At 41.9% G+C, this 144,179-nt stretch overlaps 1 protein-coding gene across 1 annotated transcript; it reads left to right on the forward strand.

Moving 5' to 3' along the window:
• The first annotated feature begins 14,146 nt into the window (after window positions 1-14,146).
• On the forward strand, window positions 14,147-107,075 carry LOC138817895 (forkhead box protein O1-like). Its single transcript, XM_070008664.1, has 3 exons — window positions 14,147-15,202; window positions 101,765-103,113; window positions 103,605-107,075. The coding sequence occupies exons 1-2, from the start codon at window positions 14,579-14,581 to the stop codon at window positions 103,097-103,099; spliced, it is 1,959 nt and encodes a 652-aa protein (XP_069864765.1). The 5' UTR covers window positions 14,147-14,578; the 3' UTR covers window positions 103,100-103,113; window positions 103,605-107,075.
• The last annotated feature ends 37,104 nt before the right edge of the window (window positions 107,076-144,179 follow it).

The following is a 144,179-nucleotide window of genomic DNA, read 5'->3' on the forward strand; positions in this document are numbered from 1 at the left end:
TAGAAAAAGTGACATTAAGATGCATTGTACTCATAAACTGCTTTGTTGAGTGACAATCTTTTATATCACTAGTTTAACATTGTATATAGATATACGTGCGTGTTTAGAATAGTATATATACATATAACTATTTAGAATAATACTTTATATATGATAAGAATACATATGTAAGGGATTTAAAGGCAGATGCCAGAGCTAGGGATCTATCCTGGGATGGGAATCTATCTAATCTAGCACTTAACACAATACAGGCTGAGGCACCACACTAAGTTCCACCCAGGGCTATTTAAAGGAGGAAGCAGTGGCTCACTGGTGAATAGCAGAGTACATATAAAAAGCTTTCTCTAGCTGGGCACCAGTGGTTCACACCAGTCATTCTAGCTACTCAGAAAGCTGAGATTTGAGGATCTTGGTTCAAAGCCAGCCCATGCAGAAAGCCCAGTGAGACTCTTATCTCCGATTAACCACTAGGAAGCTGGAAGTGGAACTGTGGCTCATGTTGCAAAGCTTCAGCCTACCACACAAAGAAGCTAAGGGGCAGTGCCTAGACCCTGAGTTCAAGTCCCAATACTGGCACCCCTCCAAAAAAGAATAAAGCTTTCTCTAGATTTTGTCTCCTATTCTTCACCGCCCCCCCCCCACCCCCGCTGACAGAAAGAGGAAAGTGGCTGAGGGGAGTGGAAGGAGATGAGCATTGCCAGGAAAAGAGGTGACATCTAGTTCCAAGTGAAGAAAGGCCCAGATTCTCAACAGCATCGCTTTACCCATGTCCACTTCTGAAATTTCTTCATCAGAACCTGTTTAAAATAATTTCCAGGGCTGGGAAAGTGGCTAAGTGGTAGAGCGCTTGCCTTGCATACATGAGGCCCTGGGTTCGATTCCTCAGCACCAGATAAACAGAAAAAGCTGGAAGTGGCGCTGTGGCTCAATGGTAAAGCGCTATCCTTGAGCTGAAGAGCTGAGGGACAGCGCCCAGGCCCAGAGTTCAGGCCCCATGACTGGCCAAAAATAAATAAATAAATAAAATAAAAAATAAAAATAAAATAACTTCCAGTATGACCACCTCAAGAATCTATGACCAAACGTAGCTAAGAAGGCTGTTGCTAACCAAATCCCAAAGCCAAACCCAAATTAACAAATAAAAAATCATCTTTCACACTTCAGTGTGTTTTAGTAACAGGAACAATACAAACTCTTACCTTGATGGTATAATTTAACACCTTCTTTTGTTTGGGTTTAATCTCAGGTCCTGTAGGTTTCTGATTTAAAATGTTTCCATGGCCGGGCACTAGTGGCTCACGCCTGTAATCCTAGCTACCCAGGAGACTGAGATCTGAGGATCACAGTTCAAAGCCAGCCTGGGTAGGAAAGACCCTGAGACTCCTATCTCCAATAAACCACTAGAAAACCAGAAGTGGCGCTGTAGCTCAAGTGGTAGAGCGCTCGCCTTGAGCTGAAGAGCCCAGGGACAGCGTTCAGGCCCATAGTTTAAACCCCACAACTGACCAAAAAAAAAAAAATGTTTCCATGGTTCTCCATTTTTGGTTTATTAGTGACTACACTTGTTGTATATTTTAATTACACTGTGACAATAAGGTGGCATTGGGATATCTTTGTGTGTGGGGGGGGGCAAGGGGATGTCTAGGATTTGAACTTAGGGTCTGTATGCTATCCCTGCACTTTCTGTTCAAGGCCATTGCTCTAAGACTTAAGCCACAGCTCCACTTCTAGCTTTTATGGTGGTCAATTGGACAGAGACATCTCACAAATTTTCCTGTCCAGGCTGTCTTTGAACCAAGATCCTCATATCTCTGCCTCATGAGTAGCTAAAATTACAGGCATGAGCCACCAGTGCCTAGAATCAGTATATCTTTGAACAGAATTCAGGTGTGTATAAAATACACACACAGCTGACACGTGGTTTTACAGTGCAGCTGCCAAGAACAACTAATCTAAGGGTACACTCTCATCATCTAGGTACTCTGCTTTGTTTAAATTAATGTTTACAATAAGAGTCTTCCTAATTTAAAAAGTGAACAGTGAAGTAGGCACTTTATGCCTAACTACTCTCAAGGCTGAGTTCTGAGGATCACAGTTCAAAGCTAGCCAAAAGGCAGGAAGTCCATGAAACGCTTATCTCCAATTAAATACTCAAAAGACAGAAATGGAGCTATAGCTCATGTGGTAGATAGAGTACTAGCCTCGAGCAAAAAAGCTTTCCTCTCTCAGATCACAAAGAATGTGGAATAAAGATTCAGAAGCTCAGTTAAGTCCCATATGTTTTTTAGAAAACTCCTTTTTGGCCAGGCATGATAAAATATGTCTATAATGGCCCAAGTATGCCTATAATCCCAGCTATTCCTGGAGGTTGAGATGAAAAGATTGATTGAGCCCCAAAGAGTAACAGGTGCCAGGTGCTGGTGGCTCACGTCTGTAATCCTCGCTACTCAGGAGGCTGAGATCTGAGGATCGCGGTTCAAAGCCAGCCCGGGCAGGAGAGACCGTGAGACTCCTATCTCCAATAAACCACCAGGAAACCGGAAGTGGCCCGGTAGCTCAAGTGGTAGAGCGCTCACCTTGAGCTGAAGAGCTGAGGGACAGGGCCCAAGCCCAGAATTCAAGCCCCACGACCGACAAAAAAAAAAGAGTAACAGGTATCAGCCAGGTGCCAGTGGCTCACGCCTGTAATCCTAGCTACTAAGGAGGCTGAGATCTGAGGATTGAGGTTCAAAGCCAGCCTGGGCAGGAAAGTCCATAAGACTCTTAAAACTGGAAGTGGCATTTGACTCAAGTAGTAGAGTGCTGGCTGAAGAGCTGAGGGACAGTGTCCAGACCGAGAATTCAAGCCCCATGACTGACCAAAAATAAATAAATAAAATAAAATTAAAATTAAAAATAAAATAATTCCAAAGAGTAACAGGGAGATTCTATCACCTAAACAAACAAACCAGTGAGAGTCTATCTCCTAAACAAACAAAACCCTTTGTCACTCAGTGGTAGATGCTAGAGCATACTGGGAGGGCTGGGGTTCTAATTCCAGCAGGACCAAAAAGAAACAAAATCCCCTCCTACTTGTACTACATGGATAGGCAGTAAGATCCCTGAGACTGGATTCTGGCAACCAGCATGAATAGCACGTGGAGATGGAGGAGCTATAGTACAACTGAGAACAAATAGCTGTGATTTGGAAATCATGTATTTACCTAAGTTAAAGTGATTTGGAGAGTAGCAAATGCTACCCATGAGGTTGTACCTATGTTAGAGAACAAACATTTCATGCCTGTCTCAAAGCACTTTAAGACATTATTGTAATTCCACACTACCTCTTTGTGGTATGTAGGTGGCAAGTTGTACCAAGATAAACATTCCAAGTGCAGAATCACTGATCACTGATGAGGAAATGAAGAACTAGCCCACCAAGCTTTGTTGATTTTCTGCTTTTCTTGGAAGATCCACTGTGATTTTGACTTCTTGTATTTTGCATAGAGGATCAACATCGTGACATAACATTTTTTTTCTTTTCTATGCTGGTACTGGGGCTTAAACTCTGTTTCACATAACTGTCCCTTAGCGTTTTCACTCAATACTGACACTCTACCACATGAGCCACACTCTATCTGGCTTGTTGTTGCTAATTATAGATAAGAGTTCTCCAGAACTTTCCTGCGTAGGCTGGCTTTGAACCATGATTCACAGATCTCAGCTACCTGAGTAGCTAGATTAAAGGCATGAGTCACCAAGGCCTTGCATTTTTTTAAAGACTTATTTTACAAACTGTTGATTGTCCTGACTCTGCCTCTGCTGTGCTGGGATGGCAGGTATATGTCACCAGGTCCTGGCAGGTATATGTCACCAGGTCCTAGGCATATGTCACCAGGTCCGGCACCATTGTGGCATACTCAGTACAGGATTATCATTACTTGGAAAGAGCCACAGCAATCTACTCAGATGAGTTTCATGAATTTGGAGTTAGGACAAATGAATCCATTCACACAGCTTCCTTTCTTTCTTTCATTCTTTCTTCCTTCCTTTCTTCTTTCCTTCCTTCCTTCCTCCCTCCCTCCCTCCCTCCTTCCGTCCCTCCCTCCCTTCCTTTCTTTCTTCCTTTCCTTTTCTTTTCCTGGAAGTCCTGGGGCTTGAACTCAGGACCTGGGCACTGTCCTTGAGCTTCTTTGTGCTTAAGGCTAGCACTCTACAACTTGAGCCACAGCACCACTTCTGGCTTTTTCTAAGTTATTTATTGGAGATAAAAGTCTCATAGACTTTCCTGCCTAGGCTGGCTTTAAACTGCAATCCTCAGATCTCAGCCTCCAGAGTAGTTAGCATTACAGTCATGAGTCCCAAGAAACCAACAACACAGGTTTCTTGTCCTATTATTCCTGGGCCATTGAGGACTTGGAAACATGTCATAGCCAATGCTGTCCCATTTCTCCTCTACCTTTGGCTTTCGTTAGCTTTGCAGTATGGCTGTGTCTGCAATGAAAGGTGAACAAGTCAATCAAGTATCAACTATACAGATATTAAAGAAGAGAGGCAATCTTTTTGCATAATTAATTTCACTTTAACTGGTTATCATACAGAAATTGGCACTAATCTTCAACACCTACTGATGTCCTATGGTAGCTACTTGCATCATTACAATGAGGATATGTAGGGGTGGAGATGGAGCTCAGTGGTCGGGCACCCAACATATCCAGACCCTGGGTTCCATCTCCAGCATCCCACATCCATTTTCTAGCCTATAGGAAGTTTTGGAAGATATCTTCTCCTGATGCATACTGGCCCTTAGTATATGGCTGGTACTGGTGTCCTCAACTTTGTGATAAAGATCGAAGGGAAGAGAACATGGTCTCAACAGAAAGGAAGTCTAACACGATCTCTCACTCATTTTCTTAGAAAGTGAATATGTATATTCAAGTGAAGCAGGAAGAAATTAATTGCTGTTTTACCAGTTTGCTGTCTTTTTCTAATCTCATCACCCTAGCTGAACTCTTAGATGATGTTTTATTCATGCTTTTTAGGAGACATGGATACTTAATCCCACTGCATTCCTGCAGTTGTTCTAAAATTGCCTGAAAAAAATTGCTGTAATAGTTTTTGCTCACTGGGCAGTAGAGGGGGACACTCTCCAATTTACTCGGAGGCCAATGTCAAAACAGAGAGAAATACAGTTGTATTTTTTAATTTTGCTTATTTGCCTCATGAAAGTAAGCCTTCTGGTTCCTTCAAAAATATTTGTATTAGCATATATGTTTTACAAGGCACTTCCTTGTAAAACATACATGCATACAATGTTCCCAGATCAAATCACCCCTTTCCCCATCATCCTCCCTCCTTCATTCCTCCTGTACCCCCCCTCCCCCAGCTGTGGTTTGACCAGTCCTAGTAGGTATGGCAATGGAGCTGGCTTAAATATTATTGGGATAAGGTGCACTATTTGAACTGCAAAAATATGTGTTTATTTGTTCTAACTCCAAGCTTCTGAATTACTCTTTTTGGTGCAGACAGAGCTCAAGATGGCTGTAGCACTGAGTTTGATGTGCTTTTATTCAGGATACAAAAAGTTCTAGGTAAGCCATCCACTCCCCAAAAGCTGGTTGCTCTTGGAGTAAGTAGTCTGAAGCTGATCTTTTACTTGTGTTAGTGCTAAAGGCTCACCAGTACTCCTTCCCTGTTATGCAAATATCAAGGAAGCAGGCTGGAGGTGTGGTTCACTGTAAAGCCTGCCTAGAAGGCCCAGAATTCAAACCCCAGGATACACCCTCCCCCCCCCCCCCCCAAAAAAAACCAGCAGACAAGCATTATTATTATGTATGTTGTCTCTAGGCTTTCTTTCATTATCATAAACTGAACTGGTTTCCTGTAGAGCTTTTTTTACAATGATTCAGAAAATTCTAAATGTCAATTTTCTGGGAAAACTTCTTTTTTGGGGGTCCAGTCGTGGGGCCTGAACTCTGGGCCTGGGCGCTCTCCCTCAGCTCTTTAGCTCAAGGCTAGCGCTCTACCACTTGAGCCACAGCGCCACTTCTGGCTTTTTTCTTTTTGCTTATGTGGTGCTGAGGAATCGAACCCAGGGCCTCGGGCGTGCAAGGCAAGTGCTCTACCACTGAGCCACCTTCCCAGCCCCCGGGAAAACTTTTTGAACCATCCAATTGGCCTCTGGTTGATTTCTAATCTTTTGGAGAAATCCCAGCATTTTATGAAGGTTGAAAGTGTAGAATTAAACAGAAGAGGAAATGAGCTCCCTGTATATCCTCTTGTTTGGGAGGACACACACATCTTGACAGGGAGCTGGGCACAGATGCATCATGTCTGTACTGCTAGCTACTCAGGAGGCTGAGATCTGAGGATTTCAGTTTGAAGCCAGCCTGGCCAGAAAAGTCCCTGAGACATTCTTGAATGTTCCCCAATTAACAACCAGAAAACCAGAAGTTGTGCTGTGGCTCAAAGTGGTAGAGTCCTAGCCTTGAATGAAAAAGCTCAGGGACAGTGCCCAGGCCTTTAGTTCAAAACCTGTGACTGAATGAAGAACAAACAAAAAATCATGGCCAGGTGCCAGTGGCTCATGCCTGTAATCCTAGCTACTCAGGAGGCTGAGATCTGAATATCATGGTTCAAAGCTAGCTGGGACAATAAAGTGTGAGACTTTATTCTCCAGTTAATTACTAAAAAAGCTGGAAGTGGTAGAACAGAACATTACTCTTGAGTACACACACACACACACACACACACACACACACACGCACACACACATACACTCACACACACTCACATACACAAAAAGCCAGAGACAGCATCCGAGTTCTTGGTTCAAGCCCCAGGATTGGCACTGGAAAGAAAAAAAAGAAAAAAGCTGACTCTTGCTTGGATTGTGGAAAATTTTTTTAGGTTGGAATTGTCTACAATTCAGGCATGCAACCTAACTGTCACATGTTCTGTTTTTCAGTTTGTTGTTGAAACACAAAACTATTTAAAGTACATATGGCATCATAGGAGACAAATCAATTTTTCTTTCAGCATTGTATCAGTGATCAGCTAATTAGAAATTCCCATTTTTAAATGTTAAGCCTTAGAATACAGAATTTTTCATGTATTTAAAGGCTTGTTTATCACAAAATAGAAATCTGATATTCTGATAAAATACTCATGTTCATCTCTGTGTACTTTCTGGTCCAGAAGATGTTGCCTATGGGTGGACCCTCTGAATCAGCCAATTCTGAAATTCGATAAACTTTTTCCTCCTGTTTTTTTTTTTTTTTTTTTTGTCGGTCCTGGGCTAGAACTCTGGGCTTGGGCATTGTCTCTGAGCTCTTCAGCTCAAGGCGAATGCTCTACTGCTTGAGCCACAGCAGCGCTTTCAGTTTTCTAGTGGCTTATTGGAAATAAGAGTCTCATGGACTTTCCTGCCCAGGCTGGCTTTGAACTGTGATCCTCAGCTCTCAGCCTCCTAAGTAGCTATTACCTCCTGTTTTTTTTCCAACTGATACAGCTAGTGATTCTATGGATCATATTAAAACCATATGTACCCTACACAGTCATTACCACTTTGTATTGATTTTTATCAACAGATAACAAGCAACATGCTTAGTTACTACAAAATGTCAGCACCTTCTTTCTACTTCTTTCAGTACTATCCTTGATTCTCCTAGTACTGTTTACAATCACATTCAAATCCCTTTCTCTGATGTAATGAGATAAAATAGGGTGGTTAGATGGGAGGAGGGGAAAGAAAAAAAAAGGAAAATGAAAGGTATTCATTGGTGATCAAGCCTGTAATCCTATCTACTCAGGCTGAGATCTGAGGATCATGGTTTGAAGCCAGCCCAGGCAGGAAAGTCTGTAAGAATCATATCTCTAATTAACCACCAAAAAGCCAGAAATAGATCCATGGATTAAGTGGTTTAGAGCACCAGTCTTGAGTGAAAAAGCTGAGGCACAGTGCTCAGGCCCTGAGTTCAAGGTCCAGTACTGGCACAAAACAAAAGAAAGAGCTGGGTGCTGGTGGCTCACGCCTATAATCCTAGCTACTCAGGAGGCTGAGATCTGAGGATCACGGTTCACAGCCAACCGGGGCAAGAAAGTCTGTGAAACTCTAATCTCCAATAAACTACCAGAAAACAGGAAGTGGCACTATAGCTCAAGTGGTAGAACACTAGCCTTGAGCTGAAGAGCTGAGGGACAGCGTTCAGGCCCAGAGTTCAAGCCCCCGACTGACAAAAAAAAAAAAAAAAAAGAAAGAAAGAAACATTGTAAAACAGCATTTAAATTTTTATTGCTTAACTTTGCCGTTCATGCATATTAGTTTTCCAAGTAAATCAGTAAAACGCCTGTTAATCTTTCTGTTGGCCAAAAAAATTCATTACCATCTGTGTTCTACATGGCAGCATTTTCTTATTTAATACATATGTCCCCTTTTGGGGGAAGCATGGTGAGAGGTTTAATATGACAAGAAACAGAAATAAAAGAGTAAAAACACATTGTGTTTCAAACATGAATTCAAGATTCATATTTGTGACACTCAGAAAAGATTGTTTCGTATACTATCCATTAATTTTATAGCAATGCTATGAGGCCTCAATAGTGGGGGAAATGTAATTCTACTGTGGATACAGTTTGAGGCTTGAGAACTATTGGATTGGACTTATTTACTTATTTACCAGTTCTGGGCTTGAACTGAGGGCCTACACACTGTTCCTGAGGTTCTTTGCTCAGGGCTATACTCAACCACTTGAGCCACAGCACCACCTCCACACCTCCAGCCTTCTCTGTTTATGTGGTACTGAGACATCGAATCTAGGGCTTTATATATACTAGACAAGCACTCTGCTACTAAGCCACATTCCCAGCTCAGGATATAGGGTTTAACCTTGGTTGAATTTTAGTTGGGGGCCTGTGGCTCATGCCTGTAATCCTAGCTACTCAGAAGGCTGAGCTATGAGGACCACCATTTGAAGCCAGCCTAGAAAGTTCATGAAACTCTTATCTCCAACTAATCACTGCCCTCCACCTTAAAAAAAAAAAAAGCCACATGTGGAGCTGTGGCTCAAGTGGTAGAGCACTATCTGAGCAAAAAAGCTCAGAGGCACTGCCCAGTCCCTGAGTTCAAGCCCCAGGGCTGGTACAAAAACAAACTAGCAAAAGGCTGAATTTGATCAGATTACTGAAAACTTCCATTTAGGAAAAGTAAAGGCACAACAAAAAGCAATCCAATGAGATGCACAGTTTTATCCAGAACACTAGAAGATTTGAATCTGACTCCTGCTCTACTAACTCTAGCCTTTAGACTAATCCCTTAACTTCTCCTTGTCTCCACATCTGTAAAATGAAGAGTTTCGGTTAGATCAGTAAAAATAATAACATTTTTAATTAATACTAGTATCTTCAAGTTATTTCTTCTTTCTTTTATGTGCCAGTACTGGGGCTTGAACTCACTGCTTAGGTGCTGGCTTTTTCTTAGCTTTTTCACCTAAGGCTGGTTCTCTATGACTTGAACCACAGCTCCACTTCTGGCTTTTTGGTTTACTCGGGGCCTGGGCATTGTCCCTGAGCTTTTTTTTTTTTTGCTCAAGGCTGGCACTCTCCTATTTGAGCCATATCTCTACTTCCAGCTTTTTACTGGGGATAAGAATCTCATGGAGCCGGGCGCTGGTGGCTCACGCCTGTAATCCTAGCTACTCAGGAGGCTGAGATCTGAGGATCGCGGTTCAAAGCCAGCCTGGGCAGGAGAGACCGTGAGACTCCTATCTCCAATAAACCACTAGAAAACCGGAAGTGGCCCTGTAGCTCAAGTGGTAGAGTGCTCACCTTGAGCTGAAGAGCTGAGGGACAGTGCCCAGGCCCAGAGTTCAAGCCCCACGACCGACCAAAAAAAAAAAAAGAATCTCATGGAGAGCTGGGAAGGTGGCTCGGTGGTAGAGTGCTTGCCTTACATGCCTGAGGCCCTGGGTTTGATTCCTCAGCACCACATAAGCAAAAAGAAAAAAGCCGGAAGTGGCGCTGTGGCTCAAGTGGTAGAGCGTTAGCCTTGAGCTGAAGAGCTGAGGGACAGCGCCCAGGCCCAGAGTTCAGGCCCAAAGACCGGACACCCCCCCCGAAGAAAAAAAAAAAAAAGAATCTCATGGACTTTCTGCCCCATGCAGGCTTTTAAAACCCCAAATCCTCAGATCTCAGCCTCTTGAGTAGCTAGGATTACAGGTATGAGTCATCAGAACCTGGCTGCTTTCCAAATCTTTTTAAATCAAGCCTTCATTCAGTTCAGTGGTCAACTAATTAACATTACTATAATCTCTGGCTTGATTGGAAGGAAATGTATTACATAGTTAATGATGATAAAATACATTCATGTTATAGGATACTTATAATTTTCTATCTGTGTAATTGACAAGGTTATTGATATATAAGTATAAAACTGGAGTTCTAAACTGGGGGCCCACCTCCTGGCTCATGCCTATAATTTGAGCTACCCTGGAGCTGAGATGAAAGGATTCCTGTTGGAAGCCAGCCAGGGAAGACAAATCTGAGAAACTTATCTCCAATTAACTAGCAAGAATCCTGAACTGGTTACTTGGCTTAGTAGTTAGGTGCAAAAAGCCAAGCAAGAGTGCAAGGCCCTGGGTTCAAGACCTAGTTCCCAATCCAAGCTCCAGTACACTCATAAGTAAGCAAAAAACAAGGGGCTGGGAATGTGGCTTACTTACCACTAAGTGCTTTCCTAGCATGTATGAAGCTCTGGGTTCCATTCCTCAGTACCACATGAACAGAAAAAGCAGAAGTGGCGATTTGGCTCAAGTGGTAGAGTGCTAAACGTGAGCAAAAGAAACTCAGGGACAGTGCCCAGACCTTGAGTTCAAGCCCCAAGACGGGCAAAAACAAAACAAACAAAACAAAAACAAAGAAAAAAAAGAATTCTAGCCTGGAGCTTTGTGCAAATCATAACCCCCATCTGTCTCTCTCCCTATTTTTTCTACCTCTAAGTTAAAGAATACCAAAGGCAATGTGTAAGTTTACTTTCAATTTTGTAAATCTGTTTTAATTATTATTATAAAGGTGATATACAGATATAAAGTCATATTTTAAATTTTAACATTCCTTGTGGCCTAAAAATAAAGGGCTATGTCTTTGAAATTTATGAAAATATATACCCTGTGTCTTAGATCTACAAATTCTTGCTGTGTACTTTCATACATATGACGTATGACATGACAGTTCTACACTGTTATTCCTTATAGAAGTGTTATATATTGCTAGTTTTTTTATTATCTTTATATATATATATATATATATTTTTTTTTTTTTTTTTTTTCCTCCGGTCCTGGAGCTGAACTTGAACTGAAGGCCTGGACACTGTCCTTGAGCTTCTTTTGCTCTAGCAAGCACGCTACCACTAAGCCACATTCCCAGCCCTCTTTATAATTTTTATTAGCTCATATTAGTTGTGCAAAGGAGCTTTGTGATATTTCCATACATGCATACAATATATCTTGATCAACTCACCATCTCTCTCTCTCCTTTCCTTACTTTCGCCTCTCCTCTTAGAACAATTGCAATGGTTTTCAGTTTTATTCTCTTACAGGCAAATAAAGTACTTTTTTTTTTAACCTCACTCACCCTGTCAGTCCTCCCCACTTCCAATGGTACATATTAACCCTCCCAAAGTTAATAGATCTAATACATTGATATTTAGATGTCACAGTGTAATAGGGAAGATGTGAAAAAGAGTTTCAATATATATTTTGAATGATCTGACCTAGGTCAGGAACACTCATGGTACAGGCTCCATTTTGCATGCAATATGTCATTAAAAAATTGCTTTTTTTTTTTTTGTGGATGCTGGCCTCACACATGCTAAGCATGTATTCAATCAACCGAGCCTAAACCCTAGCCCACACTGTGGTATATGAAGAAAAGCTTGGCAGGGTGGCCTAGGAATCTGCAAAGATTCTGGAAAAGTCTACAGGAAAACTCCCTGAACCAAATACACTCCTCCAATAGAGGCTGTAAAAAAAAAAACAATAAAAATGAATGCAAGGCTAAATTCACAACTAGCTCCCTTTGCCAAAAAAATGATCCATTGGGCACCGCCTATTTATAAGGTTGGGCTGACTGAAGCAGGGCTATTTGTGGGGAGTGTAACTGGAAAGACAAGGAGAATCAAGAATTGGACTCTGCAGCCTTCTTATAAGCTCATCATCTGTTACTGAAGTCCCCTAGTGGCTAGCAAGAAGGGCCAACCTGTACAAGTTTGACAGTAAAAGTGAGAGACCTCCAGAGGAAGAGGTGGTAGCTCAGCCCTGCATCTGCCCTGTATCAGTCCAGTTTAGGATCCCCTCCCCTCCCTCCCCTCTCCTCCAGTCTTCTCTCTTCTCCCCTCTTCCCCTTTTCTCCCCTCCCCCCATCAGCAGGAAGCTGTAGTGATAAATGGATTATGAAGAACTAGGAGCCAGGACTATGCAGATGATGGTGAGCTCGGAGAGGAAGAAATAAATCCCTCTAAAATCTTTATAACTTTAGTAAGAGGCCTATCTTTCTTGGTAAGTCAATTTTTATTTATTTATTTTTGTGTCAGTAGTAGGTCCTGAACTCAGGGCCTGGGGTGCTGACCTTTAACTTTTTTCTCAAGGCTGGCACTCAAATTTAAGCCACAAGTCCATTTCTAGATTTTTAATGGTTAATTGGAGATTAAAATGAACGGACTTTAGACTTTATTGTGTAGGCTGTGGCTTCAAGCCTGATTCTCAAGTCTCAGCCTCCTGAGTAGCTAGGATTATAGGCATAAACCAGTTGGTGCCCAACTGGTAAGTCACTTTTAAATATGAGGATTTATTTGTCAGAAAGAAAGGGGATTTAAAAAAATGGAATGCTATCTTTTTGGCCAGGATATTTTTTAAACGCTACTGTCTGCATAGGAGACCGTGTCTCCCACATTTCCCCTCTGAACACAAAACAAAACCTGTAAAGTCTTCTTCTCCAGGAGACACAAGGGACATTGTCATCCTACTTTTGGCCCCATAGATCCTGTACAGGACGTTCTGCACAGAGAGCCCAGGTGGGGTGGGGGTGGGCTGACGTATGTAGCCAGCAGCCTAAAGACACCTGGGCGTGGAACAGAACTGTGCCCCACGACCACATCTCATCTCCTTTGGCGTTTTTGTTTTTTTAACTCAACACCTCATCACTTTCATTCAAAATTAAAAGAAACGACAAGCAACCCGTTCAGCTTAGTTAGGGGTAATAGAATAACAAGGTGGTGTCACTGACTCCCACCCTCCTTGTTCCTGTTCTCGGCAAACAGAGATGCACGTGTCGGTGCGAAAGGAGGATCTTCTCCCCAGGCCGAGCCCCTTCTCCCGGCTTCCTGGCGGGGGAGCAGCACCTGGCAGGTGGTGGGCTTGGACTGCGGTGGGGGGTCCGGGCAATCAGCCCTCGACCACACGGAGTGCCGGAGGCTCTGCGCGGGGGTGCGCGCCGCGGGGCTCCGTCGCGGGGGCGGGGAAGGCGCCCCCTCCCGCGACTTGACCGCAGCCCCTCGGGCTGGACCGACCTCCGCGGGAGGAAAACATGCTGCACAAACAAACCCACAGACTTTTCCACGTTGTCCGGCAAAGACAGCGTGGGAGGCACCAAGAGGGGGCGACCGAGTGGAATTCGGCGAGGCCCACACCGCGCCCCGGGAGCGCACGGCGCGGGGCTCCTCCCGCCCCGTCCAGGCTCGGGGCAAAGCAGGCGGCACATTCGCCTTCCGTTCCCCTCGGTCTCGGCGAGTATTCGGGCTTTGCTCCTCTGTAGTAAACAAAAAGTGTGGCCGCTGCCTCCTCCACGCTGGTTTGCCTCCTAGCAATCCAAACACTGAGAGGGCGAGAGACTCACAGAAACACTCGAGAATCACCAGGAAAGAATAAGCGATCAGAAAAAAAAAAGTGTGCGTGCAGAAGAGACAAAAAAAAAAAGAGAAAAACACCCCACTACCCCCCCCCACCAAGTCACTGCCGCCTCCCGGAGGAAAACCAGCCCCCGCCCAAGTCAGCGCTTATTGGCTATCTGGGCAGCGGTACCAAGCGCCTATTGGTGAACGTCAATGTCAGTCCGGGGCGGGCCGGCGCGCGCGCGTCGCCGCGGGTGTGTGGGGGGGCAGGGGGGCAGCAGATCCCGTAAGTCGGGGCCGCGTAGTTGTTGCAGCCGCCGCCGCCGCCACATTCAACAGGCAGCTGCGCTGCGATCGCGCGGCCGCTGAGCCCCGAGCGGCCGGCGCCATCCGTCCGTCCTTCTACCCGCAGGTTCCTGTCAGCCCGAACGCCGCGCCCGCGCTGCCGGGCTCCGCGGCTCCGGCCTGCCGTCCAGTCGGCGCAGCGAACCCGGAGGTTCGTGGATGTTGATGGAGCCGCGAAGTTAAGTTCTGGGCTCGTCCTTCCACTCCGCCGAGCCTGCTGCTGCTGACCTGCGTCCGCTCGCGGCACCCGTCTGGGCTCCCTTCCAAATCTCGGACCGCCTCAGCCACCCCTTCCCCTCCACCCATCTCTTTTCGGGCTGCTGCGCCCCCATCTTGGCTCTCCGGCGGCTGGGGGGAGGGGCGGGGGTCACCATGGCCGAAGCGCCCCAGGTGGTGGAGATCGACCCGGACTTCGAGCCGCTGTCCCGGCCGCGCTCGTGCACCTGGCCGCTGCCCAGGCCGGAGTTTAGCCAGTCCAACTCGGCCACCTCCAGTCCGGCGCCGTCGGGCGGGGCGGCCGCCAACCCCGACGCCCCAGCGGGCTTGCCGTCGGCTTCCGCGGCCGCTGTCAGCCCCGACTTCATGAGCAACCTGAGCTTGCTGGAGGAGAGCGAGGACTTCCCGCAGGCGCCCGGCTCCGTGGCGGCGGCGGTGGCCGCGGCCGCCGCTGTCGCCAGCGGGGGCTTGTGCGGGGACTTCCAGGGACCGGAGGCGGGCTGCCTGCACTCGGCGCCGCCACAGCCCCCACTGCCCGGGCCGCTGCCTCAGCACCCGCCCGTGCCACCCGCCGCCGGGCCACTCGCGGGACAGCCGCGCAAGAGCAGTTCGTCCCGCCGCAACGCGTGGGGGAACCTGTCCTACGCCGACCTCATCACCAAGGCCATCGAGAGCTCGGCCGAGAAGAGACTCACGCTGTCGCAGATCTACGAGTGGATGGTCAAGAGCGTGCCCTATTTCAAGGATAAGGGCGACAGCAACAGTTCGGCGGGCTGGAAGGTGAGTGGCCCCGGGGACGCGCGGTGGGGCGGGCGAGGGGCGGCTGTGCAGGTGTGTCCCGCCTGGCCGTGCAAGGCCAGGGAGCAGCGTCTGCGGGGACAGCGGCGTGAAGTGGCCGGAGTGCGGGACGTGCCCGGATTAGGCGGGACACTGGACTAGGGGTGTGTGTGTGTGTGTGTGTGTGTGTGTGTGTGTGTGTGTGTGTGTGTGTACGCACGCGCGCGCGCGTAGAGGAGTTCAAGGGGGACTGGGAAAAGGGCTTGTTTGGCAACGAAGGCACCAACAAAGTTAGCCAAGAAGTGGACGTTAGCGCGGACAGCAAAGTTTCCCAGTTAAAAAAAGAAAAGGAAAGAAAATAGCGGGGTTCACTCGGAGAGGGTGCCCTTTCCCTCCCGGACCAACGAAGGGGTCGAGGAGGTGCGACTCTCACCCCCCACCCCGCTCCCTGCGGCGCGCGTTCCTCCCCAGCCGGAGCGCGGAGCCGTTTCCGCTGCGCCAGGTACCCGAGGGCGCAACGAGGGGCCTCTGAGGCTCCGAGGCCCTCCACCTGTGGGGAGGGACAGGCCGGTGTCACGGCTTGGGGACGGTCTGGGCCGGCTGGTTCTGGAGGCTGGCGCACAGTTTGCTTTGTTTTGTCCCCCCCCCCCCAGTGGCCCCGAGTACCGGGGCCGGGCGTGCCAAGCTCGGGGTGAGTTTCTCCGACACGTGCGGAAAGGGTGGCCACAACCTGCGTAAAGCCGGTGCCTGGCCGAACTGGGCGACCGAAAGTTCAAGTGTGACCCTCGGCAGGGGCGGGAGCTGGCGGCGGGGAGGGAGGGGCGAGGGCGCAGGAAGCGGGTGCCTTTAAAGGGCCAGCACTTCTGCACTCCGGGAAGCACCCCCCACTTGGGCTTGCCTTTGGCACGAGGCTTGTAATTACAAAGCCAGAGACTGCTGGGGGGGGGGTGATCAGGGGTTGAGATGTGTGTGTGTGTGTGTGTGTGTGCGTGCGTGTGTGTGTGCGCGCTTTCTGTTTGCTTTGCCAACTTGGTGTTATTGAGCGTGGAGGTGCAGATGAGGGACAGAGCAGGGACCTTTGAGACTATTTTGGGGAAGTGGAAGTGGAGGAACGCATCTAGGGACCCTGCGCGGGTGTGTGTGTGTGTGTGTGTGTGTGTGTGTGTGTGTGTGTGTGTGTAGGTGGGGGGGGCTCCAGCCTCGAAAGATGATAGATCCGGAGATGGGATGTCTCGCCCCTCTTCCCCCACTTCTTTTTAAGCAAAGTTAGGAGACACTTTTCAGTGAGACCGCGGGCGGGGCGGGGGGGGGGCGGTTGTCTGTCGCTACCCTGGCGGGACTGTTTGGAAGTCCTTAGGAGGAGGCACTAACTGGGAGGTTGGCCGGTGGTGGGGTCCTCCCTTTGTGCGTCCGGCCAAAACTGACAGTTTCTCTGGCACCGTCCCAGACTCTGGTGGGAAGAACACCTTTTCTCTCCTCTGCTCACTCTGCCCATCTTGATGGGACAGCGTGGCTGCGCAGTGGTTACACCGAAGTTGGTTTACTTACACTGTCATCACTGTGGTTAATGTGTCAAAAAAGGTCAAGTTACTCACCTCGTTTGGAAGTTCCTGGAGAAGGAGCCAAGAGTTATTGTATTTTTTCCCCCCCGAAGTGTCTCAAAGTATCACTTAGGAGCTCATTAGTAGGCTTTACCTGTAATTTTACCAAGTGTTTCCAAATGGTAAAGTGACTTCCTCGCTCAGCTCCACCTGTTAAATATTCCAAGTCACAGAACTAGGATGGTGTGCCATATGTACTTAACATTTGAGCGTAAGTATTTGACAGTGACTAGCTCATCACTCAATCCTGCAAATACATTTGCTGTTTAAAAAAAAAAAAGAAAACACAACACAACTTTTTTTTTTGGTCTTCAAGATGCAGCGTGTACACTCACACCATTCTTCTAAGTCCTTGGAAATGAACCTACTTCGGCATGCTGGAGTGCTTTATTTTAAAGATAAAGACAATGTTTGGGGGTTATTTTTAGTTTTGCTTCTCAGATGGTATTGTCTACGTATTTTTCTTAAACTGGAAATGATTTTTTTTTTAGAAAACATCTATAAAGTCATATTATTAGGTCCTTGCACTGATTTTTTAAAAGTGAAAATATAATTTTATTTATTTAAGATTTTGCGTAAGAGAGCCCCGAGAGCTCTGTAAATTGTTTTTTTTTTTTTTTTTTTTTTTTGGGTCCGGTCGTGGGGCCTGAACTCTGGGCCTGGGCGCTGTCCCTCAGCTCTTCAGCTCAAGGCTAGCGCTCTACCACTATGAGCCACAGCGCCACTTCCGGCTTTTTTCTTTTTGCTTATGTGGTGCTGAGGAATCGAACCCAGGGCCTCGAGCATGCAAGGCAAGCGCTCTACCACTGAGCCACCTTCCCAGCCCAGCTCTGTAAATTGTTAAGTTAGGACTGTGTCAGGAATTAGAGGCCCAGCCCCAGCTCCCCAAAGCCCTGAAGCCCTTCCTTACTGAGGCTTTGGGAGGGAAGAGGCTGCCTTTGTCAAATGAGTTGGTGTTTCAGATGTGATGAAAGTCAGTTGGTTAGAGTACAGCAAGTAAGTTTTCAGTTTGACTAAAAGGATATTTTAAGAAGAAACAACCTGAACCATTCTAACTAGTCTCCTGGTTAGAGCTTTCATAAGAATGAGTTACTTGTTAAAACCAAGTTTCACTCTCAGTTCAGATGGGTTCTCTCTACCTTGAACATTCATAAATGGGATAAATTTTTACTGTGACTTTTAACTAAAAAAATCAAGTTCTAAAATGCGATTCAATCCAAACTTAACTGTTTTAAGAATTGAGAGAGAGAGAGAGAGAGGCTGCTTTGGAACAGTATATTACCTGTGATTTAGTACAGGGAATTCGACTGAATCTTTACAATTAAACACACTTTCTTGTGCTCAACTTCCCGAGGACTGCCTGAGTGTTTATTTGGGAGTCATTTGCATAGGATGGAGTAGTTGGAAAGCAGTGTCTGAAAACTCTTCTAATGTAATTCCTTAATAGTTAAGCAATGAGGGATGTGTCTTCTACAATTCATGTTTGTAGGCCTGTGTTTGCACTTGTTTTAATATTGGTAGAACTATAAGTTACACACAAAGTAGAACCTCAGACTTGGAAAACCCGGGATCTTTTAAATCTAACTCGGTGTTTATAAATACTGAAACTTAATTTCCATGACCTGTTTTGTCACATGGAACACTTTCTAAAACTTGAGAAATAGTATTGTATTGTGCACTCTGATTTTTCTTTTTTAAGTTAATTGGCAGATTGGAGTTGATGCTTGCTTTTTGTTTTGGTATAATTTGGATTTGGACCATTTAGTCAAAAAGAATACCCTGATTATAATGGTTAAGACTTTTAGACTGTTTTATTATGAGGTGGTGCCAGTGTTCTTTAATTTGGAATAAAGTTGCCTTAATTTGGTCAGTACAGTGCATTTTATGTTAACAAATTCGAAGATAGTGGGCTTTTAATCTGCAGATGAATAGTTATACAGGGTTGATTTTTTTGGCAGGGGGAGTACACAATCACTTTTGGCTTAACACAGTCATGCAGAAATTCCTTTATAGGACAGAGGTATCTTTTCTACTAATAATTTGTCTCTGAAATTGCCTTAAAGACAACCATTTATATAGTCAGGTAAAAAATTCAATTCAATGTAGTATTTTGGGAAGAGAATGAAGAAAGACATTAAAGATGGGTCGGGGTGGGGGTGGGGGTTATGCAGGTAAGCAAGCGTGATGTGATATTTTGTTAAATAAAGGTTGAAAGTTACCTGAGTTGCTGTGAACATGTCCTATGCTGAAACTTTTTTTCTTTTTTTTGGGGGGGGGTCCGGTCACGGGGCCTGAACTCTGGGCCTGGGTGCTGTCCCTCAGCTCTTCAGCTTAAGGCTAGCACTCTACCACTTGAGCCACAGCGCCACTTCCGGCTCTTTTTTTCTGTTTATGTGGTGCTGAGGAATCGAACCCAGGGCCTTAAGCATGCAAAGCGAGCGCCCTACCACTGAGCCACCTTCCCAGCCCATATGCCGAAACTTTTTGTTAGAAACTTTTGGTATGTGCTTGTAATCTCAGCACTCAGGGGGGTAAAGCAAGAGGATTGTGTTTGAGGCTAGCCAGTACTACATAGTAAGTTCTGTTTTATTTTAAAAGAAAAAAGAGGGCTGGGAAGGTGACTCAGTGGTAGAGTGCTTGTCTTGCATGAATGAAGCCCTGGGTTCAGTTCCTCAGTATCACATAAGCAGTGAAAGCTGGAAGTGGTGCTGTGGCTCAAGTGGTAAAGTGCTAGCCTTGAGCTGAAGAGCTGAGAAACAGTCTAGGCCCAGAGTTCAGGCCCTACAACTGGCAAAAAAAAAAAAAAAAAAAAGGAAAAAAAGAGGAAAGGCACTAGATGTGAATGCTTAAATATATTTTACCTACATGAGTGTGTGTGTGCGTGTATGTGTGTGCGCCTGTGCATGCGTGCGCACACACCAGCCAATACTGGGGCTTGAACTCAAGACCTTGCATTCTCCAATGGCTTTCCAGTTCACAGCTGGCACTTTATTGCTGGAGAGCCGTACCTAGTCTAGATGGACTTTTTTTTTCTGGTTAACTGGAGATGGAGTCTTGTAGATTTTTCTGCATGGCTTCACTTTGAGCAGATATTCTCCAGGCCTCAGCCTCTAGGATAGGTTGGATTACAAGTACCTAGTCTTACACCATAGCTTTGTATCAAATTTTGGCTGGGAGATGGTGGGAGGGGTAACTGTAAGCTTGTTCTCTTTTTTAAGGGAGTGGGGTGGGATTTGGTGGTGGGGGGAGGAGAAGGGTTGGTTGTAGGACTTGAATTTAGAGCCTAGGCTCTGTCCCAGAGACTCTTTGTGTGCTCAAGTCTAGCACTCTACCATTTGAGCCACAGTGCCACTTCTGGTTCTTGAGTGGTCAATTGGAGATGAGAGTCTCATGAGGTCTTTTCTGCCCAGGCTGGCTTCGAACCATGATTCTCAGATCTCAGCCTCCTGAGTAGCTAGGATTACAGCCATGAGCCACGGGCATCTGGCTTGGGTCTCCAACTAGTGCTGCTTAATACTGGAGTTACAGGTGAGCATATGACCCTTTTTCCACTTTGTTTGTGTAAGTGACAACTATTTGAATATGGAAAGGGAAGGCATTTTCATCTTCATGTAGTCAGAGTTGCCTGGGGCCTGTAAGTTGCTAGCAGACAACAATATCACAAAAAATACCTTCTATGAAGTGAGGCTGAGGGCAAAGAATACTCAGTGGTCCAAGAATGTTTGGTAGGCCACACATGTTTTTCCTGTCCTTGTGCATCTAACTTCATTTGACTCCTCAACAGCAGTTTTTTGTTTAGACTTTCTAAGAGAGCAGCTCAGTATTTGCCTGGAATTTCTTTGGGAGAGCCTGAACTATTTGCATTTTTCTGGAACACTCTGCCCTTGGAAAGTACCCAGGACACTGGCATCATGGGAATTTAGCTGGCTATCTTTCTGTAGCTTTGGGGCTTCCAGGAATCCTTTTTGAAGGCAGTGTAAACCTCATAGTGATTGGGCAGAGCAGAGTTTTCATTTGGAAGGAAGACAGGGATTTGTCCCTTTTTTTCCTACAGCTGAAGACTCAACTTGTCTTTCATAGCAACAACCTGTGGAGACTTGCCCCAACCCCCAGGACTTCCCTTAGTGCCAGATAAGTACCATTTTGTGTGTGTATATGTGTTGGCACTGGGGGGTTGAACTCAGGACCTTGTGCCTTTGACTTGACTTTTTCACTCAGTGATCGTGCTGTATCACTGAAGCACCACACCTTCACTTCCATCTTTTTGCTGGTTAATTGAGATAAGAGTCTTAGATTTGTCTGTGTACCAGGATCCTTACATCTCAGCCTTGTAAGTAGCTATACTTTCAGGAAAGAGCCACCAGCACTCAGCAGTAAATATCTTTCTTGGTGCATGCAGAGTTCTGAAGTTGGTGTTATTCCTCTAGTGTGAAGTAGAACACCAAGATGGACTTTGAAAAATGTTTATTTTGGTGTCTCTGAGCGTGAAGGCTTGTTTTCTGATGGGCAATTACCTACAAACACATTTAGGTGGGAAAGAGCTCTGCTGACAAGGACTAACAAAAATCAATTCAGTGGCCAGAAATGCTTGGCAGAAAAAAATTGTTATTTGCCTTCTAAGGAATATATGAAACATGAAGATGCACTTCTGTATATGAGTAATTTTTATGGTTCAGTCTTTTAAGAAAATACAACAATGGCATCTCCATTTACGCCAATCAGGTATGTGTAGTTTATCAGCTTTTGATTTTACAGCAGACATTGAATCTTGACTTGGAAGGCATTTTTTTCCCCTTTTAGCTAAGCTAAAAGGGGAAAAAAATGAAAATAGGAAAGCAGACTTTTTTTGGGGGTGGTGGTGATGGTGGTCAGTAACTGGAGATCAAACCCAGGATGTTGTTCTTGGTAGATAGGTGCTTTGCCACTGAGCTATAACCCGTCCCCAGGCTTTGGATATTAAGCCTAATGCAGTTGGAAAGCTAAGTCTCCAAGTGAATTTCATGTCATTTAGGCAGGTTGTACCTTAACATATTACTTACGTAATAGCTAAGTTTAGCAGTGTGTGAGCAGTGTGTGGTAGTATACTCCTATAATCTAAGCACTTGGGAGGCTGGAGCAGAAAAATAGAGGCCAGCTTTTGCTATATAGCACAATTCTGTTTCAAAAAAAAGTGTGTGTGTATGTGTATAGAGTGGGGTGCAAATTTTTATGTGTTCTTTATTTCAGTACATCTTCATTATAAGGAAGAAGAATTCAGTGAATACCATGCCTGAGATTAGTTTCTGTAGCCCCAGTTCAGTCTTGGTTCTGGTGACTGCTAAAGTGGCCCTGTGGTCAGTAATCACTAGGTCTGGAGGGAGGTGAGGATTGGGGGTGGGGAGTGGAGAATGGGAAATGAGTCTCAGCTTTCCCTTTTGGCACCTTTGAGACATCTTTTCTCATCTTGGACCTGCTGTCCTTCCCTTTTTCAGTCTGCCTATTCATTTATTTTTCCTTGGCTTGTTTTCAGTTGTAAGCATATCTCTGGGTTAATTGTAGATTGTTGTTCTCTGGTTTTATTCTGCCTCCTTTACTACCTTGTGTCTTCTGTTAGTAGAAGGGCACCTGGGCCTCAGATAAGACATGTTTAAATCTAAACATACTGTAATCCCCCTTACTTCAGATAAGGTTCCCATCCTCAGTCCCCAGTTGAGTCAAAGGTCTGGTTAGTCCCTGCCCTAGTTTTCGCCCCTGGTTTTCACTTCTAGCACTTAGTTTGTTACTGTCCCTGAGTTTGTTAATTCTACCTTCTCAGGGTTTCTTGAGACTTCCTAGCCCTTAGTTGGGAATTCCCTAGCCCTTAGCCATTCCCCTAGGCTAACGTATATATTTCAGGCATAGACCCTACTATCCTCAGAATTTGGGTCATCTCGTTTCCCCTACTGGAAATTGTGTACATTTTCTTTGGTCTGCAAGGTCAAATTAGTTCTTCAAGTTCTAAACTTGGCTGTCTTGCTCAGAGGCATTTTTTTTTCTTCTCTGAGAGATGCCTGGTAGTCTCTAACTTCACACTGATGTATATTATAATTTAGCCGTAACATGTTTGTTTTGGCTTCTTATAAATATATGGTTAGGAAAAAAATTGTCCTTGAAAACTGGGTCTTTCTTGTCCCTCTCCCTCCCTTTTTACCCTTTTCCTTCCCTTCCTCCCATTACCCATCTCTTTTTTTTGGGGGGGGGGTCCAGTCGTGGGGCCTGTATTCTGGTCCTGGGCGCTGTCCCTCAGCTCTTCAGCTCAAGGCTAGAGCTCTATCACTTGAGCCACAGCACCACTTCCGGCTTTTTTCTTTTTGCTTATGTGGTGCTGAGGAATCGAACCCAGGGCCTCATGCATGCAAGGCAAGTGCTCTACCACTGAGCCACCTTCCCAGCCCCACCCATCTCTTTTGATCTCTGTCTTTTTTTCAGTCTTTGCTAGGTAGACGAAACTATATGACCTCAAACTTGTGATACTTCTGTCTTAGCCTCCCAAATGCTGGAATTTTAGGTATTCATCATCCCGCTTGGTTTATATTTTCTTCCTATATATTAAGAATTATCAGAATCTTTGCCATATGAAGTTAGTTTTAAGTAGTATTGTAAGCAAAGACCAGTAATGATTTAATTTCAATAGTTGATCAAAGTATCCTTTTCTCATTTATTTGTTAAGTGGTTATTATGAACAGAGTGTACTTGTTGCTTTTGAATGATTTAAAACCATGACTCCAGTGTAGATCTAGTAGGGAAAACAGATGAGAAATACCAAACAAAACAAAACAAAGCCCCCCATAAAGAACCACAAAAAACTGTGATACACAGCAGAAAGGATTAAGTATCTTAGAGAAGGATAAAGTTCTGTGTTGGTCATTGAACTGGGCCTTAAAAGGAGAAAAATCCCCCCTCCCCACCCCATGCAAAAGTTCAACCTTTTGGCAGCATTGAAATAATTTTACATTGAGTATCCAAATACCTAGTGGTTTCATAAGTTCTGTCATGTTTCTGAATTCGCACTTGAACTTCTTTTCATCAGTTTGTCTCATGTGGGCACTACAGTTTGGCATTCAGGCATGAAAATAGGGGAAACATCTATTTCTCTGAGTGGTGGGTGTGTAGATTTCACACTAAGGCTGACAGAAGGATTTTTGTTGTCATTTGAGCTACCACTATACATGTAGCACATTGTTACAGATGAATATTGTATAATATTGCTATAGACCATGTTTTTCTATCAGATTATATCTTTGCTTTTATAATTTGAGGAATTGTTGGAATTGGGTTGCAATTTCAGTTTTTCAAATTAAACCCTATTCCTTTGATTTGTGATTCTGGGGACCAAATCCAGAACGAAGCAAGTACTCCAGTATTTTTATTTTTTTTGGTCGGTTGTGAGATTTGAACTCTGGTGGGCCTGGGCGCCTGTCCCTCAGCTCTTCAGCTCAAGGCGAGCGCTCTACCACTTGAGCCACAACACCACTTCTGCAAGTACTCCACTGTTGAGCTACATCTTTGGCTCTAAACCTAACTGCATAGATTTATGGTCCTGTATAAATACAGAGATCCATGGAAAGGACTTCAGTGTAAGTTAGTATGGTTCATTTGATTTTTGTTTTGTGCCAGTCCTGGGGCTTTTGTACTCAAGGCTAGTGCTCACCCACCTGAGCCACAGTTCCATGAATGGCTTTTTTGGTGCTTAATTGGAGAAAGAGTCTCATGAACTTTCCTGCCCAGGCTGACTTGGAACCTTGATAATTCTCAGATTTTAGCTTTCTGAGTAGCTAGGATTATAGGTGTGAGCCTCCATGCCTAGCTGATTTTGTGTGTGTGTGTGTGTGTGTGTGTGTGTGTGTGTGTGTGTGTGTGTGTGTGTGTGTGTGTGTGTGTGTGTGTGTACACGTGCATGGGTGCTAATATGTGGACTTGAACTCAGGGCTTAGGTTCTGTCCTTTATCTTTTTCCATTCAAAGGCTGGTGCTCTACCACTTGAGCCACAGCTCTAACTTCTAGCTTTTTGGTGATTAATTGGAGGAAAGAGTCTTATAGCCTTTCCTATGGGGATTGGCTTTGAACCCTGATTTTCAAATCTCATTACGCCTCCTGAATAGCTAGGATTCCAGATGTAAATAAGTGCACCCTACAGTGCATTTGATTTTTTAAAAAGTGACATGCAGAATTTGATGATGCATGGAGTGAATCTGTGATTGACAATATGAATAATTGGCCCTTGTAAAGAATTAGTTTTTTGCTTGATGAATTCTCTGAAACACTTTCCTATCAGAAAGCCTGATAGCAGAGTGATTTAAAGCAAGCAAGCAATCTGAATTGAAGTTAGCAACCTAAAATATACTTAGTAAATTAGGGTGAAGATATGTTGGATTAAAAAAATGTTTCAAGAGCTGGGAAGATGAGTCAGTGGTAGAGTGCCTGCCTTGCATGCATGAGGCCCTGGGTTCGATTCCTTAGTACCACATAAGTTAAAAAGATGGAAGTGGCGCTGTGGCTCAGGTGGTAGAATGGTAGCCTTGAGGTGAAGAGCTGAGGGACAGCTAATACTGAATGAAGTAAATGGTATGCATCTTTGATGGTTTTCTGATTGTCTGTATCTTTTTCCACCAACTCATTCAAGTTCAATAATGAAGATTATAATGAGATGTTTTAGTGATTCCAGAGGCTATTAAATTTGGTTAGGCCAAATCATGAATTGATACCTGCTAGCCAGACTGTGTATTTGAAATGCTTGCAATATGTCTGACTAGCTATGGTAAACGAAAGGATTTGTGCAATAGGAGCTTTTTTTTTTTTTTTTTTTATGGCCTAGCAATAGGCTTAAATAAGGATTTATTAAAAGTTACCAGCTTGGCTAGTCATGCTAGTTGTAATCCCAGCTACAAGAGAGGCTGAGATATGAAGGCTTCTGTTTTAGGCCAGGCTGGACAAAACATTAAAATAGCAAGACCCCTGTCTTAACTGTAGAGCACCAAGAGGCAGCCCATGGACAGGGGTGACAGGGCCCCAGACTGTTGCCCTAAGTGCTCATGTCTCTGGCTCCCAGCACTTAACCATCAGGCTGGCTGTGGCTGTGGTGGTGTGCTCTGTAATCTAGATGATGTAATCTAGAGTAAATAAGTTAGGAATGATTAGAATTAGCTACTGAGAGACCACAAGTGGAAGGATTGTAGTACCAGGTTGGTCCTTGGCAAAAGTGCAAGACCCTATCTGAGAAATAAAGCTTAAGAGATCTGGGAGTGTGACTCAATTGGGAAGACCACGGTATCCAGTGGAAGACTGCCACTAGTCCTGCCAGAAAGAAAGACGTTCAGCTCTAGTGAAAATGAGTGCTGAAGGCTATTTTACTGGCATAATTATACCTGTAGTAGCAAATATTATTTGATTTGAAAAATGTCCTGCTGGGAGTGGGAGACTTACTAGACTGCAATGCCCAACTACTGTGAAGTTTTATTAGATGTGTGTGCTACCCTTCACATGGAGAAAATAACTTTCAGAAAACCCCAGACATCACACATGCGTAAGTGTTAATGATGCCAGGCTAATAAATCAGCTAAGAAACAATAGGTTATTAGACAACTTAGTTTTTTAAAAGATAATAGTATTACTAGATCTGGTGAAGTTCAAACATGTCCCATTTGTTTTTTTGTTTTGTTTTTTCCATTCTGCAAGTGGAGAGACACGATACAAAACATCATCTTTTACCTTGTGTTTCATCTTGGTTCTGATTGGGAGGGAAAAGTATAGGATCTTACTTCCTCAGGGAGGAGAGATGGAAGTGAATTTGCAGATCTTTGGGGATTCAAATATCCCTGTCACTTCTGACTTTGTCAGGTAGGTTCTTCCCTGGGTTCAGAGGAGAGTGCTATCTCTGGTGTTGGGTCTCATGACCTCCTTGCAGACCCCTTCATTTGTAAACTGCTATTGTCTCCAGCAGTCTATCCAGAGTAATTGTATAGATTTGTTTTGTTTTTTGTTTTTTTGCCAGTCTGGGGCTTGAACTCAGGGCCTGGGCACTGTCCCTGAGCTTCTCTTTTGCTCAAGGCTAGCGCTCTACCATTTGAGCCACAAGTACCACTTCTTGCTTTTTCTGTATATGTGGTTCTGAGAAGTAGAACCCAGGGCTTCATGCATGGGAGGCAAGCAGTGTACCACCAAGCCACATTCCCAGCCCATGTATAGATCTTTGAGATCTAAAAAGCTCTCAGCTTAGCGCTGGTGGCTTTTATCTGTAATCCTAGCTACTCAGGAAGATGAGATCTGAGGATTATGGTTCAGAGTCAGCCTGGGAGGAAAATCCAGGAGACTCTTATCCATGATTAACCACCAGAAAAGCCAGAAGTAATTCTGTACAGTGGCTGAAAGTGGTAGAGCGCTAGCCTTGAGTGGAAAAGTTCTCAGGGATAGCATCCAGGCCCTGAGTTCAAGCCCCTTGGCTGATCATAAAAGAAAATCTCCTTTTCTGCCTTGATGTTTTAATTACAGTGTCATTCTTGGTGTGACTTAACTTACAGTTCCTGTCATTAGGGTGACACACCCTGTGATCTTCACTTCCCTGGAGATGTTGCCATGTGATCACAGTGAAGCTGAGCAGAGGGTAGGAGGAGAGGGGTAGGTAGCCTGTTTCTCCTTGTGTTCTCTTTTCTTTAATGAAAGACATAATGGCTCAGGAGGTTTTTCTCAGTTGCTGTTCCTCACCAATCTGGAAAATACGTTGGTCATGCTTTTGTGACTTTTATTATACTAGAAATTTGATAAGCATCTTTTTTTTTTTTTGGTCAGTGTGAGGCTTGAACTCAGGGCCTGGGCACTCAGTCCCTGTATTTTTTTTAATTAAAAGAATTTTAAATTGATCTTTTTTAACCTTAAGTGTAGGATTGCATAAACAACAGTAATAGATACATACATTGTTGCAATAATTCTGTGTGTGAGAAGTGGTGTGGATTCCTAACTTGCTGTGGGCATTGTTTGCAGGATCTTCAGTTTGTCACAGTGGTAGGGGTTTAGTGTCAGTTTCATTTGTCCCTGGTGGGGTAGCAGGAGGGGGAAGAAAAGGGAAGAGGTTGAGGGGAGGATCTGGCAGAATTAGTAGATTATTAAAATGGCCCATCTCTAAACCTATGGGAAAGTTTTCTCTTAGGGTGGGTGGCTATGCAGGCTATCATTAGATTTACATACAGTCAATGGGGAAGCTTCCTGAGGACTATTTTGCTGGGAGGTGTTTCTGTAATCTGTGTGACTGAATTACTTGCTCTTTAACCTTTTAGAATTTTATTTTCTCTTTAGTAGCCATTATTCTGCTGCTGTTATAATTATTGTTATTTTATGTACTTTTTTAAAAAACATCTAAATTTTTTTAATGTGAAAATACTGTACAGAGGGGTTACAATTACATGGGCAAGATAATGAGTACATTTCTTATCAAGCATTGTAGCCTCCTCCTTTGTTTCCCCTTCCCATCCCTTCCCATCCTTCCCCCACCCCCCTACCCAGCCTCCTCCCCCCCTATCCTCCTCCCCCCCACCAAAGTTGTAAAGTTCGTTTTCTACATAACGATTTGTACATCTCATTGTTGCAATGGGTTCACCTGTATCCCTATTTAAAGGATTTGTTTTTCCCTTCCCCTCCACAAATTATACCAACATCAAATACAGTGAAAGCAGGGGTTATACTGTGGGGGAGGGACATACAAAGCAACAAAGAAATAATCTTATAAATAAATGTGTTAGAAACAATCGCAAGAAAGAAAAAAAAACATTTGAATACATATCTTAGGGTTCATTTCCCTAACATCACCTTGTCTGACCTTTTCTGCTTGACTCAGACATATACTAGATATTGCAAATAAGGGAAACCATGGGACCTGTGTTTCTTTGGGCCTGGCTTACTTCACTTAATATATAGTACTTATTTTTTTTTAACCATTCCTGGGGCTTGAATTCTGGCGTGCTGTCCTTGAGCTTTTTTTTGTACAAGGTGCTCTACTACTTGAGCCATAGTACCACTTTTTTTTTTGAGTAGTTTATTGGAGATAAGAGTCTCAGAGTTTCCTGACTTCAAACTGCGATCCTTAGATCTCAGCTTCCTGAGTAGCTAGGATTACAGGCATGAGCCACCAGTGCCTGGCTGTTGTTATTATTTATTTAGTTAGTTGTGGCCTTGAACTCTGGGCCTAGGTGCTGTCTCTCAGTTCTTCAGCTCAAGGCTAGCACTCTACCACTTGAGCCACAACTTCACTTTTGATTTTCTGGTGTTTATTGGAGATAAGAGTCTCATAGACTTTCCTGCCTGGGCTGGTTTTGAACCGCTGTCTTCAGATCTCAGCCTCCTGAGTAGCTAGGATTACAGGCATGAGCCACCAGCGCTCGGCTGTTATTAATATTAGTTTCGTGAGTCAGGTTATGAGTACTATACTACTTGGTCACTGTCATCTCATCCTTTGTTCTCTCCATCATTAAGATGTTTTATACACATTGGATTTATATACTCTAGTCTGTGACCTGTGTTTTTGTGTATTTCCTTGAATAGGTGAGGTTAGTGATATAGAATGAATTCTAGAGGTTCTATATTGATATTTATTTTATGAATTTGTGTTGCTGTGAAGGCTTTGAGTATACCCTGACTTGTTTGATATCTTGATGTTTTGGATGTTAATAAAATGGTTTATTGCTTTTTTTCCTCCTCTCTCCTGAAGTAATTGGTAGAGTTGAAATTCCTGTGAGTAGGCATGTTTTGCTGTGATTGGCATTTTTGGTTTTGGTTTGTAATTGATACAGTCCAGCTGTGGCCACCCTGTTCTGTCTGTCACAAGTCCTTCTGTATAGCACTCGATTCCAGTAATCCTGGGAAGCTTCTTTAAAGTGTTTTTTATGTGTCAAAATGCCAGTTTGACATCTTTGGTATGAGAACACATTTGAAAAAAAACCCAAAAATTTATTCAGATAAAAATGGAAAAATCAGGGGCTGGGAAGGTGGCTCAGTGGTAGAGTGCTTGCCTTGCATGCATGAGGCCCTGGGTTCAATTCCTCAGTACCACATAAGCAAAAAGAAAAAAGCTGGAAGTGGCTCTGTGGCTCAAGTGGTAGAGCGCTAGCCTTGAGCTGAAGAGCTGAGGGACAGCGCCCAGGCCCAGAGTTCAGGCCCCACAACTGGACCCAAAAAAAAAAAAGGAAAAAGCATAACTGTCACAAGCTTCAAGAATTCCCGTGTCTGCTCTTGAGGGTTGAGAGGATGAATGGACTTTGTCTCTCCCTGTGGGAGTGGTCTCTGTTGACTGTAGTCCCTGATTTAGAGGCAGCCCACCGGGATCTCTTTAGCTGACTCAGAACTAAGTATTCTATATAAGGTAATTTGTCCAGCTTAGTAAAGTTTAGTAAGACGTTTTAAAATGTGAAAGTTTGTTCTTCCTAGAGAGGTGGTTGTGTTTTGAGTTAGAGGTAGAGGATGTGAAAGATACAAAATAAAATGGAGAGAAAATTGATAATAGATGTAGCCTATGTTTTTGCTTAAGTTTTTCTTTTTTCTCCACAGACTGTCTGAAAGTACATGTTCAAAGTCTGTTTTGAGTTCATTACTATTTGATTGCATGCTTATAAATCTCCTGTCCTGTCCTGTCTTGTCCTTTTTTGCCATCCTGGAGCTTGAACTCAGGGCCTGGGCACTGTCCCTGAGTTTCTTTTGCTCAAGGCTAGCTACAGTGCCACTTCTGGCCTTTTCTGTTTATGTGGTAGTGGGAATCAAACCAAGGGATTTATGCACACTAGGCAAGCACTCTACCACTAAGCCACATTCCCAGCCCTTAAATGACACTTTCTTTTTTTGTGTGTGTGTGTTGGTCGTGGGGCTTGAACTCTGGGCCTGGGCACAGCCCAAGGCTTGTGCTCCACCACTTGAGCCACAGCACCACTTTTCTGGTTTTCTGGTGGTTAATTGGAGATAAAAGTCTTATAGACTTTTCTGCCTGGGCTGCCTTTGAACCGTTATCCTCAGATCTCAGCCTCCTGAGTAGCTAGGAATACAGGTATGAGCCACTGGTGTAAATTACATTTTCTAAAAAGAAAAACAAAATCAAAATGAATGGTTATTAGGCTTTGTGATCTCATTAAAGACTGAAGAAGATTGCTGTCATGTTGTAGTGGTCTGCAACAAGCTAGCAGCCACCTGCCCATCTGCGGACCCATGCAGGGCTCATCAAGGCCCATTGCATCCAAGCAAAATGACGTGTTCCATCATGTTTGTGATGCAGATGAACCTATGTATCCTGAGGACTGCTTAGTCTCGGTAGACCTAGAAAACTTGATTTGTACTCATTTTATTTTTCATCAAGTTAAAGCTTTTGGATTTACAGCTGTTCCTCCTGGCTATAAACATGTTAGTAGTATTTTGGTTTGGACAGAAGTCATGGGGTATGACTTTTGACATCATGCTTGGCTGTTCCTGGGAATTTGACATCCTCCAATTTGGATGGAATTCCCTTGTTTTGTTTCCTGTGATAGTGCGGTAAAATACACATTTTGGCTCTTTCAGCCAGAGGTGGAGCAAGACAGGAAGAAGTAAAATTGGAATGCATAAAGAAGGTATTAATGACTTATTTCTGCTGGGTGTGGTTCAGTTGCATATTTTTATAGAAATCTGAGACAATGAAAGTATTTCATTAGTCCAAAATACTAAAAATGTTGTAATCCTATTTCATTTGTATTACTTTTGATTTGGACTTATTTTTTTCTTGACAAGTTAAGGCATTTTGGGGTCATGGAACTGCTCTGCATTTAGGGTGCACATGGAGGTAAGAAACTGAACTTTTGCCAGTTTCACATAACAGACAGCTGAAAAGAGGGAAGTTGTACTGTTACTAACTAAAAGTTCATGTCTGAGATAGTTAGCTAAATGCAATCAGAACCATATTCAATAATTGTTCCTTTTGAATTGTAGGATTCAAATATCTAAAATATCTAAAATATCTAAAAGTTTTACAGTCCCTTAAAAATTTTTTTTTTCCACCTCGTTAAGGAAGTTTGATCTCAGGGCCTCATTGTCATTCATCTTGCTTGCTGGACTGGTAATCATTTGAGCCATACTTTCAGCCCTAAGTCTGGTTTATTATTTTGGAGGCCAAGCCTCACCACTTGGACTGGCTTCAAACCCTGATCCTGCCGATCTCAGCTTCCTGAGTAGCAAGGATTATAGGTGTAAGCTACCAGTACTTTTTTTGTTGTTCCTGGGGCTTGAACTCTGAGCCTGGGCACTGTCCCTGGGCTCCTTTTGCTCAAGGCTAGCACTTTGCCACTTGCAACACAGCACCACTTCTGGCTTTTTCTGTCATTAATTGGAGATGAGAGTTTCTTAAACTTTACTGCCCAGTCTGGTTTTGAACCATGATCCTCAGATTACAGCCTTCTAAGTAGCTAGGATTACAGGTCTGAGCTACTGGCATATGGATTGAATATTACTTTCATTCATTTCTCGCCTAAGGCTGATATCTAGGGTAAAGAATTTGAAAATGTAGGTCATAGGAAGCCTCTCGTTTATTTGCAGTTTGGAAGGTACAAAACCAAAAGGTATTAAAAGAGTAGCTCTCCCTTTTTTTCATTAGACATTTTATCTCCTCTTTTCTTATTCTTTTCTGGTATTTAGTTGAGTACTTTTCTCTTACAAATTAATGTAAATAAGGCAAAAGGTTCATTGCTGGTTGCCATATCCCATTGTATTTGCTGCTGCCTTTGTGTCAGTGGTCATTAAAGTTATTAATAGAATTGATCCTCTTCAGAGAGTTTTTTGCAAGTAGGAAATTCAGTGTTTGACAAGTGATCTGAGGAGTTCTTTCAAAGTGTTGGCATTGCTCCTTTCCTATTTCTTGGGTTTTGGCCCAAGGACTTTCAGATTTATTGAACTGTGAAATAACAGGTATAAAATTTAAACAAGTTTTTAAAACTTCACCTGATGTTGGAGCTCTTTTTGGCTGGCCATTTGGCAACTTTTGAGACTCAACTACCTCCATCCACAGTTAAAAAGTTTATTACTACACTGAGTCTGTGATTTCTCCTTAAATGCCCCTTCTGAATATTCCATGTCTGTTTTTCTGGACTAGGGATCTGTATTGAATTAGCTCACTTTATTTCCCCTTTAGATACATGAGGCCAGTCTCCTAAGTTTTCTCAGCTGAAGGACTTTGATTTTCAAGGACTTCTCTTCTCTTTTCTTTTTTGTGCCCTCCTCGGCTTGAACTCATGGCATGGAAGCAATGGTTAATTGGAGATAACAGTCTCACAGACTCCTGCCAGGGCTGGCTTCACACTATAATCCTGAGATCTTTGCCTCCTGAGTAGCTAGGATTACAGACATGAAATGGCATCCAGTGGGAGCTTGGTTTCTATACTAGTCATTGTCAAAATGTAGGGCCCCCAAGCTAAGACTTCTCTTAGCAGAGTGACTTACAAAGAAGGTAATGGGATTGCTAGTTTCTTGTCCGGAAGTACGAGGCTTTTGGTAGGGTTGCTTGAGAGAGCCTGTACCAACTTTTGGTTGCTGTATGACACCTTAGTGTTATACAGAGAGGTAAAAGAATACAGGCCCTTACTTTTATTCTGACAGTGTTTGGAGGATGATGACATCACTGAGCATGAAAAACTTAGAACCACTGTAAGTCCTATAAAGAGAATAAATAGCTTAGGAAAGTGAGCTAAACTGAAGCAAATCTGTGTAAATAAGGCCTTTTAAGAAAACTGCCGGCCAGGGCTGGGAAGGGCTCAGTGGTAGAGCGCTTGCCTTGCATGCATAAGGCCCTGGGTTCGATTCCTCAGCACCACATAAGCAAAAAGAAAAAAGCCGGAAGTGGCGCTGTGGCTCAAGTGGTAGAGCGCTAACCTTGAGCTGAAGAGCTGAGGGACAGTGCCCAGGCCCAGAGTTCAGGGCCAACGATCGGAACCCCCCCTTCCCCAAAACAAAACAAAACAAAACAAACCCTGCTTAGTGGCTTAGTGGTAGAGTGCTTGCCTAGCATGCCTGGAGCCCTGGGTTTGATTCCTTAGCACCATATAAACAGAAAAAGCCGGGAATGTTGATGTGGCTTAAGTGGTGGAGTGCTAACTTTGAGCAAAAGAAGCTCAGGAACAGTGCCCAAGCCCTGAGTTCAAGCCCCAAGACAGGCAAAAAAACCAAACCAAAACTGCCTTTTTGCACCTGGTAATCAAGGTGTACAGATGTAAATTTCTACCAGATCTGCATCTACTTAATCCATCCTGTCCATGACATACTTGGCTTTTGGAAGGAGGGACTCACAAACTTTCTTAGATAGTCCAAAGGTATAAGGTAAATGATCACAGCCATTTCAGTATTGTTGTGGGTGTGTGTGGTCAACATCTGTTCCCATTGGGCTAAGAGGTTTTGCTTTTCAGGGACAAATCTTGTACTTTGTCTGCCAGTGGCTGGTATAAGTGCTAAGGGTTTCTGCCTTCATATTCTGAAATTATTTTGATTTCTGGCCCAGAGAATAGGAGACCTTAGCTCAGAGATGTCTTTTATGTTAGTTAAAAGCAATAAAAATTCTCAAGGTGGTTTAATTTTTGTGCTTGAATTAGAATGGGACAATGCTGCCTCTGTGTTTGGGGTGAATAATTCCATAGACATTTTTATATGTTGGGATTACACAATCAAAGCCAGCTGTGTAATTGGGATCTCCAACACCGTCTGGAAGCAACTGAGCCTGTGGTAGTATGACCTGGTAGATATGATGGCACTGACCTGCATGCCTTTCTTTTCAGCATGAGGTTTTCTCAGCTCCAGTTGGATTTAACTCTAATGTGTTCTAGCTTCTAGTCAACCATCCTTCCATTCCCATACTCCTTTCCCCTTCTTAGTAACATTTTCCTGGCTGTGTGAAGTCCATACTCATTGCCAGTCCAGTCGGCAAAGCTCTACTGGACTTCATGAGGGTGAGTTCAGGTGGGAGAGGAAGTCTGGTACTCCTTAGTAACAGATTGTTGAATTACATGAGTTTCAACCTCTTGTCTCAGTGATAACTGGTAGGTGCTAGCTAGCTCACCCTGGGAGGAAGTCTTTAGAATATTAGTGTTATTCTAAAAATCCATATTAGGGTTCATAGCTTTAGAATGATCAGATTTCTCCTTCGAATTCCATGTTTTATAATGCCCCATAAGCTGTCATTTTGCAGTAACTATTAAGAGTTTCTGTTTCTAGATTTCTAGCGAGATAAGTCATACTTAGGCAAGCTGAATCTCTTGTGCTAGCTTCTTCAACTGTGAAGTGTGGGGTTAATGATACTGCTGGGAAGTACCTATAGGACAAGTTGAGGTGCTCCGAGCACTGAGCTGTATACTTTTGCCATAGTATACATTTTACCATTAGCCAAAATACCTGGGCTGGAAATCCAGAGGGCCTGAGAGTCGAAGATTTTCATTTTTTTAATTCACTGGCCCCATGATCATGTAGGGTTAAAAAAAATAAAAACAGAACCACAAAGAATTAAAATATATCTTTTGTAGTTCAGTAGCACGTTTGGTAAGAGCACTCTTGGAAACTTGTTATTTTATGTTTTGGAAGAACTCCTGGAATGGGAAATATATGGTAGTGTAAAAAAAAACAGAACATAAGATTGCATGTAAAATGAGTTATGGTGGCAAGTGCCTTTGGCTCCTCTGCTGGGGGTGTGAGGACCAAAGCGAAGGGTGCTTGAACCAGGAGTGTATAAACAGGTTCCAATTGTGTGGTGTCTTAACTCTATGTAATTAACTATATGTGGGAGAAAGGTAACTATGTGGGAGAAAATAAATCCAAATGTTAGTACTGTGTTATATTTAGATTATAGAAGTGTGATTTATTCTTTCTTTATAACTTTCCTTATTTGACACTTTTTTGGTTTTTATTTATATGGAACAGTATTATTCCAATTTTAGTATATGTGCCCTGAACATTTTTTGTTGTTGTTGTTGGTGGTGGTGGGTGTGGGGCTTGAACTCTGGGCCTGGGTGCTGTCCCTGAGCTCCTCACCTCAAGGCTAGTGCTCTACCACTTGAGCCACAGCACCACTTCCCTTTTTTTGAACTGTTTATTGGAGATAAGAGTCTTATGGGGTTTCCTGCGTTGGCTGGCTTTGAACCGTGATCCTCAGATCTCAGCCTCCTGAGTAGCTGGGATTACAGGCAGGAGCCTCCAGTGCCCGCCAGCACTTTTTTTTTTTTTTTTTAAAGCCAGGGATTTACATAGTAGCCCAGGCAGGCCTTGAATTGAGAATTTCTTGTACCACTATTTCTGGCTGTGTTTTGTGTTTTAACCATCAAATATTTTTTTAAATACATGCATTTGAGATTTTCAAAATGAAAATGGAAACATGTTTTGAGGGAGAGGGCAAAGGAGGGGGGCACATGAATGGAGGGAGGAAAGATGAGAAGTATAAAATAGGTTAAAAAGGTTTTCAAAATTAAAATTCACTTTGTGGCCAGGTTTGGTGGAAATAACCCCAGCATTTGGGAGTAGAAGCAGGATATATTGAATTGGAGACCACCTGGGCTACACAGGGAGACTATCCAAACAACAACAACAACAACAACAATACAAATTGATTTTCAAGCTCTGCTACAGAGAATATTTGACTTGGCAAGTGTTGAGCTTGCATGTAAGTTGTAACTAACAGGAGAAGGGGCCTTCAGTTAGGGCTTGAGGGTCTTTTATGATTGACTAGTGAGGTAGCATGGAGCTGATTGTTTTAGTATTCCAAGGGACAAGTTTGCCAATTGCTAAGTGGTGGTAGGCATGAGAAATGCAAACCAAGAGGTGAAGCAGACTGGCCATGGCCAGAGGGCAGTTCCTCCCTGTGTCTGAACTGGGTGTGGGCTGCACTTGTATATCCCAGTCATTCTTAGGAATGTACACAAAGAATATTTATAGGATTTTACCTGTTTTTCATACTAGTGAAATTAAAGCCAAAAGGAGAGCTAGTATTTATACATTTATTTACCTAATTACTTGTGCTGTGGATTGAACCTAGGATTTTGTGGGTGCTAGGTAAGCGTTCTTAGGTACAACAAGGTGCACCTATAAGGCATTTTATGTATTATTTAATTTCACAAATATATGGGGGTAGGTTTTATTTCTGTCTTTAGTTTGGAGGTGAGGAAACTGAAACAAAGTTAAACAGTTTGTGCAGAGGCCAAGCAGTAAGTATTGTAACTGAGGTGACAGATTTTTTTAACCTCCTTTTTTTTGGTGCTGGTTCTGAGGCTTGAACTTGGGGCCTGCATGCTGTCCCTGAGATTCTCTGCTTCCCCAGCTCAGGACTAGTGCTGTACTGCTTGAGTCACAGTTCTACCTCTGACTTTGTGGTGTTGGTCATCAGGGGCTTATGGATTTTTCTGCCCAGGGTGGCTTTGAATCTACATCCTCAGGTCTCAGCCTCCTGAGTAGCTGGGAGTACACAGGTGTGTGCTACAGATGGATTTTAAAGGTCTCTTGTCTTTTAACCACTTAGTTGCTACATCAGGGAGAAAACTCATTGATAGTATTTTGGAAGGAAAACAAAATACTTTATTTAAAAGTGGAGTTGTAAGGGAATATAAAATTAAGGATCGATATAGAGCACCTAAATAATGTACATACTGTCATTTGTAATATAGAAATTTTATGTCTTCTTTTGCTAGTTAGGATTGATTGATTGATTGATTTAGCTAAGAATCACATCCAGGGTCTAGATAGCTGATAAGCAGGTGCTGTACCACTGAGACCATAAATATAATCTCAAAGATCTCCCCACTTCTATCCCCCTCTCTCCCCTCTTCTCTCCTCTTTCCTCTCTGTTTCTCTCCCTCCCCTCCTCTCATTCCCCTTGCTTCCCTTTATTCCTGGTTTGGATTAGGGCTCTGCTTCCAAATAATGCCCAGTCTCACTTTCTTTTCCATAGTGACTTAAAAAGATCACTTCAGCTCATAGAGAGTTATTCTTTTAAATAAATGCTTCCTTTTTTTAATGCTTCCTTTTATATTCATTGTTTGTATGAAATTGTGGCATATTAGCTTTTCTTGAGCAAATGACTTCGAATGGATTACATAGGATTTATGCCAGTTAGCTTCAGATCTTGTAGAGGGTTGTTGTTACTTGCTTTAGTTAAAGTAGTAGACTTTCTGCTTATTTCTTTTGCAGAAGTCCTGTAACGCTTAGAATCTTAGGTATTGTCACTGAATCCATGCCAACTTGTGGAGTTTAAGCTTGGACATGTTAACACCCAGGTGTATAAAGTGAGAAGTGCTCCTCCTGGGATTGCTGAAGAGTAAGAGATTGGGGTTGCTATATAAGACAAAGATTGCTCTACTCTCTTCCCTTTGACTATTCTATAAGCAGAGATTCTTCAGAAGAGAGAAAGAAAAATTCCAAGCATTTCTTCATTCTTCCTGGACAAAAGATTGAGCCATTGGATCTCAATTGAGATTGTTTGCTTGTGTGTGGCTCCCTCCCCCCCCACCCCCCTCCCAGGACATTTGGTAATCCAGAGATCATTTTTGGTTGTCATAACTGATTTGAGGCGCGCGGGGGGGGGGGGTGTATGTTTGCTACTGGCATTCAGTGATTAGAGATCAGAGATGCTGTTAAACATCTCATCAACCTTCCACATCAAATTACCTGGTACTGAGTTGAGAAACTGCTGTATGTAAAAGTATTTTGGATTTTACTTCCTACCCTCTCCCCTACAATAAAATCTCTATATTTATTGTCTCCCAATGTCTTCAAACAGTTAGAATTCAAACAGTTGGAACTTCTGGGTACCAGTGGCTCATGACCATTGTCTTAGCTACACAGGAGGCTGAGGATGGCGGTTTGAAGCCAGTCTGGGTAGGAAAGTCCATGAGACTCTCTGATTATCAGCAAAAGGCCAGAAGTGGAGGAGTAGTTCAAGTGCTAAAGCACCAGCCTTGAGTGGAAAAAGCTATGGAATAATGTCCAGGCCCTGAAGCTGCTTGCTTCAGACTCCTGGAAGAGCCATCCACATTAGAAGGGCAGAGGGCCAGACCTCCAATTCCTTCTGCCCAGAGGCTGTGACCTCCTCAGTGAGCTGGCCACAGGTGCCCCTACCTCTTTCTTAAACTTGTGTACCCTGATTTTCTTTTTTTCTTTGTTTTTCTTTTTTCTTTTGTCAGTCGTGGGGCTTGAACTCTGGGCCTGGGTGCTGTCCCTCAGCTCTTCAGCTCAAGGCTAGTGCAGTACCACTTGAGCCACAGCCCCACTTCCAGTTTTCTGATGATTATTTGCAGATAAGAGTCTTACAGACTTTCCTGCCCCCCAGGCTGGCTTTGAACCATGATCCTCAGATCTCAACTTCCTGAGTAGCTAGGATTACAGACAGGTGTGAGCCACTGGTGCCTCACCGGCTTTTCTTCTTACTGTACCAGGTACTCTTTTGAAGGTACTGAGGTAACTCCTCTGTCTCCCAAACTTCATTTTGAGAGACAGTGGAAAAATGCTTTTGTAAATAAGTTTAAAGAAATACAAATTGCCTGAGCTTTTTTCTTTCTTTCTTTCTTTTTTTTTTTTTAAAAGAGATGACTTACCTTCTTGTTATATACCCCTTCCCAAACTTTTCACTGCCTCCTTGAAAAATGGGAGGCTCTTTGCTGCCGAGGGAGCTGTGTGGAGGGAAGGAGGCTGGTGTTCAGTGTATGCTGTGCACAGCCAGAACCCCACCACCCCTCCTCCTTTTGATAGCTTTTGCACTGCTAATGTTTTCACAGGAAGATTCTTACGCAGTATGAACAATGACTCTCACATCAGGGTTTGCTCCCCTCCCTGGGACTGGGACTTGAACGTAGGGCCTCAGTTTGCTCACTCAATTGGTACTCTCTACCACTTGAGTCATGTTTCCAACATAGCCTTTTGCTGGGACTCGGGCTGGGAGGAAGAAATTTTAGAAATGGAGTCTCCTAGATTTTTTTTTTCTGCCAGGTTGGCCTCGAACCGGGATTCTCCAGACCTTGGTCTCCTGAGTAGTTAGGATTTCAGGTATGAGCCGTGAGCACCCAGCTTCCACATCAGTTTTAAAAGAGCAGTTGCTCACAATCTGCATTCTTTCTCTGGCTGCTTTTCCATGGTGAGCTTAGGTTAGTCTGAGCTGCTGGCCTGGGTGGAGTCTGGAGGCCCTACAATGGCTCCCTCTCCTCTCCTGCCTATACTTATCCACCTAGCTCTTAGATTTACCCTCAGGACCTTGCACTGCTTATTTCCATAGCTATATTTCCTTGGCAGTTTCTTATGGTTTCTGTGTCCTAGCCTGCCACAAATATATTGCTTTAATTCTTAGCCCTGTCCTAAGAGAGGCTGTGTCTACTAGTAACCCTGTTGCTGCCTCCTGGAAAGCGGAGGTCTCTGGTTGTAGGCTGGCTAAGTGCTCACCTAGGCTCACTTCGCTCCTGCCCCTCTTGAGGAACGTCCTTCTTCCTCCCAGCCTGTGTCTGGCTCCTGTCTCTTCAGCAATCTCTTCAGCAAGCTTGTCTTCCTCCTCCTCTTCTTCCTCCTCCTCGTCTTCTTGTTCTTCTTGTTTTTGTTCTTCTTCTTCTTCTTGTTCTTCTTGTTCTTGCTTCTGCTGCTGCTGCTGCTGCTCCTCCTCCTCCTCCTCCTCCTCCCCCCCTCCTCTTCTTCCTCCTCCTCCTCTTCTTCCTCCTCCTCCTCCTCCTCCTCCTCCTCCTCCTCCTCCTTCTTCTTCTTCTTCTTCTTCTATCATCTCTTCCTGCTTCTCCTCTTCTTTCCCCCCCATCCCTTTTCTCCCCTCCTACTTTTTTCCTCTTCCCTCCTCCCTCCTCCTCACTTGCTCAAAGACTTTCTAGCCCCATCTCTCAGGAATAGAGTCCTGTTCACTTCTCTTTCCTGGTCCCTTAAAGCACTGAGTCTAGTTCTAGCCCATAACAGGCACAGAGCAGACATTGAAAATATAACAAAGCAGCAGTTTTTAGGGGTGGGGAATAGCAATAATTCTTTTGTATTAGTGTTTCTTACCTCACTTTACATTAATATTCCTATCTAAGTTATCCTATGATCATGATAATGCCAGAGGTTCTTGTCTAGTTTGACATGTTTTTCTAGTGCAGAAACTGCTAGGTCCATAAATTATTGGGTTCCCTGCTCTCACTGTACTAAACTAACCCTAATGCATCCTAACTTCCCATGAGGTTGTTCTCAGGTTTCTAATCTTCATTGAACTCTGCTGGCAGAACAATTTCAAGATCTTCTTTGAGGACTCTTGAGTTAGAATCTCACTTTGTAGCCCAAGCTAACCTTGAACAACTAAATACTCCTGCTGTCCCTTCCCTAGTGCTGGGATTGCAGGTATGTACCACCATACCTGGCTTTCAAAAGTTTCAACATTTCAAAAGAAATGTTGTAAGTATAAAAGTGGCAGACATAATTATTAACTATATAGTGGAGTACTTGTGGTTAAAAAAAAAGTGTGTTGCAAACTTATATGTAAATGATCCTAAGGATTACAAAATTTTAGTCTCATCTGTAATGTCTTACAGATAGAAGCATGTTTTCTTCTTTTTTTTTTTAATTTCTGGGATTCTATAGTTAGTTATGTGAACCATTTTGGCAGTTCTTCCTATGAAACTAGTAGTTGTTGAGGAAGTCTGTATACTAGCCTGGTCCCCAGCCTCGGCTGTATGAGTCATACTGGCTACAATCTGCCTTTAGTACATATTTCTCAGGCAGTTGACCTCACTAAATCACATTTTTCTCTCCTGAAAAATGTAAATAACTCATAGGCTGCAAGAACTGAGTAAAATGTGTTCTAGAGCAGCGTTCGGTGCGTAGGAAGTGTTTTATAAATGGTAGTTATTATTATCATTACTTTAGCATAGAACAGAGTATATATAGCAAGCAGAAAATAGACTGGATGCTTTGAGTTGGTTAAGATTTCAGGGGAAGGCTAAGGTGCACAGTTACACTCTAGTGGGGATTTGCAGTCTTTTTACTAGGATCAGTCCCTGCTTACCACCAACTGCACAGAGCTGGTGACTATTTTGGTCTGATTTTGAATCAAGACATCCTGTACTTGTTTGTGAGTGAGGTTCTGACCTTTTTTTCTTTCCTGCCAGTACTAGGCTTGAACTCAGAGTCTGGTGCTCTTGCTTAGGCTGGTGCTCTATGGCTTGAGCCACAGTTCCCTTTCTGGCTTCTTGCTGGTAACGGAATAGTCTTGAGGATTTTTCTGCCCAGACTACCTTTGAACCTCAATCCTCAGATCTCAGCCTTCTGAGTAACTGGAATTACAGATGTGAGCCACTGCACCTGACTTAAGTTCTCACCTTTTTTTTTTTTTTGCCAGACCTGGGGTTTGAACTCAGAGCCTGGGCACTGTCCCTGAGCTTCTTTTGCTCAAGGCTAGCACTCTGCCACTTGAGCCACTGTACCACTTCTGGCCTTTTCTGTTTATGTGATACTGAGGAATTGAACCTAGGGCTTCTCATGCTAGGCAAGCACTCTACCACTAAGCCATTATCCCAGCCCAAGATCTCACTTCTTATGCAACAGTGTCCTTATTTATAAAACAGGCTTATGGTGGAGGGTTGTTGTAAGTATATGAGTGGATATAAGGCGTCTCAAGAACAGTGTCTGGCACTTAGTGTTCAGGCAGTGTCCTTGCTTATAACGAAGTGTCCTGTATACAGTGCACTACGCAACATGTACAGTGGGGCTCGGCAATGTACTAGACTTGTTAGATGTTTCATTCTGTATTTAAAGTGTGTGTGTGTGTGTGTGTGTGTGTGTGTGTGTGTGTACTTTTTAATTTTTTGGTACTGGGGATTGAACCCAGGATGTTGGACTTGCTAGGTAAGTGCTTTGCCACCGAGCCACATCCCAGCCCAGATGTTTCATTCTTGAAGCAACCTAACAGCAAGGAGGTGTTACCATCCTCATTTCACATAACAGGAAAAGGGAGCCCCAGAGTGGCTGAGGTTGCGTAGGCATTTATGTCAGAGGTTAGCTGACCTCACTACTGTTTCTGTGGACATATGCCACTGTGGTCTGTGTCATGCATGCATGAGTGTTGGGGAGGGAACAGTAATGACAGTGTAGCTCATTCTGATGGGGACGGTGGGGAGTATGGTCTGCTCTCTGAGAGTGAGCAGGATGGAGAGGCAAAGATTGGGTGCCATCCTGAGAAGGCATGTCTTCTGGAACACAGCCAGCCCAGGGGAACAGGCTATCGGAGAGTGGGGAGAAATTTAGCTTAAGGGATTTCTCAGACAGGACATCTTCTAAACTTTTGTAAAATGGATCTGACAAAGTGTTGGTGAAAAATTTTGATTATTGCCTTAGAGTAATGAAAGATTATAAATCAGAGTGGAAAAATTTCAGCAGTGTTTGAGAAGATTATGAAGTTGAGTAGGAAGAAAACTGATGAGTTTTTCTCCCCCTTTTAGACGGCCTCAGCAAAAATATAGTGCCTCCTTATCCTCCCCATGGATGGCGGTATTCAACTAAATTAAGTCTTTACCATTGGCCTCTGTGTTAAATAGAAACATTTAATTTCTCTCTAAATAATTAGGACATGTTGATAATTTCATAGTTCTTTGAGGCTGTAGATATATACAGGGATTTTTAAATTTACTTTTTGTCAGTCCTGGGGCTTCAACTCAGGTCCTGTTCCTGAGCTTCTTTGTGCTTAAGGCTAGTGCTTTACACTTGAGCCACAGTGCCACTTCTGGCTTTTTTGAGTAGTTTATTGGAGATAAGAGTCTCATGGGGACTTTTCTGCCTGGGCTGGCTCAGAACCACGATCCTCAGATCCCAGCCTCCTGAGTAGCTAGGATTCTAGGCATGAGCCACTGGCACCCAGCAGGAAATTTTGTCTTTAATTAATTCACTCTTGTCTTTCTAGGAGGAAATGAAGAAACAGAAAGAACCAATATTTCTTTATTTCCTTTTTTAATTTTTTATTGTAAAGATACTATACAGAGGGTTACAGTTACATGAGTAAGGTAATGAGTACACTTCCTATTGAGCATTGTTACCCCCTCCATTGTTTTCCCCCTACCATCCCTTCCCTCTCCCTACCTTCCCCGAGGTTCTTTTTTTTTTTTTTAAATTGTGATTAAGTGATTACATAATTTCCCGAATTTCACAGTATTGTGGAATAATGATGCTCATTTAAAGTCACAATTCATTCTATCTTTCCTGGAGCAAATTGTCTATCACAGTCTATAACATATAATGGTGTACACATAGACACCATACATGTGATCAGCAACATGGGGATATTTAGTAGTGGTTCGACCAGATGAGTGAGAGTTCTTTGTTTCTTAAGTCCTGTTAGTTTTGTTGTATCACCTAACATTTTGGATTTAGCATCCACTTATCAGGGAGACCATGTACCGTTTGTCTCTTTGCTCTTGGCTTACCTCGCTCAACATGATTCCTTCTAGCTCCATCCATTTCCCTGCAAATGCCATTATTTTGTCATTTCTAATGGCTGCGTAATATTCCATTGTGTATAGATACCACAATTTTTGTATCCATTCATCTGTGGTGGGGCATCTGGGTTGTTTCTATATCCTAGCTATTGTGAACAGTGCTGCAATAAACATGGAGGTGCACGTGTCCTTGTATATTGAAGAACCAATATTTCTTCCCTCCCTTCCTGTCATCTTTTTGTTTGTTAGATTGATTTTTGGAGTCAGGATCTTACTATGTAGTCTAGGATAGCCCAGAACTCTAAAATCTTTTTGCTCAGCCTCCTAAGAGTGCTGGGATTACAGGTGGATATCATTATGTCTTCTTAGGAACCACTATTTTTTTTCTGAATTTTTTGTTGTTAGTGACTGGAGCAAGGCCTCATGGCTACTTTATTGGGAAGTTCTTCAGTAAGTATTTCTGATGCCTGATACTTCCGTCTCCAGCTATTAAAACAAGGCCAGAGGCTTTAACAGGAAAGATGCTTTTATGTTTTAATTGGTTATGAGTCATAAATGATGAGGTGTAGGGCTTTAGATTTTAGTGAATAGTGCTAAGTTCATGTTGAATTTGGGATGTGAGTGTTCATGTTTTTTTGATAATTGAGACCAAATCCTTCAGAGTGGCCTATAAATTGTGCTTTTTTTCCCCTCCTCTTTTTACAATGCCACACCTTTATTTTTTTGCCAGTTCTGGGGCTTGAACTCAGGGCCTGGGCATTGTCCCTGAGCTTCTTTCGCTCAAGGCTAGCACTCTACCACTTGAGCCATAGTGCCACTTCTGGCTTTTTCTATTTATGTGGCACTGAGGAATCGAACCCAGGGCTTCATGAATGCTGGGCAAGCACTCTACCACTGAGCCACCTTCCCAGCCCACCACACCTTCTTTAGTATGACATAAAATTGTGTTATTTCTCTCATCTTGCAGTGTCTTAAGTTTTATCTTCATGAGTGCAGGCCTGTTCCTTTGTTAATGTCCAAGTGAGGTTAGTTATTCTCTATATAGAAAGGCAATTATGTATGCTAGTTCCATGCTTTCTTTCCCGGGAACAAGTTAAATTGCTGAGTGCCTGTTGCAGATAACCCCAACTTTATGGTGTCATTGGGAAAACCCAAAAGGGATTTTGTCATGGGTAACTTCCTTAAATTTTTCTGTAAATTCGCACAACTATGCAATCTCGAGTTTTGATACTCCATCCTATACCTATAATGTGGGCTAATGGTTTGACCTTCAAAGAACTATTGTGAAAAGCGATTGTAAAATGGTTCCTCAAGTGAACAGGGTGAAAACTTCTGAGAAATTAGTTTCTAAACTTGGTAGCAAGTGTTTTATTTGGTGAAGTTCTCTATAACTCTATTTTCATAAAACATTTTTATTGTTATGAAGGTGAATGCAAAGAGCAGTTACAGTTATATAAGTCAGATAATGGGTACATTTTTTTTTGAACGCGTCATTCCTTTTCCCAATCCTACCCAGTTTTTCCTTATTTTTATGTGTATTTTTGTGCTGGTCCTAAGGCTTGAACTCAAGGCCTGGGGGCTGTCACTAAGCTGTTTTTTGCTCAAGGCTAGCTCTCTACCACTTGCATTACAGCTAGACTTAACAGCTTTTGGTGGTTAATTGGAGGTGGGCTTTAAACCGTAAGCCTCAACTCTCAGCCTCCAGAGTAGCTAGGATTACAGGTGTGAGTCATGAGGAGCTAGCTTGTAACATTTTTATGGCCTTATGTGCGTGGTGAAGTATGTATAGTTGTTTTAGTCTGTGTTGGGGGAGGTGAATTTCTATGATTCTAAAGAGATCTGTGGATTCTTTCCTTTGCCATTCAGAAGGTTACTGCGACTTAGGTAGGTAGATTTTAGGTATGGAGTAGCTAAGACACCGACATTCATATTTTTAAAAACAGTTTCATTGAGATAATCACATACCATGCAGTTCACCCGTTTATAAAGTATAATCCACTGGATTTTAGAATATCCATAGACGTGTGTGATCTTTACCACAATCAAATTTTGAATATTTTCATTGTTCCATGAAGAGATTCATAGAGCATAGATATATGCTCTATGGCAACTATGTACCTACTTCCTGTGTTCATGACTTGGTCATTGTAGACACTGCACACACATGGTCCCATGCAACATATGCTCTTCTGGCTGTCTTTTAGCATAATGTGTTCAGGTGTGTTCAGGGTCATCTGTGTTGTGTGCATGGCCTGTATCACTTTCTTTTGAGTATGCACCCCATTTTCTTTATCCATTCATCTCTTGGTAGACAGTGAGGTTGCTTCACCTTTGGCTGTTACTGTGACTAATGCTGTTATGATCACAGTATACAAATAAATAAATGGTGGTCATGACCTTTGAAGTACAAAAGGTTTTAATTTTGGTGAAGTTCAATTTATCTATTTGTTTTTCTTTTGTTGCTTGTGCTTTTGGTGTCACGTGTAAGAGACCATTGCCTAATTCAGAGTCACAAAGATTTATGTCTATGTTTTCTTCTAATAGTGTTTAGTAATGGGTCTTATATTTGCGTCTTTGATCCTTTTGAGTTAATTTTGGTGTATGCTGTGAAATCCACTCATGTTTTTATGGAGTGGTGGCTCTCAATTTGAGTTCTAGTCCTTCTGTCTGCCATGGTTATGTAAAAAGTTGGATCACAGAATCTTGGGAGGATTACTTCTTCTCCAGTACACTGCCTCACTCCTGCCCCTACTCCACCCCACCACCCCCCTGTAGGACACAAAATCTGGCCTTTCTTGATCCTGAATGAATACGAACTCTGGAGGAGATTTTGGCAGTAATTATTTTAAATTCCTTTTAATGGTTTGATTTCTTTTTAATGGCTTCATTTCTTCTCATCCCCACAACAAATTTAATGCTAGGCAGAAAGTTAGTTCCCTGTGCATCTCAGCCTTTTGGGGATGTTTAAGTGACATCTGTGTGGAGGGAGGAAGAACCCCTTGCCTTCAGGTCTCGACCACCTTCCAGCAGAGTGCTGCTCTTTGAGGGAGTTTTGATGTTGTACCTCAAAGCCACTTCCCTCCCGTTTAAGAAATTAAGAAGATTTAAACAAAGCAACCGACTGAGTGATATTGCCAAATCATGGAGTCTTCATAATACTTCAAGGAAAAATAGTTTTAGGCTGTTTTCTTGTTTGCCAGACCAATCATTAAAGGCCAAGCTTTTCCTGGTTTTCCAATCCTGACAAATGCTTTTCATTTCTACAGTAGGAAAAAAAGAAAGGAAAAAAAAGCTCTATTTAGAAGGATACTCTCTGCTTATATGTGTATAATTGACTTCCAGATTTTCTGTAGTCTTTCAATTCCCCTTGCTGTTTAAATTAGTAATAGTTGAATTCCTAGAACAAATTGCCTAGCATTGTGGTAAGACTAGAGTTCCTGATTTAGTTACTGGCATTTAGCAGTAATAAAATAAAAGTAGTGGGTATTAAGTGTATAAATGAATCCACGCCGGTAAAATGCGAAAAAAGATAATAGTAACATGATAATGGTAAAATGGCATTAAACATGATAATATTAAAGGCTCTTAACTATGCCCATTCAATAGTATGTTGATAGGCTTGCATACTGAGTGTCAGAAAGGCAGAAACGATTCTCTTTTTTTTTTTTTTTTGTCGGTCGTGGGGCTTGAACTCTGGGCCTGGGCGCGCTGTCCCTCAGCTCTTCAGCTCAAGGCGAGCGCTCTACCACTTGAGCTACAGCACCACTTCCGGTTTTCTGGTGGTTTATTGGAGATAGGAGTCTCAGGGTCTCTCCTGCCCGGGCTGGCTTTGAACTGCGATCCTCAGATCTCAGCCTCCTGAGTAGCTAGGATTACAGGCGTGAGCCACCAGCGCCCGGCTACAGAAACGATTCTTAACTGTATGATCTTTCCTGTCTAGAACCTTCCTAAGTGCTGCTGGCTTCCATCTGTATTATACTTCTCTGGTTTCACACTGATTTACACTGAACTTCACCAGAATGTACTTAAATTACCCTGAACTCTCACCTGAAGCTTCCTCCCACAGAACCCACTGCCTGGAAGAAAAATCTTGCATCCGTGGTCTCCTCCCAGGCTTTGGTCAGCGCCCACAGCCATGTTTGTGAAGGGTGGGCCACAGTTGGGTGGACCCACATGCATGTACTTCACTTTTCTCTGCAGGTTTTAGTGACTTAGGAAGTTCATTTTTGCCATTACCAGTGGACCTCTCCACTCATTTCCATCTGCTTGAAACACACTATCTAACTGAAATACTGGGATTTTTGTCGTGAGCAAAGGCTGACACATAAAAGATGAGGCACACACAGAATGTGCTCTTGGAGAGTTTGTTTGTGGTTGGAGGTAAATGTGGTAGCCCACGGGTGGCCTCCCACACTAGTGTAGTACTGAGTTCAGGCAGGTTTGAAAGGAGTCTGTTTCAGAGGAGGCACCTGGGCCACAACTTAGGGAAGAAGGTTAAGCCTTCCTGGCTTGGCATGGGTGGAGAAAATGATACTCACCAGTGTTTTGCACAAGGAACAGGCTGAGCATCTTTAATTGGAAATCTGAAACTTTCAGCACTGCTTTGACACTTTAATTTGGAGGCTTTCAGAAGCTCCATTCAACCTCTACCTCCATACATTCTGTCTCAGTTCATGGATTCATACTACCTTGTTGTTCCTTCTGGTCTTGTTAATAGATGGCCATCTCCCATCTCACAGATAGAGAACTTGGGATTCTAATTGAGCATTGACCTGCCATGACTGAGGTAGAAGTCTAGATCATTCCAAATTCCACCTGCCCAAAAAACAGGCCAGTCAAGCCAGATTGTAAAGTGAGTATGGAAGAGGAGGCAAGAGGAAAGGAATAGAAAAGGATCAAGGGCCAATGTGGCAGCTGTCACCCAGGGAGATGGAAGCCCCTAATACCCCAGAAGGTGTATATGTATGTATGTGTGTGTGTGTTTAAATAAATTTCTTGAGGAGTGTCTGACATAGAATATCTGCATAATCATGCAATTTGTTAAGTTTTGTTGTTTTCCTTCCTTCATATTGGGGTTTGAATTTGTGGCCTTGGGCTTGCTTGGCTGGTGCTGTACCACTAGATCCATGCTTCCATCCTGTGTTTTTGCTGCTTATTTTGAAGATGCCCAGTCTGGCATTAATTAAACCTTAATCCTCAGAACTCAACCTCCTAAGTAGCCACTGGCCCTTAGCCATTGTGATAAGTTTTGACATTACTACAGTTTTTTCCTCCTCTGTATTGAGGCTTGACCTCAGGACCTGGTCTCTGTCCCTAAGACCTTTATTGCTCAAGGCTAGCCCTCTACCACTTGAGCCACAGCTCCACTTATGGCCTTTTGTGTTTTATTGGAGATAAGAGTCTCATGGACTTTTCTTGCCCAGAATGGCTTCAGACCGTGATCCTCAAATGTCTGCCTCCTGAGTAGGTAGGATTACAGTAGATTAGAGTAGGCACGATCTACTGGTGCATGGCTGTACATTCTGAATGAACATTTCATGCTGAGGTTTTCTTGTGCTTTTGCACCAAAGGGCTTTTAAAAGCCTTTTTATTTTGCAGTCATTTAAAAAGATATGTTTAAATAATAACAATGAATATGAATAATAAATAGTAAAATAAAAACAAGTTTAAAGACTAGTAAAATTTTTTTAACTTTTTGTCACATTTGCTTGCATTTTATAAAGCATATACCCACATTTGTGTGTGTCTGTGTGTGTGGATATGTACATACTTACATTTTATCCAACCTGTTCAAGAGTAGCTTCCATAATAAGCAAGTGCTCCTGCGTTCCTGAGATGCATATTCCCAAAGAACAGGAGCAGGACCCGGAGAATTGCTGTCACGTTCAAGAAATTGATTGTGAATACAGGATTGTTATTCATATTTCAACTTTATTGGCTTCTCAGTAATGTCCTTAATTAAAAGCAGCTTTGTTCTCCTGGCACAGAATCCAGCTGAAGATCACACAATACATTTAAGCATTACCTTTCTTGAATTGCCTTTGATTTGAACCAGTTGTTAGCGTTTCTACCATTTTTCATGCCAGTAACAACTTGGAAGAATTCAGGTGGGCTCTTGTGAACATGATCCACCTGGGTTTGAGGAGGAGCTGGTTTGAATGAGATAGATCTGAGCAGTGGGGAGGAGAATCTTTGGAGTGGCCTTGTGCTTTGATCCTGTGAGGCCCTAGGTCAGTGGAAGCTGCATGGGAGGAAGCATTGGCTGAAATAGCTTGGCTGTGGCTGAGTTGCAGAAGCCATAGTGATTGCAGGGCTCTGGTGGTCATGAACTAGGGAATGAAGGAAGAAAGGGGGAGGATGTATGGAGAAAAGCGAGAAAGCCCTTTCATGTCTGGTAGCCCTGGTTCTGTGTTTAGATAAAAAGAGGAAATTTCTGATTTGGATCATGTGGCCAGATTGAAATTTCACACTTGGAAGGCAGGTGCCTGTGGAGTCGCCCTGCATCACATTTTACTAGCCTTAGATGAAGGAAAGTTTTTGCCTGTTGCTTGGAAAAGTTGAGGATGGTATCCTAGGGTAGAGTCTGGTAGATGCAGTTCAAGGGTAGGTGCAACCTTCTCTGAAGAGAGGTATTGGAGTTTTTCATCTTTGTTTTGTAGTCTAGATGTTTCTGTGTATTTAATATTTAACTGCAAAGGGTTACTTCTGAATACTTCCACACAGGATTGTAGGAGCAAGAAAATGTAGGGATTTCCACTGGCATAGAATTCTGTTCTGCAATGTGTCTTTACACTTTCTTTTGCTAAGAATGAGCAGAGAACATTTGCATGTCAGGGTGTGGGACACAAGCTCTTTCACAGATAGAATGGAGTTAGGTGGTACTAAGTTTTTGGTTTTGTAAGCTGTTTTATTACTTTAATAATTGTTGGCACGTGCTTGAGACCAATACTCTTGTTTGGTTTCTTTGTCAGGTGATTTGGGACTATCACATCCTTCAAAGATTTTTTTGCTGTCTTTTGATTAGTCAAAAATATAGTCTATTTCCTGAAAGTCAGTTGGCTAGGATTTGTTCTCTTCTTATTCTGTCCTAATATAATCTGACACATACCAGGCATTTTTCTTTTAGAAATTTTTTCTTTTAAAAAAAAAAACATTTTTTAAGGTAATGAAAGCTAAAAAAGGCTTTCCTTTTTCCTTGGACACACATATCATGTAAACTTTGCTATGTCATTTTCAACATCTGTAAAATAGGGATTAGCACATATTCTCCCTTTTGACAATGTATATACTTAAGATACATCTACAAATGGTAATGGGAAAGCTGGTAACTATATCAAGTCACAGCCACTTTTTCCTTTAATTTACCCTTGAGATATATTTTAGTATTATCAGACTACATGAATAGTAGAGGGTTTCATTTGATAATTGCATGGAGGTATGTACAGTGTACTTGGAACAAATTTACCCCCTCTAGTCTGTCTTTTTCTCTCCTGTTGTAAAGAATGTTCAGTAGGTTTCATTGTACTATGTACTTTGATTCTCTAAATACCTCTCCTTACACCCTCCTGCTGACCCCTTCCCTTTTATACTGATACCGTCGCCGTCGTCGTCTTCATCATTTTAGGTCTAGATTCCACATATGAATGAATACATGCTATATATAGCTTAAAATTTTTTATTACTATTATTAAGTAGGTGTATAAAGAGGTTACAGTTCTGTAAATCAGGTTATTAATACAAAGCTTCTTGACCATGTTATTCCTTCCAATATTATCCCTCCCCTATTTCTCTACCCATCCACCATCCCATGTTACATATTTTATTTTTTACATAGTTATATTTGAGTTTGGTTTATTTGAAAACGGTCTCTAGTTCCCATTTTTCCTACAAATGACATAATTTCATTCTTTGTGGCTGAATAATACTTCATGGTCTATTTACCACAGTTTCTTCACCCATTCATTGATTTTTGGGTCACCTAGGCTGATAAAATAGCTAAGGTATTATGGTGAACAGTAACACAATGTACTTGGGTGTGCAGGTGTTTTTTTGTGTGTTGATTTACAATATTTTGGATTACCCAAGTACAGCAAGGCGAAACTGTAGGTCTAATTTTTAGTATTTTTTAAAAAAAATTAATTTACTTTATTGCTGTTATAGAGGTGATGTACAGAGGGATTATAATTACATGAGTCAGGTAATGAATACATTTCCTTTTGTACTGTATCTTCTTTCAGTATTTTGAGGAACCTGTATACTGATTTCTATAGTCCTTACACTAATTTACATTCCTATCAACAGTGGGAGAGGGCCATCCCCACTTCCTACTTCCTTGTCATCACCAACACTGATTGTTTCCTTGATAATTGCCTTTTTTACTGGGACGAGATGGAATCTCAGTGTAGTATTCTTTTTCTTTTCTTTTCGTCTATAGTGGGGCCTGAACTCTGGGCCTGGGTGCTGTCCCTGAGCTCTTCAGCTTAAGGCTAGCACCCTACCACTTGAGCCACAGCTCCACGTCCGCCTTTTTCTGCTTATGTGGTGTCGAGGAATTGAACCCAAGGCCTCATGCATGCAAAGCAAGCACTCTACCACTGAGCCACCTTCCCAGCCCCTCAGTGTAGTTTTCATTTGCATTATTTTATGACTCAGGATGTCAAACATCCCTTCATGACTTTATTGGCTGTTTGTGTTTCTTCTTTTGAGAATTGTCCCTTCAGTTCATTTGCCCGTAATTAATTGGATTATTTGTTTATTGTTTACCTTTGTGTATTTTGCATATTAATCTTTCCATCTGTTAAATATATGCAATAGAGAACATCTGCTAAAGATATTGTTGAAAAGTATCTGTGAAGACCTCTTGCATTCCAAGGGTTGCTGCCTCTTGGTTCTGGTAAATGTTTCCTTTGATATGCAAAAAAGTTTTTAATTGGAGTCAGGTCCATAGTTTTTGCTCTTAAGTTCTTGGGCATTGGAGTCCTGCTCAGAAAATAGTTCCCTAGACCTATGCCTTCTGTTTTTTTCCCTATGTTTTCTTATAATAGTTTTCTGACACTGTGTTTAAAGGTTGCATGTTCTCAAAGTACTTTTTTTTCCCCTTCTTTGGTCGAAAATTACATGACAGTAGGTCTGTGCAGTTATTTCTGTCTTTGATTTGTTCCATTGGTCTTTGGGTACCATGCTGTTTTTGTTACTTATGGCTCCTGTAATATAATTTGAAGTTCAGCACTGTAATTCCTCCAGCATTGCTTTTTCTGCTCGGGATTACTTTGTTTCTGCAAAGAATGACATTAGGATTTTGATGGGCTTTACATTGAATTTGTATATTGCTTTTGGTAGTTTAGCTTTTTTTTTTTTTGTCGGTTGTGGGGCTTGAACTCTGGTCCTGGGCGCCGTCCCTGATTCTTCAGCTCAAAGCAAGCGCTCTACCACTTGAGGCACAGCACCAACTCCAGTTTTTGAGTAATTTATTGGGGATAAGAATCTCAGGGGGACTTGTCTGCCTGGTCTGGCTTTGAACCATGCTCTGGATCTCAGCTTTCTGGGTAGCTAGGATTACAGGTCGGAACCACCGCCGCAGGCCATATCTGTCCTGTTTTTGAAATAGTCTTATACGTGGCTCAGGCTAGCCTGGAAGCCAGTGATCGGCATCCTGGGATTATAGTCATGTACCCCATGTTGCTCTTCACCTGGACTTTATTTTCAGGCAGTATTTGAAACGTTTGCAATCGATTGGACAAGAGCTGTAAGTCATAAATCTTTCCTGGGTGGGGGTTAGTGGGGGTGGGGGCCTGGAGCAACGTCCCAGAAGACTTGAGTGCGCGCCTGCACGCACGCGTACCTGCGTAAGTGCGCATACGCACGGGAAGGCCGGGACGTGGGACTGGTCGGCTCGGGGTTGGTCAGAGGGTGCGGAGGCGCGCACTGGAGCAGTGTGGGCGAGATGGCGGTTCCGGCGTTTTCCTGGCTTGTCTCAGCCATGCGCTGAGCACCGATAAGGAGGAGGCGGTGGGCCTGTGTTTTGGGGTGCCGGAGGAGGAGGAGGGGAGTAACTCCAGTGTTGCAAGTACTGGAGAGGAGATGGGCGCAGTGGCTGTGAAGGCCCAGTCCGCCGAACCGTCCCACGTGGACGTGCACACCCAGGCCGCCCATCAGGTGCTGGCTCCAGGCTTCGTTGAAAGATAAACACACGACTACTGGCCATAGCTTACACCTGCTTCCAATCTGCCTGCGCCCCGAGGAGCGCAGAGTATGAGAGAGTCCATGTTCTGACCCATGTGGAACCTCGTGCCTCGAATCGCTGGTGGAGCTGCCCAGGATCCTGCGGGAGGAAGAGCCGGCCTCGTCTAGGAGGAAGTGCCGTCCTCGCGATCAGGTCTCAGTAACCAGGATCTGCAATCTCTATGTGGATCATGTGTGCGGTCAGGTGTCCGTTGTCAGCGATCAGAGTCGAGCAAAGCCAAGAGTTTTTGCAGGAGTTGACCCAAGAGAAGAAAGAGCTTATGGAAAAACTTGCTTCTCTAAAATAAAAAAGTTGGTGCCCAATATGCAATTACTTAGAACAATTGTAGGACTTATTTTCAAAGACTTCCTAAAAAAGCCAGAAGTCATCGGAATTGTATCGGCAGTAACGTGGAACAGGAAGGAGAAAGATGCACACAAAGAGGCTGAAGCATTGGTATCCACAGGTCAAAGTAAAGAAAAAACAAAAGCCCCAAATCTTCAACCTAAAGTTTACATCTCTATAAAAGTTATCTCAGAATTTACCATGGATTTAAGTGCAAGATGTAAAATTGTAAAAAATTTAGGAAAAGGTCATGGGAAAATAATTTTCAGACAATTTTTTTTTTGCAAAGCACGTTTATAAGAAAAACTTGGTATTTGACTTCCTCAAAGTCAAAATGTTTTGCTCTGCAAAATAGTTTTTTAAAGACAAACTACATATTGAGAAATTATTTGTAAATAGTGTATCTCATCAACGTGGGAAACAGCATGCTGAAAACTTACCAAAACCAACTTTAATTAGAAAATGAGCAAAAACTTAATAGATATGTCACTGAAAAGAAAATACAAATGGCAAGTAAGGAGTGAAAAGATGTTGCACTTCATAAATCATAGGGTATTCAAATTAAAACCACAAAGAGATACGGCTTAACACATTTATCAGAATGGCTAATGGGAAAATAATGAAAATACCAAATGTTGAGGATTCAAAGTGGTTTCTCATTGATTGATGATAGGAATGGAAAATAGTATATCTACAGTGGACAAGAGTTTGGAAATTTCTCTGTGAAGTTCAACACTGCAACCCAGCAGTTGCACTTCTGGACATTATATCAGACAAATGGAAACATGTTTTGGCACTAAAACCTGTACAGCTTCATTGCATCTTTACAGCTTCATTGCATCTTTATTTGTAAAAGTCCTAAACTGGAAACAAACCAGATGTTTTATAATGGGTTGATGGCTAAACAAATCAGCATTCTCATGGACGACTGCTCTAACGAAAAGGAACAGACTCAATAATTATACAGCTTAGAGGGACCTTGTAGGTATTTTGGTGAGTTAAAAAAAGTCTCAAAAGGTTATATACCGTGTGATCACATTTGTATAACTGAAATGTCAAAGGTAAATGAACAAAATTAGTGGTTGCTAAGGACAGTGACTGGCTGGGGTGCAGCATTTGTAAGAATATGGGTTTAGGGGCTGGAACTGTGGTTTAGTGGTGGAGTGCTTGCCCAGCACGCATGAAGCTGCGTTGGATTCCTCAGTACCACATAAACAGAAAAAGCCAGACGTGGCGCTGTGGCTAAAGTGATAGAGTGCTTGCTTTGAGGCTCAAAGACAGTGCCCAGGCCCTGAGTTCAAGCCCCAGGACTGGCAAAAAATAGAGAGAAAAAGAAAAAAAGAAAGAATGAATATGGGTTGACACAAGGAGTTCATTTGTGCTGATGGGATAGTCTTGTGTCTTTACTGTAGTGTTGAGGATGTGATCTATACCTGTGCTATGAAAAGTCTTTTTAAGTCTGTAATCTACTTAGTATTGTTACTATCTTGGTTAAAGGTATGTAGAGTTCTGTAATGTTTCTGGAACTTCCTATAGGTTTATATTGAAAAAAGTTTTTAAGTTTTAAGTAAATATTAAAAAACACAGCTATGAAAAGTCTTTTTAAGTCTGTAATCTACTTAGTATTGTTACTATCTTGGTTAAAGGTATGTAGAGTTCTGTAATGTTTCTGGAACTTCCTATAGGTTTATATTGAAAAAAGTTTTTAAGTTTTAAGTAAATATTAAAAAACACAGCAAGACTCCTGTGTATTGATTCCCTTGTGGAGTTTTTTTGGCTCATTGAATTAAATTTATGATAAGATGGGTCCTTTGGCTGTAGGGTTCCCTCTTGCCCCCTTTAGTACAATTCTCGTAGTATGATATGAATCAGAACTGTCACAAGAGATGGACTTGCAATACCTGGCAAGTGATACTTTTTTTTTGTGGGTTGTGGGGCTTGAATTCAGGACCCGCACACTGGTTCCTGAGCTTTTTCACTGGCGCTCTACCATTAACCACTTGGTGGTTAATTGGAGATGAGTTTCATGGGGACTTTTCTGCTTGGGTCTGGCTTGGAACTGTGATCCTCAGATCTCAGCGTCCTGAGTAGGATTGATTACAGGCATGAGCCACTGGTACTCGATGGGTGTTATTCTTCTTTGGTACAATATTTAGATGTCATAAAGTGTTTTGGGGGTTGTAGTAATTTTTTATTAAAAATGAAGTTCCTGTAGCACAGAATCTCTGTATGTTCCTAGGAATGAGTGGTATTTAATAGCCAGAAACTATAATAGCTAATATCCCACATGGCCGCCTTTATCACTTTTGAGTAAATGTTTTTTTTTTTTTAACTAATGAGTAAATATTTAAAATGTTACGTCTTTGTCATTGTTTACTCTTGCCCCTTTTGGTTTTTGAGAGAAGGGGGTCTCATTATGAAGCTCAGGCTGGCCTCAAACTTGAGTTGCTGCTGTCACTGACTGATGCTGGTGATTATTTGTGTGCATCACAATGCCTGCCTATTTTTTTTGGACAAATACATCTCAATGGTAATATTTTTCAGATAAAAAAGGTTTTGTTTCTATTTTTCCTCTTTCCCTTTATAGCTTACTTGTTTTGGGGAGGGAGGCATACTGGGGATGAATTCAAGGCCTTATATTTGTTATGTTGGAGCTCTACCACCTGAGCCATGCCCTCATAGTTTCTTTTTTAATAATCTAATTTTTATTGTTTGGTGCCGGTTCTGGGGCCTGAACTCTGAGCCTGGGCCACAATTTTTTGGTAGTTTGTTGGAGATACAAGTCTCATGGACTTCTCTGCTTGTGTTGGCTTGGAATTATGATCCTGAGAACTCAGCCTCCTGAGTAGTTAAGATTACAGGTGTGAAACACTGGCATCCAGCTGTATTTCTATTTTTAAAAACTGTTGGGAGCTGGACACTGGTATCCTGGATACTCAAGAAGCTCAACCTGAGGATCATAGATTGAAGCCGACTTGGGCATAAAAAATCTACTGAGTGCTGGGAAGGTAGCTCAGTGGCAGAGTGCTTGCCTAGCATGCATGAAGCCCTGGGTTCGATTCCTTAGCCCACATAAGCAGAAAAAGCCGGAAGTGGTCTGTGGCTCAAGTGGTAGAGCTCTAGCCTTGAGCTGAAGAGCTGAGGGATAGTGCCCAGGCCGAGTTCAGGCCCCACGACCAACAAAACAAACAAAGAAAAATCTACTGAGACTCTTATCTCCAGTTAACCACCAAAAGATTAGGAGTGGAGTTGTAGGTCAGGTGGTAGAGCATCAATCTTTATTTATTTATTTTTGTTGCTTGCATGCTAGGCAAGTACTCTATTACTGAGCTACACTCCTAGCTCTATTTAAAAATTTTTTTTCTGTCTCTTTTATACTTCTTTTAACAGTAACCCTCTTGCAGGGTGCTTTCCTTTAATTTTTTTGTTGTATGAGCTTGTACAGTATTCTTGTCTCATCTTAAGAAATTTGCTTTTCAGTACAATTTTTTTTTTTTTTTGGGGTCAGTCATGGGGTCTGAACTCTGGGCCTGGGCATTGTCCCTCAGCTCTTCAGCTCAAGGTTAGCATTCTACCTCTTGAGCCACAGTGCCACTTCTGGTTTTCTGAGTGGTATAGTAGAGATAAGAGTCTTATGGACTTTCCTGACTGGGCTGGCTTTGAGCCCTGATCCTTAGATCTCAGCCTCCTGAGTAGATAGGATTGTAGGCACGAGCTACCGGCGCCCGGCTTTTCACTACTATTTTGAGTCAGTATTCCAAATTACTGGAAATATTTCTCATTGTTTCCTTTCTCTTGCTCTTTCCCACATCTGATTGATCAGCAAACTCTTAATCACCTTACATTTTCAACTTAGCAATAAATGGTGTTCTGCAATATGGTATCTTTAGACCGTTTCATAATTGTGGGAACATCAGAATGTACCTAATATAAACTAATACTACTGTGATGTCACTGGGTCATATAACCTTAGGGGAGACCACCCTTGTGTCATTCAACCAAGCAGTATTATGTGGCACAGACTGTATGTCTAGATTCCTCCATGTCTCACCTCTTCTCAAGCTGCCCTTGCTCCATGCCTCTGTAATTGCTACCTTGGTGATTGGTGCATCTCTTGACAGGCTTTCCTACAGGCTTTCCTCAGTAGGGCCAAAGAGATTCCCTGCTTTAGACCTGTTCCTGCTGCCTGGATTACAAACATAACTAAGAGCGCTTCTGTTGGCCTACAGGTGTCTTTCCTGTCACATTCACCTCCTTTCAGGAGGTGACAACATCCTTTACTTCCATTTGGAACATGGCTTGGCTGACCTCCTTTACCTCATCTCTCTTAATCAAATGTCACCTTCAGTACTGTCATCCCTGATCACTGTTGGTTATACACTGTACTACCTTCTCATCTGTATGCCTGTACTATCTTCTTCTCTGCTTCATTTTTTGTTTTGTTGATTGCCATTTATCTTCACAAAGACAAGATCTTCTGTTCATTTCATCAACTCGGGACATAGTAGGTCCTCAGGAACTGTGGTTCCCTGAATGTTCTTACTCCCATCTGTGTGGTGAGCCTCTTGGTCTGACTGGGGTGATGGAGGATTGCGGAAGGTAACTGAAACATCAGCTTGTTTTACTTTCCAGCCACGCATGTCTCTGGAGTATAGGAGACACCTTCACACTGGGAGTGCTCATGGATTTCAAGCCAGGAGAGGCCAAGCATCCCAGGAGAAGAATGTTAAATAACTGGCATTATTTCACATGCAGTTCACACTCAACAATGAGTTGAGAGGGGCCCTGTGCTCTCTGGTGCTGCTTTCCTGGCTCCCAGTCTTGACTTTGTTTTCTTTAATGGCAGGGGCGGTAGATGCTTGCTCACCAGCTAGGACAGGTATTGCTGAGCTGTGCTTCTCTGTGATGCACAGAGCCTGGCTCTGACTGTGCAGCACTAAGAAATTTCTGGTATTTTCTGAAAACAAAACCTACATGAAGACATGTCCTCGGCTCTTCACTGTGTCTAAGAATCAGCAACAACACTGAGTTAGGCGCTGATTACATTTTCTTGCCAGTTATAATTCCAGGGACCTTGTTTGTGTACTGCTCTCTGGGTAGTATTTTCAAGTGATTAAATTTGGGGTTATGATGTAGTGTGATTATGCTTTGAAATGAGGCGTGAGTGAGCATCCTAATCCCTGTCTTTGCATCGGCACATATCCTGTGATTATCTAACTTCAAAATTCCAGGCACTGGATGGAGTTGGGGACAGTGGACCAAGCAACACAACGAAGAGTTTGGCTTTTCAAGTAAAATGTGCAAGACTGGGTGGACTTGCACAGAGCCAGTAGTACCATGTTAGTTCCTTGGGACTTTTGGAATAGTTGTCCACATATTGAACTCTGTTCTTATTTCTTCAGAAAGGCCACTGAAACCAGGAACTAGGACTGCCGGGAAATACCTTTGGAAACTTAGTATGTTGCAAAGTAGAGAAAAGGTAACTGCCAAAGTGCTAGATTATACCCTAGTTCTTTTTTTTTTAACCCCTTCCTCCCCCTTCCTTCGAAGAGGGATTTACTTTCTCTTCTGATTGTTAAAGCTCTTTGTGGGCTTTTTAGAAAAATGAACTATTTAATGACACTAATCATAAGGGTTCAACTTTAAATCTGATGAAAACTATCCTTTAGTCCTGTGGATGACTGTATAACGGGAAATCTGGGGTTACCATGTGGTTGGTGAGGTGCTCCACTGTGGTTCCCCACTCATTGTTGTTCAGGTGACTGAATGTGCGCCCCTCTTTGGGGACCAGCTTTAAACACAGCAGATGCCAGCACCTCATAATCATTTGCCAAGCTTAGCCAAGTGAGAGTCGGGAAACTCAAACTCACAGCACCTGTGACTGGTGCACGCTGTCCACACACATATCAAGTTCTTTCAGCAGAGACTGACATGCCTGCTCACACTGAAGCTGCATGTGGGAGCCCAGTCACTGTTGCTGTGGGAACTGCAACTTTGAAGTTCCAGACTTCGATGTGATTAAAGTCTCAGATTTAAAATCCCTCTGTGTATCATAACTTTTTTTTTTGTTCGTTTGTTTTGAAACCTGAATTGGAAATAAAAATTGATTTAGTTTGGGGCTGGGTTGCAGAGGTTGTAAAGGGAGTTAGCCTCTTGTAAACCACATGTAACTATGTCAGACAGACCCAGGGATCTTTTAGCAGTATCTTTTACCTCTAGCTACTCTTGACAGACCCTGCCCTCATCATACATGCCACCTGCCAGGATGAAAACAGTTATGTATTATTGGCCTGGTGGCCAATGAATATTCTTTTCTACGCAGATCCCAAGGCTCAAATTCTTTGGTTCATCTCACAGTCACCTTGAAATTGTGGCTCACAATTTGCCTCTGTCTTGTCGATGAAAGAAAGAGGGATAAAAGAGAAGAGAGTTTGTAGGTTACCATTAAAATTGCACATCAGTAGGTATACCAGTATTGAAGCTATTTAGTCCTGGCACATTTACATTTCTTGGTCATTTCTCTATGACTCTGTTTCTGTCTTTTAATTCTGTTTTTATATCTCTAACTGTATCTATATATCTACATTGAGGCTTGAACCAGGCCCTAATGCTTGCTTGACTTTCTTGCTGGGCTGATGTTCTACCAGTTGACTGTGCCTGAGCATGACTTTTTGTTGGTTATTTGGGGGATGGAGTTTCACAGATTTTTTTCTGCCCTGGCTGACTTTGAACGATGAAACTTTGGATATCAGCCTCCTGAGTAGCTAGGATTACAGGTACCCAGCCCATATTTCTTTTCCAAAGAAATCTCCTTAGGCTTATTTGCATGTGGTATGTGTATATGCACATAGTAAAGCACATATTCCCTCAGAGCAGGAGTGTACTTGTGTGTTTTCCTCCTTACGGTAAAAACCCAAAATGTCATGCTAATAAGTTTAAGCAGACCCATTGGCAGTTTTTTTCTCCATAAATGGCACATTCCTGGTGTCATGTGTTGTGTGCCTGCTGTGTTATTTCAGTGTTTCCCAGGATCCAATGGGAGAGGTGAGAAGGTCCAGATTTGATGGAAGGTCTAGGTCTTTATGACGTGATAACTTCTAAATGGAAGATGGATAACTGGAGCTTTCAAGTCACTGCCTTTTAGTTCTCTGAGAGCCTTCTGGCCCTACCCTTGGAAAAAACCTGCAAAAAGACAGGGTAAAACTTGGTCCTTCCTCTTTAGGGCTCTTGTTTTTCACTGTTGATAATATTATAGGAGGAGGGAGAAAGCAGGTCTCTTGAGTGTGCAAAGATTCTGCGTTTATTTATTTATTTTTCTTTTCTGGCTCAAGACCGGGACTTGAACTCTACCTGATGCTTTCGCTCTTTGGTTAGTGTTCTACCAGTTGAGCCATTCTCCAACTCCAAGATTCTGTTTTTAAAAGTCATTTATTCAGCAAGGTGCTAGTGGCTCAACATCTATAATCCTAGCTACTCAGGAGGTTGAGATAGGAGGATCGCAGTTTAAAGCCATCCCTAAGACTCATGCCTCCAATTAATTCACACACACCCTCCTCCCCCCCCCCCAAAAAAAAAAAAAAAAACAAATGAAGAGGAGCTATGGCTCAAGTGATCGAATGCTGGCCTTGAGCAGTAAAGCTCAGGGACAGTGCCTAGGCCCTGAGTTCAAGCCCCAGGACTAGCACACTACCAGATCACTACCACTGCCATAGCTTCTGCTGTTTGCCTTAGTAAGTTGATCTTAGTAAGTTGATCTATTAGCCATTCATGTGAAGGACACAAGAAGAGTCAGATAAGGAAGGAGTGGGTAGGTTGAGTCTTCTAGCAGGATTTTCTTTCTCCCTGAGTATCGTTTCTTGCAGATGGGATGGGATGGAATTATGGCTCACCTCTTTGAATATAATTCAGTAGAATTTATAGACTTGTCTTCATAGGTGTTACAAGTTGAGCACCTATGAACATGTTTCTAATGAAGATAAAACTTGTGCCCTATTTAGCCAGTGGTTGAATAAGACTTTGGGTTCTGGAATAGCTATATATGTTGATATATAGATTCATGTAGTTTAATCAAACCTTGCAGACTTAATGAATAGGGCAAGAGATTTAAGCTGCTTCTTAATAATATTACCATGTGGTTGACCATTTAAACAAACAGCTTTTTAATCTCTATGGAGTGAATGTGTTTAGTTGGTTATCTTGGCAAACCAGGGTGTTTGTTAGTCAAAAACTTGATTTTGTGAGTGTTTATATTCTTTTTTCCTTCTAGATGTTTGTGTGCTATTGTTTTAATAGCTGAAATTGAAAACATGCCTTTTCTTTTGTTAAGTGGATTGTAGTATAGAGCTTTGTTAATGAAAAGAAATTACAAATGGTAAGGCTGAATGACTTAGTTTTCCTGTAAAAACAGCCGTAGTTAAGTGAGCCACAATGAGCCATGATGTATTTCCTCCACCAGGATGGAAAATGAGGCATTTATTATTTCAGGTCTGACTCACAGTGAACCTGCTGACACCAGGAGGTTTTAAAATCATAATCATAAAGAACAGGTTAGGGCAGAAACTTGGACGCTGGGCCTACGATTACCTGCTTATTACAGTGTTTTACACCTTGGATGCTTTAGGTTTTCTGGCACGGTGTCCCAAACCTCACACTCTAAACATCCCCTTGTACAATTATTGCTTGCCGGTTTTAGATAGTGCCAAATAGACAGATGCCTCATTGTAATTACCATTTTAAAATTTCATTTACACACATATGTGTATTTACACACGTATGTTCAATATACATAGAGCATTGGCTGTCATTGTTTACTTCTACCCTGGTTTGGGGGTTCTTTTAAAAAAACTATATATATGTGTGCATGTGTATACATACACATTCTTTTCCTCAGTACCTTCATCATTCTCCCTGAAAAAAATAGAACTCCAGTGTCCTTTGTTAATAAGGATGGGACACAGTAGGTGGATGCAACATGTCCTTGGATGTTCAAAATTGGGCTTGCAAAAAAAATCAAATACAGTTATCAAAATTGTCATATGCAATAGTGTGTTTATCAATATATTAAATGATCAGGTAGAGCGGTTGGGTTATTGGGATTACGAGGTAATGTGTGAACAGTACTTGGCTTGTGTGTGTAATGTATGTGTGTGTACTGTGGAAATGACAGCCTTTCCAAAGAAGCACATGTATCTTGTTTCATAAGACAGAAGAAGGGTAAAGAAAGGAAACAAATTGACCTCCTCATGGCAAGCAGAAGGCAGATAGAGAAGGAGGTTCCTCGTTTGATATTCTACCCCTAACGAACCCTGCTAGCAATTTCATTGCATAATGCATTTATCATTCAAATATAATTTTATTTCGTCAACTGAGCTTCAAAAATTACAAATGATTTTGATAATTAAATTTGTGTGATTTGAACTAAGTTGAGTATATGGAAACAAAACAACATTAGCTGTCATTGTTTAATATAATTCTGGTTTGAAGGCCTTTGAAAATATCCAAAGTTGGTGCATTTTAATATCTATTCCTGCTGAAAGTTTCGAAACAGCTTTTTTTTTTTTAATCCTTCTGTTCCTGCAGTGAAAAATACATGTACTCCCTTCCCACTATCTGTAGGATCCATCATAGGAGCTGAAAATTATCTTTAATAAATTAAGTACGATCGTGACAAACCTCACTGCTTTGAAGGAGGCATTTCGTGAGATGATACTGAAAGGGTGACTTTCTTCTATCCTCTTACATAATACCTACTTTGAGAATCAGGAAATGACTTGGGGATGACACTTTGATTTGGGTACACGTTCTTTTTGAAGGAAATTTGAATAGATGATGGCCTAGAGAAATTAATGAGATGGAAATAAAAAAGAACCAAGTGATTACCTTTATTGCCAGAGCAAACTGATATTCCAAGACACTCAACAGGGACAGATAAGCAGAAACATGCTTTAAAAAATTTTTTATTTATTTTTTTGGGTCCGGTCGTGGGGCCTGAACTCTGGGCCTGGGTGTTGTCCCTCAGCTCTTCAGCTCAAGACTAGCGCTCTACCACATGAGCCACAGTGCCACTTCCGGCTTTTTTTCTTTTTGCGTATGTGGTGCTAAGGAATCGAACCCAGGGCCTCATGCATGCAAGGCAAGCGCTCTACCACTGAGCCATCTTCCCAGACCCTAAAAAAATTTTTTTAATTGGAAGAGCAAGACATTAGTCAACTGCTGCTCCATATCACCAGCCACAAAATCTCAATGGACATGTAATTATAAGCATTTATTTCTTGGTTTTGTAGATGAGGTTGCCTGTGACAGTATACTTTGTTTTACTGAGTCCCTTGACTGGAAGGTAGGTGACTGGGGTAAATTCTCATGATGGTACCAGGCATGCAAGAGCATGAGCCCTGCTACACAAGTGTTTCCGGCCATGCCTGATGTCAGGCCTGCTCGCACCCCATTGCCCCAGGTGACCTTAAAATCAAGAAACAGGGAAATATACTTTATCCCCCCCAAAGGCAATGGAAATGCAACTACCAAGGAGTGTAGTACTGGGACCTGTAAGTCAGTCTTACCAAAGATGCTGCAAATGTTAGCAACTGAGGGTAACAGTCGGTTATTTTCTCTGCCTCAAGAAACCCCAGTTTAGCTGTATAGATAGATGGGTGTGGACAGAGATAGCTTACTGGAGATAAGGAGCAAGAGATGGGGGGAAGTAAAAAGATCTGGACATTTAAGAACAGCTTGGCTTCAGATCTTGGGGGCAATCCCAGGCTATTTGTATAACCCATCTGCCTTGGACACCTTTCTGAAAAAGTGAAGCACTGGATTGGTCCAGTCTCCATAGTATCTTCTACCAATAGAACTGAGTTACTGCTTATTTAGAAATGCAGATTTCACTTATTGGTACCTCTGCTCCCACTTGGATGTTGCCTTCCTTTGACAATGTGTAAAGCTTGATTAAAAAACTAAATCAATAGTAGGGGTTACTCAGTGAACAAGAATAAAAATACTACCTGTATGTGTGATATTAAATGAGGAATATTGACATTCATTTCCCTCTCCCTCCCATTCTCTCAGCCTTTCCCTCTCCTTCTCTCCTATTCTTTCTCTTTCCCCTTTTCACTTCCCTTTTAGGGTCCAGACTAGCTTCAAACCTGTAGCCTCATGCCTTAGCCTCCCAAGTATAGGGATTATAGGAATATACCAGCAGGCCTGTCTTAGAATATTGACTACTGAACACTGTCTGGGGTTATAGAATCCTCCCCTGGACTTAAGTTCCCTGAAAACCTTGTCCTTACTTCTTTCCCTTCCCTCCTAATATCTACCATAGTTGTTGACTTGTAATAGAGCACACTTGGAACAAATGAATGAAGATGGGAATCTAGTGAGGGAAGAATTCCCTAACTTTCTTCCCTAACGTGTCTCCCAGAAAAAGAAAGGTTGGTTTTCTGGTGGCTGGGATGCACAGCTCTCTGCTGGGGATTTGGAATGTTAGGATAGTCCAGGATGGAAACAATGATGACACTTGACCCCCTGCTGTGTCTTTAGCATTTTGCTACACTGAGGGAGCTGCACCTGGAAACTGTTTTTGTTGGGGACACATGTATAAACAGAGTCCTAGAACCCTGTACCCACTTTTCCATGAGAAGCCACAAGGAGAGATTGACTTCCTTGGCCTAAAGTTGAGTGTGGATTCCATTGAAAAGCAAGGAAAGTGTTGGCTCCACACTGTACATTAATGAAGGACCTTCTGGGAAGTAGAAATGGCACAATACATGTGTGGAGAGGGCCCACGTCCAGTGAAGGGAGAGTTTCACATACAGTGAAGGGAGAGTTTCACATACAGTGAAGGGAGAGTTTAAGGTGAGATAAGGCTGCTGGGGAGGCAGGGTTAGGAAAGAATTTCACAGGCTTGTCGTGTGTGTGTGTGTGTGTGTGTGTGTGTGTGTGTGTGTGTGTGTGTGTGTGTGTGTGTGTGTGTCTGTCTGTCTTTCTGTCTGTCTGTCTGTGTCTGTCTGTCTGTCTGTGTGCCTGTGTGTGTCTGTGTGTGCATGGGGCTTAAGGTTCGCAGAAGAGTTGGAGGTTTGTCATGCTGACATCTAGCATGGCACAACTCCACAGCCCTGGGCTGTTCCTTTTAGCACCTAGCCTCCTCTTTCCCCTAGTAAAAGAGAACACGATACATTGTCATTCAAAACCCCACTTTCGGCAAGCAGGTGTACTGCCTCTGCAATGAAGCAAGTCCCTGTGATCATTCATTTTGAGCTTGATAGCCCCAGGTGACAGAATAGGCGTGGCATGGTTTCAGTGGTAAGCTAAAGTAGAACTTCAGTTTGGGAAGCTGCCAACTCAGTATATCTGTAACAGATGGATGCTGCTGCTGCTGCTGCTGCTGCTGCTGCTGCTTCTTCTTCTTCTTCTTCTTCTTCTTCTTCTTCTTCTTCTTCTTCTTCTTCTTCTTCTTCTTCTTCTTCTTCTTCTTCTTCTTCTTCTCCTCCTCCTCCTCCTCCTCCTCCTCCTCCTCCTCCTCCTCCTCCTCCTCCTCCTCCTCCTCCTCCTCCTCCTCCTCCCCTTCCTTCCTTCCTTCCTTCCTTCCTTCCTTCCTTCCTTCCTTCCTTCCTTCCTTCCTTCCTTCCTTCCTTTCCTCCTCCTCCTCCTCCTCCTCCTCCTTTTTTTTTTTTTTTTGCCAGTTCTGGGGCTTGAACTCAGTGCCTAGGCACTGTCTCTGGGCTTCTTTTGCTCAAGACTAGCACTGTACTACTTGAGACACAGCATCAGTTTCTGGGTTTTTCTATATGTGGTACTGAGGAATGGAACCCTGGGCTTCATGCAGGCTAGGCAAGTACTCTACCACTGAGCTACATTCCCAGCCAGATAGGTGTTATTTTGCATTTATTTTAACGTGGTTGATACCATTTGGGGAAAATATTACACCACTTTGGTTAAGTAGAACATGCCTTAAAGTAAGTTTCATTGCATTATTGTCTATCTGTTATGTTGTCTTCTTTATTGATAACTTCATTGTCGACCTATCCATGTTCATTTTCTAGGGTATTTTGTTTATTCTCACTACCGTTAAAACGAATGTCAGCAGATATTACGAAGTAGCTCTTAGTGGTTAGTGTCAGCATCATTAGTGGTATAATTTGTGGCATCCCCTCCACTACTGGTTGATTGTTTTTGCTGGCTTTGCATCTGTTGATCCCAGTCATGATGTTCCTTCCCTTTGTGCATTCCATGGTGACAGTCTCTGCCTTAAAGGGACTGACCAGTCGTTACAGTGTTGCCAGGAAGTGAAGTGGGGAGGCAGCCCTAGGAAAAAATAAGGCATACACTCAAGATGAGGACTGAAGTGTAGTACAGTTTCAACAGGCTATGGTTGCCCTGGGGCTGCATTGAGGAGATTCAAGGTAGTAGAAACAGCCTAAAGAAGATGCAACTGAAGCAAGTGTAACTGAAGTTGGGCCATTGGAGATAAATCTTCATAAGATGTCAACTCTTTCCCCCATTTAGCATTTGTAAGTACTTGGAAGAGGGAATTTTCCTATTTCTACTAATGATAATAACATTGTTAAAAATAAGTTTTTGTTTTTGTTTTTCCCAACCTGGGCTTGAACTTTGGGCCTGGGCACTGTCCCTAAGAGACTTTGGCTCAAGGATAGCATTTAGCATTCTATCACTTGGGCCACAGCATGGCTTCTGGCCTTTTCTGTGATTAATTGGAGATAAGAGTCTCAAGAACTACTCATGTACCTGTAATCCCTCTGTACAGTATCTTTACAATAAAAATATATTAAGGGGCTGGGAAGGTGGTTCAGTGGTAGAGCGCTTGCCTTGCATGCATGAGACCCTGGGTTCGATTCCTCAGCACCACATAAGCAGAAAAAAAAGCCGGAAGTGGCGCTAGCCTTGAGCTGAAGAGCTGAGGGACAGCGCCCACGCCCAGAGTTTAGGCCCATGACTGGACACCCCCCCCCCCCCCCCCCCGCCTTTTCTCCTTACAATAGATTTATCTTAACCATGTGCTGAAAACTGCTTAAAATGAGACAAAATTGGAAGGCATTTTAAAGACTCTTGTTGATGCCCCAAGTTAAAACCAGTGAGATGGTTCTGCCAGGCAGAAATTTGCCTTTCAGTGGCACACAGCTCTTGAATGACCAGGACATTGAGAGAGAGAGAGAGAGAGTAGGTGAGTGCGGTGGGTGTGGTTTTTACATCTATCTCTCAGGGAGCCTTTTGGAGATGGGGAACCTGAGCCTCACCCACTGTGGTGTCATAATTTGTAGGGATCATTGCTTATGTGGATAAGCTTGGTAGTAAGTCTTTTTGTTACATCTGATATGTCACCTAAGTATAAAGTGCTATTAACTTACACCAAAATCTCTGACACATATCTTGGAAAAACCTTCAAAATGATCAGCAAGTAGTGCCTAAACGTGGTATGGTTAGAGGCTTTGTAAATCATACCTGCTAGATGGAATGCATTGTGTTGGAATTAAATAAAATTAAAAAAATAACTTTCGTAGTTTGTAATGATCTTATATAGAAACACAAAACCATCATCAAAGCTGTATTAGGAATTGAAGATAACTCCCTGTTTGGGCTTGAAATTATCTTTTATAATTGCTTATGTGAATTTCATTTTCTGATCCTTGAATAAGTACATTGATAATGCATCTTCTCCCTCCCTCCACCTTTAATCCCTTATGCTTTGAAAAGTGAGACTGGGGAGAAACAGAAAAGCAAGGCTTAAAAAATTTCCTTTGAAAGTTTTTATTTATCTCCTTTATTATTGCTCTTGAAAATGTCTCTATGTACAGCAGGCATTTTGTCCTTCAAATGACTAATTTAAATGCCTGATACTGTATTCATATTTAGTGTCTGCTAGTTGTTCATTTGCTCAAATTCACCTTGAGAAACCTGGGGAGGAAAAAGTATAACTGATCAAGAATCAAGGTGCCAGTTAGTTATAGAACTTGTAGGCTAGCTTTAAAAAAATTAAAAGTTTTATTTAGTTCTTGCAAATGTAGAGTTAAAAAGTAGAATATTTATTCCCCCATGGTATAACCCCTGCTTTCACTGTATTTGATGTTGTTATAATTTGTGGAGGGGAAGGGAAAAAACAAATCGTTTAAATAGGGATACAGGTGGACCCATTGCAACAATGAGATGTACAAGTCATTATGTCAAAAACAAACTTTACAACTTTGGTGGGGGGGGGAGGGAAGAAGAGATAGGTAGAGCGGTGGGGGGAAGATGGGATGGGAAGGGGAAACAAAGGAGGAGGCTACAATGGTTGATAAGAAATGTACTCATTATCTTGCCCATGTAATTGTAACCCCTCTGTACAGTATTTTCACAATAAAAGAAGTAGACTATTTATGTAGTGATGGGACTGAGAATAATGTTTGTGAATTATGCTGTGTGTGATTTCAGTAAATACCTCTTGGCTCTGGAAGCTGTGTGTGTGTGTGTGTGTGTGTGTGTGTGTGTGTGTGTGTGTGTGTGTGTGTGTGTGTGTGTGTATACACATGTATACATGTATAGATAATATATTAACAATAACAGGCATCCTTTAGAGTTCCAATTATGGTTTATGTTTTCAAAAGGTATGTATTTGCATGCTAGTTCTGTTTTTTTGTTTTTTGTTTTTGCTGATCATGGGACTTGAACTCTGGGCCTGGATTATCCCTGGACTCCTTTGTGCTCAAGGCTGGCTCTCTACCACTTGAGCCATAGAATCACTTCCGATTTTTTTTTTTTTCTGTGATTAACTGGAGATAAGAGTCTCACGGACTTTCCTGCCCTCCTGTCTTGGCTGGCTTTGAACCACAATCCTTCCATCTCAGTATCTAGGATTACAGGCCTGAGTCGCTGGTGACCCGCTTGTTAGTTCTTTTGAAAGGATTACGTGATAGGACTGAGCTGGTTATTAAAGCTTGAGGTTATTCACGTGTGTTAGGAAGGGGTTTTACTGATCTATACCTCTTCATTTGAAGAGTCTTAGTAATTGATCTCTAAGTATTATAGAAAATATAACAAACCAAGAATACCATTTTTGTCATGTAATGGAAAAAATGCCAATCTGATTTTTTTAGGCCCCGTTGACTGCCAAGAATTGTAATAGAAATTTAAAATTATTATTGAAGTGTAAATGTTTAGTATGTTTAAAGTTCTAGGAGATTGATTTGTTCAGATTTACTCAGGGATCTGAACACATTTGGCTTTAAATTTGTATATGTAATTTAAAATCTAAAATGTGGGGAAATAGAGCCACATTTGGAAAATTAAAACTGTTAATGTTTTAGCAATGCTTTCATTTTCTTTCCTATGCATTACTGTGTGTGATTACTTAAAATGTATATAAAATTTGCCAACTAGCTTTTGATTAACAGAATAATTTCAGTCAGTGAATAGTGTAAATACATCATTGCAACATATCTGGAAGTCTGTAGCAGATTAAAAAAATACTATAGAAACCAAAAGATAAATTTCCCTTTTATTTTTTATATACTGACATCATTTAGGGGTTCTCATTTAAGATGTGCTTTAATGAGAAACTTATTTGCACATGGGGAAGTCTAGAGGTCTAGAGATGGGGAAAGATGAATGCAAGGAAAGGAAGATAAAGGTCCTGGATTATGTATAGTCTTGTGGTCTACTTTTATATGTAGACTGGTTGTATTTCCAAGTACTGTTTGTAAACATTGACCAAGGATTTTCTGTTTCTGTCTCTTTTCCAGCTCGTATGTGTTGTGGATTTCTTTATGAAGGAATACTGTTGACCGATTATGAGTATTCTAAGGTTTACAATTGAGCAATCTAAATAAAAACTTATGAATTGCAATTTGGATCTAAGTTTTGACACAAATGTGAATGTACAATTGAATGGATGGCCTTTAAATCCCCACTGGTGATGTGCAAATTACATTGGCCTCTAGCCTATCAAAAGCAAAGGAGTAAATTAGACAGTTTGGAAGTTCCATTAACTCTTTCAGAGTACTAGGCTACTATTTAGTTTACCCAAACAGTAATTTGCTAAGTTTAGCATGCCCAGTCAGTAATTTGCAAAGTAATACCTTGAAGAAATCTGGAAAGCATTAAAGAAACTCCTGAAGTACCTTGTGTTTTCTGGGGGAATCTGATGAAGCATTCTGAGTAGTTGGACTGGAGACTAGGCATTTTAAAGCAGAATGCCTCTTAGGCAGAATTTTTGCCAAATATGGTCTTTTAGTTTTCATCCTTCTACCTTGTCCCTATTGCAAGTTGCATTGTTCCCCCCACCCCCATCCCCTCTTATTTTATGTGAGTATTCTTCAAGGCTCAGATCTGTGCGGTTTCTTGGTGATCCTCTCTTCTCACTGAAGTCAGCCCAGCACCTTGACTTGCACAGATGGTCTTTGGAAGTTCATCTAGTCTTAGCTGTGTTCTTCATATCCATGTCCACATCTTTTCTAGAACTATGGTCTGATTTGTCAGTTCAGCAGGACTTATAGCTTTCTTCCTATGGACTTAAACTTAACCTTCTCTCCAGAAACTGGTTTTCTGTCCTTACTCATCAGGTTTGAACAACACTTAACCACCATTCTTACACACCAGTAAGAACAACTTTCTGAGCAAGAGCCTGGGGGGAAAAATCCTCCCAACTGCACTTCTCTGCTTGTGAAGCAGAGGGAGGCAGTATCTTGAGTTTTCCCTCTTCCCTCTTCCCATTCTTCATTGTGGCCCATACCATTTCATACCTTCATCTCTACACTGGTAGTTCAGTGGTGTGCTGCCGCCAACTTCTTTCCTTCTTTACTCTGCTCTTGGTAAGCTACAACATTAAACTTGAGGCATCTCTTTAATTATGCCATTCATCTCTTCAAACATCTTCAGACATTACTGTCCTACTTTGAAGATAAAAATCTAAATCTTCTACCTTGCATTGAAGGCCATACTAGCTTCTTTCCTCAGTGCCTCTTTGGCCCCCATTCCTTGGGCCCACATTCTTCCTCTCCTAGTTAGTTTTCTCATTCTGTTCTCCCAGCCAGGCAGTACTTTTTCCCTGTTCACACTGATCCTTCTAGAAGTCAGATTCTTAAAGAAGTCAGATTTCAGGAGGCACATACATGGCGAGCAATTCCATTTATGTCAGTTTCAGTAAACAAGCAAAACTAATTCTAATGGTAGAATTCAGAATAGTGGTTACGCTTTGGGGGGAGGGGCTGCTGACTAGAGAGTAGAGAGAAAACGATGGGTTGCTGAGAACTCTCTGGTTCGTGGCTTACATTGCATTACAATTGTAAAAGTTCATCCAGCTAGACACAAAACACTTGAGCTCTTGACTGCAAATTAAGCCTCAATAAAAACACAGGTGGGCAGTGCTCCTCTTCTGTGGTAAGGCTTACATGTTATAATGTATGTAAAATGCCGAGCTCAGTGACTCGCTGTGGTAGAGAAAATCTAGTATCTTTTAAGATGGTCTGAAATGTGTAGTAGTGGGATACGTTTCCTGAGAAGACAAACTATATATGCAAGTTTGTCTTTAGTATTTTGGTATTCTGTTATTCATTTGAGTTTGTATTGCTGTGTTGATTGCTCACTTAGTATCTTCAATTTAATGTTGATGTTTGTCTTTTATTTTGTAGTGTAGATGTTTGATCATCAGTGGAAATAGTGGCAGGCAGTGTGGCATATTAGATTCAAGAACTCCACCCCCATCCACCCCACCTTCAAAAAGAAGTGTGTGTGTGTGTGTGTGTGTGTGTGTGTGTGTGTGTGTGTGTGTGTGTGTGTGTGGTGTTACTGGGATTTGAATTTAGGGCTTTGTACTTGCATATTAGATTCAAGAACTCCACCCCCATCCACCCCACCTTCAAAAAGAAGTGTGTGTGTGTGTGTGTGTGTGTGTGTGTGTGTGTGTGTGTGTGTGTGTGTGTGTGTGTGTGTGTGTGGTGTTACTGGGATTTGAATTTAGGGCTTTGTACTTGCCAGTCTAGCACTCTACCATTTGAACTGTGTCTCCAATTGGGTTTATTTTTAAAGTATTGTATTTGTATTCCCAAATCTTCTAGCTAACAGAGAAGCATCCATAAAGGTAATTACAGGTTGGGCAACTTAGTGTAAGGCAGATTTTCTTAGCAGGGTTGTTGGAATGGGCTTAGATGGTTTTGAAGTAATAAAGCATCTCTTGAGGTGGTACTTAAGGAACATCTGGAGTGACTTCTGTGTGTTACCAGAGCTTGTTGGTTCTGGAGCCACACTTGGAATGACATGGACTTAGGGGTTATTCAAGCTTAGAGATAGGACATGATGGAAGGCAAAACAGGATTTCAGCTCATCAGAACCATCCCATGAATTTGGGTGGGTAGTAGACATGTGAACCACAATTATGTAAATATTCCTGAAAGAATCCATTCAAGAAAGTATTGCTTCTTAAGTTTTGATGTTATGTGATTTTTTTTTTTAACATGCCAGCAGACAAGTGTGGTTGATTTCATTAGTTTGTTTTGGTTGCTTCTTTCACTTATACTAAGAAAATTTCATGAACTCAATCAGAATTTTTAGGGAAAGAAATTAAATTTAGAAGTAACTTACTCATTTGCATGGACACTCCTTAAAACATTAAAAGAATAAGATAAAAACACCAAAAAAATGAAAGCACCATGTATACATTGCCCATTTGTGATTACATTCCAAGCTTTACAAAATTGCTGCTGCAAATGGTAATTCCAAGACCTCATTTCCCGTCTACTGCAGGTAGATTTCTATTCCCTTTTCTCTTAACTTCTTGTTCCTTTTGCCTGTCAGTCTTCTTGATGGAGGATGGTTTTATATCTGTCATTGTTGAGTCTTTGTCAGCCTATGATTTGAACCTGGGTTCAATCCCAGTCAGAAGTTGAAAAATAGATCCTGAGCCTTTGAAGTTGGGAAAGCAGTATGTTTAAGCGACTAGAACTCTGGCACCGCCTGCCTCACACCAGAACAAGTTAGCAGAAAGAGAGTTGCTCTGTCTGCTGGAACCTGGGCACATTCCTTTTTGTTTGGGGACTGAAGTACTAGACACACAAATTATTAAATTACTTAATGAAGATCTTGTAGTACACTTCAATTCCCCGTGAAAAGGCCCTTTCAGCTAGAGGAGGGTGTGTGGGCCAGGAGAGAGGTGCTTTCACTGTGGTGAACAGGGCCCCATAGATGCCCCAAGGCTGGCTGTTTCCTTCTGCCTTGATGAGTAGAAGATACTTTTTATAAGCTCTGAGGGAAAATGCAGGGTTTCTCTTTCACCTTTAGCTTAGCATTACCATTTACATTCCGATACAGGAGATCTTGTGTATGCTGTAGGTTGTAATTAAGACCTTCAGATTGTGAGCTGTCAGTTGCAGGTCCTGATCAGTTACAGGATGGGAGGGTAGGAGGTATACAACTCAGACTGATAAAATTGGGCCCCAGGACTCTACCAGAAATAGACATATGTAATTGAATTACGTATGTGGTTCTGGTAACACAGATCTTTTTGTTTCCACCACTTCTTAAGGGGGAATGTGTGACTAGGAAACTCAATTCATATCAAACTCTGTGAGTCTGTATTGTGATGATTATCACAATAGCAGTCCTGAATATGTCTCAGGGTTAATGTGGCAATTGAAATAATCTATAGGGGAAGACTGGATATGAAAGCATTAATCAATTTTTGCTTTCATCAAAAATCTTTTCCCATGTAATCAGTCTAAAAGGGTGGCAGGATTATTATTATTATTATTTTTTTGTCTGTCATGGGGCGTGAACTCAGGGCCTGGGTGCTGTCCTTGAGGGTTTTGTTTTGCTCAAGGCTAGCACTCTACCACTGTTAACCATGGCACCACTCCTGGTTTTATGGTGGTTAATTGTAGATAAGAGTCTTACTTTTTTTTTGGCCTGGGTTGGCTTTGAACCATGATCCTCATATCTCAGCCTTTTGAGTAGATAGGCTTATAGGTGTAGGTATGAGCTACCAGCGCCCAGCTACCATTTCTTCTTACACCATGCTTGGGGAGATGAGTGATAATGGCTTAAGGACACATTATTCTTAATGTGGGGCTTGATAAAGGAACCACTGAATTGTTTTTCAACAGAAAGAGGATGAGAGGAGGTGGTAGGAAGGAGAGGGTGTTAATAACTAGGTACAGCTTTGGAGCAGATGGGGTGGGAATCATTGTGCCTGGGGATGATACTCCTTTTTGAATATTACTAGTGCTTAGATGAATGCATAGAAATCAAGAATTAGCAGTGATATTTATGTTTGTTTGTTTGTTTGTTTTTTGGGTCCGGTCGTGGGGCCGGAACTCTGAGCCTGGGTGCTGTCCCTCAACTCTTCAGCTCAAGGCTAGTGCTCTACCACTTGAGCCACAACACCACTTCTGGCTTTTTTCTTTTTGCTTATGTGGTGCTGAGGAATCTAACTTTCAGGCATGCAAGGCAAGCTCTCTACCACTGAGCCACCTTCCCAGCCCTAGCAGTGATACTTAAAAAGCTGGAGTTACTTGTATGTGTCAGTGACTTAGAATTTAAGTTCATTGAGGGCATATCTCTGAACAACTGTATTTAAGCAACTTGAGCCTAAAGTATTGCCCCTTCCTTGCCTTGTAACTTGGGTAAATAACTTGTCTCCCAGGCCTCAGCTTCCTCAACTTCAAAATGAAAGGGATAGGGATAAGGATGTAGTTCCAGAGGTAAAGCACTTGCCTAGCTTGGGCAAGAGGCCTGGGGTTGGATCACCAGTACTGCAAGGGGATGTAGGGATAGAGGCATTGGATTATGCTCTTCTGGGACCAAAGGGTCACTTCAGTATGTGCAGCTGACAAAGCCCCTTCTCTTCCTTCTCTTCTCCCTTGACTGCTGCCCTCTTCTTGCTCCTTCTGCCATTACGGGCCCTTTAGCATACAGAAAACCTGATAACCTGAAGTTATCAGGGTGGGTAGTTTTGATGTTCTGTGTTCATGGAATGAGAGATGAAATTGCAAATGTATTTGAATTTGTATCATTCATGTGTACAGTTGTCCAGGAAGCCCTTCAAACGAAAGACTTTCGTTTGTGAGATACTACCTTTTCACATTTCCAGGATAGAGTTTACTAAGTCTATTTCAAATTTGGAGAAGTTAGGAGATCTTAGATCATTTTGAATTAAGTAATTATGGATGGTTACTCTCAAATGAACCCTTGTCTAAGGAGACCACATTTGTCTGTGTTTTATAACATTTACATTATAGAACATTTGAAGGAAACTTGAAATGTAAATGTAAATTATCCTGGAGCCAGCAGTTGAGTTCACTTGGAAGTCAATGAAGCATGTAATTAAAATGAGAAGGATATCAGAGAAGGAGCAAAGGCCTAAATTTTTGTTGGATTGGGGTAGTTTTTACCGGAATCCGGAGTGTTCTTTATATAACAAATTGCTATTTGAAAAAAATAGCAAACAGCAAAGAAGGCAAATTTCCCTTTTTCTTATAATATCAATATAACTAGAACTATCTCTTGGGTTGAGATATCCAATGGTGGGCTCAAATGGTAGAACGGAAAAAGCCAAGCGACATTTGAAGGACTAGAGTTTAAGCTTCAGTTTCTGTACCCAAAACAACAACGACGACGATGACGCTGATGTCAATAATAAAAGGCACCACTTCCACCAGCAAAACAAAGGACATACAGACTTCTCAGAATTCCTTTTGTATTTATCCAGTCAGTATGTACAGCATGCCCAGCTCATGTCTGCCATTAGTACTTCATCATGTCTCTTCCTTTGTCCACGCTGAGCCTCCACTCACTCCAATGACAGCAAATCTGAACTGGCAGAATGGATTAGAGCCTTGGATGCTCTAGAGATTAGCTATCTTGGAGGAGAACCCACCTGGATCGGATGTGTTTCTAGATTTGTGCTGGTTTGTGTTCATCTTTGGTATATCAGAATTCTGGATCTAAATTTCCACATTTCCGTTTTTGTTGGGTTAACACTTTGTGGAAGAGCTAGTATCCATCCTACAGTGATGCAGGATTTACTTAGCTCCTCTGTTCCCTTGGTTGGATTACTGAAAAAGTGATCCTATTTCTTAGACTGATCGACATTGGAAGGAGTTGATGGGTCTTTCGAGGCTATAATGGAAGAGACACTCACTGCATAGCAGAGAAGTCAAGACTACAGCAGGTGACCAGTCTTATGAGCGACACCAGGTAGAGCAGAGCTTCTTGGCTATTGGTGCAGTGACATTTTTCTGTACCTGGATCATTAAAAATGAATAGAATGTAGTCTGGGTCTCTTGTTTTGCATCGCTAGCAAACAGCAGCCTCCATATACTTCACTAACTCAAGAAGGAGGGATATTTTGTTTAATGTTCACATTGCAAAGAAACCTGTTTAGGGCAGTCATTGCCTGGAGTCTTGGGGGGAGCCAAGCGTCTCAGCAGGAGGAAATTACTCTCTTGTATTTATACCAGTGGTATATATAGCCTTAGTAGTATTGGCTGAGATGTTATTAGTCTAAACCAATTTTTTGTTATATGAAAATAGTTTTGTTGTTGTTTATTTTATCTGAGTGGGCTTCTCTTTGTCACTATGCTGAAGCAACCATTCTTGAACAGAAAAAATCTGTTACATTTAAGGCTTACTTTCAGTCTTGTAAAACAGTACTGTTGCTGTAGGCTTTGAGCAAAACTTACTTTTTTAATTGTAGTTTATGGCAACCGAGGAAGGCCTTGGTAACTGTTGGTTGCAGTTACTGTAGCAGCACTTGCTTCCTCCCATTGTTGTTTTCAAGCACCCCTCTGACATCTGCTGCTCTGGTCCAGTCAAGTCATGCTCCAGTGGCCAGCCCCAGAAGTCTGACAGCTCTTCCTGTCCCGACTCATGCCAGTCTAGGACAGCGGGACGCCTGAAGGCTGCTCTACTGTTCATTTGCAGAAGCACATTTCCTGTTTCTTAACCTTCAGAAAGAGTTACTGTGGTGGCTTTGAAAGTTGTACTGAAGGATTCTGTTCATCTATTCTGATTTATTTCGGAGGCAGCCACATTCATTATTTGACTTATGTTGCTGGCTAATTAACCAGCGAGAACATGTTTCCTTTTTACAGATGGAATGCTGAAAAAAATAACAAAGAGCAAATATTTTACAACAGATCTTTTGAGTTTTACTGTGAAATAATAGATTTTGTTTTGTGCTAACTTCCGGTTTCAGTGACACTTCACTGACTGTGCTGATTATTGGCCAGTTTTGAATTTTACATCAGTCAAAATTGATTTACTAAAAATAATATAAATGGGGTCTATGAGATTTAACTCCATGCTGATGGTGGTGAAAGGCCTCCCTGGGGGGAGAAAATGTAAATTTTGTGTTAGTATTTAGTTTCAAATTGGTAAGAGTTGTATTAAGTTGTATTTCTTTTAATACAACTGTTGATTTCTTTTAATGTATGTTCTTGAAGTCATTGCTTTTTAAAATTTGTAATTGGCACATAAAACTTCATGTTTATGGGATACCCTGTCATGTTTTCATATTGGGGAACGTTCAAATCAGGATAAGCACATTTGCTCAAATATGTATCATTTCTGGAGGAAACTCACAGTTTTTCTTCTGCCCCCTCCCCCAACCTTTTTTTTTTTTTTTTTTTTGAAATGCACATCACAGTATCTTTGTCAGCCTACTAAGTAATAGAACACTAGCCTTTATTTCTCTGGTCCAACTGTAACTTAGTTACTCCTTGATCACTCACCTCTGGTAACCATTGGTATCTCAGCTTCATCTCTTTCAAATTCTACATGTGTTTCTTGTATTTCTGTGTCTATTTCACTTAATACACTATTGCATCCTTGTTTTTGCAAGTCATGGGATATCTTTTTAATGGCTGAATAATACTGCACTGTGTGTTATAGATATTGCATTTTTTCCTAGCTATTTTTCAGTTAATTAGATACATGGTTGTTTCTAGTTTTGGGCTATTATAAATAGTGCCTCTTATATTTATTTCTTGAAGATCTACCATGACTGTTTGCCTTCTGGACAGTATTGCAAGATGTTTGTGGTTTTGACTTCATTTGTGTTGATTTTGTGATGGACCTGCCTTTTGTTCCACCAGTGCTCATGTTTGCTTATTCTGAATTATTGAGAAAATATTTGGTTGAGGATGGTTTTAGATTGTGGTCTTTTAAAAATTATATATATATATATATATTTATTTATTTTTATTTATTTATTTATTTATTTGGGGGGGGGTCCAGTCGTGGGACCTGAACTCTAGGCCTGGGCCCTGTCCCTCAGCTCTTCAGCTCAAAGCTAGCGCTCTACCACTTGAGCCACAGTGCCACTTCTGGCTTTTTTTTTCTTTTTTGCTTATGTGGTGCTGAGGAATCGAACCCAGGGCCTCAGGCATGCAAGGCAAGCGCTCTACCACTCAGCCACCTTCCCAGCCCTTAATTTTTTTATTGTAAAGATACTGTACAGTTGGGTTACAGTTACTTGAGTAGGGTAATGAGTACATTTCCTATCGAGCATTGTTATCCCCACCTTTGTTTTTCCCCTATCATCCCTTCCCTCCCCATCTCCCACCCACCCACCCACTCACTAAGTTGTAAAGTTCGTTTTCAACTTAGTATTTTGGATATCTCATTGTTACAATGGGTCAACCTGTATCCTTATTTCAACATTTTTGTTATTTCCTTTCCTTTCCCCAAATTAGAAAAATGTATATACAGGATGCAGGAGCCAGGCACCGGTGGCTCACGCCTGTAATCCTAGCTACTCAGGAGGCTGAGATCTGAGGATCACAGTTCAAAGCCAGCCCGGGCAGGAAAGTCTGTGAAACTCTTATCTCCAATAAACCACCAGAAATCTGGAAGTGGCACTGTAGCTCAAGTGGTAGAGCACTAGCCTTGAACTGAAGAGCTGAGAGACAGCACTCAGGCCCAGAGTTCAAGGCCCACGACTGACAAAAAAAAAAAAGAAAAGAAAAAGATGCAGGGCACTGGAATCAAATACAGTGAAAACAGGCTAATACATGGGGGAGGACATACAAAAGAAACAAAAAAAATCACATAGTATATTATAAGTACATTAAAAACAACAGCAAGAAAGATAAAACCTCTTGTGTCCCTATCTTGGGGTTCATTTTGCTTAGCATCATCTTATATGGCCATATGTACATAGCATTTGACCTTTTCTGCTTGTCCTAGACATGTACTAGTTATTGCAAATAAGGGAAACCATGGAACCTATGTTTCTTTGGGCTTGGCTTACTTCACTCCTAACACCCCATTTCCTAACAAATGGGATGGTGTCATTCTTTCTGATGTAGGCATAGAATTCCATTGTGTATATATACCACATTTTCTTGATCACTCGTCTACTGAGGGGCATCTGGGTTGGTTCCATATCTTAGGTATGGTAAATAATGCTGTGATAAACAGTTGTACTGGTAACTTTAGTATGGTCTTGTTTGTGATCCTTTGGGTAAATGCCCAAAAGTGGGATTGCTAGGTCATAGGGGAGGGAGGCACTATGTATAGTCTTTGAGAACCTCCATACTGCTTTCCAGAGTGTTTGAACAAGTTTACACTCCCACCAACAGTGTAGTGTCGGGTTCCCTTTTGTCCACATCCCCTCCAGCATCTGTTATTAGATTTCTTGATTCTAGCCATTCTAACTGGGGTGAGGTGGAATCTTAATGTTATTTTGATTTGCATTTCTTTTATGGCTGGAGAAGTTGAGCATTTCTTCATGTGTCTATTGGCCATTCTTATTTCCTCTTCAAAGAAGTCTCTCTTTAAATCGTTAGCCCACTTATTAATTGGCTGATTGTTTCTTTGAGGATTTGTTGTTGGAGATTTAATTTTTTGAGTTCTAAGTATATTTTAGATATGAGATCCTTGTTCATTATATGGCTAGTGAAGATCTCCCAACCCATGGGCTTTCTATTTATCTTGCTAGCTATGTCCTTTGCCATGCAGGAGCTCTGCAGTTTCATGCAATCCCATTTGTCCAACCTTTCGTTGATTTGTTGTGTTTCTGGGTCTATATTAAGAAAATTTTGGTGTGTGCCAAGGAGCCCTAGAACTTCTCCTCTTGCTTCCTGTAATATTTTCAGGGTGTCTGCTTTGACTTTGAGGTCTTTGATCCATTTGGAGTTGATTCTGGTACAGGATGATATATAAGGAGTTTAACCAAGATTTCGCCAGCACCATTTACTGAAGAGGCTGTCTTTCTTCCAATCTAGTTTTTTTTTTTTAGCTCCCTTATCGAAGATTAGGTGGCTGTAGGTCTGTGGGTTCATTTCTGGGTCTTCAGTTCTATTTCATTGGTCCTCAGGGCTGTTCTTGTGCCAGTACCAAGCTGTTTTGATTACTATGTCTTTGTAGTAGAGTTTGAAATTTGGTATTGATATTCCTCCAGCACCATTCTTTCTGCTAAGGATTGTTTTGCTATTCAGGTTCTTTTATTGTTCCATATGAATTTTTGGATTGCTAATTCTATTTCATTGAAGAATGAGGTTGGGATATTGAAAGGTATCCCATTGAATTTGCATATAGCCTTTGGCAGTATAGCCATTTTCACGATGTTAATCCTTCCATAGATTGGGGTCTTTTATTAGTGTGAGTTGAGGAGATAACTGGATAAAGAGAAATTTTCATTCTGCTTCCTTCAAGTGGGCTAATCTTACGGTGATTTTTTGCTTGGATTAATTCTCAATCCCCCCCACTGCATACATACAGACACACACAGACACACACATAGATATACTCACAAATACCCTTATAGATAGTGCACAAGGATGTGAAGATGTAGTCTACACCTTTAAAATATTTTTTTCTTGGACTTGGGGATGTATTGAGTGTTTGTTTGTTTGGGATAGTGGAGTTTGGCAGAAAGGTTATCCACCCCATTTTCACCATTTTCCTCCTCACTCAACGGGGAAAGAAAGATAGATGTGAAATTTTGTTTCACTTGGCATCATTGGGTGTTTTCAGATTCAGATGAATCAAAGCTTGTTAATGTAATGAATGAGCAGATTCACTTTGTACACATATTCATCCCGTCTTTACGTTGTAGTCCAGGCAATTATAGCCAGTCTGTCTGAGGAGTACCCTACACATACCATTTGAAGAGGAAATACAAAAGATGAACTCTACTTTTTAGCTTCTGTAGTTTAAATGGACATTTATTGAAATAAAAAATTGCCCCAGTCCCTAACTTTTGGTCAGTTTAGGTTTAATCTTTGATATCTTGAATCAGGGCCTCATGCTCTTACTTACTTGGTTTCTTTGCTCATGACTGGTGCTATACCATGTGAGCCACTGCTCTACTTGTAGAAAATTAAAAACTCCGAATACCTATTGGGCTTCTCTGGACTTGCAGTGGCCATTCTTGTGTTCCTTCCTCTGGTGGATAATTTCTTGATGCCTACTGCTTGCTGGATTCTCCTCTGCTTCTTTTTCTTTGTGTTAAGCCCTTCCTAGGCAGAGGAGGTCAGACAGGTACACGTGCCTTCAGGGAGAAGGTGGTGGGGAGAAATATGGAATAATGAGCCCTTCTGACTTGGGATTCAGCAATTTAACATGGGTGCAGTAGGTGGAGTTATTCTTGGAACCCCAGTTTGAAGATTGGTGTGCAGAAACCCATCTGTGCTGCCGGTTGCCAGCATTTCTGGTACAAATATTGTCATTTGCTCTTGAGGCAATCTGCTATTTCAGTCCTAGATTCAGTTTTGTAATATGCTGGGCAAAATAGCAGAGAGAAAAAAATATCTTAAGTGGCGGTATAATCTTCAGTTTAAAAACACTTCAGCAGTGTTTCCAGTAGGGGATTGTTCAATGTGTCTCTTTTGCTCAGCTATAAACATAATGTAAATTTATTTTTTCCTGCTTTCCTGAGTCCTAGTTCTCTTGTACTGATTCTGCAGGCCAGCAACTTCCGCACCCACTGAAAGGGGAGATAGTCCTTGTCTAGATGAAGGTTTACATAGTATTTCTTTGAAATTATATCTCGTGGAGATTTGTCACGTCCATTTTGTCAGTAAGCAAAACAACTTACTCATTTATGATTCAGCATTTTATTATGATAAAATATAAGAAACAGAGTGCTTTATAAGGAAAAGAGAGCCAGGCACTGGTGGCTCATACCTGTAACCCTAGCTAGTCAGGAGGGTGAGATCTGAGGATTGTGGTTCAAAGCCAGCTCAGGCAGGAAAGTCCATGAGTCTCTCTTATTGCCAATGAACCACTGAAGTGGAGCTGTAGCTCAAAGTGGTAGAGCACTAGCCTTGAGCAAAACAGCACCTAGGCCCTGAGTTCAAGCCTCATGACTCCCCCATCCCCTCAGCAAACAAGAAAGGAAAATCTATGTAGTTCACACTGTTAGAGGCTAGTCATCTAAGAAGTATTTTGCAGGTGTGGTGAGGGGGCACTTCCTCAGCTACATTACATCATTGTAGGAGAATGTGTGTAAGTCAGTGTGTATTTCCCTTCTCCCTGTCTTGTAAAACTACCAGGAGTCAGTCATGGGGGTCTCTGTCCCATTGATCTGACCTTGTCACCTCCCAAAGAGAGGCCTCATCTGTAAACATCACTGTGAGATTCCATTAACATAAAACTTTGAGAATTAAGCTTCCTACATGAATTTGGGGGGGGCCTGAACTATAGCACTTGTTTATTGACAGATAAGATACTGCACAGCCATTCGTGAACCACTCTGTTCTGCCCATGGTCAAGAGAATCATGTGTTCCACAGAGGCTGCCATACATCTTGGCAGAGGATGGCCATGTGGTAGCACAGTGGGGATTAGGCTGTGCTGCCATATTGGGCCTTTGTCCTTGAACCTTTCTTAGAAATAGCATATCCTGCAGGAAGTAGTAAAGTAGTACAGTCCCTTCTGTTTCTGTGGCTGTTTCATTTTCTTCCCAGCCTTAGGCACAGCGAGAAATAGGCTTTACAGTATGATTCAGTATTCATGCACACACACACACACACACACACACACACACACACACACACACACACACACACACACATACATACATACATACATACACACATACACACACACTCTGCTGCTCCATTCATGAAAAATATTGCTATGATCCTTTACATTTGTACTTTGTGAGTTGTGTGTAATCTAGAGTTTTTGCTCATTCTTTAAAGACTTCCCTGTCCCAACAACTGCCCTGGAACTACAGGAAAAGCAGATGCATCTATAGGTAAAAGATTGGCCCACAGTCCACTTGGAGACATACTGAAGGATTTAGATGGAACAGTTAAATTAGTCTCTGTCCAGATCGATCCCAAGCCTGGAATAAATTAAACACAGCCCCTAAAGACAGTTGCCTTAAGTCCCAATGTTACGGTCTAGTCAAGATGGAGCCCAACACGTAGGTTTTGTTTCAGTTGTTGAAGTGGGCAGCTGTTAGGTTGGGTCACTTTTCCTGGATAAGATTTCCTGCTCCTTTCCTCCCAATTTAACCTGAGTCAGACTCACCTGACCTACTGGTGCTGGGAAAATGCATATTGCTTTTCATTTCCTCAGCGTAAATATGAATTCTGTTCTACCCTGAGGGGAAGATGGGTTGTCCGAAATGTAAGGAATTTTAGATGCTGTGTCTGATGAAAAGTGTTACCCATGCTCTGAAAAGCTGGAGTGGTGGAAACAGGTGCAGTCTGGTTGAGATAGCTTTCCTCCCACGGAGGCCCTGGCCTATCTGTTGCTGTATGGAGCAGCAATCTTTCCCAACCTCTATTGTGAAGTTAGCACTGTTTAAAGGAAGTACTGTATATTAAAGGAAAGCGGGGGCGGAAAATTCCAGGAAATTGGAAGGTGTGCTTGACATTGCTCATTCACTAATGCCCTTTCTGCTTTTCTTTCTAAAAAACAATGATGATGTAAAAATTGGGATTGGAACCAAGTAGTTTTATTCATAACCTCCTCGTTATATTTCGAGGAAGTATTTTCTTAAACAACTAATGGCTTGCCTTTTGTTATTATTTGGTGTTAACTACCAAAAGTACCACTAAATCTAAGTTTTTAAAACTTGACTTACCATATCATAAGTATCTGGTTAGGAATGTGCTGGAATTTCACCTTTTTCCTTTTGAAGCCTAAGGAATCATAGAGATAATATGGTTGGTATCTTAGAATATGACAACTAAAAAGAATCTTAGATTTGAAAGCAGTCTAAGTTCCTAAACTGCTTTCATACTGATCCCTAAGCCCATTCTATACCTGTTGAATCCTAAGAGTTGAAACTTTTCTAGAACTTTCTAACCATTACCGTTGATTGGTGGTAAATATTAATCTATCTCAGCAAAGTAGGTTGATTTGATGTATTTGGTTATTGGGCTTGTTAGTAGCAGGAGGATAAATCTTCTGGCTGGCCAATGGTAAAATGCTTACTTAGCATGTTTGAGGTCTTGGGTTCAATCTCTAACTCTGAAAACAAAATACAATTCTGGTTTCTTTTGGCTCATTGAAATGATACTTACATCTCAGGTAAATGACTAGAGTTACCAATGAGCAGTGAGCACCAGGATCCCTGTCCCAGAGGCTTGTGGTTGTTTTGGTCAGTTTGAAAAAGGAAGAGTTTTGGAGATAGCATTAGAATCAGTCAGAGAGCAGTTTTCAAGCCATATACAGTGCTACCCCACCAATCAGGCATGTGTGTGAGTGTGTTGGTCTCAAAAAATAGAGGCAGCTAGCTCATCTTCCTTTGTTGACTTCTGATTATTTGTCCCTTTCTTACAACTATATAAAATACTCCAACCTTCCAGAAAAGATCAGAGGCTAATATATTTAGTACCTATATTGTACCTCATAGTTTTAACAAATGCCACTCTTATTAAAAATAAATAACCTAACTACGTCCCCCTCGGCAGCCACCGATTCAGTTAGTGTCCTGAGGGTACCTGCCTGCCTAGTCTGACCCGTGGCTGGGCTGACAGATGTGGGTTCGTAAACCTTGTCTAAGATTGCCCCCTTCCAATTACAATAATGTAACATAAGTGTTATCATTTAATGTAAATATTCTGCAATTCTGATTTTCTTTGCAAAAAAGTCAGCATTCATTTTTTGAGATTTGCTCATGGGTGTTACATAACCTGACACAGCCCATACTTAGCAGTAAAGTCAGGAAACTGAAGCCAGACAGCTCAAAAACCTCAATAGAAAAAAAGAAAAAGAAAAAAGCAGGAAGTGGGTGGGAAAGCATTTTAGTTGAATTTTTTAGTCTTAAAGTATTGTCACTTATGGGAAATACTGTTGGTTTGAATCATGCTTTATTTTGAACAGCCCACTTGTTACTTTAATGAGAATTTATTGTACATTGTAAGAAAAGTTATTTCTACTTACTATGGGTATGGGTTGCCCCAGTTCAGTACAAACAGGTGAAAGTTAAGATATGTGGCTTACAACAGGAAGCAGATGGGGCTAATTAAAGTTGTGTTGATCATAAAAGGATGACTGATCCTGGAGCAGCTGGTTTTCCAGTTTAAACACAAATTGGTACTATTGTCTGGAATTAGATGAATGTAGTCCTGCACCTTCTCCAAGGTGAAGGCATGCATTTCAGCACTCAGCAGAAAGGGTATTGCAGGTCTGTGTTTGGCTTTTTAAGCAGTTTCCTCAGTGTTATCCAGGAAAGGGGAAGAAGAGCCAGAAACTTGGCCATGATTTCCAGGGTGGCTCCAGGTTGCTCTGGGTGGCACCCTGCAAAAGCTGAAGGCGGACTCTGAATTTTCCAAGAAAACACCAACCTTTGGTTTTATTTTGTTCTTTTTTTGTTGGATTGTTTTTGTTTATCCCATTAGGCATCTAGTGGAATTAAAAATGGTGATACCCGGACTGGGAATGTGGCTTAATGGTAGAGTGCTTGCCTAACATGCATGAAGTCCTGGGTTTGATTCCTCAGTACTACATGAACAGAAAAAGCTGAAAGTGGAGCTGTAGCTCAAGTGGTAGAGTGCTAGCCTTGAGCACAGAGGCTCAGGGACAGTGCTCAGGCCCTGAGTTCAAGCCCAGGATTGGCAAAAAAAGAAAAATGGTAGTGCCCAGGCCAAGAAGTCGCATATGTACCCAATGAAGACATCAGATATCCACGTGCATAGCTGGGTGCTGAGAGGTGCTCTGGAAATATTCTTGGAACCTTGTTTTGTCCTGACATGTCTTTGAGCATGCCATGAGAGGTCAGGGGCTTCCATACTTCCTTTGCTCCATTGTATCCTGCATGACTTTAATCTTCAAATGAGAGCATCATTTGTTTCTACTTCTAATAAAGGTCACATAAACATTAAGTACCAGTGCATTCACTGGGTGTTTTTTGCCTGAAGAGCACACCAGTGCTAGGTCTTCTAGTAATGCAGGGAGATGACATGAGATCAGGAGTGTGCCTCACCTGGAGTTGGGGCTAGACCCTGGTTTGGAGATTTCTACCTACCAGTTTTGTTGAATATTTGTCCACATTGCAGGATCATTGGATTCTAATCCTTATGGAAACCATTTGGAATGGCAGTTGCTATCCTAATTTGCAAATAGAGGTTGAAGCCTAGTTAAAATGGCTCAGTTGGGCCAGCATCCTGCCTTATTTGTCAAACAAAATCCATGTTTCTCAGCACTATGTAGGATTTGTCTACATCTAATGTGGATTTTGTTAGCTTGACTTTGCCCCATCTTACTTAAGGGTAGATCTACTTTTTCTTGGAAAAATAAAATTCTAAGATGTAATTTTCAAGAAAATTGCAAATTCTTAATTGGTTATATAAATATGCATACATATTTGTTTACATCCACATATATATGCATATATAATATAGTGTGTATCATTTGCTTATTCTACTTGCTCAGAACTCTTTATTTTTCTCAAAAGTGCAAAAGCCATAGTTAAATTTTTTTTTTTTTACTCTGCCAATGTATTCTGCCCATAAAAGTACACAGCTACTTTCACAACAGAAGGAGATAACATCTGACAGGTAAACTAGAAATCAAAACCTCATTGCATTCATGGCAATGAGTAAATAATTTACAGGGACATGCCTACTAAAGACACACACCTCATTCATTTTAGTTACAAGTAGCATGTCATAGAGGCTTTGGATGTGTCAGGGTTGTCCGTGGTCAGACATTTAGAAAATGTCTAGTCCTAGCTGCTGTTTTAGCCAGTAGTCTACTACATGTATACTAGTAGGGAAAACCTGTGTGCAGGTTTCTGTATTCCAGGTCAGTTTCCATAACCCGAAAAGCTGTTGTTGGACTCGCGTCACAGTTACTAGTGTGAAGAGCAATGTCGCAGTCAAAACTCAAAAAAACTTTCTTTTAAAAAGCTTTTTACGTGTCTTGGAAAAAGTCTCATTCTTTTGTTGTCATTCTGTTGCCTTCTCAGCAACTTAGCCTAAAACATTCCCATCTTCCCTTCCCCATCTTTTCTTGTTCCTTCCTTCCTCTCAAACTATCATTTAAGGAAGTGAAGGAAGTTTGGTCCATTCTCCCCTCATAACTGTGTGTCTTGTTGAAGATACTGGTATTAACTGTCAGTGTCTGGGGTGTGAGAAAGATTGACTGTGGGTCCTGCTTTATACTGAGTGGTCTAACCTGGCTTGGTGCATCTGCCTCCTCCATTGTTTAGAGCTAGCTCTGAGATACCATGTCATCGTATTACCTTTATGTCCCATGAACCTTCTGGGCTGACACCTAGCACAGGTGTGTTCTTTGGTAGGAAGCTTGGGTGACACACACACACACACACACACACACACACACACACACAGATGCTGTACTCATATGGCTTATAAAGCATTTTATACTTTAAAAAAATTTTAGCAAGGATTTACTTTAGTAGATAAGTATTAAAGTAGGGAGAAATGCGAGGCGGGGGAAGGGGGGAGAAACATTGCCTGCTTCCATATAGGAAATGGGAAGTAAAAGACTCCTACTTCATGCTTTTTGAGATAGATCTATTATAACCTCTCTGTGAAGCAGTCAGGACAGGTTTTTTTTTTTTTCTTCTTCTTCCCATTTTATAAACCTGAAAGTTGACACAAAATTTGTCACAAGTCATACATGCAAGGATTAAGTTAGGCGGGGGCTTGTACGCTTTGGCCATCGTCTTGCTATTTGGACAGCATTTCCCAAAAGTGGCTTTTGCTAGATAGAGCAAGTGCTTTACCACTTGAGTCCCACACCCTAAGGCCTACCTCTTTTTATAATACCGTTCTGATGGAGGCCCAGATCAATCTTTCAGAAATAGTTTCTGGAGTTGATGCTTCTTGCCTGCATGTGCCATGTATGGGGTTGTTTAGCCCCACTTCCTTGAAGGTTAGCCATGTATCATTCTCAGCCCTGGATTCTCTTCATACACCTCTCAAAGTATTGAGTAAGTTGTGAGTAATCTGTTGTTACTTTATCCATGTTTATGTTGAATACGCCATGGTTACATTGTTAATTTCCTTTCAGCCTTTCAAAACAACTTGAAAGGTGTTATGGTCAAGCCTAGACACACAAGACCTCAAGAAACAAAAATAAACCATCAAGATGTAAGAACCAAAATTTTATGCCAAATGTATAAAACAGTGGGTAAAACGAATGAGGACAAAGTATACTTCATGGAAGAAGACTTTAAAATTTTTTGTTTTTAAAGCAAATGTTCCTGCTCCAGTGTCTTGCCTATCTGGTTATTTAAAAAAAAAAAAATCAAAGATAGCTTGTGAGTTTCAAAACAACCAAGTGTCATATAAAGCATAAAACTGCTTGTGCCTAGCTTAACTCCTGACTGATAACTTGTGTCTAGAATCCCTCTTTTTGATATAAGCTGTGGCTAAATTCTGTTGAGCAAGAAAGGAAATGAAAGATACATACCAAAGACAGTGGTCTGTTTTGTGTTGTTATAACAAAATAGTGGAGGTGGAATAAAGTATCAAGACAAGAAGGCTTCAAATTCCCATCGCTAGAAATTCCACACAGTATGATGTCAGTTTTTGGTGAGGGCTTCTTGGCTGCTAGGGACCCTTGGTAGATGGTATCACGATGGGAATGCCTGGGAGAGTTGTGAGTGAGTGGTGAGAGGGAAGAGTGTGGAGCAGTCAGATGGCAGACCGGAAGAAGCAGAGTACAGGAGAGGCCAGATTTCCTCCTTATCCATTCCGTGGTGGTTGACCAAAGTTTCACTGCCTCTCAATACCTGTGCACTGGGGACCAGACTTCCAGCTCACAAACCTGTAGGAAGCAAACCTTATACCATGAGAATTTTGTTGTGGTTGTAAGAGTTGAAGATAACATACATACTTAAAAATTTCCTGGCTAATGCAAAGGCCCTGAATCCCAACCCCAGGATCCCTCCCTCCCCAAAAGAAGGTAAAAAAACCCAAATACTTCTGTTCCTAATAAAAATGATCTAATCTGGGTCTAGGAGTCTTCTTGCCCGACCCCTACCTTGGTTCTGGCACCCGCTTGGGCAGAACCAACCAGAACAACCATGTTGTGTCCTGGCCCTACTTCTCCACATGCTGCTTCTGGAGCTGTCAGGCATATGTGTAAACAGCTAAATAATCCAACTTAAAAAATGCTAGTAAAGAATGTATCTTCCTACCTTTATTTATAGCTACTTTGAGGGCTAGAATGATTATGTAGTTTATCGGTATCTATCTTCATAAACTAATTGATTGAAATGCACGATTGGTACTATTCTCTGGGATTGGTTTCTTCTCAATGTCCATATATTCCTTAGAAATGTTTTTAATATTTTTAAATAGTATTCTAAACAAAAACAAGAAAAGAAATGCATGACTGATGTTAATTAAAATATAAAATTTACGTAGGGATGGGTGGTAGGGTCCCACTGAAGAATGATTGTCTTAAGTTTTTATTTTTTTTTTCCAGTCAGAAACCATTGTGAACCATCCAGTACGATCTGAATTTAATTTGACTAAATTAATTACTCTTCACAGCCATAAACATAAAGAAAATAAATTGGTGTGCCAGTCAACATGTTTGTTTAGAGAAAAGTGGACTTTGAAGGGGAGTTGCTAGCTGAAGTGATCTGTTAGGCAGAGCTTACTGTTCATGTCTTAGTTGTTTAAATATCTGTAACAACATCAACAAGTCTAGAAAACCTTGGGATTTTGTTTTAGAACACCTTACATTTCTGAAGAAATCTCTACCATGGAATTGACAATGTTTTTACATTTATAGTATGCTTTGTGTTTTCTAAGTGGTCTCACTTAATATTCATGGTACACCTTTTGGTTGCGTGCTGTGAAGACCCAGGCCATCATACAACTCAGGTTCATGTTCACAGTTTGTGACCTAATTCTCATGCACACACATACTCAGTGATGGAAAACCATAATTTGAAATATCCTTGAACATGGCTTTGAAAAAATTGCTAAAAATTGTACCATGTAGCAACATTCCAGCCACCATAGTAGCTCTTCGGTTTCCTTTTGAAGGAAGTTCAAAGTGATAACACTGAAAACAATGAGAAGTAAAATTCCAAAAGTTTTAAGATGTATCATCACTAATTATCAAATTGTGTGAAACTTCCTAATTTCCTGCTGGTTTTGAAATCTTAAGAAATGATTAATTCCACCTTTCATGCATTCTCCCTTTGCTAGCTTATGAAGACAGTTTTGCACTCCTAATTCATTATTAAAATACTGTTTGTGTTTCTAAAATAAGACATGGGTGGCTTCAAGATCTAGTTTTAAGAGTAAAATGCCAAATACAGTTAGTGCTGGTGGCTCACACCTGTAATCCTAGCTACTCAGGAGGCTGTGGTTTGAAAGCCAGGCAGGAAATTCCATGAGATTCCTTATTTCCAATTAACTGGCAACCTCCCCCGCCCCCCCCCCCCCAAAACAAAACAAAAAAACCAACCGAGAAGTAGAGCTGTGGCTCAAGTGGTAAAGTGTCATCCTTGAACAAAAAAGGCTATAAGCAAGAGCACCCTGAGCTGAAGTCCTAGTACTAGCACACACTACAAGGGAAACTGCTAGATAATAAAGATTTGCCAGGCCTTCAAGTTGAAGCTCATAGGTGGTTCAGAGAGCCTTTTCCCTTTTTTTCCAAAGGCCAAATAATTCATGGTGAGATGGCTATATAAAGTTTTTGGGGCTAGGTGCTGGTGGCTCATGGCTATAATCTTAGCTACTCAGGAGGCTGAGATCTGAGGATCCTGGTTCAAGGCCAGCCCAGTCAGTAAAGTCTGCGAGACTTGTATCTCCAATTAACCACCAGAAAGCCAGAAGTAGCACTGTGGCTCAAAATGGTAGCGTGCTAGCCTTGAGCAAAAGAGCTCAGGGACAGCGCCCATACCATGAGTTAAGGCCCCACAACCAAACAAAAATAAGGTTTTCTGGGACCAATTAGCCCATGTCTTGGAGAGGTACCCTCTCCTGGGGTGGTCTACTTGGCTCAAGACCAGCTTGATGCAGTACCACCTAGTTTGTTCTTTTCTCTTTAGTTTTCAGAGGTAGAAATGTGGGTTGTACAAAGACAAGTAGGAAGTGCTGGTTTCCCATTGTGGTGGGCTTTAAGGGCTCTGGGAGTTGCAGACCTTCAGAAAACTTAATGCAAGTAACATTGTGGAAACATTTGTTTGCAAGTCTTTTGGAGTCCTAAGAGGACTGAGTTTCTGGTAGGCTGGTTTGGAAGGAGTTGTGGAGAGTGGAGCTGTTAACCTGCAAGCCTGCTGGGTCTCAGAGTAAGATTGACACCATCTACTTAGCTGTATCCATCCTTTAGACCTCTGGGAAGCCTGAGAACAGCCTTGACCCTTGGGTTTAGTCTCCCATTTGCAAGGGGAGGGGGGGTTCACTTCAGTTTAGTCCTGTGCCTCAGTAGTGCTCCTTAACATTGAATCAGCCAATGAGTTTTGATAAGTATCTGATTTGAGACAAGGTTTGTTTTTTTTTTTTTAAGAATTTGGAGAAAGTAGTACCTCCCCCCCCCCTGCAATGTTTGCATAGATATTATGTTTGTGATTTCCTGAAGAACAACAGAGAAGCTTATGTGAAGGCTATGTATAAACACAGCAGGAAGATCTTACATTGTAAATAATGTGCAATTCGGCATTTTGGTGACCATTCTGTAAATAATATCATATCTGTTGATCATATCTAGGTCCTCAAATAAGAAAAAGCAAGTAAGCCTAGACTTTGTACTTTCATCTTTATTCTATTTACTATGAGTTAACAGTTCTTAGTTAAATAGACTATGTATCCAGTGGATTAAGTCTTCTCTAGATTTCTCAGACCGTTCTAGGTGGAACATCCATTGAGTGCAATGTTTTTCCAGATATTGGCTCTGGAGAGATTAGTGTGTCAAAGTTCCAGTGGTCTCTGTATCCATCACATTTGTCTTTGGGTTTTGTAAGCAATTTACGGCATTCATCTTGAAAAAAATACATAACATAAACAGAATAAATAGGGCTCATTATTCTAATTCTAACAAAATACATTAACGTTCACTTTAGTCCTTTAAAGTTTTAGAGATGTTTAAAACTAATCCAACTGTTGATGTTCTGTGTTTTCATTTTAAGCCTGAAAGAGAATGGATTCTAATGTGCTGTTTGTTTTTGGTTTTTGTTCTGTTTTGCCTTATTCTTATGGTAGCCAAATAGGTAAGGTGGTTAATTGCCTTGTAATACTGCATGTTTATAGCCATCGCAGATTAGAGAAAAATGGTATTGCCTATAAAATAGACGAAGATTTTCATTAGGAAACTGCAGAATCACTTTAGCAACAAATGAGTTTCTTCTTAATATTCTCATGGTGAGGCCTACGTGTCTGAAACAACCACTTGGCAAGGGCAGTTAAGGGAGTCTGCTGTGCTCTGGGGCAGTTAATTAAATTGAAATTTCAGCAAGGAAGAGCTCCTTTGGGTTACTTTGGGGACCCCCAGTACCCCCCAGATCCACAAATTACAATGGAAGGGAAAGGGGGTGGTGATGAAGGCATTTAAAAGAAGTTTAGCTAAGTGAAATTCAGTTTGTAAATGTCTACCACTGGGACCTTATTAGCTAGAGGTGATGACACTGATTGCAAAGTAGGCCCAGGTGGCTTGTGTGGCAGTGTTAGGCCAGGACTGTGAAGTGTTGTTTTCTAGTCTTTGCTAATATAGAGGTTCATATTAACAATTTAAACAGGAGTTATAGAAAAGCAGTGATTCTGGTAAGTGCCTAGTGATCTGGAATAGAGAGAAAGATCCTTGTATTAATTTCAACCCACCTGTTTGTTTGTTTAGGGGGTGGGGTTTGTCTTTGAGGTATGTCATTTCTGATAGTGCACAGAGCATATGGCATTGAATGGTGTTCCTGGCATTGAATGGATGGCACAGGAGACTTGGTGTTTTTACTTTCTGAGGATTAAAAACTAGCTTCCTTTTATAACAGGACTTTCCTATGGTACATACTTAAATTTCAGAGTAAAGAGAAAGCATTGTATTTTAAAAAATTATTGCCTTCTGAGAAGCAACTTGATATAATTAATATCATTAAGTGCATTTTCTGTTCCATCCCTAAAGGCATTTTCTTAAGTCCTACGTGTATGAAGTAAGAGACTGAAATATTTTTCTGGTTAATAAAGATCTGGCAAAGCTTGGAGCATCCTCTGTTCCATGGCAGAACCCTCCTCCTCCAGGTCTTATGGCCAATGGTGCGACCACTATCCCTGGTTTCTTCATAGCAAACATTTTTCCTGGCAATACCTTCTGTTCTTGAACTCCCCATCCCTCGCTACTCTTGGGAACTCTTTTTAGGTTTATTCTCTGTAAAATAAATAGGAGTGCCTGTGAGTCACCAATCCCATCGAAGATCTGTCTTGACTCTGGTATATCTCCCTTTCCTTAAAGAACCTCACGGACATGCTTTGTCACTGGTCACCAGAAAACCAACACAATATGCTAAACACTCAAATGTTAATCTATAGTCTTCCTAAGGGGAGAAAACATTTTTCTGTAAATGAAAGATTACAGTTCAGCTGTGAGAACATGGAAACAAGCTTGAGGAAGCCTGTTAAACAGGAAGTTTGTGATGAATGACTTAATCAAGTTGGAATCATTCACAGTGGCATAAAAATTCCTGTTTATATATTCCTTTACTTCACATAACAAAATAGCCAGTGTGCATTGCCTTACGGTGAACCAGGTGATAGATTGAGTGCTTCCATGCATGCCATGCTATCTGGTCCCTCTTAGCCCTCATGTTCATGGCTGTTGATACATGTAAACAAAGCAGAAGCCCAGTGGGATTGAGTGACTTACTTATCAAGGCCCAGTCAAGGCTGGCACCTTGGGTTCTTCCTCCCTAGGAATCTCCAGATACATGTAGGCCTCTTATGATGCACTCGAGTTCTTGCCTGTCTTGAGCTGTCTTTTTGACACCGCTTTACATGGCAGTATACTCTGCCACATCCTTTGCTCAGTGAAAGCTACTTTAATGTAGACACATTTACTTCCTTAGGCTTGATTGGAGTCAGACAGAGTGGTGTTGAGCCCAATGTATCTACAATGGTTTGAGAATCTACACAATGGATTAGATTTGTCTGGATTAGATTTGCCTCATTGTCAGACCAGATGACCTTCCAAGTGCCTTCCAGTTTTATGAGGCCTCAAGTCTTTGTCTCCAGTTCTTTGGAGAAATGCTAAGACCTCAGTGTGAACAAGAGCAGTCTGCAAGGTATTCAAGACAGAGGAGAGGATTCTGGGAAATGACAGCAGCCCTTTGGGAGAGCCTCAGGTAGAAGTGTGTGGATTAGCTGTCCATAGCAGATCTTCTGCTCCAGCACTTCTTTAAGTCAAACTTACATGCTGTTTTGACACTGTGTCTATTGATATCACTTGTGAAAACAAAAATGACTAAAAGTCACATGTTTTTCTTCTGTTTGCATGCAGACTGGATTTTTTTAAAGGTTGTTTTATGAGCAGTCCTAATGGGAAGTCTATGGAGTAAAGACTTTTCTGCTCTCTCTTTAGTTTGTTTTCACTTGTCTGAAAGTGATGATCACTAGAGGAAAAGATGGGGCAAAAGAGAAATAGGGGCAAGGAATCAAGGCTACCCTGGGAATCTTATAATAGTTACACACATGAGAGTGTTCGCAGAAATTAGATTAAGTGCTTTAAAAAAAAGTCTAGTTTGTCTAACATTTTGAAAGGATTTTTAGAACGAGTCCATTTAGTCATATGTTCTAATCTCTCTCTTTTTGGGGGGGGGTCCGGTCGTGGGGCCTGAACTCTGGGCCTGGGCACTGTCCCTCAGCTCTTCAGGTCAAAGCTAGCGCTCTACCACTTGAGCCACAGTGCCACTTCCGGCTTTTTTCTTTTTGCTTATGTGGTGCTGAGGAATCGAACCCAGGGCCTCAGGCATGCAAGGCAAGCGCTTTACCACTGAGCCACCTTCCCAGCCCTCTAATCTCTTAATAAGAAGTCTCCCCCTTCCTTTTCTGTGCCCCCACCTTTCTGTAGTCAGGTCGCAGTTCTTGGCCCCTGGATCTCTGGGGATCTTTCCGTTTTTCTTTATGAGTCTCCAAAGCCTCTTTATATGGAGCTTTTCCTGGGATGATGTGTACACCTGAACTTCACACTTCAGCTGCTATGGTTTCTTGCCATAAAGAGGAACCCACTAAAATAAAAGGAAATTGTTTATAAATTTATCGCCCATTCAGGCAGAGAATGAGTTTTGTGGATTAGTAAACAGAATTATTTCTGCTCCCTGAAGGTACATACATAGCCAACTTAGGTGTGTCACTTTGATTCTTTTTAATGACGGTGAATCCAAAGTGGTAAGTTTGTTAACCACAGTAGTGTTGCAAGTAGAGTCATAAAACCTTGCTTTGAGTCTGGTACTGGTAACTCTCAGTGTAATCCTAGCTACTCAGGGGGCTGAGATCATAGGACTCAGGTTCAAAGCCAGCCCCAGCAGAAAAGTCTATGAGACTTTTTGCTTCATTTAACCGGCAAAAAGACCAGACTGGAGGTATGGCTCAAGTGGTTAGAGTGCCAGCAAGATGCCATCGTAGGTCTGAAGACAGGAGTCACAGGACGAAGGAGGATGCCCAGGAATCAGACCACACTTAGCTCTCAGAATATAAGGGTCTCAGTTGCTACAAGCAGAGGGCAGGACCAGGTCATTTTTCCAACTCAGACTTTGCTGGGAGGTACAAATAGTTTCCTAGACTTGACTCATGGCTGGTTCTGTACCCATGAGTTTTTTAGGATCTCAGGCTCCTAGAAATCTCCTATAATAGACCATTGGTTTCTAAATGTTTTGGGCTTCTCCTCCCCCTCCCCCCCATGGGTATCAAATCAGTTTATACAATCCATTCATATTGCACACACTTATAATGTCTTTGGACATAAATTTTACAAGAATGAGATAAACTTTAAAGTTGTAAAGATATCCTCATGTACTTCATTGGCTGTCTATTGCTTTAGATTGTAGGGTAAGGGCATTCTGAAGAGGAGGGTTGGAGTAGGGAGTAGGGAGCAGTTTTTCAGACCCTAATCTCTTCTAGCTGTATGGAGGAATAGCTCAATAGAGCTCAGTTTGAAAAACTCCTGTGGGGGCTTGGGTGGCTCAGACCTGTAATCCTAACTACTCAGGAGGCTGAGATTTGAGGATGGCAGTTTGAAGCCAGGGCAAGTCTATTAGAGTCTTGCCTCCACTTAACCCCCAGAAAACCAGAAGTGGCTCTGTGGCTCCAAAGTGGTAAAGTGCTAGCCTTGAGTGAAACAGGGACAGTGCCCAGGCCCTGAGTTCAAACCCCATGACTGACAAAGAAAAAAGAAAAGCCACTATGGAGACTTTGGCCATTGGAAACAGCCAGACCTTGATACTTGCTGCTACTTCTCCACTGTGTTTCACCTGTGTCCAGAGCTGAGCACGCTAGGCAGAAAATGATGTTCCCATACAGGGCTCAGCAGCAGCATCTTGTGAATTGTACTGCTCCTGGATAGCAAGTGCATAGACTATACAATTGATCTGACTTACTGTTTTGAATTTAGTCCTCAGCACCAGCGTGCAGCATGCAGAAAAACTTCCAAACCAGTCAGTTTTCCCCTAATGTTCCTACACAGTCCTATGGATGTCCTCTACTGTTTTGCTGTGTGTATTAATGGACTGTTCTCTTCCCATACAGATAGAAAACTTCTGGGAGGCAGGAACTGTGTTTAATTGCATCTTGTGCCTTTCCTTGCTTCCTAGCACAAAATGGATTGCCATAAACGTGGGTGACATGAGTTGTCTATGAATGGAGGGACAAAATGTGTGTAATATGTAAGGCATCCCTGTAATATTTTAGATATCAACCAGCAGATACTTATTGAATATGTTTTGTATTGTAGAACATCTGTTGGGGGTTATGAGATTAGGATTTATAAAGAAGCTTAGTCTTCTTGCCCTTTAAGGAGCTTGGAATCCTGTCTATGGAGCGGATAGAATAGAATGTCTTAAGAGCAGAATGACAGACGGAGCACGTAATATGGCAGGTCCGTGTCTGGGGCTTCTGGAGCTTATTGGGTCAGGTTTCCTAAGAATGTGCTGGCTGGTGGCCCATCACGTGACAGCATGGGTGTACACAGAGGCATGTGGAGAAAAGTGCGGACTCCAGGTCAGTCATAAAAGCATGTGTTTTCACAAGTCACCCCTCCAAACTTGAGCTATCAGAGCTTTAATGTCCTGCTGGCTGTGTGAAAAACAGGAATTTATGTAACAAGCCCGGCACAGCGAACCTTTTCCTGTCAGGGGGAAAAATTTTTTTTTTAAATTGTTGGCAGAGTTAGTAGATAACTCTGTTACTCTGGGTGACCTGAAATGTCCTCTTAGAAAAATATGTAGTGCGATGTTTTGATAAATAAGAGCTTGCTATGACTTGGAAAGAAAAAAAAAATAGGCTAAGGTTAGTATATACCCCAACTGAGTTAGTAACCTTGAACTTTTTTTTTTTGAAGATTGCCTTATTGTATCTTTGGCATTCTTGTTAAAAATGCTCCCCACTGCCCTTGCTAGTGGTCTTACAGAATCATGTGGTGTATTCTAAATCTTTACCCCTCCCCCATTGGCCCTGTTAGTGAAGACAACCAGGAAGCTGCTATCTGGGAAGATCTTTCTCTCCCTTTATCATTAACTAATGTGACAGAGACCGGAGTCAAACTTCCTGTCCTCCCGAGGTTTTATTGGAGCTTATCTGTGTGTCTATTGTGTTCGAAGAACAAAACTGTCATGATGGAATATTGTGAAAATTCCCGCCTTCCAGCCTGTAGACAGTGTGGCAGGGTGCAGGGTCATAGTGTTTGGCAGTGTTCCAGCCCACCCCAGGCAGGCTGTTGCTTTTAAGGAGGAATTGAGAGTTTGAATGTCTGTGGACACAGTAGATGAGGCTGTGGCACTGTGTGTGTATGTATACATGTACATGTACATGTACATCTACATGTATATGTATATATATGGCCACCCCATGTGATTTTGGCACCCTCAACAAGAATGATAGAGGATTCGAGAGAAATGTAGTCCTGGGCCTCTTTGGGGAATCTTGTATGGAGCTCAATCTCCCCTTTCCCCGCCCCTTCCTTCATAGCTACCTGGAGTTAGGAAGAATCATGGGAAAGATTAGGGAAGTCTTAGAAATAAAAGACCACCATTGTCACTTGGCTGGGTTGCAATCCTGGGCAGAGTGTAGTGAAAGAGGGTCAGAGGACATTATGAAATGTAGATTTTTTTTTCCAGCTCTAACTAGCTGAGCGTCCTTCCAATGTTACTATCTCCTTTCAGAAAGCAAGATTTTCATCCCATCCCTTCTCTGATTTTGGGGTTCTGTGGGACCCCACCCTGCCCCATCTACTGTTCCAAGGCTCTGCTCTACTGGAGTGGTTGGCCTTTGGGCACCATTGTTCCCATGTCAGTAGCATGAGGATGTGGGCATTGTGGCTGCCTCTCTAGGTGACCACAAATCTAGCCAGAGTCTTCTTGTGGTCCAAGAGGGGCCACAGGATGCCAAAGGAGCTGATCCTTGCACCCAGAAGAAGCCAAGCCTGAGGGACAGCCCCCAGACTTGGGATCAGGTCCCAGAGGACAGAGGCACTTGAATAAATAGACTCTGTGTATAAGGAGCTAGGAGTATTTCTCACTTCTTAGATGATACCCCAGGATATTTATCAGAAGTCTTGCCTGTGTCTTGAGCAGGACAGTCCCAGTGGGATAGCCTTGTCTGCAGCAGAACACTAAGGGACTGTGGGCTCTCTCTCCCTCCATATATTTGCAGATTGTGAGTCTATAGTTGTAATACTTCCAGGCTCCTACCCACAACCCACCCACTAAACAGAAGCGAGAAGTACATCTTAGACTGGGTTCTCTACCCATTTTCTTTTTGGGCCAGGTGTAACCCATAAGGAAGCTCATGCAGTTAGCTGGTATTCTTTAATACTGGGTTAGAGAGGTACTTCTTGACTTTAACATTTTCTTTTTCTTTTTTCTTAAATGAATTTGGGTCTTGCTAGTTTTCAAGCTTTTGATTCTTGACTAGGAATATATAATATATCCTTATCACTCTTCACTCTTCCCCACCCCACCCCCCAAATCATGTGAGCCTAATAATACAGAACTTCTCAATGGTGTAATTAATGCATGCTTCATCTGAAAAGAATTGTCTGTTTTAGGAGTAAGGGCATACGAATGGGGTTTTGATGGTGCTTTAATACTGATTAGTATTTGTTATAGCGTTGTAGCTGAACAAAATTTTAGTGCTCTTAAAACCAGTTCTTGTAATTTCCCCATAAAATATAGCTGTAGAAAAGAAATGGCTTATAATTGGGCTTGCCAAATGAAAGATAGGGATCCTATTTTTAAGATAACGATTTCTCCTACACTGACTCCAGATCTTTTGTAATAGGTTTAGAACAATCATAACTGTTCACTCAAATTTGACCCATTTTCGATGTAACACATGTTGAAGAGCAGTTTTCCAGGTGGAACAGCAATATATTTCTAAATGTTACTTTTTTTTTTCTTTTTACAGAATTCAATTCGCCATAACCTGTCTCTGCACAGCAAGTTCATTCGTGTGCAGAATGAAGGAACTGGAAAAAGTTCTTGGTGGATGCTCAATCCAGAGGGAGGCAAGAGTGGAAAATCCCCCAGGAGAAGAGCTGCGTCCATGGACAACAACAGTAAATTTGCAAAGAGCCGAGGCCGAGCTGCCAAGAAAAAAGCTTCTCTTCAGTCTGGCCAGGAGGGTGCTGGGGATAGCCCTGGGTCTCAGTTTTCCAAATGGCCTGCAAGCCCTGGCTCTCACAGCAATGATGACTTTGACAACTGGAGCACATTTCGTCCTCGCACTAGCTCCAACGCGAGCACTATCAGCGGGAGACTCTCGCCCATCATGACCGAGCAGGATGATCTTGGAGAAGGGGACGTGCATTCTCTGGTGTACCCACCGTCCGCCGCAAAGATGGCTTCCACCCTCCCCAGCCTGTCTGAGATCAGCAATCCTGAAAACATGGAAAACCTTCTGGATAATCTCAATCTTCTCTCATCGCCAACGTCATTAACTGTGTCCACCCAGTCTTCACCCGGTGGCATGATGCAGCAGACACCATGCTACTCCTTCGCGCCACCCAACACCAGTCTGAATTCACCCAGTCCAAATTACCAAAAGTACACGTACGGCCAATCCAGCATGAGCCCTTTGCCCCAGATGCCTATGCAAACGCTTCAGGACAGCAAATCGACTTATGGAGGATTGAATCAGTTTAACTGTGCACCGGGACTCTTAAAGGAGTTACTTACTTCTGACTCCCCTCCCCATAATGACATGATGTCACCAGTTGATCCTGGAGTGGCCCAACCCAACAGCCGGGTCCTGGGCCAGAATGTGATGATGGGTCCTAATTCAGTCATGCCAGCCTATGGCAACCAGGCATCTCATAACAAAATAATGAATCCCACCTCCCACACCCACCCTGGCCATGGCCAGCAAACATCCGCAGTTAATGGGCGAGCCCTGCCCCACACAGTGAGCACCATGCCTCACTCTGGTCTGAACCGCCTGACCCCACTGAAGACATCTTTACAAGTGCCTCCGCCTCACCTCATGCAGATGAGCACCCTGGGCGGCTACTCCTCGGTGAGCAGCTGCAATGGCTATGGCAGGACAGGGGTCCTCCACCAGGAGAAGCTCCCAAGTGATCTGGATGGCATGTTTATTGAGCGCTTGGACTGCGACATGGAGTCTATCATTCGGAATGACCTCATGGATGGAGACACTTTGGATTTTAACTTTGACAATGTGTTGCCTAGCCAAAGCTTCCCACACAATGTCAAGACCACGACACACAGTTGGGTGTCAGGCTAAGAGTGAGTGAGCAGGTAAGCTTACCCCAGTGATGCCAAGGCTTTTGGAAAAATAGAATTTCAGAGGAGCACATGACTTTGCCATGAGCTGTCTGTGATAATGACCCCTTTTTGGCGCCACCTGTGTGCCCTTTGCAGAGAGTTCTTTTATCATTTATTCTCCCAACTTTTTTTTTTTTTTTTTTTTGCAGCTAATCGATTTTCCTTTTGAGCTTAACTATAAGGTAGCTTCCTTTAGCTGAATTACAGAGTTTCTTTGGACAGTTAGATAGCTGCATCTCTTTACTAGCTCTTCAAGAAATGAATACGTTGCATACCAATGAAATGGTGAAGGACTTTACTTTTAAGTGGAATTTTCTCAATTAACTGATTTTCTAGCTATGTGATAAAGCTCTAGCTCTTCACCCTCTATCCCCCAAGTATGCTTGTCACTCTAGTTTATTAAGTTGAATTAATATTAATTCTGCTATATTTTCAATATATGTGTGTGTGTATGTTTTCTCTAGGCTACACTTAAAAGTGCTTCAAATTGTCGTGATCGCAAGAACTGAAGAGAAGCAGTCCAAAGATGCCCTTTACACCCCTCCTTTAAGTTTTCTTGATTAAAAAAGAAAAAAAGGGAAAAAAAAATCCTTCCTTTTCTTTTCTTTTTTTTTTTTTTTTTTCCCCTTTCATCAGACTTGGCAGCAAAGATACTTTTCCTGTACAGGATGTTTGCCCAAGGTTTGCAGGTTATGTGCTGCTGTAGATAAGGACTGTGCCATTGGAAATTTCATTACAATGAAGTGCCAAACTCACTACACCGTAGAATTGCAGAAAAGACTTTCAGATCCTGGTGTGTTTTTCAAGTTTTGTATATAAATGGTAGATGATACGGAATTGTATTTGTGATTTTTTTTTTTAAATATCCATTTGGTCCAAGGAAAGTTTATACTTTTTGTAATACTGTGATGGATCTCTCATGTCTTGCTAAGTTAAACTCTGGTTTGTACTACCTGTGTTGTGCTAAAGAAATGAATCACAAAGAACTGAGATCTCCATTCTGAACCTCACTGAACGGCTCTGGACCTGTTCATATTGCCACAGGATTCACATGAGAACCACGTAGCCTGTTAATCAATCTGCTGAATTAATGGACCTGTCAAACTTTTTTTTTTTGGGGGGGAGGGGATGATTCATGCCAGCCTTGTACAGGTCTTTTCTATTTTTGTTTTTGTTGTTGGTTGGTTGTTTTGTTATTTGCAAATTTGTACAAACACTTAAAATGGTTCTAATTTCCAGATAAATGATTTTTTGATGTTATTGTTGGGACTTGAGATCATTTTTGGAATAGATAACTGAATTGTAATGTTTTTCTTAAAACTAGGGTCTACTTTGTTACATTGTCTGCTTGTAAATTTGTGGAAACAAGTATCTGGGGGACAGCATTCATATTTTTCTTTTTTCTTTTTTGTACTTCTAACTGGATTAGTACTAACTTTTATATGTGCTTAACTGGTTTGTACACTTTGGGATGCTACTTGGTGATGTTTCTGACTAATCTTTAAAATTGTTGTAATTAGTACTTGGATACTTAACGTTTCTGGCCCTGTTTGGGCAGGAAAGTGATGTATAGTTATGAATACTTCGCGTTTCGTACTTAGAAGAGCAAAATATGTTTTTATGTATGTATTTTAAAGAATTTCCACCTGCTCTCTTTCCCTGTGATCTGTGTGCACTGCATACATAGTGTCAGGTCTTCTGATGCCCACGTGTCACAATGTTGTTCCTGGGAGGCCTCATCATGTTTGTAGATCAGGAATGGAGGGAGACTGGTGAATCTTAAACTCCTTTGTTTAATCTGGGGATTTTGGTCAGCTTACCCTCTTTTCAGTGGATCTTCACTAAAAGTTTCCGTCATACCTCTGCACTTTGATTTTATTTCTGATAGAGATTGTTTTGTAGCTCTGCCCTGAAAAATCATGTCAGTCCCTAGTCTCCATCCCCACTCCCCTCTGCCCTGAAAAGTTTGAAGGAGGAAATTTCAAAGCAGGACTTCAGTGATTTGTGGAGTGCTTTGTTTTCATTGAAGTACAGATGGCTACCAAGAGGACTAGAACTGGTTTCAAAATGGAAGCTTAAATCAAGGATTTGAGGATTTCTTAGGCTTTTAGCAGCCAGAAACAATGACTTTTGGGGTTTGATACTTCAGTGTTACCTGTAACTGACAGATGGGTTTATTGGTTTTATCTCTGGACTCCATCCATTAGTGTTTCCAAGTTCAGTGGATCGCTCAAACATCATGATTTTGAAAAGAACAGGTATGTAGCAGTGTTGCTGCTGCCTTCTTTAGTAGGCTCTGACTTCTTTGCACATGGCCCATGCCACCTTGGCTCTTTCTTGGGTGGCAATTGTGCCTTTGTTGGCTTGTTCCTTGCATGTTAAGAACACAAGTGTTGGGCTGGGAAGGTGGCTCAGTGGTAGAGTGCTTGCCTTGCATGCATGAGGCCCTGGGTTTGATTCCTCAGCACCACAGAAGCAGAAAAAGCCGGAAGTGGCACTGTGGCTCAAATGGTAAAGCGCTCGCCTTGAGCTGAAGAGCTGAGGGACAGCGTCCAGGCCCAGAGTTCAGACCCCACAACCACCACCACCACCAACAACAAAAAAATCGAACACAAGTGTTCCCGATAGAATTCCCACATTAGACAGCTCTGCCCTTAGCTTCCCACTGTGGCTTTTTCTGTTGCACACATTGATTGAGTAGCCACGTTTTAACCATCATCAGCGCTCATTTTTAGAAACCTTGGTTCCCCCAGCAGAGCCTCCTGCCCATGGAATAGAGCTTGTTGTCAGAACCTGTCTGCTCACTTCTCTTCCCATGTCCTGTCACTTTCCTCCTTCCAACACCATGGCTTCTCCAGTACAGAAGGTGCCTCAGGGCTCCTGCACTACCACCACAGAGGCAACCACAGCCCAAGTCGTATCATTACTTCATAGAGTGACTTTAGGAAGATGCTTCTTCATCTTTCCCCACCTCCATTTTCTTTGTGTTGAAATGCATAGATTGTGGATAGCTATTGTGGGTTCAGTGGAGTCCAGCAAACATTACCTTGTCTCCCATTTCTTGAAAGCAAATATCATGGGGCCTCTGGGAGTTCTTTTGCTATAAAGAATACTGACTTTCTGGAGTAATTAGTATATTATTGTACAGGATTGCTTTGTGAAATGTGCAAATGATATCACCTATGCAGCCTTGTTTGATTCATTTCCTCTGGTTTGTACTGTTATTAAAAACATATTGTATTATAGAGCTATTCAGATATTTTAAATATAAAGATGTATTGTTTCCGTAATATAGATGTATGGAATATATTTAGATAATAGATGTATTACCTGGAAAGTTTTGCTTTGACAAACTGACAGAAGTCTAGGCCAATTAGCAAATGTTGTAACCCAGTGAGCCATCAATTGATGGAATGCACCAAGAAGAGGATAAGGACATGAAAATGGAAACCAATCTCCAAAAGGTGTACAATTTGAACTTGTTCAACTGCTGGATATATGAGACCAGAGCTCTCCTCCATCCCCTTCACTCCACCCCCTAAAACACAACTTGAATTTCTTGGTTTCAGCTCTTAACAATTTCTAGTTTAGAACTGATTTTAAAGAAGAAGGTTCTCTTGTGGTTTTAGTTGGGGAGTAATCTTTCGGGTGAAAGTGTGGTTTTTGCAAACAAAGTAGCCTTGATCCCTCCTGGGGGTCGGGGGTAGGTCCACAGCCTGGCACCATGGCCAGTGATGGCCTTGTAAGTCTTAGATCAGGGTAGAGTCACACCTTCCCGAGTTTCACCACCAAGTTAGTAACAGTAAGGATTCCAAGTCCCTGCCCAATACTCTCTGAGAAGTGCCTGATGATGCTGATGTGCTTAACAGACACAAGAACAATCTTTGCTATAATTGTATAAAGCCATAAATGTACATAAATTATCTTTAAATGCTGTGGTTGTCTTTCTTTCCTTGTTCTAAATGAGCTCTTGATTAGGGAATATTTTCCTTGTTTAGCCACCAAGTATTTGAGTTAAACCTTGTCCACCACAGTGTCATGGTTTATGGAAATCTGGCATTTCCTTGGGAGGAGAGGGGCAGCAATCCTATAGGACCAAACCATGAAATGAAGTCTCTGATAACACTCCAGCTGGGAGAACTCCAGCTTTGGAATGTCTGGAAATATCACAGTGCTGACTACTGAGTCTGCTAACTACTTAGGAGGCAAATGAAACCATCCTACTCAAAGGGGAAGCACCTTGAAGTTGAGTGTGGGCTAGGAGGCTTAACCCTGGCCAGGAGGCTCCAGAGCAGACACTGGGCTTTCCAGGGCTATGTGCCTGTCTTACTGAATGCGTCCCTTGTGGAGGATCAGTCTGCCTTCTGTGACTGCAGAGGTGTCTGTGTGCATACACTTCAGAAAGGCCTGCTGATTGAGCTCAAATGTACTTGTAAATAAGTTGAAGTCCAGTCTCTCCTTCCCACTCTATCAGACAAGTAAGAAGATAAGGTGTTCAAATGTATACTTGTTAAAACAAAGGAGTTGCAGGGTTCTTCCTTCCCCCTCTGGTTTTTGGTGCTCATCCCAAGGTTTAAATTCAGGGTCTTCCACTTGGTAGACTTGTATTCTTATGACTCGAAGCCAAGCCTCTAGCCCAGCATTTTGACGTCTTCCTGAGTAGCTGGAGTGCAGGCATGAACCACAGGTGCCCAGTGTGGAGCTCTTTCTTTAAAAGAGTAGTCAGAAGTCTAATGTATAGAATGGACAAAAGCATTTATTCCAAGGCTTGGAGCTTCACTCACAGATCACTTGAACCACTGCTGACTTCATCTAAACGTAGGGGGGAGGGGAATGCCTTGATTGTACATACAGCCAGAATATAACCCTGCTAGCAACTTTCCTAAGACCCTGCATTTACACAGCAGCATTCATCTGGTGTCTTACTCAGTCCCTGAATTTGTCATGACTTTATAAGTGGCAGGAAAACAGCAGGACATTTTCCCTAGTAGATAAAGGGGGAGGGAAAGGCTTCTTAAGACAAGTAACTGGGCCCCTGCTGTGGCCACAGGTGACAGCAGAATCAGGATGTGTACCTATCTCAGTGGAGGACTTTGCCTGGTTTAATTATTGTGTAAAGTTAGCTCTGGCTGCCTCAGGGTTGTCTGTAATCCTAGCTACTGATGAGGCTGAGAGCTGAGAATTGCTTAAGCCAGCCTGCACAAGAAACTCTTCAATTAATCACCAAAAAGCAGAAGTGGAGCTGTGTGGTTCAAGTGGTTGAGTGCTAGCCTTGAGCAAAAAAAAAAAAAAAAAGCTAAGGGACAGCACTTAGGCCCTGAGTTCAACCCACTGGACTGGCAGCCATACACACTCATGAAGTTGCTTTGGTAACACTAATACATATACACAAGGGTATCTTCAAATTAACCTGGAAATACCTGCTGGAATGGTCCTGGGAGATAGTTGGCAATACTTAATAGATGGAAAATGGAGCCACCAGAGTAAGAGCTGAAGGCCTGAGTGCCCTTTGAACAGCAGATGCTATGGACTAACTACAGCTGGACGTAGAGAATTTAAAAGAGCTTTTAATTTGGTTCTGTTATGAGACAAGATCTCATTATGTAGTCTGGCACTGAGCTTGAAATTCACTCTCAAGGCTCCTCATTCCTGGGATGATAGGCATGAGCTCCTATGACTGGTGAATTCCAGTTCTTGAAGCACCCCGAAGGGGTATACGTGTGCCAGGCTCCTGGCTTTGACCGTGCAGCTAGAACAGGAGGAAGGGGTATTCGGAGAAGGCATTTACCTATACCAGAGAGAAAAGCAAAACGATGGGGGCTAATTTCTCTAAATCTAGACCAACACCAACTTAGCCTACTTTATGACCAGACTCTCCTACCCTGTTCCCAACGAGCTTGAGACCAAGGAAATTTCTGGCCATAAATTGTATTATGGTGTTCCCCAAAGTGTTGGCACGGAGCCGCTGCTGAGTAGAGATTTACATACCCTGCAGAAGGAAAGGCAGCTTCATTCATTGCTTGTTACTCTTTACACATGACTTTGCAATGTCTGGAGAAGCAGCCCACAAAACTTAAAAGGTACACAGAGGGTTTCATAGGTGCCATGCTAGAGTTTCTCCATACATTCTTAGGATTGAAACTGTAATCCAGTTGCTGCTTAAGTGAGATGACCTTATGTGAGATGTGCTTAGACGAGGACTCCTAGTGGGAGCCCCAAGCCCTGTTTATGATGAATTAGGAGAAAGCGAAGGCCATTTGTACTTCAGATCTTGTTTTCTGAATAAGCCAGAGGTGCATGTTACCTATTCCGTGGACACTTAAGAGTGTTGGCATAGGTGAGAAGCATCTCTATGCTCGGACAGTGGATTTCTTGTAGATTGAATAAATTGAAAATACCTTCTGCTACCTGCCTGTGTCATAGGTTTGCTGCAAGGATTAGAGTGAATGAAGTAATGTCTGCAAGTGGCTTCCTGTGTTGGATAGAAGGACAGCTAGTATGTGTTGATGTCAGCTTAGGTCATAGCAGGCCGTGGGGATGTTTCTGTACTGGGTTCCTGGGCAGTCTGAGTCTCCTGCTGGATAGGTTGGAGAGCCGCTTGATTCAGTTCAGTGCAGTTCTGCATTGCCTTTCACTAATGTCAAGCTCTAGGATAGTTCACAGGATTTTCTTGGAGACTACCAATTGGGAACTGTCAGCTTGTTAGGTTTCCCAAGGAGTTCCTCCCCTTAGACCTATGCAGAACATATCTTGGAGACATTTTAGCATGTTCTACCTTGACCTTACCACCGTTTAGCCTCCAGCTATCCAAAGCCATGTACCTGTTGCTGATTGTCCCATCTGTGACACAGGAAAGGAGAAATGGAGGAAAAGATAAGTTTGGAGGGGTCATCTCTGGGGTATGTGGAAAGCTTCCTTTTGAAGAACAAATTAAAGATGGGCCTTGTTAGCTCAAGCGTGTAATCCTCGCTACTCAGTAGGCTGAGATCTGAGGATTGTGGTTCTACGCCAGCTTAGACAGGAAAGTCTATGAGACGTTTATCTCCAATTAAACACCAAAAAGCTGGAAGCAGAGCTGTGGTTCAAGTGGTAAAATGACAGCTTGAATGAAAAGCTCAGGAACAGTGCCAACATCCTGAGTTTAAGCCCCAGTATCTGAACAAACAAAACACAAAACAAAGGTGGTTAAACTTGTGGGAATTTTGCAAGCTGATTTTAAATATGTACATTATAAACAGTTGAATTTGATACATTTACTAAATAAGATGTATTTAGAAACAGTAAATAATGCTTCCTCTTAACACTGATTTTGCCTGTGTCCATTAGGAGCAAATAAATTAGACTTATTGAAACATTTATACTTAGAAACAAAGTTTGTAAGTCTTCAGTGTCGCCTAATGATGGTATTAGATTTTACTCTGGTCTGCAGTTGACTTCCTACACCAGCTGTCTGTCTCCCTGTGCAGGAACACCATACAGACAATGGTGTGTTACTGCTGTGCTTCATGTATGATTCAAAAGAGGGTAAGAGGCAAACTAGTTTAAGTTAAATCAATCTGTCCAACTGACTAATAAACACATGGGCATACAGAGAGGTGTCCTGGGTTCGAGAATGAGAAGAGGAGTTGAGGGAGGGTGCAGGTCAGGTCATAGCAGTAGGGAGGTACAGAGCTATAAGGTGGTAGGGATGAGATGGTAAGTCCTCAGGATTGGATGGCTTGGGCAAGTTAAGATGTCACAGCCACTCAAAGGGACAACAGGGTATCAAGGTATCAGGCTGGGGTCTCTGCAGACGTAGTGAATAACTGTCTTGTCACTCATTGTTCTTGTTTGGGTGATTAATGTATGTTCACCCTGTCCAAAAATAATCATAGTGATGATTGCCTTGATCTTAATTGTATCCAAGAACCCTGACCTCACAGTGACTACAGGACAAGAACTAGCGGGTTAGTCTTTGGGAGGAATGTCAGCCTGGGATCTCAGTAGCATGCCCTTCATGGCGTATGCCATAGTTAGGAAATCTCCTCCCACCTCCCTAGTGCATATATTGAAATCTTAACCCTAATGTGAGGTCTTTGAGAAGTGATTAGGTGTTGAGGGTGGGCCTTTCATAAGTAGGATTTGTGTCCTTTTTTTCACTTCTTTACATATTAATTGTACAAAAGAGTTTCATACTGAGATTTCCACATATGCATATAATACACTTTGATCAAATTTCCCCCACCTATTATTATTTGTGTGTTATGTGTGTGCCAGTCCTGGGGCTTGAACTGAAGACCTGCAGGGTTATCCCTCAACTTGCTTTGCTCAAGGCTAGCTAGCCCGTTGACACGAGCCATCACTCTACTTCTGGCCTCTTGGTGATTAATTTGGAGATAAGAGTTATAGACTTTCCTGCTGTTTTTGAACTATAATCCTCAGATCCCAGCCTCTTGGGTAGGTAGGATTACAGGTGTGTGCCATCCGTGTTGATTCCTAATGATTACTCTTATTCCCCTCCTCCTTTTAAACCTTTAAAACAAACGAATGAGTTTTAGTCCATTTTTGTACATAGGTACAAACAACTTAGTTCATATCTCCTCCATTCACCCTCACTTTTCACCCTCCCCACTCACATGGGTGTTTACCCTAAGTCTCCTGTTGGGGATTAATGCTCATCTAAGAGGCTCCAAAGAGCTAGCTAGACCTTCAGCAAGGGACAACATATGGAGAAGTCTCTAAGAAATGGGACCTGATCCAGATTCGCTATTACCTGCCTTCAGAACTATGAGAAATACTTTCTGGTATTTAAAACCACCCCATTACAGTAGGCCAAATGGTCCAAGACATCAGACAAGGGTATTCTACCCTTCCCTTGCAACCCACCTCCTCCGCCCCATTATGCACTGCTCACACTCAACCACCTCCTTGTACACTCCCTGCCTTTCTACGTGCTGGGAGGTTTGTTTCTCTGAAATGCCTGACACCTTCCTCAATTCTCAGCCAATGCCTTCCACAAAGCCTCCCCCTGTTCTTTAAATCTGCCACACATCCTTACATCTGAGTAGTTATACAGATGATCCGGGTACATTCAGGCCTCTTTCCAGTACAGATGTGGCTGTAGTTGATCTTCCCAAGGCTGCCTGATAGGATCCCACAGGGACGCTCAGGCCTGCCTGCCTGCCTGCCTGCCTGCCTGCCTGCCTGCCTGCATCAGGCTCCCACTGAGCCTCATACAACTGCCAGAGTGCTTGACCCTGGACACAGCCAAAGGCATTCCTCTTCGGTGAGCCAGTCTGCGTCAGCCAACATTCCAACAAATTAAATGCAGATCAAGAAGTCCAGAGTATTTTGACAAATCTGAAGCTGCAAATCACTTTTTTGTGTATGTGTGTCTGTACTGGGACTTGAACTCAGGACCTAAGAACTGACCCTTAGCTTTTTTCACGCAAGGTTGACACTCTACTACGTGAGCCACAGCTCCACTTCTGGCTTTTTGCCGGTTACTTGGAGTTAAGAGTCTCATGAGCTGTTTTGCCCAGGCTGGCTTTGAATCTTGGTCCTCAGATCTCAGCCTCCTGAGTAGCTGGGGTTGCAGGTGTGAGCAGGTGTGAGCACCAGAGCTGGCTTGCCTCAGTGTTTCATTGCTGTGGTACATGCACTTTTCACCAACTAAATGGGATTGGAAAAAAATATGTATTTCACAGTTTTTTTTAATATATATATAGTTTTTGGTCCAGTCTTGGGGCCTGAACTCTGGGCCTGGGCGCTGTCCCTCAGCTCTTCAGCTCAAGGCTAGCGCTCTACCACTTGAGCCATAGCGCCACTTCCGGCTTTTTTCTTATGTGGTGCTGAGGAATCGAACCCAGGGCCTCAGGCATGCAAGGCAAGCGCTCTACCACTGAGCCACCTTCCCAGCCCCTGTATTTCAGTTTTATTTTTGTTTAAAAATTTTTATTCTTGGGGGCTGGGGTTTAGCCCAGCGGAAGGGTGCCCGCCCGGCGCATGCAAGGCCCTGGGTTCGGTCCTCAGCCCTGGAAAAAAAAAATTTTATTCTGAAATACTTGGAAATTTGACTCATTTAAAAAGTATTTTAAAAAGGAAATATTGCTTTAGAAGGAAGGTAATTGGTTTTCCTTTGTAAGACTTTTTCTTACTTTAATTCACTACATCCACCTAGATATCCACAAAACAAGGAAACAACTTGTGCTTAGAAATAACTGTAAAATTGTAAGCAAGGCTCAGTAGCTCAACACCTGTAATACTAACTACCCCAGGAGTCAGAGCTTGGGAGAATCACAGTTCAAGACCACTCGGAAAAGTTAAAGTTAATGAGGCTTCCATCTTAACAACTAAGGTAGCCAGAGTAGTGCACATCTGTGATCCCAACTACTCTTGAGACACTGGGACACAGAAGAACTATGGTTCTAGTCTTGCCCAAGCAAAAAGCACAAAACCCTATATGAAAAATAATGTGAAGTCAACAAGGGCTAAGAGGTCTGACTCAAGTGGTAGAGCATCTGCCTAGGCAATGTCAGGCCCTGAGTTCAAGCCCCAATACAGCCAAAAATAAGTAAATACAGTTTTAAAGAAAAGAAAAATAAACTATGATCAAACATATCCTGGATAGATAAGAAAGTTTTTTCATTTGTTCTTGCGAACACATTTGAAATCTTGAAAGTTCTTAGAGCCCTTGGGGCTATATTTTAATTCATTGTTATCTTTCCAGTTTCTTTCTGACTCCTATCATTTGGGGGGGGGTCTATAAATAATTGGTATTCCATTAAAAGCATGGATATAATTTTCAAAACTGTGGATGAAGCTGAGCTGGAAGCAGCCAGCAGCTGTACAGAATCTCATGTAACCATTCAGTGCCTTTTTTTGGAAACAACAATCTGAGCCATTGTCCTTGCCTTTTGTAAGAAGATCACATGATATAAAAAATAGATGGCTAGCAATAATTCTGCTGTCACTTGGTTACTGGCAGGAGGAAGGAGAGGGAGGAAGACAAGAAAAATGCTTTCTTGGATCCCTCTAGCCACACCAACCTCCAAACATTCCTGGAGTAAATAATTCTCTTTGTCATTTCTGGGTAACTATAAAAAGGCTCTAGAATGTTTCCAGGCCTGAGTATTCTGTTGTGTAATACTTTTGAAGTCTTTTTGACCTTACTTTGCTCTACAAATTGGCTCAAAGAAATCTAGCCATTTCCCCCTGGCTGGATCTGACTGCTGGATTTGATAGGAATTGCATGAATGAAAATTCAGTATATTGTGGATAGTGGTTCTTTTCTCTGGAAGTTTCTTCATGTATTTGACAGCAAGAAAAAGAAATTGGCATTATATGTCTTGGAAGTTTTATTAGCAAAAAACTGTGTGTTTACAATTTGCTTGTGATATTTACCACATACGTGTAATGTACTTTGATCAAATTTGCTCTATCTGAATCCCTTCCTTTTTTTTAAAAAAGCATTTTTTTGATGAATTTCATTTTACTATTTCGTGTGTGTGTGTGTGTGTAACTTTTTTTTTTTTTTTTTTTTTTTTTTTTTTTAAGATTCGGGGCTTGAACTCAGGGCCTGGGCACTATCCCTGAGCTTCTTTTTGCTCAAGGCTAGCATTCCACCACTTGAGCCACAGCCCACTTTTGGCTTTTTCTGTTTATGTGGTCCTGAGGAATTGAGCTCAGGGCTTCATGCATGCTAGGCAAGTACTCTACCACTAAGCCACATTCTCAGCCCTTTTAAGACTTATTAAGTTATCTTGAAGTAGTGCAAAGGAGTTGCCATTCAACAAAGCAATTTATGACTATAATGGCTCTCTGTCAGTGTCACCCCTTTCATCATTCTCCTTCATCCCTCTCAACCCAGCCCAAAGGTACTGGTTTGCTCTCCATTAGAAGAACTCTCAGATGATGTTTCCTCCCTTGGCTCAGGAGTCCTGTTCAGGGAGAAGACTTGTCCCATGAGGGTGTGACAAGTAGGCCTCATGCTCCGAAATATGAAGAGCTTGAAAGCAGTGAGGCTGGCCACTGAACAGCACAAATTAAATGTTAACATCGGTTGTTTCTGTGCAAAAATGAACTAATTGATCCCCCCCCCCCCACTTCCCCGGGCAGTTCTAAGACTTGTGGAAGAAAAACTATAATTAAGAAAAGTGGGTGAATTATTTAGGAACAATTTTTTCTTCTGTGATTTTTTTTTAAATTAGCATTTTACATTTGGAATTCCTCCTGTTAAAGAATACTGGGCCCTTTTGTCCATGCCCATTTGAACAGCCTCCCTTTGAACTACAGAGTAGAGCAAAACCATTTGCCCTGGACCATAGACTGTAAGGTGAAACCAAGGTCCAGGGCAGAGAGGGGAGTTATTGCAGACCCTGAGGAACCTGTTCAAAGGAAATGTCAGCTCCTTTCTCAATTCCTTCCACAGTGCACATCTGCTTCTCAAAGTGAGAACCTCAAACCATGGACCTGAGCGTTACAGTGCTTGGGAAGATTTGTAGAGCCCTCCCTAGACCTTCTGAATCTGAATCTTGGATGGGGCCTGGGACCAGGAAGGGTACACTGTGAATCTTATGAACCCTAATGTTGGAGACTCATTTTTAGTCTTTGGAAAAGCTGTGTTCGTACTGTGCTTTAATACTCATTTAAATCGCACCAGGCTCAAGTGGTTCATGCCAGTAATAAGTCTGGGTCAATTAAGGTCTAGCTACTCCAGAAGCTGAGATCTGAGGATCATGGTTTGAAGCCAGATAGGGCAGGATGGTCCATGAGACTCTTACCTCCAACAAATTACTAAAATAATAAGTTGAAAGTGGAGCTATGGCTCAAGTGGTAGAGCACTAGCTTCCAGCAAAGAAGCTCAGGGACAGTGCCCAGACTCGGAGTTCAAGCCCCATGACCAGCATCGATGACTTGATCTACCTCTGCTTTCTGTGTAGTAGGCTCTGTGCAGGATGCTACCAACCTTCTTTGACTAGCAGACACTTTATCCTTCCCTATTGAGCTTGCAGTTCCTGCTTCTCTTTGACACTCAGTGAAGTTTTGTAGAAAAACATCATGAGACAGTATTTAAAAGTAGGTCACTTGCCGGGTGCCAGTGGCTCACACTTGAAATCCTAGCTACTCAGGAGGCTGAGATCTGAGGATTGTGGGTCAAAGCCAGCTGGAGCAGGAAAGTCCATGAGACTCTTATCTCCAATAAACCACCAGAAAACTGGAAGTGGCTCTGTGGCTCAAGTGGTAGAGCGCTCGCCTTTAGCTGAAGAGCACAGGGACAGCGCCCAGGCCCAGAGTTCAAGACCTACGACTGACAGACCAAAAAAAAAAAAAAAAAAGTAGGTCATTGAGGCCTCAGCAAGCTGATGCACATCTGTAACCGCAGATATTCAGGAAGCAGAGATTAGGAGGATCAGGTTTTGAGGTCAGACGAGGCAAAAAGTTAATGAAACCCCTCAGTTAATGGTGACTAGCAGCTGAGGCCTCAGATACTTGGGAGGCATACACAGGAGAATCTTGGTCTGCTGCTAGCCCCTTGCAAAAATGAGAAACCCTATTTGAAAAATAAAAGCAAACGGGCTGAAGGCATAGCTCAAGTGGTAGAGCACCTGCCTATCACCTGTAAGGCCCTGAGTTCAAACTTAAGTACCCCCACTTAAAAAAGAAAAATAAAACACCAAAAAAACCAAACCATTTGAATTGAGTATGGTGATACACATCTGTAATCCAAGTACTTTCAAACCTGTTGCAGGGGAATCAAGAAATGGATAGCTTGCCAAGCACTAGTGGCTCACGCCTGTAATCTTAGCTACTCGAGAGACTGAGATCTGAGGATCGCAGTTTGAAGCCAGTATGGGTAGGAAAGTCCATGAGTCTCTTATCTATAATAAACTACTCAGAAAAAGCTGGAAGTGGAGCTGTGGCTCAAGTGGTAGAGTGCTAGCCTTTAGCAAAAGAAGTTCAGAGACAGCACCTAGGCCCAGAGTTCAAATCCCAAGACTGAAAAACGAACAAACAAACAAAAAAACCACAAAACCCCCCAAACAAACAAATGAATTGTTTAGCTAGATCCCAGTGGCTCACACCTGTAATCCTAGCTATTCAGGAGGCTGAGATCTAAGGATCATAATTCGAACCCATTCCTGGCAAGAAAGTCTGAGAGATTCTTAGCTTCAATTACCCAACAAAAAGCAGGAAGTGGAGCTGTGGATCCAGTGATAAGAGTGCAAAATTCTAAGGACAAAATTCTAAGAGCCAGCACCAAGGTCTTGAGTTTGAGTATGGGCATGAAAAAACAAACAGAAAAAGAAGTTGAGGTCAGTCTGATCTAAATAATGTCTTTACAAATAAGTAAGTAAATAAATAACTAAAAATAAATAACACTGGACACTTGGATCGAGTAAATACTTAGCGCATCACTGGCCCTACAATTCTCAAATTTCCGTCTTTCCTAAGGCTCTTACCTGTCCTTTCTTTGATGGTGGACAGCCTGCCTCCTTCCACTCAGGGCTTCTCATTCTGGGCAGTATTTCCCATCTGGCAGGGTTTCTTGCCAGCACAAAGGCCAACCCTGAATAACACCATGGAGTGGCATGAAAGCAGTCTGAGTCAAGAGCAGACGTGGAAATGGACCCGTTTGATCCCGGGTGGCCCACTGCTGAGCTAAACGCATCCAGATCTGAGTCAATAACAACCTGGGCCATGAAGTGTCTGTTTTCCATTGGAAACAAAGCCCTTTTTCTTGCTGTCAGTCTGTCTGTCTCCTAACTAGCTGTCAGAGAGAGAAAGGCAGCTAGCTCTTCCTGAGAGATTTTTGAAGGGATCCAGCTGAGATAGTGTGTCCACCCGTGGTCCAGGCTGGTGGGAGCTGCTGAGCTACCTTGCTCCGTCCTGAGGCAGAATCTGGGCCCTAACTCTATTCCAGGCAGGGAGGCAGCAGCCACCCCAACAGGGGCAGACACTCCGTGAAGATAACACGTTGACACTTCATTTGGGCGGTGGCGACTGTCGACAGGCTGAGCGCTGTTCCATACTTGGGAATGTTCTGGATCACTGGAAGTTGTCGCCTCTGTGGCTGCCTGGATATTTCTTTTTCCTGTTTTGTTTGTAAAGTATGACCAAAAGTAGGACATTAATCAATCTCTCTTGTAAGAAGAACCATATCCAGTATAACTGGACATTTTCCCATGACTCAGGATTATTAGGAATATTGGTAATTGACTAGTTGGTGCAATAATGAATGACCTGAGGGCTTCAATGTTGGTCTAGTTGTTGGCCTCTGTTTCTCTTTCCTTTCCCTTCCCTCCCCATCCATTCCCATTCCCTCCTTCCTTTTCCCATCTTCCTCCTCCCTTTTATTTATTATAAAAAACTTTTTTCATATGTATTTATAACTACTAGTTTACATTCATTGTGCTTTTTTTTTTCCTGGTCCTGAGGCTTGAACTCTGGATGTGGGTGCTGTCCCTAAGCTCTTTTTGTTCAAGGCTAGTACTCTACCACTGGAGCCACAGCATCACTTCTGGCTTTTTCTTTGGTTTAATTGGAGCTAAGAATCTCACAGCCTTTCCTGACCTAAGCTGGCTCCTAATTGTGATCCTCAGATCTCAGCTTCCTAAGTAGCTAGGATTATAGGCTTGAGCCACCCACTCCTGACTCAGTGTGTATTTTAATGGATTTTACTGTGATATTTAGCATGGCAATTTTCAAACATAAACAAAAATAAAGAATAAACAAAGTAAGGAGCTAGAATGTAGTCCAGTTATAGACTACTTGCCTAACATGCATGAGGCCCCGAATTCAATCCCCAGTGCTGCAAAAACAAAAACAGATGTGTACTACTCACCCAGGCCAAATAATGATCAGGTTATGGCTGAACATGTTTAAAATATGTTCATCTTCAGTACTAGGTTATTTTAAAGAAAATTATAATATTCAGTGTATTAATGTGAAAATGGAACCAGGTAAGTAGACAGGAAGAGTGGGGTTGGAAGAGATGGGGGAGAATGATGGAGATATTGATACATCAGACCTATAAACTGACATGTTGAATTGAAACCCTTTTGCATAACTACTTAGAGATAATTAAAGCATTTAAAGGTTGATGCATTTATTGCAACACTGAAAAAAGAAAGTTCTAGATATATAATTTCACCTGTAAATACATGCATGCATGCCTACAGACAGGCTTGCTACAGTATTCAATAAGAATACTATATACCAGATAAGAATATCTTAAAATAGATAAGTATTTTAAAATTTAAAACATATTTAGACATATAAATTGCATCCACGCAGGTCCTCAGAGGTGAAATATATTTAAGGAAACACCACATGAGTTGCTTGGACAACTGTGAATCATGTTACCTAATACTTTTCTCATCCCTTTTTTTATGTCCTTTATCAATCAGTTTCCAGCAGTGAAAAGCAGTCACTGCTCTGATTTCTATTGCTGCTAGATATTTTTCTAGAATCTCTTACACATGTACTTGTTGTGTTTTAAACTTCTTTCACTCAGGGCATTATTTTTGAAATTCATCTTCATTGTTTCATGAAACTAGCTAAGTCCTTTATATTTTACAGCAGTATTCCATTGTGCAGGTATACCAGCTAGTTTATCCGTTTTTCTCTTTATGAACATCTAGATCATTTCCAGTGTTTGACTATCACAAATAAAACTACAATGAGCATTCTTGTACCAATTTTTTTCCTTTGCCAGTACTGGGGCTTGAACTCAGGGCCTGGCCACTGTCCCTGAGCCTCTTTGTACTCAAGGCCTGTACACTACCATTTGAGCCACAGTGCCACTTCTAGCTTTTTCTGGGTAGTTTGTTAGAGATAAAAGTCTCATGAACTTTTCTGTCTGGGCTGGCTTCAAGCTGCAATCCTCAGATCTCGGCCTCTTGAGTACTTAGGATTATAAGCATGAGCCACTAGCACTGGGCCACTTCTGGCTTTAAAAAAATATCATTTATTGGAGTTATGACTCCCATAGGCTTTTCCTGCCTGGACTGGCTTGGACTGTGATTCTTAGATCTCAGCTTCCTGAGTAGCTAGGATTACAGGCATGATCCACTGACACTTGGCTTGTATGGCTTCTTTTGTAAAATATCCCTTCGAGTCTTTTTCCCTTTGTTAAAATTGGGCTCTTTTTATATTTTTTATATTTACAATAACATTTTACCGAGTAATGTTGGTTTGTACATATCTGGGTTATAAGACCTAGATGTTGAAATATAGAAACAGAGAAACATAATCTAAGCATGTAATATACATTCAGGTAAAGATTTGTACTTAGACAACACAGTAATAAGTAACATATGTAATACAATATTACTGTATGTAAAACTGACTTAGGTGTATATAATGTACATCATAATCATCATCATCATCATTATTATTATTGTCAGTCCTGGGGCTTGAACGCAGGGGTTGGGCACTATCCCTGAGTTTCATTTCGTTTTGTTTTGCTCAAGGCTAGCACTCTACCACTTTGAGCCATATTGCCACTTCTGGTTTTCAGGTGGTTAAGGATCTCAGACTTTCCTGCCCAGGCTTGCTTAAGGCCACTTCTGGCTTTAAAAAAAATATCGTTTATTGGAGATATGACTCCTATAGACTTTTCCTGCCTGGACTGGCTTGGACTGTGATTCTTAGATCCCAGCCTTCTGAGTATCTAGGATTACAGTCATAAACCACCAGAGCCTGGCTTTTTAAAATACTTTTATGCTAGTGTTGTATACTTTCTTTACATGGTGTTAGCAACTATTAACAGCTATTATTTTATAAAGGTTATAAAGTAACATAAGAATAGAATATTCTAATTCTAAGCATTTCTTCTAACTTAATTCCTTAAAATCTTCTAGAAACTTCCTTGAAACAAACTGTGTGTGTGTGTGTGTGTGTGTGTGTGTGTGTGTGTGTGTGTGTGTGTGTGTGTGTGTGTGTGTGTGTGTGTGTGTGTGTGTGTGTGTGTGTGTGTGTGTGTGTGTGTGTGTGTGTGTGTGTGTGGTATGTGGTGTGTTTGTCCGCACCCTTGAACTCAGTTTGGGTACTGTCCCTGAGATTTTTTTTTTTCCTCAAGGGTAGCACTCTACCACTTGAGCCGCCTCTCCACTTACAGCTTTTTGGTAGTTAAATGGAGATAAGAATATCATAGGCTTTCCTGCCTGAGCCAGCTTTGAGCTATGATTCTCAGATTTAACCCTCCTGAGTAGCTAAGATTACAGACATGAACCCCAGTGCCTGGCAGAATGGCAATGTGAGTTCCTTATTTGCTCTGTTTCACTCCTGTGTGAGTTTTCCCCACACCGTCAGCTTGCAGTGTGTCTGCTCAGCACACACTTTGTACTGACCTATGCACACATCATATTTCACTATGGATCCTTGGAGGTAGACATCTTTGCTCCCAGGCCTTCTGTTTTCAGCTTAAGAAAATCAGTTTGTGAATGATCTCCAGTTTTCTTTTCTTTTTTTTTTTTTTTTTTTGGGTCTGGTCTTGGGGCCTGAACTCTGGGCCTGGGCGCTGTCCCTCAGTTCAGCTCTTCAGCTCAAGGCTAGCGCTCTACCACTTGAGCCACAGCGCCACTTCTGGCTTTTTTTCTTTTTGCTTATGTGGTGCTGGGGAATTGAACTTAGGGCCTCAGGCATGCAAGGCAAGCGCTCTACCACTGAGCCACCTTCCCAGCCCTGATCTCCAGTTTTCTATGTGTGTTTTTCTTGGTCATTGTATCCAGTATAGATACAAAGGAGAATTCTCTCCTTTTTTAACTTTTTTAGATTTGAAAAGATTTCTACCATTAAATACCTTTCCCTGTGAGGGATAATCTAAACCCAGAATAAACACTCAAATAATAGGATGCTGAATATTCCCATTAAAGTTGAAAGAGGAGGGCCATAGTTGCAGCATGAGTAATCCTACCTCTGGCTGCTTACTGAGTCAAGCCAGAAACATAGACAGATCATTTACCCCTCACAAAGGCTCCATTTCCTCCTCAGCAGAATGGGAAAAAATAATACTGGGTCATGACTTGGTGCCAAACAGATACTTCCCTCTCTAGACCAACTGGAGGTAGCTCTGCTAGGTGGTGGGGTGTAACTGCTTCCACATAAATATAGAAGAGCAACACCCCAGGAATACACCCTTCTGGGCGAGAATCCCCATATTACCTCCTTCAAAATCCAGTGTCTTTTCAACGGAAATGATCTAAGCGGTTAGCTGTTTAAAGGAAATTATTAAGCAGAATACTAAAAATGGGCTTTGACTTGAGAAGAGAAATGGTTTAGCATTTAAAGAAGTAATGAATGTAAGGCTAACCAGCAGCCTCACAGGAGACATACTGTGTAGCCGGGTCCCAGGCAGAAAGGTTTGCTTTCTAGCTCTTGTGCTCGCCCAAAAATATCTTCCACATGTCCAGAAGTGTCTATGCTTTTGCATATCAACTCAACATAAGACCATCTATTTTCCTTCTAGATCTCATCAAGGATTGCTATTGGCTTTTTTATCCAATTTTGTAAAGTTTCACCAACCTCAGTTGCTTTCAGTCCAGTTTCTTTAGGACATCCCCAGTGCAAACTTGTGGATCTGTTGCAGTTATGACTGCTACTCTTTTTTCCCTTTTTAACAATAATCCTCCTGTAGATGACAAACCACTGGGCACACTAATTATACATCATAGTTTAACCCCAGACATGGAAATGGTAGAAGTGAGCTTAGGAAAGGCAGAGAATAAGAACCAGCAGGACTCTCATCTATTCCTGGATAAAAGGATCACTTTTAGGGTGCCTCAGTGCTGTCCCTCTCAGATATAGAGCATGACACCAGCAATACTGCTCTGTCCTTTTCCATGTATATTACTTTTGATAACTAGGAAACTGTGAAGTCACTCCAGGGCAACCACAATGCACCCATGCATTCGAAGTCATGTTAGCAAAAGTATAGCAGCCAACCTATCATGTCTGCCTGTCGGAATGGATCTGAATTGCTGTCCTGCAGAATGAGGCCACACACACTAGAGCAATAACAACAACAAGGAAAAAAAATGAAGCATCTGTGATAGTGGAAGAAGCTTTCCCCTTTAGCTGCTGTCTCAGCACTATGCGTGTCCAGCAGCAAAGTAACAGAGTCCAGACTATGATCAGGACGAGTCCTTCAACTTGATTTGACAAGCAAATAAAACAAACTATGCTCTCCTATGAACAATCTTCTATAGACTTATCCTGAGTCAGGGAGGAGACTGGAGCTAGCTCTCATGAGATAACCAAGTCTTTTTCCTAAAGTGACTGGAGAGTTAAATAGGAAAGAAAGATGAAGATCTGAGTCCCCACCTCTGTTTACCTTATATATCTCTTTGGAATATATATAATATACACTATATATTACATTATGTATAATTTAAACATTAGGTATCTTTTCTGAGAATCAACTATATTAAAGCAGTTTAGTGTGTGTGTGTGTGTCTTTGTGAAGGTGTGTGGTGTCCATCCTGGGGCTTGAACTCAAGACCTGGATGCTGTCTACCACTTGATCCACAGCTCCACTTTTCAGTTTTTTGGTGGTTAATTTGGAGATAAGAATCTCATGAACTTCTCTGCCCATGGTTGGGTTTGAACCACAATCCTCAGATCTCAGCCTCCTGAGTAGCTAGGATTACAGGCATGAGTTACTGGTGCCTAGCATGCTTGTGTATTTTGACAGGAAATGATCAAAATAATTAGATGTATTAAAGGCTATCTAACCAAAAGAACATTAAGACATGACTCATCATCAGAAAGCTTTGAATCAAATCGTGGCAACCCAACCATGCTCCCAATGGTCAATGCTACAACAATGTGATCAACAAAATAATGATTATTTTATTTAATATAAATAATATTTAGTATTTGATTTATGTCAATTAATTTTTTAGCATAGCAGTAATATGTTAATAATATTTATACTGCCTATTATGCAACTTAATATAAGTTGCATAGAAGACTAATTTGTAATGAATATAAAATAATAGATATTTTTATGTAATAGACAAAATAATTATATATAATATTAACTTTTATAAAGAATAAGTATCCTTGAGTTCATACTGACAAATATAAGAGGTTGAAATAGGTTAATAATGAAATAAATATAAATAAGTGAATAAGATGATAAGTGGGGGAGAGGGACAATTCTTCTTTATAGGAAAGTTCTGTTGAATAAATCTATAGGGAAAGAAGGAAAAAACAGATCAGTGTTAGAATCTTAGTAATAACTGCTATAGGAAGAGGCACTAATAATGGTAATCAGATAGCAAAATGGTTAAGGGAAATGAGAGTGTTTTCATAGTCTGAAAGGATTTCTCCCTAATTCTATTTAAATTCGATAGGGGAAAGATGACAGTGGAGAATCCTGGGCTTAGCCATGTGATCAAGGTTTCTGTTTCCAGTGAGAATAGGTCTGGGTATCATGAACTTCATGACGATGCACAAGAAGAGTACAGTACCTCTTACTCTTGCCTGGAATGTGTAACTTCAGTCTAGTGTCAAGAAAAACAACAGTCCAACCCAAGTTAGGAAACATCTTGCAAAATATATGGCCAATGTTCTTCCAAAATGTCCAAATCCTGAAGGATCAATCGGGAAACACAGAGGAGAGACTAAAGAGGATGGATGATTCAATACATGGAAGCAGCCTGCATTGGACTTGTTTGTTTGTTTGTTTGTTTGTTTGGCAGTGCTGAGGATGGAACCCAGGGCTTCATGTCTGTTAAAAATCTGCTTCACCCATGATCTTTGTGAAGGTGGACTACCAAAAGCAATCGGACGAAATCCAATATCAATGCAGCCAGCTGTTAGGACACATGACCACCATTAGAGAATCTATTGTATTCTATAAAGAACAGATGTTAGTCTTGGATGAGCTGTATCAGGAAAAGGAGGAATGTGTCAGCCTGCTGGCCCAGGAGAAGAGGGAGAGCAGCCTGCATTGGACTTGTTTGTTTGTTCGTTTGTTTGGCAGTGCTGAGGATGGAACCCAGGGCTTCATGTCTGTTAGGCAAGTGCTCTACCACTGAGTTACATCTCAGTTCTGTGGATCTTGAAATATGAAAAAGAATATTAGTGGAAAATCTGGATAAATCCAAACAGCAACTTCGGTTTGGGTAACAATATGGTATTGTTAATTTCTTGGTTTTGATTCTTGTACTATGATTATGTAAGCCATTAATATCAGGTAAAGATGGAAGGAGGGTATATTACTTTTATAACTCATATCACTTTTACAACTTTTCTGAATAACTAAGTTTTGTCAGAATAAAATTTACATAATATGTATGTGCCCAGTAATTAAAAGTGAAAAATTAAGTACCACAAGAGATCTGAAAGTAAGGTGAATTCACACCTCATTCCCCTGGGGTGGTGGGATGGAATGAAGTAACTCCAAAATGAGGTGTGGGCTAAAGTAGAGGATGGGGAGTCAGGGGTACCTCCTTGTGGGGGAGCATCTGACAAAGCCTAAAAGGCTGAGATGGGGCTTGTGCTCAGGATCTTGTGTTCTCTCTTAGCTCTTCACTCAAGTCTAGTACTCTATCATTTGAACTATAGCTCCACTGCCAGGTTTTGGGTGGTTAGTTGAAGATAAGAGTCACATACTTGTCAGGTATAGCGTTACATACTTGTCAGGTACATACCTGCAATCCTTGCTACTTAGGAGGCTGAGATCTGAGGATCACAGTTCAAAGCCAGCTTGGGCAAGAAAGTCCTTGACTCATCTCCAATTAACCACCAGAAAAATGGAAGTGGAGCTGTGACTCAAAGTGGTATGGCCTTGAGCAAAATATCTCAGGGACAGTTTCCCAGACCCTGAGTTCAAGCCCCACGACAAGAACCACATACATTCCTTCCTGGGTGATCTTCAGATCTCAGCTCCTAAGTAGCTGGAGATCCTTAGATCTGAGATCTGAGATCCTTAGATCTCAGCCTCCTAAGTATCTAGTACTTAGGAGGCCTAAGTATCTAGTACACCGGGGCTCAGCCTTGAGATAATTTGGATAGGCAGGTTTGGCTGGGAAAATGGATTCAGTTAGAGTGGATCATCTTTTAACATCTGGACCACAGCAGGAGGGGGGCAAGTTTTAGCTGGAAGTCAATGGCCTGTAAAGTGTAGAGGAGGCCAGGTTCCTCATTGCCTTAGGAATGAGGGAAGCTGTACAGCCAGGAGAGCTTGAGCAATTGGATGAACAGTGGAGAATCCATTGTAGAAGTAAGCTGGGGCACTGAGTTCTGAATCTGTCTCACTGGCTCAAGAAAAGCCTGAGGGGTATGGAATAAATGGGTTATTTAAAGGCCTTTGTAGAAGTTGTCACCACAATGGGGGAAAGGCTAAAAATGACTGTGGAAACAGGCACACCAAAGACCCCCATTCTTCAGAGCCACTTATTTTGAAGATGTTGTGGGTAACTTGAGAAATAGGTGCGGCCATGGTTCCAGGGCTTTGGCTACCATCTGACTCTCTGGATGAGAACTCCTCCCTCTCCCCCCCCCCTTTTTTTTTCTTGCCAATCCTAGAGCTTGAACTCAGGACCTGGGCACTGTCTCTGAGCTTTTCTTGCTCAAGGCTAGCACTCTTACCATTTGAGCCACAGTGCCACATCTGTGTATGTGGTACTGGGGAATCAAACCCAGGGCTTCATGCATGCTAGGCACTCTACCACTAAGCCACATTCCCAGCCTGAGAATGCCTGTTTTGATGAGGAAACATGCCATCTCCAGTAGAAATCCTCCCTCGCTTTGGGAAGATGAATTCATTGACCTTTCAAAGTGTCTGGGTTTAGGGGTGGATATGAGGCTTCGATGGGGACCTTGAATGTCTGGAGTACCAATGGGGGTGTGTGGTGCTTGGCCCAATTCCTGTCTCTCCAGCAGAAATGCCGTTTGGGGAGCTTTCCTGTTGTTTGGGAAGCTGGTCAGGACATGGGGATGAATGTTCCTCTAGAAAACTGTGTTGGACTCTTAGGTCATGGCTAGACAGCCCCCTCCACCTCCCGCTGGGCCTGTTTGTTGTCCCTTTCCCTCTGCGCCCCAGTTGTGTCAAGAGATTTGGGGAAAGTCTGACTCATTCTAGTAAGTGGCCGTGGCTTTTGTGCAAAAAAAATCTGTGACCCAAGGGAAGAGGGAAAAGTGACCCAGGTCGGTGCAGGCAGTCACATGGCGCTCAGAGGAGACAGCTCAAGAGGGCTTTATGGCTGGCGTGATGGAAACCAAAACACGGTTCTTAGGAGCAGGTGGGCGCTGGCGCGAGGACTCTTGGCTCTGCCTGTGTTTGGACAGCCTGACAACACATAGAGCTTACTTAGTAGCTGTGAGGTATAATCAGGTGCCCCAAGACTTTTGGACTTAGGTTAACCCTGGGGTCTTGAGACTAGAACTCCGGCTTTAAAGAATCTGAATGGTGAGTAAGCACCTTAAGCTTTCTGCCTAGTTAGTTCTGCAGATCCTGCTCCGTATAGCTCTTCCGTGCACTTAGCTTTCTGAAAGAAAGGGACTTGCCAGCTTTCTTGTTTCGTGAGTGGATCCCCTAGATGCCAAATCAATATTCCCTTCATCTTCTGAGAAGCTTTGTTCTTTCACTAGGTTCTTTTGTATATAACAGAGTTGAAGCCTTGACAGAAAGTCACTGAAGGAGGCAGGGAGCTGAGCCCAGACCTTGGCTGTCCATTCCTCTTTGTGACTGCGAATCAGAATAAAAGGAATTACAGTGATCGGCAGAGACATGAAAAATGCCGTCCAGTTCTACGTGCAATCTCTGAGTCTTTGTGCATTCCCCATGGAGAGCTGAGTGGTTAGCAGGGTTGGAATGTGGACTAATGTTAAAGCCTGGCGCAGGTACTTAGCAGTTATGTAACCCTGGGCTCCACCTTCGCCCAGCAGAGCCTTTCTTTCTGCATTGACTAAGGGGGATCAGAATATCTTGTTTTCATCCTACTGTTCATATGCCCTGGCTCAGGGCTGGACAAGGAATCTGTGGTCAGTGACCCTTAATTTCTGACCCACTGCTGCTGCTGGAGTTTCTCCTCTTCTCCTTGCAGCGGGGGTCAGAGGGAGCAGTCTGGATCATCTTCATTTTTGAGACAAGATGTGATGGGGAAGCAGCCCAGCCAAGGATGGGATTGATGGTCAACCATGGTCTGGGCACCCAGTGGAGTTCTGTCTGGCTGCGCCTCGTGTTGCTTCTGTGTCACCAGGCCTACTCTGGATGGTGAGTGGACTGGCAGTGTGGCCTCTGAGCACCTCCCCGCAAGCCCTTCGAAGCCATTTCAGAGTCATCACTGGAAAATTCTACTTGCCACTCGTGTGCCCTGCCAGGTCATCCATCAGTCCACGTGCGTTGTTTTTAAAAAAATTCTTTTTCTATTTAGCCAGTGAAATGAGCTGCAAGGCTCACATCTAATTTCATCTCAGTGGTAGAGCGCATGTCTTGCATGCATGAGGCCCTGGGTTCGATTCCTCAGCACCACATAAGCAGAAAAAATAAAAAAAGGTAGAAGTGGTGCTGTGGCTCAAGTGGTAGAGCACTAGCCTTGAGCTGAAGAGCTGAGGGACAGCGCCCAGGCCCAGAGTTCAGGCCCCATGACTGGATCCAAAAAACAATCTTCACAGCCAGGCGCTGGTGGCTCATGCCTGTAATCCTACCTACTTAGGAGGCTGAGATCTGAAGATAGTGGTTTTAATTCAGCCCTGGCAGGAAAGTCTGTGAGACTCTTTTTCTCTAATAAACTACTCAGAAAAAGTGGGAAGTGGTGCTGTGGCTCAAGTGGTAGAGTGCTAGCCTTGAGCAAAAGAAGATCAGGAACAGCATCCAGGCCCTGAGTTCAAGACCCAAGACAGGCAAAAACAAACAAACAAAAAACCCCAAACAACAACAATTAAACAAAACCAAAACCAATCTTCCCATCAAGTTTGGGAGATAATATCTGAGGTGTCCCACCTGGTGGGAAGAAGATCCTCTGCCTCAGCTCATTGCATTCTTGCATCTACCCAGTGAGGAAAGTGTTTACAATTGTGTTTCCCTGAAGAAGACTCTGGGGTCTGCAAGAATCAAAATCTTCTCCTGCTTGGAGAACCTGTCCATCTAATTCTGAAGGCAGCATTCTTTGTCATACATTGCTACCATGCTAGCAGCTTTGCTCTCTTACACCTAGATCAAACACTGGGCATTTTTCTTTAGCTCTGTGTCCAGTGCAAGCGATCAGATGCTCAAGTATGACAAACTCTGCTACTGACCTGAGGTCAGCCACACAGCTCCTGGGAGGTGAAGATGAGGCCACTAAGGTTGCTGGGAGTTGAATGGCATCTCCTTAGTGAATTTTCCAGAATGGAGGATTCTAGAACAAATGATTCAGGATTCAAGGAGGAAAAAAAAAACAGGTTGAAGTGAAACAAACTATATAAACTGATAAGCAAACAGATCATAATGGTAGGGATTGTGTTTTAGACTTTGCAGGGCAGTTTTACCATATTTTCTGAGAAAAGCTCCTGTGGGCACAGAATCTTTTCACCTTCATGTCATACACAGACCTGTAGCTGCTGCTGATCAGGCGGAGATTTAAAAGTACTTTACTTTTTTTTTCTTAAAAATCATTTTATGCTTTTGCTTTTGAGGGCAATGTTTACTGGGGTTTGAATTCAGGGCTTTGTGCTTGCCAAGTAGGCACTCTACTAGTTGAGCGACATCATTCAGCTCTTTCTTTCTTGGTTGCTTATTTATTTATTGGCTAAAGTCTGTGTTTTTGTCTGGGGTCAGCCTCCAAGATTGATCCTTCTATCTATGTCTCCCACATAGATGAGATTGTACTGGTTTGCCAAGTTTATTGGTTGAGATGGGGCATCTTGTTAACTTTTTGCATAGGCTGGTCTCAGACTGAGATCCTCTAACCTGTGTCTCCCAAGTAGCTGTATGAGCTACCTGTATGAGCATACCTGTCTGGTTCCTTCATTTGTTAATCCATTTGCTTATTTATTTGGGGCTTAAACTGGAGGTCTGGCACTTGCTAGGTAGATAGGCCAGGCCTCTGGCCCATTAATGCTGATTTCTTTTAGTTTTTCTTTGGTTCTTCCTTCTTGACAGTATGCAACTGGCCCACAAAACATCTATTTTAGGCTCCTCATTTGTTGTTAGGGTGCCAGGCACATACCACCTGCACCCATTTTCCCTCAACTGAGGTAGGCTTTTCTGCCTCGGCAGGCCTGGCTTTGAACCTCAAACCTCCCAGCCTTAGCCTCTCACATAGCTTAAGATGTCAAAGCCACTGTACCCATCTATGGTTGACAAGGGGTTTATACAAACTTCTCTGTGTGTTGGCCTTGAACCACAACCTTCCCATTCTCAGCCTCTCAAGCTGCTAAGATTACAGGTATGAACCACCAGTGCCTGCTTGCTTTAGCCTTTTTATTACAGAGTAATTCAAACATGCATGAATATAGAATAGTATGACACTTGTGTGCTCACTGCCCAGCAAACATGTACAGTTCCTATGTAAAGCAAATTCTTTGCAGGATGTGAATTTATAAATACCGAAATATTTATTTTTTGAAGATAAAGATGATTTTTCAGGGTGATTACGATGTCTTGAAATGAACAGTATTTCAATTCCATAACTCCTTATTTGCCATTAGTGTTCCTTTTTCCCTGAGAGTCTGACACTCTCTCCCCCCCAGTTTTATTGAGGTATAATTTACCAACTATAAACTTCAGCCATTGTAAAGATACTGTTTTATTTTTAGCAAATTTATATGGCTCTGCGAACATCACTACAACCTTCGAGGCATCAGAATTTTATGCTGTGATTGGTCAATGTCTTTTATTTATTTGTGGTGCTGGTGATAGTATCCAGCTTGCACATACTAGGCAAGCCCTCCACCACCGAGCTACCTTCCCAAGCCCTGGCTTATTTTGCTTGGTCTACAGCATTACTCCCAATGTATTTGTTTGTAAAGAAATGAGTCTTTGCAGGAGTCTAGATGTTATCAACTGTATCATTGTAGTATCACTTAGTGTATCCTCCTCTTCCTTGATTCTGGTAAATTGGGCTTATAAGATCTGTTAGATTTAGGTTAATGTTTTCTGTTGTTTTCATTTTTAATCACGGATGGCATAGTGTACTTCCAATAGAATGCAATGTGTGCATGGTTATTTCCTTCCTTGCCCCCATTTCTCCTCTCCTCTTTTTCTTCCCTCCCTTCTCCCCACTTCTTTTGTAGAATGGAAAAAAAATGTAAAGACTTCCTAGGTTTATTTGTGCCACAGATTTGGACTCTGTCACTTCAAGCAGCCTGGTTCTTTCAGTGGAAAATTATGTCATAGTCCACAGGGTGCTGGGCCTCATTGGTACCAAATAAGTCATTTTCCACTAGGAGTGCACGTGTGTGTGTGTGTGTGTGTGTGTGTGTGTGGTGTATTTTGCTGAGTATTGAGTCTCAGTCATGCTAGGCAAACAGTATGCCTCTGAGTTACAACTTTAGCTTTTTAAAAATTAAATATAATATTATTTTTTGTTTATGTGGTACTGAGGAGTAAAACCCAAGTCCCCATGCATGCTAGGCAAGTACTCTACTACTAAGCTACATTCCCAGTCTTCTTTTCCAACTTTATTTTTAGACAAAGCCTCACTGACTAAGTTTTCTAAGATGGCCTCAAGCTCTTGATCCTCCTGTCTCCTAAGTAGCTGAGATTACAGTATGTACCATAATGCCTGACTCCATTAGGATTTTTTTGTAGACAAAGTTTAAGAATATATTTGAGATGAAATAGATTATCAGTGTATATTATTATTTCCAATTCAAATTCAAGACCATAGGTTTGAGTTAGCCTAATCGATTTTACATTTACATCTAATATCTCTGCCCCAACAGTTTAATTTCCAATCACATTGATATAATCTTTATTTAGCCAGCAATGGAAAATATATCAACTGACCATAATTACTAGGATTTCTTTCTTTCTATCTGTCTGTCTTTTCTTTTGGGGTACTGGGGATCGAACCCAGGATGTTGCACTTGCTAGGCAAGTACTTTGCCACTGAACTACTTCTCAGCCTGGATTTCTTTGTTTCTGTGTGGGGATTGAACGCACAGCTTTGTGAATGCATGTACCATTGAGCAACACCCCGGCTCTCATAAGGACTTCTGGATTCTCAATTCACTCATCCATGTGTCCATCCTTATACTGTTGGTTATTTTAGTTTTAGAGTAAATTTTAAAATCAGGAGATGAACAGTTTCAATTTTGCATAATCTCAGTCTTTTGCATTTCCACATAAAATTTCCATATAACCTTTTTTTTTTTGTCAGTTGTGGGGCTTGAACTCAGGACCTAGGAGCTGTCCCTGAGACTCTTTATGCTCAAGGCTAGTGTTCTACCACTTGATTTAATTGGAGATAAGAGTCTCATCAACTTTCCTGCCCAAGCTGGCTTTGAACCATGATCCTCAGATCTCAGTCTCCTGAGTAGCTAGGATTACAGGTGTGAGCCACCAAGCCCTGGTCATATAATCCTTTTTACACATTGTTACAAACAATTTGCTAATGTCTCATTGGAGGTGTTGTGTCTAGGTTCATGAGAGATATTTGCCTGTAGGTTTTTTTTTTCCCTTGTGTTTTGTCTATCTAATTTTGGGACTTAATGCTGATCTTCTAGGATGATTAGGAAGTGTACCCTTTGTTCTCTTTTCTGGAAGATATTGTGGCAAATATTTAAATATTTGGTTAAATTCACTAGTAAAGCTATATGAGCCTTATACTTTCTTCTTTATAGATGCAGGGCCATTCTTATTTTATATTTCTCTTTTTCTAAGTTCTGGTACAAGAAGCATTGTACTTATTAGCTAATTTGTTGAATAGTAAGTCCTTTGTACAACTACTTAAAGATAATGAAACTATAACTGAAAAATAAGTCTTTTCATCTAAGTTGCTAAATTTATGGGCATATAATTTTTTACATTTTTCACTATCCTTTTAATAAAGTCTGTGGCATCAATAATGATGCTTTTTTCCCTTTTTAAATGTGCTCTGAATTTTATCATAAGTAGTTAATAAAGAATAGGACTTCCTAGTGAACAAATGCAGTCATTATACCCAATGTACATTATGTAAAAAATGAACTACATAACTTGAAGGTAGGTGATAGGAGGGGGGGAATGGAGAACAATGGAAGAGGTGACATTGATCAGGAAGCATTGTGCTCATAACCTGACTTAGGGAACTTGTCCAACTATTTATTTAAAAAAATAGTCCTTCCTGCATATTATAAAATGTATTGTTTATATTGAAAATTTTACTAATTATATTATTCTTAAAATGTATCTAATTGAATCCAAATAGTATATTAACTTGATATCTACCATCATCTACTTAAAACTAAACAAAGTCCTTTTTAATTATTGGAAATACCAACTGACTGTATTTGTTTTTTACTTTTTAATTGTCAAAAGAGTATATTTATTATGTAAACATGATGTTTTGAAGACTATATTCACTGTGGAATGGATCCATTGGGCAAATTAAAGTAACATTGTTAGTGATAAGAATACTATTATTCCATTTTATCTTTGAAAATCTATTTTCATCTTACTCTCTCCCCAGAATTTTTTCTTAAAAGCAATTTACTTTCTCCTTGAAAACCTTAACATTTTCTTATAATGTGAAGCAAAAATTTACTGGAAATGTATCATGTTGTGAAGATTAGGTCTCCCTTTTAAGATCACAATTAGTTTCTGTATCCATGGATGAATATGACTTAATTCCTCAACGAGAGGGAAGTTCAACATCTCTGTTACTATTTTGGTTTCGTAGATTCGAGTGCTACAAAGTCTCGTGGGCATATCTAAGTAGATAGGAGTAGAAAGGTTCTATTAGAGTAATGACACTCGATTTTATGAATTTCTTCAGAGTAAAATGCCAGAGTCACTTGATCTTTGTCAAAAAAAAATTCTTAGATAGTAAAGAAACTGTTTAAAGATTCTTCCCAATTGTTGAAAGCAGTGAATTAGAAATGGCATAAGCTGCAAGAAGGTATTTTATTAGTCATTAGAATTACTGTACTTTCTCAAAAGCAACTCAGTATTTCAAATTAATCTTTTTTGCTTGGACAGTACATTGTAAGATTTAGGATGAGGAATTGATAAGTGTTTCTTGTACACTGTGGGAAAAGGGTCACTTATGAAAGAATCTCTTATGAAGTAGGAACTTGTAAGACTCTTGACTGTAGTCATAATTAAGCTTAGGAAAAAAACGCAGGCAGATCTCTAGGTTCTGAGAATGATTTCTTTTTTTTCCCCTATTTTGTTGGTCATGAGGCTTGAACTCTGGGCCTGGGCACTCTCCTTGAGCTCTTTAGCTCAAGGTGAGCGCTCTACCACTTGAGCCACAGTGCCACTTCGGATTTTCTGGTGGTTAATTGGAAATAAGAGTCTCATGGACTTTCCTGCCTGAACTAGCTTTGAACCTCGATCCTCAGATCTCAGCCTCCTGAGTAGCTAGGATTACAGGTATGAGACACTGGCGCCTGGCTGAGGATTTCTTTTACAATTATGTAAGTATTGAGGTATTTCTCAGAAAGAGTTTATGCACTGGAAGCAGCAGATATCTCAATCTGAAAACCTTCCTATGGAAAAGGCAGGGAAGTATCTGTGTTAGTTTGCTTTATGGTTCTATAATGAAATACTGGTGCTAATTACCTGACAAAGAGAAAAGAATTACTTGGGCTCATAGTGTAAGAGATTCTAGTTCAAGATCAGGTGGATCTATTTTTCTAGGCCTCTGGTGAGTGTGCTAGACCGCAATGACAGAGCATGCCAATGATCTAAGGACTTTCCATTAGGCCCTGCTTCCTAGAGGTTCCACCAACTCCCAATACTGTAGTTCCACTAGGAGACCAACACATAGGCTTTTGGGGGACAGGTATTCAAACAATACTAGTATCCTTAGTAGGATGATATTTGATAAGAAAGCAGAAGGAAGTAAGTTGAAACCAGTTAGCAATCTGGGGGAAAGCCCTAAAGCAGATGTGGGCATGGAATGTTCTGGACAAGCAAGGAAGCCAATGTTGGTTGTGGCAGGGTGGACAAGGGAGAGAGTGGGAGGAGAGGAGGTAAGAGAGGGAGGGAGAGAAAGACAGAGAGACAAACAGACAGAGACAGACAGACAGGTGGGTAGTCAGAGACAGAGAGAAAGAAAGGGAGGGACAGAGAAATGGAGAGATAGAGAGAGGCCATCAGGAAGTTCTAAGGTAGGGATTTGGGGATTGTGTTGTGAGATGAGAACAACGGCTTTCCATTGGAAGATTTTGAAGTGTGCCTGTGTGTGTGTGTGTGTGTGTGTGTGTGTGTGTGTGTGTGTGTGTGTGTGTGTGTATGTATGTATGACAGAGAGAGAGAGAGAGAGAGAGAGATTGAGAGACAGAGAGAGATTGAGAGACAAAGATGATCTGATTTTTATTTTAAAAGTTCTCTCTGGCTGCTGTGTTATTACCTGGAAATATTGTTGCTATAATTTATTATGTCTGGATAGCTTTGACAACTTTCTCAAGGGGCTCACAGCTGGGGGTTGAAGTCGTAGTTGTACAGGATTATGAAAATAATCTGATCCTTGAGGTACTTGGGCTGCCAGTTTGGCTGGGTGTGGTGCCCTCAGCTTCAAAGGCCTCAGACCTCTGGTGTTCAAGAGGAAGCTACCTGCTTCCTGGCTGCCAGCCCATTGCACTGGAGCTGTAAATGTCAGGGTTTGAGAATCAGATAAATGTAGCAAGTTTCCAGATGACAATCTGTGGAAGCAGATGTCAGTCCCCAGGAAACACTCTGGAACTTAGATTTGTGTTTTCTTGATCCATTTGTCCACTGAAAGGCATCTGGGCATCTACGCTATTTCCATACCTTGGGCAATGGTGAATAGTGCAATGAACATGGGTGTACAAGTATCTTTACTGTATCCTACTTGTAATGTTTGAATACATTTCCAAGAGTGTTATCGCTGGATTACAGGATAGTTCTATGTTGCGTTTTTGAGGACTTTCCAAACTATCTTCCACAGTAGTTGTACCAGTTTACATTAGCATTAACAGTGTAATAGGATTTCTTTCTCCCACATTTGCATCAGCATTTGTTATTGTTTATATTTTTGATAATGGCCATTCTTACTGGGTGAGATGGAAGCTCCTTATTGTTTTGATTTGCATTTCCTTTTTTGGCCAGAGATGTTGAGTATTTCTTCATGTGTGGAATTTTCCTCATTAATCAGGAAGAATGATATTATGTCATTTGTAGGGCAATGGATGGAACTGGAAGAATTTATTATAAGTGAAGTAAGCCAGGCTCAGAGAGACAGAAGACACATTTTCTCTCATATGTGGAAGCTAGGTCTAAATTATAAATATGTATATAAAATTATAAATATAGTCATAATTAAATCTAAATTATAAGCATATACAGGGTCATATGCATATATACATAAATATATTAACTAAAGTATGGTATATGCAGAGGAGGCTTGTACTGGTGTAATTTCTTTGAACAACTAACTTAAGAGTTTAACAAAATGACTACCAGGAAGCTGGAACATGTGTTGGGAGAGTGAGGTCGAGGGCAGAGAGGAAGGATGGTCACATGCAGTCATAGTAGCCAATGTACACAGGCAAAACCCAAAAAAGAACCAGGTAACTTGAATAAACAAAAATCCCCATGCATCTGAATCTAAGTTCAGTGTGACATTTGACCAACTATGTAATTGCATCCAGTCTCTCATCTGTAAAATAAAAGTGACCATAATTATACTAAACATAATAACAAAAACAAAAAGCCCCAACTAGTCAATGGTTGTTGGTGACCCCTGGGAGAGGGATGTGAGGTTGGGCCAATAATTGTTTCTGAGGACTGAATTACTTATGAGCCATCATGAGCCATCATGACTCCAGGCAACCTGGGCAAAGAGTATCTGTCTGGAAAGGTGTGTCTGGGTGGCACATCACAGTGCCCACGACAGAGATGATTAATGGAATAGCCCTGTAAAGACCATCCAGATCATCAGTATCCCCTCAACACAGGCACCACCCCCACAGTGACTCTAAGGAGACTGAGTCCCAGAGACAGTGCACATATGAGTTATTTGTTCATAATCTTCCCATGCATCAATTACAAAACACAAAAGTATCTTTAACACTTACCTTTTTTTGTTCTTGTTGTTGGTTGTGGGGTTTGAACTTGGGGCCTGGGTGTTGTCCCTGAGCTCTATTTTCCCAAGGCTTCCACTTTGAGCCACAGAGCCACTTCTGATTTTCTGAGGGTTACTTGGAAATAAAAGTCTTATGGACTTTCATTCCCCTGGCTGGCTTTCAACAGCATTCCTCAGATCTCTGCCTCTCGAGTAGCTAGGATGACAGGCCCAGCTCCTTTTATTTATTTATTTTTTGGGGGGGGGGTCCAGTCGTGGGGCCTGAACTCTGGGCTTGGGCGCTGTCCCTCAGCTCTTCAGCTCAAGGCTAGCACTCTACCACTTGAGCCACAGTGCCACTTCCAGCTTTTTTCTTTTTTCTTATGTGGTGCTGAGGAATTGAACCCAGGCCCTCACGCATGCAAGGCAAGCACTCTACCACTGAGCCACCTTCCCAGCCCCGCTCCTTTTATTTTCTAAAGGTGAGAACAAAACTGACATTCTCATTTTTAAAAAGTGTTTGTACATTATTGTTTGTGTTGAATATGATAGGACTTGGTTTTTTTGTTTTTGTTTTTGTCTTTTAGAAACTGTTCACATTTCAGAACAACTGAATGGGCTGTTTAGGCCATGGTCAAGTTCACCTCTCATCCATTCTATGCATATTCTGTTTCCCTTTCTGTTCCACACATTGTTCATTACAGAGAAAATCCACTTTGTGCCTATAGCAATGACAACAATCAATTCCTAACACTTAAATCATTTTGGCCAACATGAAGTATGTAGCTTGGATCCTGTAGCTTGCTTTGCTTGGGTGGTTCTGTCTTCCTGATTTCATCATAAAACATCTTGACCACCCAGAAATAATGTTTCCTTCTTTATAAAATATGTTTCTTTTTTTTCCCAGGAAAGAAATTGCATAGAACTGAAACATTTGGATTTTGTAATGGATGGACTAGATTCAAACCAACAATAAGATATTTTGCCAAGTTCGAGTCAGATAGGATAAGTAAGTTCTGGCATTACATTATTCAGTAGTGTGATGATAGATAATGATAATCTACTGTGCATCTCAAAGCTAAGGGCTGGGACATTACTCAAGTGGTAAAGTGTCTGCCTAGCAAGTGTAAGGCAGGTACAAATCCCAGTACTACTGAAAAAAAAACACCAAAAACCTGGGCATCAGTTGCTCAGACCTATAATCTTAGCTATTCAGGAGGCTGAGATCTGAGGGTTGTAGTTCAAAGCCAGCCATGTGGAAAAGTCCAGAAAACTCATTCTTATCGCCAATTAACCAGCAAAAAGCTAGAAGTGGAGTGTGGCTTAAGTGATGAAAAAGTCAAGCAAAAGTTCAAGGCCTTGAGTTTAAGACCTATGAGCATTGATTAATTAACTAATTTAATTAAACTTATAGTTTTAAAAAAGGAATGGTACAAGGCTGATGGCAGTTGGAGCTGAAGTTTGGTGGGTTAGAAGGGGATTAATTTTTCCCCTTGACTTTTTGTTTATATTTCATAACAAAAAGTTTTTTTAACTCCTATTTTTTCACATCTGGTTTTGAAATTTGTATCTTACTGGATGGGAAGAAGAAGCATGGCTTGTGTAGCTCAACATTGGACTTCTGGTAGTATAACTGTTCCAGTTTAGGGAAGAGGCATAGCCCAGCCTCCAAAAATGCCCAGCTGGACCATGTCTGAGTTAGATTATCTTATGGGGCTCACTGGATGACCAAGGGAATGATGACCAAACAGTCAGGCCTGGGTGCCAATATGGGGCCAATTTTTATGACTTTACATGTAGCTCAGGTTCTCTTTGTCTACTTTATGAATGAGGACTTGCTTGAGGGTTAGAAACAATGCATAAGAAATATGCAATGCCTAGCTAATGTCCAATATGCAATCATTTCTAAAAAAAAGCAGTCTTGGGAGACTCTCTCTTGATGTGAGAAAGTCTTTCCTGGAAGGTCTGAGTTAGTTCTTTGTTCTAATCTAGAACTTCATGCACTCCCAGGTCACCTATTAATCCTTTTATGTAAGTTATTCATAAATCTTTCTTTAGGATTTGGGTTAAGAATTTGAAAGAAATGTTTCTTTTAAACATAATAAATTGGGAGAAGGTTTAAAATTACTCTAAGAAACCCTTCTACTGGGCTGGGTTATCATCTTTATGCTCCTTTAGAGAGCATAGAAAGCACCCAGTTTCCTAAAAGTAGGGGATCCTTGGTGGTGGTGAATAACAGACTAACACCATGCATTGATATTTTTCAATAGTTTTTTTTCTCCTTCCTTCCTTCCTTCCTTCCTTCCTTCCTTCCTTCCTTCCTTCCTTCCTTCCTTCCTTCCTTCCTTCCTTCCTTCCTTTCTTTCTTTCTTTCTTTCTTTCTTTCTTTCTTTCTTTCTTTCTTTCTTTCTTTCTTTCTTTCTTCTTTCTTTCGTGCTGGGGATTGAACTCAGGACCTTGCACATGCTAGGAAAATAATCTACCACCGAGATATCTCTTTAGCCCCCAATAGTATTTAAACTTTTTTTTGGTTAATAAAAGTAGCATGAGCCAGGTGCTGTTGGCTTATGCCTGTAATCCTAGCTACTCAGGAAGCAGATATCTGAGGATCACACTTTGAAGCTAGCAAGGGCAGGAAATATCTGTGAAACTTTTATCTCCAAATAACCAGTAAAAAGCTGGAAGTGGAGCTGTGACTTCAGTGATAGAGTGTCAACCTTAAGTGAAAACTAAGGGACAGCACCCAGGCCCTGAGTTCAAATTCAAGTACTGGTATGTGCGTGTGTGGGCACACACATAAAATATAGAAATTCAATTCCTTTACATAATATTCACTACATTTGAATCCATAAGTATATTATTAGTATCTATCTATAATCAATACGTATATATGTATACCTACACAGCATATATCTCTATGTATATGTATACACGATACATATATGTATACATGCACACATTTACATATGTGTTGTGTGTCTATAAATTGACTTGATTTATTCTAACATCTCTTTGAGCTATAGAGATGGGAAAGACTCTCACTGGGAGACAGAGCAGAGCAGGTGAAGGATTTCATTCCAAACAGAAGATCTCACTTCCACCCAGGGTACTATCCATTCATTAGGGCCAGGCTTTCCTGTGGGCACATTACAATCTACTCATTGATCTCGAAGTCACGCCTGCTTAATTTCCCATCTGACAACTGCCACCTGCTCCCCTCCCCAAGGGAGTTTCCTGAGGTGAGCCTGACCAGCACTGACTCAGCCAGCCCATACCTCACCCAGCCTTCTAGCAGCCAGCGCTTCACCCACCTTGATCACACTTGAAGGAAATCAAAAGTAACACCTTCTTGGGAAAGAGCTAGGGCCTCTCGCCATCGATGATACTGCCTCCCACACAGCCCTTGTTCACGCACACTCAGGGCAGATGAGTTTCAAGAGCAGCTGTGTGGACCAGAACTGGGGAAGGCTGAGAAGCAGGAATTCATTTTCTGGTGGTCTGTGCGTGTGACAGATTTTGAGTTTCTGGATCCTTACCTCTTTGCAGCAGAAAACAGAAGACTGGTTCATTTCCTTGGGGCCCACTTATTTTTCTCTTAGGGTTTCTGAAGTTATAGTGTCGCTGGATGTCACTAAGATCTACCATTTGTGTCCTTATGTATACACACATCATTGACTTAAGTATGGTGTGTACAGGGAAGGATTGCAACTCCTTCACGCAATGAACTCATAGTTTTACAAAATGATTACTAGGAGTCTGATCCATGGGTGGGCGGGAGTGTCAAGGGGAAGGAAGGCAGATAAATAGAGAGAGGAAGGATGAGCAGACCTGCTCATAGTAGTCAGTGTACATATGTGAAAATGGAACCAGATAATATGAGGGACTGGGTGGGGTTTGCAGAGAAGGAAGAGAATGTTGGGAGGAGCGACATTGATCAACACACATTGTACTTTCAAAGTGACTTGTGGAACTGAAACCCCTTTGTATATCTACTTAAAGTTAATAAAAATATTTAAAATATATTATATCAAGTTATAAAATATCAATGATTAATCATAAATGTGGGAAATACAAATGATATATAAAATAAAATATCGTAAGTTAAAAATAGCTGCACCATTCATTAAGCATAAACCACAGGTCAGGCACCATGTTGAGCAAAACAATCAGTCTATCAGCACTGAGAATTGTGAATAAAGCTTTCTTGATATTTAGAATCTACAGGGCAGTTGACTGAGTGATTACCAAGGAAAGAAATGTTAAGGGGTGGGGTGAGGGTGCCAGGCTGTTTGAGGAGGCTGCTACTGACATTACTTTGTTTCATCCTCTCACAATGGCACTGGAAAGCTGGGCATTGCTGTCTCTCTGTTTTCAGACAATACAACTGAGGCTGAGAGAGGTTAACGAAGTGAAACACAATGCTGAGATCTGACCCAGAATCCATCTAATGTCAAAGACGTGCCACGCTCCTATTCTGTACTTCAGGCTCCAACTTCATTATTTTGTTTGTGCAAGTCCATTTCCTGCCATCACTATTTGCTGAAAAAGAAAATATTCTTTATTCACTGACATGTCTTTGGCACCCAATGTTATATTTTCCATTTTTAAAATAGTTATTTTGGTAAAATGCCCATAACATTTACCATAATCACCATTCCTTGTTATTTTTAAGGCATAGAAGAAAAAAAGACAGGTGAGAGACTAGAGAAGTGTCTTCATCATTTTTGGACCATAATAACACATGCTACATTGTGCGATGCATGTTATGAGCACTATCTCACCTTAATCCTTGTGCTCTGTAGGGGTAGATTTTGGTTATTCCCATTTACAGAGATGGAGAAGTTGAGATTTAGAGAGGCTAGGAAGCTTGCCCAATGGTCAGTCGTCCTGGGCTTTGAGTCCAGATCCAGCTGTCTCCACATTGGGGTTAATAGTTATTGGTGTCAAGTGTGGTGATGCATGCCTGTAATTTCAGCATCTTAGAGGTGGAGGTTCGAGGATTGTGAGCCTTAGGCCAGCCTGGCTGCTCAACAACTGTACGATGGCAGGTACCTACATACAGATAGGTATACACAGATGCAGAGAAGTTTAAAAAGTAGCCTAGCCAGTAAGTGGTTGAATCAGGGATTTGAATCTACAACTTTGAATTTGAACCACAATGTAACACTTCATAGCCTCGTCTTTGTAGTTTTCAATGTTTAATCTCAGCGCCCCTTTTTGAATATTTTTAAATGGTCTATTCATTTATGATTTCTCTGAACAAGTTGTTTTAATTTTGCCAGGCTTCCTGACTCCAGGGCTTCTCGTTACCATAGTCTTGGAGAAATTTCCAGGAGGTATTTTTGTTCTAATGAGATGAGCAGCTTTCATGATGCTGAGCTTCTTTCTGTATTTTGAAAGTCAGGGAGTGAATTGTAACCACCAGGGCATCCGTTGCTTGTAGGAACCCAGCCATCCCTGCTGTGGATTGCATTTAAGGCAAGATGGATGACTCTTATCCTCCAGGCCTATGTGCATGGCCTATCGGAGCATCCTAAATGCTGCTGTTCAAACAGACAATTGCTCTTGTGCTCCAGTTCTTAGTGTTCCTTTTGAATCCTGAAATGTCAGAGCTCATTACTTCCACTTGTTCTTTTTGCAGATGAAAAACACAGACTGCACCCAAAGGGTTTGAGGCTTGCCCAGGACATCTGATCCTAGTCCAGGGCATTTCCGGGTTCCTCCTACCTCTCCGTGATGTCAGGATTCTTGTTTTCTTGGGGGTTATCTGCCCCCAAAGTGTCTGTTGCTCATGCCTTAATAGTGGAATGCAGGGTGATCAAATGCTTTTTTAGTTGTTTCATTGTGAATTTACTCCAGTTTTTGTTTAATCACAACAATATTTCCTAAGTTGCCAGGCAACGTGGTGATGGAGTTTCAGGCTTTATTGCCAGCCAATGAGACAGAAAGGACTCTTGCTCACAGAATGAGACTCTCTCTCTCTCTCTCTCTCTCTCTCTCTCAATTCTGATTAGTGTTTATTTTCTGTTTAGGTCAAAAAAAATCAAACAGTCCTAGAGACAAAAAAGGTGGGAAATGATAATTTAACATAAAATAAACCAGAATAAATAGTCACCGGACACATATGCACGACCCCATGTTAGTTGGGCAGTTGAGAGTTACATTAAAACTGAGACGAAGCCAGGCTCATGTGGGGGTGGGGGAGGAAACCCTTTTAATTAAGACAAAATTAAAAGGTTAGAACAATAGAGCAATTCACTTAGGCACAACACCATACATCAAAGGAAGGGCTATTGTGAACATTGGAAGGAAGGAAAAGTCAAGGTATATGTAAACCATAACCTCAAAGTGAAGGGTGGGAAGTCACCACTTTCCAGCCTAGTTCTCACCCATTCAATAGTTTTGTGGACGTAAGGAATCCTCAGTGGAAGTGGGGAGGGGTGGTAGCAAACCTTGAGGCCATGGAAGAGAATTGATGAATGGGTTGTGATGAAAGACTCACAGAAACTGGGTTGTGTGAATCAGCTGAGCTGGCAGAATGCTTCCTGATCCTCCCTCCACCAGGGCTTTTTCAGGCACTCCAGTGCCATTGCTGCCACCTGTGAATGCTCCTTGTCTCTTTTTCACCCACTGCCTGATTTCCCCAACAGCCTTGTTTACCACGTCACTCCTTTTTCCCAGGAAGCGCATTCACTTCTGAGGGTTTCTTGCCTAGGATGGGACTTCCTCAAAGGAGCCAAGATCTGTAGAAAAATCGCTGCCTTTTTATTACCCTCCTGGGGATACCTCTCCTACCCTTCCTCCTGTCTCCCCGTTCCCTTTTCTTCTTGAAGTCTCAGCTCTTCTTCTTGAATACCTTCTTTTATGAAATAGAGCCCAGATGTCTGGCCC

Source organism: Dipodomys merriami, unplaced genomic scaffold (genome assembly GCF_024711535.1).
Source record: "Dipodomys merriami isolate MVZ:Mamm:240054 unplaced genomic scaffold, mDipMer1.0.p SCAF_700, whole genome shotgun sequence".
NCBI classification, from domain to species: Eukaryota; Metazoa; Chordata; class Mammalia; order Rodentia; family Heteromyidae; genus Dipodomys; species Dipodomys merriami.

Excerpts from the sequence above, each read along its gene's own strand:
- LOC138817895 (XM_070008664.1), top strand. The coding sequence starts at position 14,579 with ATGGCCGAAGCGCCCCAGGTGGTGGAGATCGACCCGGACTTCGAGCCG. Across the intron at positions 15,203-101,764 it reads ACAGTTCGGCGGGCTGGAAG|AATTCAATTCGCCATAACCT; the intron begins GTGAGTGGCCCC and ends TTCTTTTTACAG.